General features: G+C 35.5%; 5 protein-coding genes across 5 annotated transcripts; 2 read left to right on the top strand and 3 right to left on the bottom strand.

Moving 5' to 3' along the window:
- Nucleotides 1-4781: 4781 nt before the first annotated feature.
- LOC126760788 (homeobox protein unc-4) lies at nucleotides 4782-26968 on the bottom strand. The gene is made up of 4 exons (XM_050476689.1): nucleotides 25779-26968; nucleotides 7252-7430; nucleotides 6650-6789; nucleotides 4782-6563 (listed from the first exon to the last, which is right to left on the bottom strand). The coding sequence occupies exons 1-4, from the start codon at nucleotides 26359-26361 to the stop codon at nucleotides 5987-5989; spliced, it is 1479 nt and encodes a 492-aa protein (XP_050332646.1). The 5' UTR covers nucleotides 26362-26968; the 3' UTR covers nucleotides 4782-5986.
- Nucleotides 26969-75370: 48402 nt separating this feature from the next.
- On the bottom strand, nucleotides 75371-77106 carry LOC126760787 (26S proteasome non-ATPase regulatory subunit 5). The gene is made up of 3 exons (XM_050476688.1): nucleotides 76063-77106; nucleotides 75820-76003; nucleotides 75371-75763 (listed from the first exon to the last, which is right to left on the bottom strand). The coding sequence occupies exons 1-3, from the start codon at nucleotides 77015-77017 to the stop codon at nucleotides 75403-75405; spliced, it is 1500 nt and encodes a 499-aa protein (XP_050332645.1). The 5' UTR covers nucleotides 77018-77106; the 3' UTR covers nucleotides 75371-75402.
- A 472-nt stretch (nucleotides 77107-77578) lies between these two features.
- On the top strand, nucleotides 77579-79397 carry LOC126758748 (brahma-associated protein of 60 kDa). The gene is made up of 3 exons (XM_050473124.1): nucleotides 77579-77780; nucleotides 77849-79075; nucleotides 79133-79397. Exons 1-3 carry the CDS (start codon nucleotides 77658-77660, stop codon nucleotides 79286-79288), a joined length of 1506 nt encoding a protein of 501 aa, XP_050329081.1. The 5' UTR covers nucleotides 77579-77657; the 3' UTR covers nucleotides 79289-79397.
- A 436-nt stretch (nucleotides 79398-79833) lies between these two features.
- On the top strand, nucleotides 79834-81962 carry LOC126758769 (lipid scramblase CLPTM1L). Its single transcript, XM_050473149.1, has 4 exons — nucleotides 79834-80294; nucleotides 80357-80491; nucleotides 80568-81035; nucleotides 81090-81962. Exons 1-4 carry the CDS (start codon nucleotides 79986-79988, stop codon nucleotides 81846-81848), a joined length of 1671 nt encoding a protein of 556 aa, XP_050329106.1. The 5' UTR covers nucleotides 79834-79985; the 3' UTR covers nucleotides 81849-81962.
- Nucleotides 81963-86841: 4879 nt separating this feature from the next.
- On the bottom strand, nucleotides 86842-119302 carry LOC126758708 (nose resistant to fluoxetine protein 6). The gene is made up of 7 exons (XM_050473069.1): nucleotides 117915-119302; nucleotides 92836-93095; nucleotides 91711-91889; nucleotides 89148-89867; nucleotides 88923-89088; nucleotides 88219-88842; nucleotides 86842-88147 (listed from the first exon to the last, which is right to left on the bottom strand). The coding sequence occupies exons 1-7, from the start codon at nucleotides 118315-118317 to the stop codon at nucleotides 88019-88021; spliced, it is 2481 nt and encodes an 826-aa protein (XP_050329026.1). The 5' UTR covers nucleotides 118318-119302; the 3' UTR covers nucleotides 86842-88018.
- Between the last annotated feature and the right edge of the window lie 3767 nt (nucleotides 119303-123069).

Here is a 123069-nt window from a genome sequence, read left to right on the forward strand (position 1 = left end):
GTGTTTCAGTTAGTTGGCTTTTTCTCGCCTTAGCTCAGCTCTTTGTTATTATGGACTTTTCTGGCCAATTACTCTCCTATGCAAATGAAATTCACGCTATTATTTATGCTTCACACGTTTTCCTTTTCTTATTCTTTTATCGCACACATATACACACACATACAAATGCGTAGTGTTTCTTTTTCCGATTTTCGTCAGCGCTGCTTTTCATTTGTGGCTGTGTTTGGGCAAATGTGAGGCAGTTAAGTGAGTACCACGCGCTCTGTTCAATTCCCAAATTCAATAAAGACATCAACTTGGCCAATTGTGGAGCTGATGCCGTTTACGTCGGACTTGTCGGTTAGTAATGATGGCTTTGACGTGTATGATGATGATGTTGTTGTTGTTGCTGCAGCTACGATTTGAGGGGTTAATCAAAGTGTTTATCGTGATATTTAATTTATTCACACTCTTTTGTCGTTATTGTTGTTTTCATTGTTTAGCTGTTGTTGCGCATAAATTGGTGGTGTTGTCGATATTTTCTTAACAATATTGTTAATTTATTGTATTGTCTAATGATTAGTAATATTTTCCCACCAAAATTTGAAAAGTCTGCTATGGAAAGTGGCTTTTCTTCCGATAAAAGCAACAATAAGAACGAATTTCGTTACGGTTGTTTTCTGTTTTCTTTGCTGGCAATGCATTTATTAAGTGGATAATCCTCTTTTAGTGCACCTATAAGACTATACAATATAGTCTAATACGAAATTCTTCGATTATAATTCATTGAAAGGAATGTCACTTGAATATGGTAAGAATTTCCGTATTACAACTTAAATTATGCTGAAACTGTTTAACAGTAGTTCCAGTTCTTCAGTATAGAAATTTGATTGTTAAGATAATTGTCGAACCAATTTCTCTCTATTCATAATCTATAAGGTCGTATCTTTTAAGGAATAATTTATGAATACGTTAGCAATCTAAAATTACCACGCAATACGAGTTATATAGACACCTGTAGTCAAGGGCGGATACACAATACTTTCCGAGCTGGAGTGTTTTCGTCTATTCGGACAACATGACCTAGCCAGCGTAGCCGCTGTCTTCTAATTCGCTGAACTATGACAATGTCGTCGTATATCTCATACAGCTCATCATTCCATCGAGTACGATATTCGCCGTGGCTAATTAAAAAAGGACCATAAATCTTCGGCAGAACCGTTTTCTCGAATACTGGTATCGCCGACTAATCGGATGTTGTTATCGTCCATGCCTCTGCACCATATAGCAGGACGGGAATAATGAGTGCCTTATAAAGTTTGGTTTTTGTTCGTCGAGAGGGAACTTGACTTCTCAATTGACTACTTAGTCCGAAGTAGCACCTGTTGGAAAGAGATATTCTGCATTGGATTTCGAGGCTGACGTTGTTATTGGTGGTGATGCTGGTTCTAAGATAGACCAAATTATCTAAAACTTCAAAGTTATGAATGTCAACAGTGACGTGGGTGCCTAATCGCGAGAGCGACAACTGTTCGTTTAATGACAGGATATTCTTCGTCTTGACATCGCGGCATAAAGGCAACTCCTTTTCGTGCTGTCAAAAGCAGCTTTGAAAAGACCCGTAAAAAGACCCTTGAAAGGAGAATCGACACGCACCACCTCGATTCTCTTTCCACTGGTCTTTTCCAAGATTTGGCGCATGGTGAATATCTGGTCAGTTGCTGATGTGCCAGGTCTAAAACCACACTGATAAGGTCCAATCACTTTGTTGATGGTGGAATTTAATATTTAACACAATACGCTCGATAGAACCTTATACGCGATATTTAGGAGACTTATCCCACGAAAGTTGGATTATGCGGTCTCCCTTTTTGTGGATTGGGCAGCGCACATACATATTTAACTACTTATTGATTTGTCGCACTTTTAGTAATTTTTAACAAAACCGTTATATTGGGAGTGGGCGGGGTTATCGCCCGATTTCACCTTTTTTCATAGCATCGAAAGAAGAGTTAAAGAGTTTGCCTGTATAAATTTGGGTAATATAGCTTTATTGGTTTGGAAGATACATATATCGATTTAATTTATTGGATCCGGATTTACGTCCACTTTTTGAAGATTTGCAAACCACATACATATGTCCATCCTAAATATGATTCGTTATGTCGTATTTAAGTTCTGTATCTTAATTTCCGCCGTTCTACAAACTCGTTCTTTCTGTGTTTTTCAAGAACACGTGTGTAAAGCTTCATTAAGAAATCTCAATTTTAATCAAGTTACAGCTTGCACCGACGGATTAACGGAGAGACAGACAGTTATTCGGAATTCAATTCGTCTCATTATCCTGATCATTTATGTATATATATGTACATAAACCTATATCTAACCCGATTAGTTTTAGTTGCTTTAAATAACCGTTAGCTGAAGAAAAATATAAAATTTTGTTGCAAAAGTATAAAAATAAACGAGAAAAATTGGAAGTATAGTACAACTGTAACCTAAAGCGATCTCATCTCAATTTTGCATTTCTAAAAAAATTTCGTGTGCGGAATCCTTGCGAATGTTGGAAAAGGCGTACGGTGATTCATTTGTATCAAATACACAAGCCTACGAGTTTTACAAAGCCTTCAAAGACGGTCGAGAGGTCGTTGAAAATATGCCTCGTTCTGATCGACCCTACAACTGATGAAAATATTAAAAAAGGGAAGAGATGGTTCTTGAAAATCGTCAGGCAAGTGTTAGAGCAGAGGATCTCTACCGAGTCCATTCGAATGATTTTGATGAATCGCATTCTTGCTCGACTCCTCCCGTTAAAGCTGATTTTTTTCTCAAAAAGAGCATGATTGTGACAGAAACGCAATGAATACCATCGATCTACCACCGTATTCACCAGATTTGGCTGCGTGTGATTTTTTCTTGTTTCCTAAACTGAAATCCGTCGAGCCCGTTTTCAGTCAATCGACTGGACTGGACTGGAGATATCGTTGATATAAGTGGATTACGTCTGGTGGGAATCACTTTGAAGTCGACAAAATAAATATTGATGAACAATTAGGTAACTATTTTGCATTTTTTGTATAATTTCTTTTTTGTCACAATGTATATAATATGTAGAACTACATATCCATCTCTATTAACCTTAAGTGTTAAAAAAACAGTTGGGTGAGTGTTTTTATACCCTGAACAGGGTATATTAAGTTTGTCATGATGTTTGTAACAACCAGAAAGAAGCGTCGGAGACCCTATAAAGTATATATATAAATGATCAGTATGTTGAGCTGAGTCGATTTAACCTATGCCCGTCTGTCTGTCTGTCCGTCCGTCCGTCCGTCCGTCTGTATATATATGAACTAGTCCCTCAGTTTTTAAGATATCCTTTTGAAATTTTGCAAACGTCATTTTCTCTTCAACAAGCTGCTCAGAAATTTTGTCGGAACGGAACCGATATCGGACCACTATAACATATAGCTGCAATATAAACTGAGCGATGGGAATCAAGTTCTTGTATGGAAAACTTTCACATTTGACAATGCATCTTCACCAAATTTGGTATAGATTATTTTCTAAGGCAACAATGTAATCTCCGAAGAAATTGTTCAGATCGGTTAACTATAGCATATAGCTTCCATACAAACTGAAAACACATTTGACAAATTACTAAATTTAAATGCACCTGTAATCTGAAAAGATCGGTATATTAGCTTCGGTAGCTGAACACATAATTATTAAAAGAAATGCACCTGTGATTAAGGCAACAATGTAATTCTGCCGCCGAAAAAGTTTTTTCTTTTTTTTTTACATTTGGTGCATTATATTGGGAGAGCATCAAAACCGGACAACGAGTCCACTCTTTAGACATCAAACAACTTACCTGCAGTTTAGTCGAATATTTAAACAATTTCATTTTACTTGTAAATAGTTACTTGATATTTTTTCATTTAATGGGACATATTATTTATTTATATTTTCATTAAATTAAATTTAAATTATTTTACAATAATAATCTTAGCCAGTATATACAACTGATTCAGTTTCAAGGAGAACACAAAAGCGAAATAAAATGAAACGAAATATTAAAATGCTAAAGAGGTATTAAAGCGTCAGACATTAACTCAAACATACATAAATATGTACATAAACATAAAAATATGCCTTTATATACTACACTAAAATACATATGTACGTTTACGCATATTTGTATTGCACCTAAAACTAGATTTCTATAATATTCAAAGCCCTGTTCACGCATACAACTGCATACTAGTACTCGTAAAATACACATATACATATAACTATTTAACTAAACAATTTTAAACAAATAATATATAAGTGTAGGCAACTTAAAGTAGCGAAGTAATTAGCTAATGAGATGAAATTGTGCGTAAATCGCCCATTGCTTTGTTGCGATTTTGCCACTTCGGTTCGAAACTCAAATAGGAGCATGATACACTGGACAAAGTAGGACACATTAATATATTCCGCACATTTTTATGAGAAAAAAAAATAAACTTGTGAAACAGCTTTTAAGGGGATATTCTCATGTAATCACTTCGAAAAATCGATTTTTTTTTATATTTTGACAGTAAAACCTATTGAAAACATGCTGTGAAAAATTCAGACCGAAATTCATAGTATTTGATAAGTTACAGCTCATAGTCGCCGACGTGTCGTAAGCGACTGTCTACCAGGCGCCATGACAAGTCTGCATTTTTCTCGAATCATCATTTTCTGAAACTGTCATGGTCCTAAAAAAAGTATTCAACCGATTGCTTTAAAATTTACTTCTAACATTTAATTCTACGCATTTATAGTTATCGTCCCTACCAGAATTGTTTATTTTCGAAAATATTTTCATTTTTTTTAAACGATTTTTAACGAAAAAAAAACAAGATTTTCGTGACTTTTTTTTTTGAAGTTCGACATTTTTTTTTTAATGAAATTGATTATATTTGGTAGGGACGATAGCCGCAGAACTACTGAATAATAATCCATTCGATTTATTTATTTCAGACAACATGAACAGCCGCTATCACCATGACCAGTGAACTACTTTTTTTTGTTGGGGACTACTTTGATTTAAAAAAAAAAAATATTAAAAATGTAAAAAACAAAAAAAAAAGATTTTTTTTGTACATTTCAAAATACGAATAAAAATATATTAAAAAATAAAAATGATTGAATTTTGTTGTCGCATAAAAAAAATTTTCCTAAAAAGTGGTAAAATGTATGCGTTCACATGAGAGTACCCTCTTAAATTTACGCTTAAATTAGGCGCTTTCGGCACAACTTTTTCAGAGCCAGTTCCACAACGCCACTGTTTTTTTTAGAAGTTATTGTCACGAAATGGCCAAGTCCAACATTAAGAGGACATGCACTGGTCGATTGAAAGGCGGCAACTAGTGGGCGAGTGCGAGACGAATTAGCCACAGTTCGAGCCATAGAAAGGAAATGCGTGTATGTATGTATGTGAGACGTGAAATAAATATGCTTCGACACAAATTATGTACAGTTGGGAACGTTACATACGCAAAAGTTAACTGCCACAAATCAAAGAATGCCCCACATAATTTTCATGAAAAATATGTAAATTACTGCTCATAATGGTACATCAATTATACTAATATTGCGCAATTGGTTCTGGATGCATTATCATTATTTACTGTGAGCAATTCTAAATATATGTAGGTAAATACTAGTCGCACATTTGGTGCATATGTACGTGCTCGCTTAGCTGCCAAACAATTCCGTTTATTAGTTGAGTTCATTCATGGTACATTCTTTAACTATTCACTAATGCTATACATACATACTTAATATTTAGTCATTTATTTATATGGTACATACATACACTATACAGTGGCTTGGCTGATGCGCACCCTGTATGTGTCTGTGTGTGTGTTAACGCGTATCTGCTGTGGATGGGTAAAGTGGGCACAAGCACTGGCTTGCGAGAAAGCGTACAACCTGTTAGCTTTTGCATTCAACCATTTAACCATCTCAATAAATCTCACGTGTTGTTGAACAGAAGTGACTCTATGCTAAATGGATTGTTCCGCCGGATGCTAATCGGCGATGTTTGATGTTGATTGCTGTTGTGATTTTGATGGATTTGATTATGTTGATTTTGCTGGTGTTGTTGCTGATATTCATGGGCGGGTGTATTGGAATTTGTCAGATTTAATCGCAAATTCGATATGCCGGTACTTGCTGTAGGAAAAATGAAGGATGTCTTTCCACAGCTATCTGTGGCATTGCTGTCATCCTCGTTGTTGCGCTCCCCATTGGATACTGGACTCTCTATGCCATTTTGACTACTGTTTGGTGAGAAGCTACCTGGCATTAAGCTATTTGCTCTAGGACTTCGAAATGAGCAGTCGTCTCCATCGTCGTCACTGTCCGTGCCGCCCACTACGTCTATTTGTATGCCATCGTCTTCCAGATCTGAGTCGGAGAATGTGCCGTTGGCTTTATGTTGTGATATGTATTCGGCCTTGAGAGCTTCGAGGTCGACCGTGATGCCTTTGGCCTGCAGCTTTCTCGCTTGACGATCAATCGCTTTCGCTAATTTTTTTCTTCGCCGAGCCCTAAAAATTTAGAGACATGTGTTGTTGTAGTTGTTGGTATTTAATAAGTTTGCAATGTCGCTAAGTAGTAAAGTCTTTTGATTTACCTTTCTTTGGCTTTCAATTCACTTGGCGGAATTGGTTCTCCGGAGCAGGTTTGAGGTTGAGCGTTATGTGCAGGTCGTCCCGGTCCTTTTTTGGTGTGTTCACGTTTCCGCACTTTTGCCCTTCGGTTCTGGAACCATACCTATCTGGAACAAAGTGTTTCATTTCAGAAATTTCAAATGCAATAATGATGGGCTTTTTATTTGGTATATAGAAAACATTGGTAAACAGTTCTGGAAACATTATGATGTGCCTGTTTTGTCTGTATATCTCTCTCACTTGCTTTTCCGAGAAAGCAATGGAATCACAAAAAATATTCGTTTACTTTTGGTCTCCCTTTAACCCTGATAAAATGTTGGTTGGGTTGTTATTCAATGGGTACTCGAATATCAAAATATCTCCATTCTTAATCAAGTATATATAATATGTATAATACTACACAGAAGACCTAATTTACCAGCAATTACCCTTATCAATATATTTTTCTATTTTATTATCATAAAATTTAAAGCAAATTGATTAAGCTTAAGTTAATTGATATCTTTATCGTAAGAGGTTTCTTCGCTTTTGAAATAATTTTGCTAGTATGTAAAACAGAACTCACCGCAACTCTGCTCTCCTTCAAGTCCAGTCTCATGGCCAGTGCTTCACGCATGAAAATATCGGGATAATGGCTCGCAGAGAACGCGCGCTCGAGCTCCTCCAGTTGCCACGAATTGAAGTTAGTTCGAGATCGTCTCCGTTTCGCAGCATTACTATCCTCATCACCATCACCAGGAAAGCCTAAAATTGTAGCAAGGTTATAAATTAGTTTTTGTTTTGTGGAAACTTAAGGTATCTTCTCAGTGTGAAATTTTCGAAAAATTGATTTTTTCTGTTGCATTATCGGATAGTATGCATTTTAATAAACATTCTCTTCCATTTTGAAATCGAAATTCAAATTAATACGGCTTCAGCGTTTCTTGTAGAAAGGCAATAGAGTTTTTCAAAACGGTTTCCGCTCTAAATGGAAGAGCTTTGAAGATATGTATCTAGTTCCAATTTGGAGAGAACATTTTTAAGGTCACTTTCTATCGCTCTATGGAAGCTTTTATTTTTTTTTTTTTGAAATCTTCTTACTTTTTTACGAAAAACTGTCGAAAAAAGGGCCAAAATCGATACTTTTTGTTCAAACCGCCGCCATTGTGTCGTGGACATCGGTCAGGACCTTTTTCTTTACTTCTCATTTCAACAATTCTTTAACTATTATACATAACTAATAAAAAAAACTAAATAAACATAAAAAAAAATAATTTTGTATTTGTCATGAATGTATTTATTTATAATTTTATTTACTAGACCGATTAGTTCATTTCAACACAAAAAAAAAAATCGCCAAAATCAGTGATTTTTCGGAGGGTCACACTGAGGCAATCAATTAAACTCAATTGAAGAGAGTTTGCATATATCTCATTTTCTACAATGTAACAATATACTCGTAATAGCGTGTTTTAACAAGTAAAATTATTAATTTTAATATCTTAAGACTTGATTTAAAATATATATTATTTTGTGGAAGCTGTAATGCTTTGAGGTTGGTTGTTATTTGGCGCAGAAAGAATAATTTCTTTGCTAAAAATTAAGTAACGCATATGAGTTTTTGCTATGGCGTTAGGTTCACACGTCAATATAGTTTGTTCAATTCGCTATTCTCGAATTCGACTCTTGACGAATCGGCGTTCATTTCTATCTGATCATGCCAGCCTGTTTGACTTACGTGCGTTCCAAAGTAAACAGGTAAAATTTTGAATCTAGCGCCCCCTGGTAGCGCCATCTACATATATGTCGACTGGTGCTGTCTTTATCGATTGTCCAGTGAGAATTTCATGAAGTTGAAGAATTGGAAGTGAAGTTATTGCGTTTTAAGTGCGAGTAAGTTTATGTTATCGGTACGAAAATCAGCTTCGAACAAAGAGCCAACATTAAATTTTGTTTCAAAATTGGTAAAACTTTTACCGAAACATTTCAATTGATGAAACAAGTTTATGGCGATGATTGCCTATCCCGTAGCAGAGTGCACGAGTGGTTTCAACGTTTTCAAAGTGGTCTTGTGCACATAAATGACGATCAACATGTGGGCCAATCAAAATCCGGAAATTCCATAGAAACTGTGCGTGAATTAATCAAAAATCAGCCGAAATCATCATTGAAATTCATGGAAATTGAATTGAACATCTCCAAAACATCGATTTATTGCATCTTGACCGAACATTTGGGCTTACGAAAGGTGTGTGCACGGTTTGTTCCGCACAAATTGACTGACGACCAAAAATTGCTCAGAATCCAATATTCGAAGGGCGATTATTTGACCAAAAATCACATTTTAACCATTAACCACTCACCGTATTCACCTGATATGGCACCGTGCGACTTTTTCCTTTTCGGAAAAATGCATTTGCCCATGAAAGGAAAGCGTTATGCAGACGTAGAGGCCATTCAAAAGGCTTACACCGGCATACTGGCGGCCATACCGGCCAACGAGCTAAAACACTCGTTGGACATGCTTTTGGACCGTGCAAAACGCTGTATTGAAGCAGAAGGAAACTATTTTGAATAAAATAAATTAATTTTGCAGAAGAAACCATTTGTTCTGTTTTTTTTTTTTTAAGCCTTGCTTACTTTGGAATTCCCCTTGTATATATTTTTTGTACGTTCGGCGCTTTCGACGGTGTGGCGAATAAAAGACTTTTACCATTAACAACAATTTTGAAAGCACTGTGAAAATCATTACATAGGAAACAAATAACGAAGTCTAAATTCGGCGAAATCCAAACATTTTATACTCTCGCTATTTTCAAAGGCTTTTATGAAAATATGTTGCGAAAGATTTCAATATTAATTATAAAAATATGAATGATTCGCAATCATTTTTAATTTATGCTATATGTCCCGTAAACGCTTAGTCCGAAACATTTATAATAAGGGGTTACATGGGTTAACGGGTATCAGAAAATCGATTTTTTTATTGTTTTTTAAATTTTACACAGAATATTGTCTTTGTCACTCAAATCTTATATAAATCTTGGTGAAGCATTTTTTCTTCGATTACAACTATTTGAAAAAAAATGTCGCCAAATTTTAATTTTTTTGTAAAAATGTCTGCCAAAAATCCAATTTTAAATTTTTTCCTTTGTCCAAGTTGTAAGTTAAGGTTTTAACTAAAGCACGTAATTTTCTTTTTTCTCTTTGCATGCTCTTGTAAGGAATTATCCAGCCAACGCGGGCGCATCTTTTTTCTAAGGGAACCCCGGAAATGGCAATGGCCGAGTTTAAAATATTTTTTTCCAAAAATTTCAGAATTTCTTTGCTAATAGTGTAAGTTTTTAACAATAAAAAATTCTAATGAAATATTTTTCTTTTTATATGAAAAAAAAAATTATTGAAAAAAGCCTGTTTTTACCCGAGGAAACCTTAAAATCAATCTAGCTATCATGAATATCTATAGTTATTATATTAGTGCTGAGACAAGGTGCATGCCGATATTTATAATTGTTACTAAGAACATAATGTTAAATACTAAATTTTTAATCACTTTAATTAAGTTATCTTCTAATAAGATATACATATGGGAAATAAACTCCACCTAGGGGACAAAACTTAAAATATTGGGTATATGAGAGAAAAGTAAATGAAAGCGCGAATGTATTTATATTAAGTGTTTGAATGTAGGCCAATTTCATTCATATACATACAAACAGTGGTTAATAAATAACTTAGTTTCATTAAAATATCGCAGATTATAAACATTGTGGGTACAACAACAGACAATTTTCGTTGAAAGATTCTCCCTGAATATGAAATATTGACCGATATTTTAGTTAGTTATATGGGGCTAGTGGAACCCGTAGTTAGCCTATATTTCATATTTTTGACACAAGTCCACATTGTTATTAGGAAAATATTCCCTCTGAAATTCATGAGTATACATATCACGAAGAATGAGTGATGGTTTTGTTATAATGTCTCACATAAGCACTGACGTCTACATATTCGGTATCTAGGCGCTCTGAATTGTGTCCATTTCAACCAATTTTAGTAGGAATGCCTTCGTTGGTTGCTATATTTTCAATTTTCACGTCGAAACATAAGAACCTCGGGATAATGTTACATGTATGTATATACAAAATTTTAATGATATTGGTTGAGTATTACTTAAGATATGAAATTTTAAGTAAAAGTGGGGGGTGCCACGCTCATTGTTCAGTTTAAATGTCACTATGTCACTCTTTCGTACTACCTTCAGTGTGGAAATTACTACTTGTGCGACATTTATTTACTGAATTATCGCACTTTTAGTAGTTTTCAACATGACCGTTATATGTGGTGGTGGGTGTGGTTACCATATGTTTTGACACATTTTCAGTTGCTCATTCAATTACGACGCTCTGTACATTGGATTAAAAATGAAAGATCAATTTTTAATCCCAACAAATTTTTTTATTTTTAATCTTAAATTTTATAATAACAATAACTCCCAGCCCTGATTTACATATATGTATAAGTCTACAAATACCTCGATAAGTTTAGTTAAGTGAAAAAACTTGTAGTCTCTTTCGCAACATGTTGTAAGGGTATATAGTAAAAATATTCAAAATTTATTTCAAAATCCGTTAAAGCACACAATACTCGTATTATATCAAAATTGTAAGGATTGTCCATAAATTAACAAATACTGCTTTTCATAAAATTGTATAGAACTTAAAAGTTCTACCAATACGAAGTAAATACTTGCATATTTAAAAAAAATATATAAAATCCAGTTTCTATGCAACTAACATTCCCACTTCGGTGAATTACTGAAGGATGGGTCAATATGGAGTTAAACACATATGAGTGCAGGTGGACATAAATTTTCATCCCAAATGATAATTACGCTCATATATTTCAATTACCAACCAGCCACAACAACTGCAAAACTAGTCTGAACAATTTATATCAATGGATATATACATATACATATATATTTACGCACATACAAGCATATATAACTGTGAATATTCCCAAATGAATGCCTATGAATGGGTCGAAGTCACATAATTTGCATATGCCTATTATTCCAGTGAGGGTGGGGGTCAAACAACGCATGTGTGTATGCTCATACATATATGAGTGCGTTTATACTTTCAGATTTATCTTCCAGCCCATAGCTGTAATGTGCAGGGAATTCAATTGAAATACGAAAAATATGAATTTCGCCGTAAGTTTGTCTATAACCGGCTTTATTTAATACCATTTGTATCCATGAATGCGTGTGTGTCTATCCAGACACACACTCTAATAGTATTCCTTTTTATGGAATTCATGGAGGCGAGTGAGATAAACACATTAAGGAAAGGACTTAGCAGTTAAAGGGCGTAAAGTGAATAGTATTAATTCCTCTCTGTGTATGTATTTCATTGCAGCGAAATGTGCATTCGGACCTTAATAATTCAAATTAAATGCTGGCACTGTCACCGCCCCTTCCGCCGCTCCGCGTCAGCATATCCTCAGCGGCAGTCGATGTTGGAGCACATTTGTTGTTGGCGTTAGTAGGCCAATTACAACTTAGGGCTATTTATGGTACGCCTCGTTGCAGTGGGGATTCGTGCTTGGCCCGTTGGATTGAAACGGTTTAATAACGCGCCGCACGCGAGCGCTCTGCAAGGTGCAAAGCATACGCTTACATGTACAAGTATACATAGGTATATGTTTTACTCTTATCGTAGGCAGTAGTATTTATATTAATAAAGGCTGTAATATATCATAATTGATTTTTAATAATACCAGCATGAATTTAAAATATTGTGTGGCATATTGAATAAGGCTCTTGTCCATTAATGCTGCTAAAAATAGCAATTTCGCCTTCAAAAGGCTATAAATGAATTCAAGAAATGTCCTCCTTTGGCGTGATATTTTACGTCTTTAACTCGTGATCGTTGGAAGGTATAAGTATTTTGAGTTACCCAGAAATGCATTCAGACAAAATCATTATGTTGATACGAATGGATCAGTATTTTAAAAACCTAAAGCCAAGCTAATCACGCACTTCAGTGAAATCTTGTAAAGGTTTATGACTATGACTATGTTTACCTGGATACACACCCAAATATATACATACATGCAGTTATTAAGCGATCATTTTCGGCAGGAACACAAGCAGAAAAGGGTAATTTTATTATTTTTCCATTTGTGACTCAATTGGCTTCTGTAATATTATTATAACACTTTGCTGGAAGTATCGAAGCATGAATATGTATACTTTATTATTAAATTATACACCCAACTCTTTTTTACACGGTTTCTTTTTACACGGATTTGAAGTTACACGGTTGAAAAATTTTTTTTTTTTTGTAAAAAATTTTAATCTAGTACGGTTTCAAAATCACTGTCTTGTAGTTATGTTTGTTTTTACCACACTTAGCACCTTTGCTGAAATTAATATACATAGTAGTAACTGGGAAATCCTTTTATTCGATAACTCTCACCTACACATTTTGTTCGCTTGATATTTACATTGCTGAAATGGATATCTCCAGCGATGATACCGACTTTAGTCCAGTTCGACGCTAACAATTGCGCTTGTTATCAAGTAGCGACGAATAATTATGTAACTATGTTAATATTTTTTCTTTATATTTATTGTAATTTTTCTGTTCTTAATTCTGGATTAACAGATTTTGCTCAGACGTGCTCAATTCTTAAATATATTTTTTCTAGAATACATATGTCTAAGAAGGAACAAAACGTTGTAAGGCAAGCAAGGATAAACAAGAGTTGGAGCATTACTCAAAGGCAAAAAACAAATCTATATATACGCTCTTATACAGATGTAAGTATATATCGTCACCTAACATGCAAAATGACCTAACAACATTTTCGGAAATTTACATGGGAAAGAATGAAACACGCAATAAAATGGAACATGAGTGAAACAAAATTTAAATATTGGTTAAAACTCGGATATAAGTGATAACCATAAAATGTTGGATATTTGTACTTATGTGTATGTAATTTGAAGTAGTGGATCGTAATCAATGAAACACTCAATTTCGAATTTTTTGATCATACGTTTTTTTGCATTTTCGGTGACGATATGCACATTACATTTGGTACTTTCTATTGTAGAGTATACAGAAGTTCTCTTAATCAAATTTTGTGTGTTTTTGTTTCCAAATTCTCAAATAAAATATTTCACGTTTTATTGTTTTACACTACTACATATTAAGTACTGTTCGCAACAACAATAAATTACGTGTATTATTTTTTTTTTGGCTGCTTAAAAAACTTTACCCATCATATTGCATTATATTAATTTTTGATTTTTCAACTTATCAGTCTAAATTAGTTGTTATTCGATTCCTTGAAAAAACGCCTGATACGTACAAGATCAAACAGGCACAAGTCCACAACTCAGGCAGAGAGGAAGATCACTTCAAACGAAGTTCACTCCAAGAAAAAAAATCTATATTTTATTGTTTGAAATTTTTTGTAATGAACATTGTTAAGGAGTCAGTAGGGTAATCTTTTTGCAAAAACCTTTTTTTTGTGCATTTTCTGTTTTCTTCTACCCTTAGAATTAATGTAGAAACCCAATTTACCATTGGAAGGTTTCGAAAAAGCCCGAAAAGTATTAATACCGCTCAACGTTCGGAGCGCTCGGCGTGCACACCTCAAACTTTAAACGTGTTTTTCTTAAAACACACTTTTTTAAACTGGAGACCGATTTACTTAATTTTTTTTTTAAATGTTCACAAAACGCCTGGCTATCGTCCCTATATTTTTTATAATTTATTGACAATGTGATGACAAAATTTATAAGGAACATGGTGAAAAACTAAAAAAAAAAACAAAAAACCTAATTACTTTTTTATTTATTAACATTTTTTCATGATTCTATTATAGCAGGGACCATAACCATTCACGTACTTTTAAGAATAAATTGGGTTTTTGTGTTTCAGATGATCCAAACATGAGAAATCGTGTCCGCCAGTGAAAAAACGCATCTCATTCACCCAGCCATTTCTCCGACAGATGTCATCAAAAAATTCCGAAAAAATTTGTTTATACACTCCACGATATACCTCATGATATGTGAAAAAAGTTCTATTGTAGAATAAAAATTTCTATGAAAAAAAAAATGTCAAAAAACAGGCCAGATTACCCTTAATACTTATTATTCTACTTTCAACATATTCTTTTGACCGGAAATTGATTATATAAACGTCTTTTGAGTCCGAATTCTAATTTTTATACTATCTCAATATATTGTATTTTAACGTGTAACATGTTATTAAAAAACCAAAAAAAAATTCAGACAATTTAATATTATGGCCAGATTTGTGCCTTCTTATGAATAATATTTAAAACACCAGTTAGTTTTGTAATGATCGTTTTTAACCCCTCAAACTAATCCAGATATTAAGTTTAAGCTACAAAACTGTCATTTGGTACAGGTAATCATAGTAGGAACGGACATTGGTGTGTGTTTTAAGAAGGAAGCGCGCCCTCTCCATACTAAGTTTAATATACATACATATTTCTTAAACGATTAAAGCTGTATCAACTAAAATTTTCCAGCACCTCTTCATACAGAGTGAAAATTGATGAAATTAAATGAAAACCATGCACACCTCCTATGAAATGGTTATTTTACAACAAAGATTTAGGGATCAGTGTAAAAATTGAATAATTCGGTTACCCCCAAACTTAACCTTCTTTAATTTTTAATGATTGCATGGAAAATTCTTACAGAATTGAATACAAAAAAATCTTCATTTTGCTTTGCTCACACGCATTCTTTGTAGTATTTCTTTGTCATCGAGAATTTATGCAATCCGTTAAGCAAATTCGTTTTCAAACCAAAATCTTAAGAATTTAAACTTTTATGCATTTTTTACGAATTTTTTCCGGACATTATTTATTTATTACACTTTCAGCTGTCCGAATTTTTCATTTTCCACCGATTGGCTCACAATACAATTTATTCTATTCTTAAAACTTGAAATAATGTTTCGTTTTAATTTTTCGAAAATTCTACGCTTTTGCTGTAAACAATATAATTTACTTATTTGGATTTTAACAATATTTAATTGTTTGACAAAGAATGCATCTAAATTTCGTTTGATTGTGTCGGAGTAACGAATGTGCGAATATACATACATACATAAAATGGACTCGCAACTTATCATAACGCATCGTTAAATGATAACATCATAAATTTGTACACTTGTTTAAAAAAATTGTTGTTGGACTGCATGCAAAAATGAGTTTACATAATTATAATTCTCTCAAATTTTTGCTTCATTATAACTTATAACTTCATGAGACTTTGTGAAATCCCTAACAGATTACGAAAAAATATAATAAAGTATCTCTGAAAATATTTATGAATCTAAGACTATAATTTTAAAAAGAAAATGATGAATGTAAACGATCAACTTATGACACATTTCATTTCCTGCAAGACTTTTCCCCTCCAAAGTACATCCGATGTCAGCAGACCAACAACGCGATGATGAATGGAACTTAAGAAAAGCTACACACACACTTACACATACATATACGGCAACGGCACTAATAAACTATATATACTTGTGCACACTTTAGGCTCCGCCCATCGGTCGAGTATGACGAAAGTGAATTAAATCGAAGGCAATGGATATGTTATTCAGAACACGAAATGGACAAGTCAAAACACAATGCAAACGTTTCAGCATTCGAACGACATTTTATTCGAAAGAAAAGTGACAACTGGTTTCTGCGCTGTGCTGTTTACGGCCCAAGAGCCAACTCTTATGTCACATTGACATGTGAATTGTTTGTGTGCTCGTAAGGTTGTGGCGTTGTTTGCCGGCAACACGCTCCAGTGCGTAGGCATGAATAAATGCAAGCGACGTTCGTTGAAAACGGGTAGCGGAGGAACGATGATGCACATTTTCTTCAGTTTTATTTCCCTTTTCGCGAAAATGATTAATGAGTTTATGCTGACTTGGTGTATTTTTGCGTATGACTCGTTCCAAAGAGGCCATGCAAAAAGCGAACTGAAGCCAAAAGCAAATAGTATAAATGGTTATAATAGACACCCTTGCGGAGCGGTTTGCGGCAGAACATTGTTAGTTTACAAATTATAAATTCATTATCTCTAGGCCTGATCAAATTAATATCCTCAATATGTTCGTTGGCAAAAGCCTACGCATAAAATATCGTAAATACATTTAGAAATTGACTTATGATTATATTTATTCGCACATAATTGCACACACATGTGAAAGTGCATAACAACATACATACATACTTACATATATAATGTTCATATGTGTTAGCAGGCATAAAACTTCATATTTCTGTATTTAATTATCGATAAAATTTGTACAGATAAGTACAGAAAAAAATTCATTTATTGTATATGATTGTACATATGTACTTTTTTGATTTGTACATACATACATATAATGCAGAGCTAGTGCCGTAATCAATATTTGAAGTGTGTAGCAGCTTTTAATTAAATTTTTACGATAAATTAAAAGGAAGTTTGTTAATCCATTTTGATAGCTACAGATAATAGCCAAGGATAATATATACTTCAGCCGATATTTTTGATATATAGTCATATAACTTTACTCATAGTAAACATAAGCTCTAATCTAACCTTAACTTTGATTACACCGTTGTTATAATACCATTCACAAACTAAACGGTGTTCCATACAAACACTTAATCTTGGCCGGTCAGCTTGTATGGCAGTTACATGATTTAGTGGTCCGATCTGAACAGTGGCGCAGCTACAACTTCGGGCGCCCGGGCCCAAGGATGTTCTGCCGCCCCCTTTATCTACCTACCTACAAGTTTCATGAGGTGGTTCGAACAAAAGTGAATTTTTACAAAATACCTTCGATATTAAGTATATAAAATTTAGGAACTAGAAGCCACGCAAATTCTGAAGTTCCAAAATTCTCACAATATGGTTTTTGAGGAAATTGATAGTAAATTTACAAGACATCTTATTAAAAGCCATAGAAAAAACCCATTTTCGCCCTATATCTTGTACACTTTTGACACAATTTGCAGGAATTTTTGCCCGAATTGGAGTTTTTAAATACCATTTTGCCGCCCCAAGAAGTTACGCCTGGGGCGACGGCCCCCTTCGCCCCATCCCCCCTAGCTACGCCACTGGATCTGAATATTGTATGTTAAATTTCGTGAAGATATATTGTCACATAAAACAGTTTTCCATACAAGAATTCATTTTGTATGATAACTTTATACCATAGTGGTTCGATATCGGCGATTCCGACAAATGAGCAGCTTCTTGCCTGTCATACGGACAGACAGACAGACGAACATGAAGAATAGTTAAAAACTTCGTGGCAAGCTTTAAGCCATAAGTATACCAAATATGTGGACCCCAGTTCCTACAGCGAACATTTTATTGAAAATATCAGTCAATCTGTGAGATATGTTATTGAAATTGAAAAATGGCTATTGAAATATATTAATAAAACAAATTAAGTACATAATATACCAATAGTTAATAATATACCAAAATATATTGTGATTTGTTCACGATTTCATCAAGTAATGAGTGTTGAATTATTTCGCAACATTATACAAGTATAACGTTTTGCCAACAGCTATTCTGCGGCTCTGAGCCTTGCAAGTTGCAAGAGTATATTCTGTTACACCCGAACTTAGCTCTTCCTTATTTGTTTAGGAGCATTTTGTTATCAACATATCTCAAATAACTCTACAAGCTTTAATCTGTATGAACTCTTTCTGATTTACCCATTTTATTTTTGATATCATTGCGAGTTCAAAAGGTTAACCAAAAGCACAGAAAACAATCCTTTCAATTCGTCGCCGAAAACAAAATAATAACTGCGTTATTTCAGATCTTTTTTTAATTTTAAACAGCTCTCTCGTTTTCTAAAATTAAATATTTGCCAAAGTGTCTCCGCGGGTTCTCTTGGGCAAATAAAACTAATCAATTAAACTTGGAATCTGTCATGAATCCAAATGAAAATTTAATTTTTTAAGTAAATGGAGTTATTAATATAAATCCTAATTATTTTCATTATAACTCAGTTTGTTGAGAAGAAAGAAATATGAAAATAGTTAATAAAGTAAGAAGATAGAAAAGCGAAAATAAAACAATAACACTTTATTTAATACAATTAATACCGGTCCGGTCAAATTAGACAGAAAATAAGAGGGAAGTTACATAAATTTACAATAAGCTACTAAATGCCCTCAAGGTTCCGATATGCCGAACTAAATACTCGATTTTCACAGGAACATTTTTTCGCGATTTTCACAGGAACTATAAGTTGTAAAAAAAATTACTTACGACGAAAAATTAAGATCATAAAATTATCTATAAAAAATTAATGAATTTCTAAAACTGATCATGTCTGAGATATAACGTGATATAAACGTTACAATGTGCACTAGGCTGATTCAAAACAAAATTTTTTTTTCGTTTGGTACTCGGAAAAATAGGTTCCTAGACACCTCTAAGAAAGCCTCTCCAAGCATGAGTTCTTAATTGTAACGGGAAGGTCCTCCTACATACAGTTTTCTATTTTTTCTTATTATCAGATAGAAAAATTTATATCTCGCTTCCAACTACTTGAAAAAATATCATTGTTTCTTAGATTTTGTAGGAAATTGAATGCTCTACAAAAAAGTTCTCACATGATTTTTTCGTAAACCCAGCCGTTTAAAAGATATTAACAGTTAAAGTTTGATTATTTTGAGGAAAATTTTTTATTTCTTATGAATTTTATAACTCAATGAAAAAAAATTATTATGAATGATGAAACTCATAGGTTTTTGGAGAGGCTTTCTTAGAGGTGTCTAGGATCAATGGTCGTTCCATCGGGTTATCAGCACATTATTGTTTCGATCAAATGTGTAGTCTAAGCAGCCGCGTTCTTTCTTCTTAGATGAAGAGACGTCAGTAAGTTTCGCTTTATTCGTGCGATTGTCACGAATAGTTCCGGTAGCATAATACCCCAAAGAGGTGAGGTGACTCGTCAATTTATGAGAAGTAAGGAAGTTGTGAAACGCAACACAATGTTCACGTGGATCGTCAAGTTGGTTCAATAACTTTAGTACGACCATTTCACCTTTTTGTATTTGGGTTCTCGAATCTCAATTGCACCGCTGTACGGAATGAACGAATACAAATAGCCATCAGACGAACATAAATCCCACTATTTGAAGCCAAATCGAATGGCTTTTCCTTTGATAAACATTTTGCAAGAATGACGGCCGTAGTAAGCAATCATCTGCTCATCGATAGACAGATTGTGTGAGAATATGCCAAACTGCACGAATTTCTTATTCAAACGCACTTTCATCGTTGAGTATTTGCTCCTCCTCATCGATATTTTCCGTGTCACTTACTGCAACTGTAGTTTCCGGAGGAAAGACCACTAAGTCGACCGCATCTGCATGGAGAATGCAATTTGCAATTTCATGATCTACGTGCCCCATAATCTCCTTAATCTCTCTTTTATTCCGGTATCTTTCGCGAAACATTTTCAAGAGAAAACTCAAACTTTCACTGTCAATACTTTACTCAAGAGCGGAATACCTCACTACCGCACAGCTGGGGGGTATACCTGCGAATCTCACTGGAAGACCTGCTTAGGCTCGTGGACAACAATCGACTAACTACCTGCCTGGAAGGGTTCCTTTGTATATTCGTAACCTAGGAAGCTTCTGGAAAATTCTATTCCAGAAATATCTGGAAAGAAAGCTCTTGAATGTTCTATGGAGTGGAATAAGTACTTAGTCGATTTTTTTCATTTTCTGATATGTAATTACGAAAAACTGTATGAACTGTAAGACGACGCTTTGTCCTGCATGTTTTTGCTTATGATACTTCCTGCGTCTACTTGTTTGTGAAAGAACTCAGTAATCAAGAATTTAACAAAGCAATTTTATGTTAAATTGAATGTATCATTTGGAACATTGTTCACAAGACACAAAAATTTCATTTGGAACATTTTGGACAAAAATTCACGGTTAAAGACCCAGAAATAGTGCAAGATGATTTTATATTTTTCTACAATTTCAATATAGATTATAACTAGAAAACTTTTTTTTTTTTTTAGATACAAGAATCGTTTTTATTCAAGATGTGTGATAAACAATAATATATGAATGTAAAATAACAAAAAATTACTGGCTAAAAGTGAATACATTCCTTATCATTCAAATATACTTATCGATAGATCACAAAGCAAACTTAAAGATCTAAAGATTAATATTCTGAAAAATACATTCTGCGGGAAACCTAAAAAAAATTTTTTTTATTGAAATTTATTAGTCGTTTTTCGGCTAGTTTTTTTAAAAAATTTTCTTTACTTTTTCTGAATTTTTTTAAAAAATTTGGAAAAATGGGTCTTCCGAAGTTTCGATGAAATTTAAAACAATAATTAATTAGTGAAAGAAAAATTTTCGGCGATTTTTCAAAGTTGCTGGTCGAAAAATTTACCATTAGCTGTAAATGAGTTAATTGTGTCAAAGTTGTAAGGGCATATTTATATACGTATATAGTATTTTAAGAAAACATGTTAATATTTTTAAAGAAAAATTTAAATATTTTTCCAGTTACAGTGGTCTCGGCCTTCTCCGTGGATAAAGCCTAGCAAAAAATACTCTTCCTTTCTACCTACTGTCAGAAAATAAATATTTTAATCAAAAATTTTACCGTTTTCGGCTTGCCAAAATACGATTTTTGATCAAATAAAAAAATATATTGGTCATTGTAGGGAGAACTACATGTATACAGATCACTAGGAGCAGATCACTTAAGCAAATTTGAAAAATATTGTTTCGAGAAATAGGCTTTAAAAGATAAACTGATGGAGCTGATTGAACTGAGCGATCACACTTGAAAGCTATAACTCAAAAACTGTTTGAGATATCGATTTACATGTAATGTAATGGAAATCGTTCGAGAGGGAAAAATAGCAACCGCGGTAATTAGCAAGATGCATTTCAATTAAAATGGCTAAAATTTCTTCGTTTAAATGTAAATCCTCGTAAATAAATAACTTAAACAATTTAAAACAACTCGTATATTTCAAAATTATTATTAGTTCTCGCGACATATTTAGTTGTTATTCTTTTCAATATTTGTATAAGAATTTTTTATTAAAGTTAGAACAATACCACTATTTGCATAATTTTTTTCTCTAAATGTGATTATAGTATGCTTTTGAACTGGGTAGTTGTTCAATGAAATAAAAGCAAATAGTAAATTAACCAGAATCTACGAGTATATCCCACTTCCTCGTGTAGTCAAAAGTACTAATTATTTGTTGTGAAGAGTGCATTTCTATTTATATAAAAGTTCTTTTTTTTGCTGAAACAATTGAATTAAAATAGGTAAATATTTTCAAAATGATTAGCATTAATAAAATTTCCTTATAAAATCGGTTATTATTGATTATGACACAATCAGTCAATTTGTATGTCTTAACATATATAAAAAATAATATTTTATATATATTATATTTGCAAAATATGTCAGTGCACAAGCAATTTAATTGTTGATTAAAACTATCAATATAATTGAACTGTCCTATTTGATCGCGGCGATAAGTCGGAGAATTTCAAAGAATGAGGTCATTTTGCAATTCGAAAACACAAATCAAATGATTCAATTAGCTTGTTTTATTAAATCCGAATGCAAATAATTTCAATCCAACAATGTATTGTATAATGTAATGTTGTTTTTATTTCATATCAATTTATTTAATATTCATTCTACTAATTGATTATTGTTTTATTAATGAGTCTAACTAAGAGTCATGTGTTTTGCGAAACGCCAATAAACGAGTGAACAATTCATTTCTTTATCACCCTACTAATACTGCTCATTTAAATATTGTGTTATTTACTGTATATATGTACTTGTATATACTGCTATTCACCTAATACAGTCTAATGAGAACTAGCCGACGATCTGCGTTGCAATTAATGCAATAAAAAAATCACTTCGGCTGCATCGAAGCTCTAATACCCTTTACTGGTTCAAGTTTTACTTACAAGGACTTGATTTTGTTCGACTTTGTTTGACGGCTATATAGTATAGTGGTCCGATCTAGACAATTTCTACGGAGATTGCAACGTTTTTTTAGATAGTAAATTGTGCCGAATTTTCGTGGAAATATCTCGTTAATTAATAATCCTTTTCATGCAAGAACTTTATTCCGATCGTTCAGTTTGTATGACAGCTATATGCTATAGTATTCCGATATTGGCGATTCCGATAAATGAGGAGCTTCTTGCTTAGAAAAGGACGTTTGAAAAATTTTAGATCAATATTTAAAAAAAATGAGAGAGTTGTTCGCATATACTTGTATGTATACAGACGGGCAGGCTAAATCGATTCAGCTTGTCACGCTGATCATTTACATACACATTTCATTGGGTCTTTGACGTTTGCTACTGGGGACTACAAACTTCGTGACAAACTTAATAAAACAACTGAATAAACATTTGACTCTCTGAAGTCTTTATTTTCTATTCCCAAAAGACTGAAATAAATACATATATATTTTTTTTTAATTTTTAATGCCAAATACTATTGAAAAAAAATTAATCCAGTTATTAAAACCAAAAAAAAAAAAGAGTTTTAGAATTTTTTCGTTTCTAAATTTTTCAACTTCAATACTCCAGTAAAACTTTCACATTCAAACGATTTATATTTTATGAATAAAAGTTTTAAATTTTAATAAAAATGTTTTTTAAAAATAGATTTTGTGGTTTAAAATTAGAAATATAATTTATAATCAAACAATTTTATTTGAAAATACATTACTGTCGAAGTGAGAATATCGATATTTGTAGATTATTCGAAAATTCAAACTAATCAGCAATCTGTGCCGAAAATCATTACTTATCAAGGAAAAAAGCATTTGAGCAGTTATTTAGAAAAACCAAGGGGGATGAAAAATCGCAAAGATTGCACGATGACACAAAATGCAGAAATCCTATACTGAAATATGCAGAGCCAAAAGAGCACCCATTGCAGAATCTAGTGATATATAAACGGCTGATTTATTGAGAATGACTATTGTGAATTATCGCAACTTCTGCATTCATTCTTAACAGAAAACTGTAACAAATCTTTATAATTTAAGTAGAAATTATAAAATCTATTTAAAACTTACCTTCCTCAAAATTTTAACGGCGAAATATGTCTTTATGTAATATGACAGCTAAAGCAGGTTTGCAATTATATTTTTACGTGTCATTGCACGAAAATAAACATGGATTTTGGTCTGACATATTTTACAGCCAATGTAACTAATTTTGTTGTTGTGCCATTTTACCAAGTGGAAAATTCTGCAATTCGTGCACCGTGCAAGGGTTTTGCAAGAGCAAGAGAAACCCTTCATGTCTATTGATTTCAATGAACAAAATTGACCAAAATTATATTATTATATTTTTTTTATATTTGTTTATATGTATATATTAAAATTTTGATATGCGTACCTATAATGGGGGCTAAAATATTAACTTTTTTATATAAAAACTCATTAAAACATATGAATAAGATTTGACTAGCTTTTGATAAAAAATAAATCAATTAAAACATACATATGTATATCTATAGAGATATTCCATAAGAAATAATTTCCAAAAAAATAACTTTTAAAGTAGTCTCGGCAAAAAGTATCAGTATTAGTATCTTGCTGTTATTGAAAATAGTTCACGAATTGTGAATATGCATATTTTGCACTCACGAAAAAGTAAGCAAATCAAATATAAAAGCTAGAACGAATGGAAAAGAACGAAAGGAGATAAATGAGACGGCCGGGTTTTCTAAACAGATTATTCGCCAATTTAAGGGAGCGAAAAGTTGTATGAATATCATTTCACTGATTGCCAGCGAAAAACCCAAAAATATTTCATCGGAATATATGTATATTTATAATTTTTTTTTCATTGAATCATAATTTAAAGGCCTTTTAGAAAGATAAAAATTTATTGACAATTTCAGCAACTTACTTCTGCTATTTCTCTTGAGTTTACTACAAATTAAAGCATAGATGTCCAATTATCACGACTTAGAGTCTAGCCTCTCAGCGATTTAAAGTTGTTCAGTCTTTACCCTCCAGAACACTTATCAGCTAACGCCTCTCCGAAATATTTCACCCACATTAAGTAAGTTCAGTTTTCAGTCATAGCCAAATGGCTTTTTAGATAATTTGTATTAGAAAAAGCTACCGTTATATTTTCTCATAACTTAAATAGTTAGTCAGTTTATGTTTTTTAAAAGAAGACATATTTTTTATTACAAAGAATTAATATAGTTAACATTCTAAAATGTTACAAATAACTTTGCCAAAAACTTAAACAGTTTTTGGAAAAAACTCAATTTTTCCAACCATTGATTTCATATGCTTTTAAATATCCATTGTATTGAACTTCGTTAAGTTAATAAACTTAAGAACCCCAATTTGCTATAGCTAAGACTGCTTTGAGACAATCATGTGCTCCTATTTATACATATGTACGTGTGTATACATATTTATGTATGTATTAAGATTATGAAACGACGTTAAGACGACATAACTCAAATTTAACGTATCGTATCTATTTGAGGTATAGAAAACACGAATGATTGAAACCAATTCATAACACTGACTAAATAAAATATTTTTTTAATTCGACCAGTTTAATGTTGAACGTTTCAAATATGAAAAATAAGTTCCACTTGGTATATGCAAATGAAGGCTTACCATTTTATGACTGGATCTTGTCAAACTAATTATATAATTATTTTGCAAATATTGAATGGAATTTTAAAATGCTACTAAAGAATAATTTCCTGATGTCAATATTTAACAAATAACATCCACTATTATTATAATAATAAAATTATGTTAATTCAATCTTCTACCTTCTAACTAGGTAGGTACCCTAAAAAGACTGGCTTCTAATTTAATGATATTAAAGCAAAATTTTTCTTTAAGAAAAAATATGATTTTTAATCATTATAGGTAAGTAACATTCTTCTTAATAGCATGCAAATTAGTACAGTCTGAACATTAATTTATTAGTAATAAGTGGAGAAACGGGCTTAGAACTCACCTCCATCTTCATTCGATCCCTCGCTAGGCGGACCTGCTGCCAAGTTTTGCCGATTTCCTATCATTAAACGATGCTGAATGGCTACCGTTGCCACAGCGGCAGCCGCAGTCGTTTGCACAGCCGACACATTTCGCATCGCCACACTTAATCCAGTTAAATTGGCGAACGCATTACTTGCATTGACCGCCATTTGTGAGGCCGCAGCAGCCGCAGCAGCATTCTGCGGATTAGTCTCAAAGCGTGGACGGCCCAAAAACGGGCCGCCGGCAAACACTCCCGGCACACCGAATTGAAGAAATGGTCCCCAAGGAGGAACCCGCACCCCACCGGGCGCTAGCTGGGCAGCAGCGGCGTACAACTGCAACGCAGCCGTTGGATGCAAGCCTTCCGGCGGCATGGTTGCCGAATTGACTGTTGAACGGACCACTGTTCCAGGACACGAAACTATACTACCACCGCCACTGACCGCTACACTATCGGGACCACTGGCAGTATCTGCCGTCGGGCTCAAACGTCCTTGCGCTGATATGCGTGTTAGTTGCAGGTTTTGTTGTTGCTGCTGCAGTTGTTGCTCTAAAACCATTCTGTACTAATGCTCTGCAGATGAGCGAATAAACATACAGCAACAACTCACAGTGACTATTGCATAAATGTGGAATGAATTCACTTTAAATTTGCACCAAATCACACAATCAATTTTATTCACGTCAGTCGAAAAGATTAATGCACAAAATCCACAAATATCGGAGTATTATGTATGTACGTGTATGTGTTGAAGTATTCACAATGGTTCACATTCGTATTGAACGTTGATGTTCCTTCGGCACGTAAGTATTTCGTACACATGTAAATATGTGCTTTATAATAAAAATTTAATATTGTTATTGTTGGCTTATTATACCAATCAATTAAGATTCAATTTTGTGGCAGCGTTAATAAAAATAATTGCAATCGCACACAACGTGCTCGACAGCACAGCCGATGAAGTGAATTCCGGTTTAGACCTCGGCCAGCTCAACTGCCACCGTTTGGCAATTGAACCCGAATCGCGGACATCCTACACCACTCTCGCGGCACAACCTAATCAAATCCCCAAGCAACTCTGCTCGAACTAGTGAACCACCGACGGTAGCACAAGCCGAAATGTACAACAAACAGAACGCAACGAACAACCAACGAGCGCTCACCATGAAAATTCAATTTGAACTGAGCACAGCGAGCAGACTGCGAGCTTAACAAACCAAAGCAAAGCAAACCCAGACAGATTAACGACGCGGCAGCTGCCGTAAGCGATGAACAGCAAGAAGTCAACGAATCAGTGAGCGAGTAGACGACGAGTCCAAGAGCACGAGATTGTTGCCATTATTGCGCCAAGGTATCACCACCACAACCACCACTATCAGCACCACACCTCACCAAACCGCAAACAGACGATTATCGACCGAACGTTTGCTAGCTGTTGCTCCGTGTATGCGAGAACGAAGCAGCATGCCGCTTCCAGCTTTTTCCCATTGGTGCAAGCGAGCAGGAAATTCATCAAAAAGCCACTTAATTCTATTCCTCCGGCATTGTTGCTGCATATGCCATCGCTAAAGTGACACCGCGACCTCCGCCGACAGTTCAACCAACTCCCATAATGCTCTCTGCCGCAGTCAGCTCGTGCACTGCACACCTTCCTTCAGTCCAAGCCGTCACAGCACCCCTCTGCAGATAATTAATACAAACACACAAGCGCACTGCACGCCGGACCAACAACCGAACGCATGTATCCGAAAGAGTAATTGTTTGCATGTTTATTTGTTCTTTGTCGTTTCCAATATGGACGACAATGGCTGTATTTCCGAGCACCAACACCACCAGTCAAATCTTTACAGAAACACCAACACAACGCGCCACAATTGCGAACGTTAGAGCGAGATGGTCAGATGAAGTGCTTGTAAATACTGGGAACTATTCCCATTATTATTAATATTCCTTTTTACATTTGAAGATTTTATCAATTTAACCCAACTATTCGTGAGAGGAGAGAAGGTGTTTGTATGCATGTGCTGGGTATGTGCACTGGGCTTGCGTGGGGCGGAGTTTTTCGGTATATTTCAATTTGCGCTCATAAAATTATTATTTGTGCATTTGTTGCTGTAAGTGCCTCTGTTGCTTTTGCCGGCATTGGTATAGAAGAACAACCAAAGTGGTTCGAAAGGAAAAGGAAGAGGGAATGATTGCTTGGTCGCTTATCGGCGCATTTTTCGACGACAGTTGTTGCTGTAGTTTATGGTAAGGTGTTTATATATGTATGTAAGTATATACATATGGATATGTACATACATACATGTTTACCAAATAAGCCCACACTAGTGTTTTCTACAGATTCTGATCGAAATTAAATAAAATATATAAGTATATGTATATGTATATAATATATTGTAGATATGTATATAAATATACAGTCATGGACAGATAAATAGCGCAATTTTAAAATAAATAATACGAATTCCAATTAATTTTATCAAATAAGTGCATCGCAAAAATTTACTACGTTAGTGTATGTCTTGACTTCCCTAACTTATAACGGTAAGGTGATGCCGTTATCATGATTACTTTTCTATGGTTTCTCCTTACAATCGCATTCTAACGAAATGTGATTGTACAAAGAAATAAGTTATTTGTACAAATATTCTCGTGGAAAAGTGAAATTGTTTTAACTGTAGCTGTAAAAAAAATTAAAATTAATAAAAAATGGGTAGAAATTTGGATTGCACTCTGGAAAAAGGAGAATGATTTTTATGTACACCAAAAGCCAAAAATCCAACTCAGATTGCCAAAGTTAAGAATTGTTCAGGGCAAATAGTATATAACGCCATTTATTTTGTTAAAAATGATTTTAATTTGCTGAAAAATAAAAAAAAACCGGAAAGCTCCTGCACGTAAAACAACGGAACATGCTGATAAAGCCAACACCAGAAAAGGCCAGGCTGATCATTTTAAACCTTCTCGAGAGATTATGGCTGAAAGAAATGAGGAATTTGGATTTAGCGCACCCCGTTGACTTTGACGAAAGCATCTAAATGATGCTTAATTATTTGGGCGAATGAGTCAAAAAACCCTTGCTATCCAAAAGAATCATAAGAGCACGGCCGAATTTTGCTAAAGAATATTCAGAAAAGGACGTAAAATTTTGAAAAAGTGTCTTTTAGAGCGATGAAAAAAAGTTGAATCGTATTGGATCCGATGGCAAACCATTTTTCTCACACCCCAGGTGTCAGGCATATAACTCCAGATACACCACAAAAACCCTTAAGTACCGCGGTGATAGCGTGATGGTCTGGTGAGCGTTTTTCTAGTACGCCGTTGAACCATTGGAGAGGGATTAGATAGTAGAATGGACCAATTTTCACACCTCAACATTCTCAAAAACACTATGGAACCATTTGCGTTTGAATCCGTGCCTGTGAATTGGATTTCTATGCATGGCACTCATCCGGCTACGCAACAAAAGATGTGAATTATTGGCTCTCTGCAGAAAGTATTGACGTTAGGTGGCCAGCGCAAAGTCCCGATGCAAACCCTTTGGAAATTTATGGTGTGATGTTAAGATGCACATTGCCCAGAGAAATTAAAAAAAAAATTGTAAGAACTTTAGGGTGGGAAGCTTGGTACGCAACTCCACAAAGTATGTATGTACATACATATGTGGGTGCCATAAGTTAGTGGAGAGTTTGCCACGACAATGCCAAGCAATTTTGAAAAATTGTGGACACATTACAAAGTATTAACATTTGGATGGTTAAAGGCAATAACTCCTAAAGCAGGTCAAATAAATTTTCAAAAATTCCGCAGAAACGGCATACTGCGCTCTTTCAGACCAAAATACGCAATTGGAAACTTAATATTAAAAAAAAAGAAGTATTGAAAAATTCAATTTCAATTTTTGTACATAACTTAGTTATTTCTAAATTTATGCTACTCTAATGACAAAGTTCAATATGTTTTCTTTTTAAATTCACAATAAACGTCTTTTTATCAAAAGCTGAAAGTGTGCTATTTCTCTGTCCATGACTGTATGTACTTATGTATAAGTATAGTACATTCCTTCCAGAATTCACAACCACTCTTGCATACTAGTATCGCTTTGTTGAATATTTGATTATATTCATAAATATTTTTTTAAATTTATTTCTCTGGGAAATGGTGAACTTTATGCGACATATTCATACCGTGGATACTTAGATATTACTTGTACTTTTCCGACAATACAACCTAGAGGATAGTAGAATGTAGATTTCTGTAGATTTCTCAGCAGTTTAATAGAAGTAGCAGAATAGTAATGAAGAAAGCTTATCAAAGCACACATACAGATAATATTCAAGGCATGTGCAGCTAAAAATGTTCTCATTAAAAGCATTCATATCTGATAATAATTTCGCATTATGATCTCGAAGCGCCTTTTAAGATTCTTAACGGCTTTCATTTTGTAAAAGAATAAATATTTGTTTTATTCAAGATTTGCGTTCATCTAATATCCGGATCCACAGCCGCGGATCCACGGAGAGTTCTACCCCCCTTATTTCCGTCATAACTGACACTCCGCGAATAAAAAGCCTTTGAGTTGAATTGTTATACAATCAAAGATGTTTCAAAGTATGAACACGAAATAAAATTATTATTATTACGAGTACAAAATATATTTCATTTTTTTGTGAGAGCTCGTGTAGGAATTCGAGATCTCATTATATTCTTATTTTAAACTCATTCTTTTATTTAAATGTTGTTGGTGTAAAGCTATATAGTGGTGGTGCAAAGTACTCGGTAGGAAATCACTTCTAATTATACATAAATAGATAATTTCTTGTGAATGTACAAATACAATGGCCGTTTTCTATAAATTCTAAATCATCAAATCAATCGAATCTGAGGAAGAACCTTTGATTAAAGAATATTTGACGTTCACTCTATTTCTTATATAATGTGATAAGAAACGTACTTAAAAAAACACAAACCGTCACTCCACTTATTGCAAACAAATTCCATTTACAAAGAAATTCAAAAAATAGTTAACATAGGCAACATCAGTTACAGTTCTGTTTATATAAATTCCTTATTGGAGATTTCCCTGTACATACGTGTTTCTTTTTCATATTAAAATCAACAAGAATCGCTAAACGATTTGAGCTACAAGTATATAAGGGGGTATTCTCATGTAATCACTTCGAAAAATCGATTTTTTTTATATTTTGACAGTAAAACCTATTGAAAACATGCTGTGAAAAATTCAGATCGAAATTCATAGTATTTGATAAGTTACAGCTCATAGTCGCCGACGTGTCGTAAGCGACTGTCTACCAGGCGCCATGTCTGCATTTTTCTCGAATCATCATTTTCTGAAACTGTCATGGTCCTAAAAAAAAAAAGTATTCAACCGATTGCTTTAAAATTTACATATGTTCTTCTACTCATTTATAGTTATCGTCCCTACCAGAATTTTTTATTTTCGAAAATATTTTCATATTTTTTTAAACGATTTTTAACGAAAAAAAAACAAGATTTTCGTGACCTTTTTTTGAAGTTCGACATTTTTTTTTAATGAAATTGATTATATTTGGTAGGGACGATAGCCGCAGAACTACTGAATAATAATCCATTCGATTTTTTTTTATTTCAGACAACATGAACAGCCGCAATCACCATGACCAGTTAACTACTTTTTTTATTTGGGGACTACTTTGATTTAAAAAAATATATATTAAAAATGTAAAAAACGAAAAAAAAAAATTTTTTGTACATTTCAAAATACAAATAAAAATATATTAAAAAATTAAAATGATTGAATTTTGTTGTCGCATAAAAAAAAATTTTCCTGAAAAGTGGTAAAATGTATGCGTTCACATGAGAGTACCCCCATAAAAGGAGTTTTTTAGATATGAGATTTTTAAGAAGAAATAAAATGCATATAATTTGGTATTATGGCCAAGAATTTAGCTTTATTATAAAGATAAGCCGAGAGGCTACCAAGATCGTAAAGGCCTAATCATGCCTCTATAGCGTTCCCCATTGACTGTTACTTTGTGGTCGGTCTAATTTTTGAAGAAATATGGGCCAATGATTCCCCCTGCTCGGCATACCAAACAGTAGGGGTATTCAGACCGAACTTGTTAATCTGGTAGATCGTTAGTTGATACCTCGTTAAAACACTTAACTGTGAACATACTTTTTGTTCTACTGAGGTGTGTGTAAATTTTATTCCAAACAGCGAATTACATTTTATTAAATACTTACTTTTCAAAAATTTGTCAAAAATTATTTTGTAGTGAACAGCAAATGTGTTTTTTTTTTTTTTGCAATGAATCAAGTTAACTTTTGAGGCAACAACGCAAGCCAAATAGCCAAGTGATGTTAATTTTACAAAAACAAAACGCACGTAAAAAAACTACCGAGTAACGACTAACGAATTAACAAGGCTGGTCGGAATAACCCTAGCGACTTTTTGAGGACGTAACGGCGTCTCAACAAAGGCTTGTAAATTATCAACACTTGAAGTTCTACAATTTTGTATATTAACGTAGCCATTCAACTAAAAGAGGGCTTCATCGCATAACCATTTTTTCTTGTGAAAATTAGGATCGATGGCCAACTCGTTTAGGGCACATTAACGGTCATTCGGCTTCAATTCTTGCTCAAGTTGGATTTTGTAAACCTGCATATATGGATTTTCCGCAAAATCTGTCACAAAGTGGCTGGGCACAGCCCCAATTGTTGCTCACAATGAAGGTCTCGTTTGGGTCTTCTGTGACACTCTCCTTCCCAGCAGCAACAGCGTCTTTGTCTCTAAGGATGCGCCTTATCCACTAATGGTTGTGCGAATCAGATCCATAGTTGCTCGAATTATCGCCTCTACTGGGCGATTATGTCGCTCGAATTGTATCATTATTTTGATAATAAATTTACACGATTTGCAAACGGTTTTCGGCAGTTTTACTTTTTTCGGTACTTTCCTTGTAACCCTTATTGGAATATTCTCAATGTGACAGGTTTGTTGATAGCGGCCCTAGACTCATGGCATATTCCACTTAACATACATATACATATATAATGTTTATAAGTATTATATCGAAATTTGTATTATTCTTTATCATTTTGATCATTTTGTAAAAAAATAGATTTATAGAAAGCAGTGTTAAATATATTCCACAAAGTCAAAAAGCTTAATTCGGATGGAATTACCATGATCCTACGGTAATTTTTACTGACACAAACTCATACGGAGTACTTCTACAACTATTTTCCAGTTGGGTAGGTGCAATAGAACGAGGACATATGTATGTATATATGTAGATATAAAGTATATTAGAATGTCTGCATGTATGGGTACGCAAGTGGGCCCGTTGGGAGACTTTGTGGCGACCAATTTGCTTTTAATTTGTTAACATAAACGCCTCGCTTAAAGAAAAGGCACATGAATCATTTTATGATTATTCCTTTCCTGCTCTACTTCACCACTCGTCAAGCTGCGAAGCGAATTCGTTATTCTTTTTGGTCGTATATACCCACACATACTTACTCACATACTGTGTATGTGCGCAAGCATCTGTGCAAAGTTGGCACTATATTGTATATATGGGATTCTTCATCGTTGGTGTGGCTTCGTCGCAAATGTCCTTCGCTGTGTGTTTTCAACTTATTTATTTATGCACTTGTATACCAACAAACTTGTATGCATATGTATGCATTGTTGTTTTGTTTGTGGCTTTTTGATTTTTTTATTTCTCGTCTATTTATCTTCATGAGCTTGCTATCTACTTGAACTTGTAAATTTGGAAATAATATACATACATATATACATAAGTGGGAGGGTACAGTGTAAATGAATTCAGACGTACAACTTTAACTGTATGTACATACATATGTATGTATACATGTATGTATGTATATATGTACATATATGTATATGAATGTACATATGTACCTCTGTACATTGGGTAAGTTGTTTTTTTTTTCTAAAATGGACCGAAATTTTTGTTACTTCCGAAACTATGGTTCTTACATACATATGTATGTAGTTGTATTCCAAATTTATTGCTGTAAACTCCGAAATGCCTGCACTTACATATACATATGTAACGCTATGTATACATAATGTTTATATAACTATTTACTTATGCATGTATGTATGTATGTACATATGTATGTATGTATGTGCACAAATTTCCAGTAAGTACGAGAGCAGTAAACACTTTATTACATATAGTTTCTACTTATGTACATACATACATATGTATACTAGACATTTAGATATATATAATATATGTACTTGTATATATGTATATACTTCTCGCATAGCCACTTCATCCATTTATTTATTTTGAAAATTTTACTTCATTTACACAAGAGAGCGAGCGGATAGCGACGAGCATGGTTTTTGGTGTTGTTTGGTTTGTAAGGGATTTGAGTGACGTTGGCAGAGGGTGTTAAATGTTGGATACGTTGGCAGGTTACTTAATTGGTGTGTGCCGTAGTGATAATTTTATTAATGACATGAAAGTTTTCCTGCCTCGCTGCTTGCCGCAACTGCTGCTTCAAGCTGATAGCTGCTGCTGATAGTGATGGTGATGGTTATTTTTGTAGTTAGTTAGCTGGTTTTTCATCACGTAACTTCGGTGTAGACGAATTTACTCAAGCTTTATTGAATAAAATTTAACAGATTTTTCTTGAAAAACGTTCAAAGCGTAGCGAAGTATGTATTTAAGTCATTTGGTAATGTTACGTACATACATACATATGTGTTATTATCTCTCAGTTAACGAATGACGTAATGCTAAACGAAATATTCTTGCTTAAGGGGGTATTCTTATCTAGGATTTTGAAAAAATCGATCTTTTTTGCATATCTTGAAAGTTTAGACTTTCAAAAATATGACCTTGGAAGGATTTTTCAAAATACGACTTATTTTCGGAGATACAGACGATTTTGTGGCGTGGCATCCGTGTTCTCTAGAATTGTCTCCTAAACTTTAATCGCGTTTTTCTCAAAACTGACTTTTTTGGAACGATACTCACGATTTCTCAGGTTCTACTGGACCGATTTACTTGAAATTTTATAGAGTCTTCTTTATAGGCTTGTCTATGATTGGAAATAGCCCCATCCCCAAATTTTTATTTTTATTATTTTTAAAAAATTCGAAATAGTCAGAAAAAGTGATCCAAAAAAACTTTTTTTTCAGGCAGTCGCCATTTTGTGAAAAAAAAAATGTTTCCCGCTTTTCCGTAGTTCCGGCCATTGTGACATTATTCTAGATTAATAATTTTTTTTTTTTTTGGTTTCAGATAACTAGGAGGGTTGAAATCATGGGTATGGTCACGTGGAAATTTTTAGAGACCCCCCACTTCGTCAGCTCACAATTTTTGATATATGTATGTATGTACATGTAGTATATCAAAAATTCACAATTTTTGAAATTTTTTAGTTTTTAATTTTTTTCTGTACTCTTCTAAAATTAACAAATAACTAAAAAAATGGATTGTAAAAATATTAATTGCCTTTTTTACGACACTTTAAAAATTACCTGAAATTCATGCTTCTAGAGTAGAATACCCCCTTAAATGCGTTGAGTTAAGCCACGTGTCAATCATTTTTTTATCTGACGACAACCTCGAAAAGGTTAAAGAAGCAGCGCTTCAATATCGTAAGAGGGGTAACAGAGAATCTCTTATGGATCGACTCAACACATTTTTTTATAAAGCGTGTCAATGCTACTACTTGGCTTTTTGAGGCGTCCTACGTAAATGCTCGGGCTTGTGGGGACGTAATTTAGGTTGTTAGCTTAGATTTGCTAGGCTGCTTCAACTGAATTATCGCTAATTTTAAAGGTCATTTCACACAGTTTCTGATCAAAAATTTATATAAAATAGCAGAGACTTTGTATATATGTAGTTTCTTTTAGTACGAACAGAAGCTGGGATAACGTTCCTTTCTTAGTATTGTAATATTATAACCCCTTTAAATAAAAGTAGAAGGAAGATTATAGAAATTGATATTTTTTAAAGTAACTTATTGCGGTTTTAAAATAACTGTATCATTCCTGTTTTGCAATTAAACAAAAACCTATTTCGAAAATCCAAACTCTACCGATTTTGTTATAAGTTTGTTATAAAGTCAACTATACGTAGAAGTTCGAAAATATATACACTAGGCGAAAAAAATGCACTACACTTTACAGAATGGTTTTATGTACATACATATGGGGTATTCCATACCAAATCGACCACTTTTGAACCCGACCCCTTTAGATTTTGCTGAAACTTATCCATCCTTTTCTACCCTTTGAAAAACATTTTTGAGAATTTTTTCAAAATTTTTTGTCCAACTTCAAAAAAGTTATGAATTTTTCAAAAAATGGCTTTTTAATTTCAAATAGCCATAACTTTTGTACAAATTAACTTTTGGGGACCTTTTTTTTAAATTTTTACTTTTGAATGAACTTTTCGAAAAAAAATGGCGAACTTACAAAAAAAAATGACAATTTTATTTAAAAAAAACGATTATTTTATATAATTGATCGTGTTAAATTTTTTTCGTGTATATTTTCGAAAAGTGCATTCAAAAGAAAAAAAAAGGTCCCCTAAATCTACGAAACTATTACTCGGATCAACTTGGAAATTTAGAACAATATTTCAGAAGTGTTGTAGACACATGAAGACAATAAAAATTCGATTTTTTGAAACCCGAAAACCTATGTAGCTCTTTAATTTCTTCATTTCATACAGTCTTAATAATTTTTTACATTTCTTTTAGTCTTTTAGCACGCTTTTTTCTTATTTTTTTGCCCATATAATGCCAGCAGTTCTCATTTGGATTGAGATCTGTACTGGTTCCTGGTCACGTGAGAGACTCAATTCCATAAAAATCTTTTTTGGTTTGTAACTTGGAATTGTTTGAATTATTGAAAAATATATTTCAAAATTTTTGTGCTTTGGTTACCGCTTTGGTTCTATGGCAAGGGGCTCAATCAACCTGAAAATAAACGTTTTTAATGGTTTCGAACAGCTGTTCAAGTTGGCATTGGCAAAACACCATCATTGAAAATTCCAATGCATTTTTCGGCATTCACAAATGTCAGATTAAGAATAATAAGCTGCCTAACACCAAACTTGGTTAAAACCCACCAAACCATTAAATAGGGTGAATGCTTTACGGTGCGTAAAATACAGTTTTCCAAAAAACCGTCGTCCGTCGGGTCCAAACAAATTAAATTTGAATTCGTCGGAAAAATAATATTTCCCAGTCTGATGCAATCCGAGTTTTATATGATTTTTCTCACTCTAGCCGCTGTTTGTGTTTTTTTTTTTTGGCTGGACGTCGCAAAGAACGTATAGTTATTTTTACCCCAGTAGTTTCGTAAAATATTAAATTGATTGTTCCAGCATTTAGAAAGCGATCAATAATGGTCTTCCGTTTAATTTGCCCTTCATGACGAGGTTTTACTTTTTTCGGACGCCTACTGCCCTTTTTCTGAATTAAAGAATTAAACTTTGTAAAATTTGACGTTTGAATAATTTATTTTCATATGAAGCTATGATTTCTACTTTCTTCTCTATTCGCAACACCATGTTCAACTATGCTTATTCTGACAACTGACTCAAAAAATAAATAATAAACATGTGCAGAGACTAACAGTATTTTTTTAGTGAATAGTGACAATTTAAAAATTGAATATTAGAGAATTATCGACTGCGTGCGATTTTTTTCTCTGAGTCTATTCGGTATAAGAGATCTAAAGAAATTACTATTAATCCGAATCAACTCAATTTTAGACTCAAGGGTATATTATTAACAATAACATTTTCCCTAAATTACAATTATACATATCGCACTTGTTACGTTAAAGTGTAACAACTCAAAATTTGAACATTTTCAGTAGAGACGAAAAACTGTTGAGTCGAAAGAAGTCATTCTGAAAACAAACAGAGAGTCATAACGGTTTTTTTAACGAAAGACTAGACAAATCACTGAACGATTTTTACAGTGGGTAGAGATGACCACTGCACATTATTTTCTTGCAAAAAACTAAAATTTGGAAATTTTGCGTTGTTATACTTTAACGTAACAAGTGCGATATGTCTCACAGATTGACTGATATTTTCGGCAAAAAGTCAGCCATACGCACTGGGGTCCTTTGGGGCACGCTCACTTCTTAAAAATTTTCAAACCAAATATGATTCTTGTTCCTGCAATCCCCTTTACGAATTTGCAATTTTATATGTTAATTTAGTGTTATAGTTATGGCATTTTATAGGTTTTCGATTAATGGCGTTTTGTGAGTATGGCAGTGGTCTGATTACGCCCATTTACAAACTCACTCTTATTTTTTGCCAAGAAACAGTTGTACAAAGTTTTATCAAGACATTTTAATTTTTTCCACGTTATCGCACGAACAGATGGACGAACAGTCACACTTACTTAAGGGGGTATGCTCATGTAATCACTTCGAAAAATCGATTTTTTTTATATTTTGACAGTAAAACCTATTGAAAACATGCTGTGAAAAATTCAGACCGAAATTCATAGTATTTGATAAGTTACAGCTGATAGTCGCCAACGCATTTTTCTCGAATCATCATTTTCTGAAACTGTCATGGTCCTAAAAAAAAAGTATTCAACCGATTGTTTTAAAATTTGCATATGTTCTTCTTCTCATTTATAGTAATCATCCATACCAGAATTGTTCATTTTCGTTTTAACGAAAAAAACAAGATTTTCGTGACTTTTTTTTTGAAATTCGACAGGTTTTTTTTAATGAAATTGATTATATATGGTAGTTGCTAGCCACAGAACTACTGAATAATAATCCATTCGATTTTTTTATTTCAGAAACATGAACATTTGACCAGTGAACTACTTTTTTTTTTTTTTTTTTTTTTTTTTAAACTTTGATTTAAAAAAATATATAAAAAATTTAAAAAACGAAAAAAAAATTTTTTTTGTACATTTCAAAACACAAATAAAAATATATTAAAAAATTAAAATGATTGAATTTTGTTGTCGAAAAAAAAATTGTAAAAGTGGTAAAATGTATGTTGCAAGAGAATAAAAACTCGTCTCATCATGTTTAGTATGATAGCAACAACCGTTAGGTGAACAAAACTATTGTACTTTGTAGCAACTTGTTGCAAGAGAATAAAAACATAATTTACATATGTAAGTATTCCTTAATACCTTAAGATAACAAATATGCCTCAATTTCCAATTCATCAATTTAGTATTTAGAACATATGTACATATACATATGTATATACCAAATGCATTTATATGATTCATACTGGTAATATTTTAAATGTTTCCAGAGGTCAAAGTCTTAACCAAAAACTCGAGATATTCTATCTCATATATGTATGTACTCACGTATGTCTCCATGTACCGCACCGATTTGTAAGCTGATAATTACTACATAGAGAACCATTTAGCTGATATAATTAGCCTATCTGTTCCAAATATATGTATGCATAATTTTCTTAATGGTGGCTCATATAATTGAATATATAAATTTCTAACTAAATACATATTTTCATATATTAAACATACCTTCATTATATGTTGCAACAGTTGCGCTTTCAATTAATTTACAACAAGCGTTTTAGTTACAATAATTATATGTCGTTACATAACAAATTACCGCTTCTTTGCCTAAAAATACTCACATATCAGTACAATAATATATGCATATAAATAAATTTATGGATAAATTTTAGCGCATTAATGTTCAATTCGCTGACGCCCCATTTATGAATTCCCATTCAATGCACCTTCCAAATAATTCATCATCATGAAGAAATAGATCACGCAGGGTTGTTCTGACTAATATCTCCGAATGCAAGTGTGCAAATGTGGTTTTTATTTTATATTTGTGCATCTGTATATAAATATGTGAACCATATGAAGCGTAACGACTGGCAATTATTTCATTTCGAGGTGTAATTGGCCATACGGGAACAGCTATCATTTCTTCGGTCACACCAATTAGGGGATTTACACTTCATCAAGTCAAAATCAAAATATGTGGCCAAACGCTCTTAATTTGTAACAGTTGTTGTTTGCAACTGGACACGCCCACTTGTGAGCGAGACTAGCGATAACTGTAATGTGTATGGGACGTGACAAATTAATGAGATTATTGGGCGCATTCTGGTCTACCAAAAATCAAAACATCTGGTTTGATTGGCAAAACAATTTCGAGCGCTTATGCAGTGCCCTGCTTTATGACGAATTATTAATATCAAATACATCTCTGTCTTTTGTGCGAAAAATTAACGGATTATTTATGAATACTCTACATATCTGATGAACGACAGATAAGGACTGGTGTACCACGGGGCAGTGTTTTAAGCCCAACTTTATACATCATATATACAGCAGATCTTCCAACAGCTAACAATGTATTAACTTCAACTTTTGTGGATGACACAGCTAGTATAGTGAGCCGTAACAATTGCCACATTTTAGCATCAAGAATATTAGCGGCGCATTTAAGTTCTGTCGAAGAATGCCTAGTGAACTACCAAAAATGCCAAAAAGTGCCCGGCAGTAAAAATAAACAATATTTTAGTGTCCCAAGCGCACGAAGTAACATATCTTGGTATTCACATAGATAGAAGGCTCACGAGGAGAAAACACATCTCTAGTAAAATAACTTGTATGAAGATTAGAGCTGCAAATTTAAATTGGCTTTTAAATAAAAACTCCAAACTTAGCATAGACAACTAAGCGATTTTATATAATGCGGTCATAAGGCCGATTTGGATCAACTGTGGGGTACGACCTGTGCAACTAATATTGATATAATACAAAGGTTCCCATCGAAAATTCTTAGAACAATTATGTGTTCACCGTGGTACCTGCGTAACGAAAATATCCATAAAGACCTATGGTAAAGAAAGAAGTAGAAGATAGCAGAATTAAATATATGTGACCTGGTCTACGAAAAGGGGGCTTAGGTGTCAAAAAAAAGGAGAACAATTAATGAGATAACGAGAAACTGACGATTATTTTTAACAGCTTTTCCCAGAAAACTAGTTACGTTAGCCCCCTTTTCGAAGACCAGGTCACATATATCTAAACTTCGAGATCACCTAAACCCTTTGGCTAATGCTTTGGTACATTCCTGCGGTCAAACACGCCTTAAAAGAAGAGATATGCCTGCGTACTAAAAGAGCAATGTATCACCAAAACAGCCTGTCTAGTTTTCAAATAGATTTAAGATTTTATAACTTATTGTTAGGCTTTAAAAAAAGCACATCCAATAAATAAAATTATATTGCAAAAAAATACTTTAGATATTGTTGGTTAGTTTAACCGTTACCGTGACTAGCTCTTGCACTTGAACAATCCTTATCGAATGTCTTAGGTGAAAAGAGAAGACTATATCGCGTTTTTCGGAGAAATTAGGTTTAGATTAAGACAGTTTCACCCTGCTCACAACCCATCCTTATACATTTGACTAGTATATTATGTTTGCCACATTTGTAACCCCCAAACGGACACGTCCGAGACCCTATAAAATATATTCTATATAAATGCTGACTCGATTTAGACATGTCCGTGTGTGTTGTATGGAAAACTTTTTGATTTGACAGAGTATGTTCTCGGAATTCGGCATGGCCAAAAATTGGCGTTTCGAAAAAAATTGTTCAGATCAGACCACAATATGTATAGGTTTTTTCTTCGCTGGGGTGGCCCAATAATTTTTTAACCTTACCGCCCTATGACGATATATTGCAAGAAAGTTTTACTAGGTTTCTTTTTTTCTTTTGACTGCATAAGAAAGCGGGATTTAGAATATGGGGAAAGGACCAAATCTGTCAGTGATTCCATTCTTGTTTTTTGGAATTTCTCTTGGCTAAGGTCATTGGCTGGAGTTTATGTGATAAAATGTTAGTGAAATGAGATGACTAGCACATATATGTATGCATAATAAATACACATCAATTCTTACATATGTAATATTTAAATAAAAGTTTATTGAATTTGAATTGAATGAAGTTCGAAAACGTATAAATAAACTACTTACATGTGAATAGTACTAGAAGTATTTGCACTCGAGTGTATGCACCTGAAGATAGAGCCACCCAGTAAACAAAAAAAAAAAAATATTGTATTCTTGAACATTCCTATACTTATAAGCTGTCAATAGTAGCATCCGACTACACTTTTTATCTTTCAGCCAAATACCAAAATACTTTATTAGTAGTGTGTATTTCAGTTTTGGTGAGAGATAATTATATTAGCTTATCTCTGCCAAATAATTCATTTCAAAATCGGGAGGTTTTCCAGAACAATGAAAAATAATATTTTGTGACTGTACGGCATTAGACGGAGTTACATAAATACGTTGGCAAGAAGCTGTAATGCATACATAAACTTATGCCTGGAGACTGAAATTCAGCCCTGTCCAATCGAAGGAAAGTGGTGATTCACATCCACAATCAGATGATCAGCACGGCACAATTCTTGGAAAAGCTCCGGTGTAACACCCATCACCAATTTGTCCACTTAAAAACCATCTAGTAGCTGGTTCCCTCCGTTTCCCTCAGGATAGCTGGAGCATTTAATTATTATATAAAATAATCTTATATGATAAAGCGAATGCTAAGAGGCCTTAGGGTCGAAACGACCTTAACCTATTCTCAAACTTTAAATAGGAAAGGGCCTCACCTTTCTTAATATGAAGGTTGAGCTTATGATTAATATAATGTGCCTAGTGAGCCACTTCTCGTAAGCAGAACTGGCGTTGTGGGATGAACCAAACGTAATGTTACGGTGCCTAAATTATTAAACTTATTATGACGGCGTGAAAGTAAGTTGTATTCTTCTTCTGCTACATTATAACCCTACAAAACTTGAATGACTTTGAAACTTTGTTGATTCTTGATATATTGAGATATTTTAAAATCACTGCGTCATTTTGGTGATGAAGTCGATGTCATATGACTATACAATCGTACTAAGGGAAGCAATGAAATTATAGATATCACCACAAACAAAATCTGCATTCACTCTATATAACTAATGCGACGCTGTCGTTGCTTAGAATATTTACTGTTAATTGGGTAAACTGCTGGCTCTCAGTGAACGGTATTTCTCTATGAGTGTTGCGCTCGCTTTATAGAAAATAATTTTGGCATTTATTGGGTTCATTGGATACTGAGTGGTTTTAGCGCGTCCACGGTATTGTTAAAGATATATGATCCTTGTAACGCTGTCGTCCTCCAATTCATTGTTGTTGTTTATGAATTTAGTCTCACTATCGTTCCCCCATACCAACAGAAATTAGCTATTTTGTTATATATGTATGTACATATATGCATGAATGTCTATATCTGTCCTGTTAGGAACACATCCACGTATTAAACGTTACATGCATAGGTATGCATATAACATACATACAAATGTTTGTATGTATGTATGTAAGAATGCATATATGCACATATAATGTTGTTGCTTTGTCTTTTTGATTGAGACTTGAACGGCTTTTCGGCTAAGGCAACACTATGACTTTACCGTTTATTGTACCAATGCGCAGAGGCCATGTGTTTACATATGGTACATGTATGTACATATGTATGTATGTGTGCTGTTGGCTCTGAGCCACGATGAAGATGGGTGGTTGCCTCACGGTTATCGCTGCTTAATGGGCGGTGGGAGATGTTTAGTGAGCGGTGCATGATTCCAACTTTATGGGCGTCGAAATGGGCCACAATGAGATTGAATTCATTGGGGGTTGTTTGAGCCCAAGTATTCTTGTTTATTTTCAAATGTTTCTAAATACACACGTACAAAAATGCATGAATACATATGTACATATATGTACATATATGTATATATAGTATGTACATATGTATATGTTTGCATCCTGCTACAAACTTTTGCACATGAATGTTTTTCATAGCTATTTTCGTTGTTGTTGTTGGCATCAGATTAAATTGCATAGTAATTTGTGTTGTTGAGGTTGCGGCTATGGCTGTGGCCGACGTCGAGGCCATGGTGGCAGTGATTGTGCGGTGAGGAGCGATCGGTGTGCTAAGGCGAAAACCGAAAGCTACAGTCAGAGTCAAAGTTGATGTGTGGCACATAGGCGAACATCGGTGAAATGAGCTGGCGCGTGTTGCTGTTGTTGTTGGTGTTGGTGGTTGTTTGGTTGCATGGTTTTACTACTTGTAACTGTAAGTCATTTGCTCATTTAGAGTTGATGGTGTGTAAAAAAATGTGAACAGATTGTTATGTAATTGAGTTTTAGCATCCGTTTTGCTTCGTGACCTTTCAAACTTATGCTGTTACCGTTTTCGACAATTGCATTAGTGTAGGTGTTGCCATTACAAGTGTTGTTTTGCTTCAGGAATATTGACATTGTGGATTTCTCCTTTAATAGAATGTAATTGTGGCTTGCGCAAAACGAAAACAAACAGTTGCACAGTTACAACAAATACAACTACTTGAATGTGACGATGTACAGTGAAACCCCTACTTGCGGATACCCAAATAGGGGACCCCTGTCTTAACCGGACAAAAATTCAGAAACCAACTTTTACGTTAGATTTTCAGAACAAATTCCGCTCTAAGAACCGGACACTATCATGATCGGACGGGGACACTTGTTTTACTACTTTTTAGTTTCGTTAACTTTCATAAGCGATACGGATTTCTAGATAGCGGTCAAGAAAATTAAATTATTGAAAGAAAATGTAAAGAAAACAACAAAAAATGCTCTAATAAGCGGAGGAGAAATTCTTATTTGGAGACAACAAAGATCAATAATTGAAGTAAAGGTAATATAACTAAACCGGGGTAGCATATATGTATGTATGTACATATGTATGTATATACATAATACGAATAATATGAGTACATACACACACCATATGTAAAAATGTGAGGACGAACATAAACATGTTAAGATGTAACGGGATTTTTTTTTTTATAGTAGGGGGAAGCATCGAAAGCCGAAGTGCGGAACTTTACTCCCAACTCAGGACTCTCCCACGGAACCACCGGCTAGGTATTACTTCGTGGGAGGCACAAGACATTTAAGTCTCCTCTATTGCGCGGACTGACGGACGCCTAGTCTGTTGAAAAGTTCTCAGTTTGGTCATTATGAACGCTGATGCTTCGCTGACAGCTTGCCATTTATCAGTCGACTGACACATGAGTGTCGTCAAGTTATCGACCGTAAAACTACCACCGAGTGTGGTTTTTAGCTGTTCCCTTGTATTCGAAAATGAATGTAACGGGATCCATATGTAACAATTTGTAGCTTTTAGCATGAAAAAATCAAAAATTACAAATGCAAAGAGGCAAAACGTTTACAATTTAAGTCACCCTCGTGATAATAAACTTGATAATATAAAGTCTGCTAATACAGCATCCGTTTGTCAGCGCTTTGATGAAGGCATTACACAGAATTTCATATGACACTACAGATTCAATATTATCAAACATATTTTGACAAGAGTAGAAGCCATTTCAATGAAACTGAGGTCCAACAAATTTTTAAAACTCAAGCATAAATAAATTTGTCCATATACATACATATGTATACAATATTTACACAAACGAATTTATTGTAAATATTTTTTAAAATATGTAAATTAATTTAAGAAGAAACGTGGGTATAGATTTTAGTAAAACGTTTATTCGTGGACCTCTATAAATGGATACCCCCATAAGAGGACAGAAATTGCGGAATGAATAGTGTCCGGTTATTAGAGGTTTCACTGTATATTTATCTGAAGTGAAATAATACACATTTATTATATGATACTGAAATCGATATATAAAACTAAGATTTATTTATAGTTTAGATAAATGTACATGAAATCAAATTAGTATATATACATAGATACATACAGTACAGCAATAGGATATTGCCGATTTCACACTAATGGGTCAAGCTTTAAATTATTACATTTAGAATTTTAAAATAAAACCGTATTTTTTAAATTTTATTTTCTTAATGCAAAAAAACAAAATTTTTTTTTAAATAAAACAAAAACCGTTTGGTATATCAATGAAATTCTTTATTCCTGTGAAATTCGATGTCAATATGTATGGAACTCGATTTTCTTTGCATGGCCAACACGGGCACGCTTGCAGAAGTCCAGACGCTGATCCCATTTTTCGACGGTTTTCAAGTATAAATCAGCTGATACTGCTGCAATTTCACGTTCAATATTCGTACGAAGATCAATCTTCGCTAGCTTGTAGGCATAGACCATAGACTTGACATATACCCACTGGAAATAGTCTAACGACGTCAAATAGCATGACCGAGGCGGCCAATTGACTGGGGCATTTCGTGAGATAACACGCACATCAAACTTGGTTTTCAAAAAATCGATTGTGACATTCGCTGTGTGGAACTCTATTGTCCAAGTCCATATCATCCAATTCAAGCCAAAAAAATATTCCATTAACATTGAGCAGTAGCGATTCCCATTTACAGAAACGTGCCGGTCTTGATCATCATGGAAGAAGTACTACCCCAATGACGCCGCCGGCCAATAAACCGCACCAAACCGTAATTTTTTCGAGATGCAACTGTGACTCATGGAGTACGTGAGGATTGCTGCCTGATCAATAACGCATATTTTGCTTATCGACGAAGCCATTCAGCCAGAAATGAGCAAAATTCGCCACAACGACGTCACAGAGATGCCCAACACTTCAGAACGACATATGAGAAACTAATTTGGATCTTTCTCAATTGATGCGCCAGCGGCAGCAATATTGTCGACTCCACGGGCACTTTTTTGTCTCAAGGGAACATTATGTACTGTGCCTGTGGATTCAAATTTTAGCACTAGACGCTCAATTGTTGATTTGACAGGACGATTATGACGACCATAGATTGGACGTAAGGCTCGTAAAGCTGAGACCACTGACTCCGTTTTTCGGTAGTAAATTTTAATAATTTCAACTCGTTGTTGGATCGTATATCTTTTCATGACGAAATGGCAAACTTTACTGAAGAGGAATGAGAAAAGAGCGGGAAAAATATGGGGTCGTTTGCTGTCCCTAGCCGTCTAATCCGCTAATAGACATAAACTAGTAATTAGAGAAGTATTTTATTGAATTGAAAATTTTAATATATGTATGATGATATCAAAAAGAATAGGATGGTCAAATAATCGAACTTTTTAAAAATGCAAATTTCTCACTCAGAGAACTATGCTATAAGCTTGAATATTCATGCTAATGTTATTGATTTCAGAATGAAAAATGCAGTATTTAAACTGCTAAGCCACAATTTACTAAAAGTGGAGTCCTAATACATACGAGCGCGTACAGCAATACTATCGTGTAAAACCAAAATTCTTGTAAGCGTGTACAAAGGAGACTTGGATCCAATTTTTATATAGTCGACAAGGACGTAACAAAACTGGACATTTTACTTCTATGCCGGTTTTTCCCCTGGAAGTTTTGAGATATGAGCCCAAATTTGTATTTATTTTCTATGCTTTTTATAAATTTTACTAGCTTTTTCAGCGACTTCGCTCGCATTGAACCCCTTGAATAAGATAATTAAATCAAATCAAATTGAAAGGTGAATTTTTAATTTATACTTCGTGTGTTTTTCGATTTTTTTTCTGTAGTGTGAAAGTACTGTTAGTGACATCTATGCTAAATTTCTCGTTAAAATATTCATTAGTATTTGAGATGCGAGTCGTTTTGTGAGGCTCTAAAAGTGAATTCTTCAATTTTAACTATTTCTGAATTTATTGAACAAAGAAGTGCGATGATGCATCATCTCATACATTTTCAACTAATATCGCGCCGCAACCACCGCATTCGCTTGATTTACCTTCGTGTAACTTCTGGCTATTCAGCAAATTCACATGACCACTCCGAGGACACCGTTTTGACTCAATTGAGGATATAATAGCGAAACGATTTCCAAATTTAGATATAATCATGAAATTTGGTAGGCGAATTTCTTGATGCAGGGATATATTTTAAGTAGGTGTGGACATTTTTTCTTTTTTATTCCTTTTTGGTTTGACGATCCTTAATTTCCCTAGTCTGCTTGATTTGAAAGTAAATGTTTCAGATATCTAGCAAAATAGTTTAAGGAAACTCAGTACTCATGTGATTTATCGAAGTTTTTTTCGAGTGTTTCTAAAGTTTTTGAACGCATTTGGTACCTACTTGGTTGTTTAATTTAGCTTTAATAGCTTAGATTTCGAGATTCTCTTTCAGGTTTTTGTCATATTGCTATTGCATTTTCGTCGATAAAGATTTGTCAAACTTTTCTACATTCTTCTGACTTGTTGTTGCTCAATCTTAAGGGAAATCATCGGTCATTCTCTTCTTCCACTGTCCTTATCCCTCTTGATTCGTAAATTGTTTATGTTTAACGAAGCAATGGGGAAAGCATTGAGTAGTAATTTTGAAGTCATAAAATCTGTTTCATTTTATCTCAACGCTTGCGTCTGCTTATTCTGTTCTAATCGTTAATTTAAAATCTTAATTAGATAGTAATATTGCTTTTTAGCAAATCTAATTCAAACATTTCACCGAAAACCAATAACTTTTACCGTGACCAAGAAAAGTACATTAGATATCTTATCGGACAAACATAAATATAATTTTCTATTACGATTTTTTAAATTAAGAATATGTTTCATGTCTAGGGTAGACGAAATTACTTGATTTTTATGTGGTTAGTCAGGGTTGCGAAGTCAATAGTCAAATTTTTAATTAAACATTCAAGTAATGCAAATTATTGTTCGCGAGACGAGTTGAAAACCGAGTGACTGTCCGTACACACGTCTGTCTATCTGTCCGAGCTGTAGCTTAAGTGAAAATTAAAGGGGTATTCTACTCCAGAATTTTGAAAAATTCGATTTTTTTTTCATATATTTGAAGAACATATCCTTCAAAGGATTTTTAAAAATTAAAATTATTTTAAGAGCTACAGTTACTTTAGTGACGCAGTACCTAGCCCGGTTCGGCAGTATCGAATTTTTTTTCTCGAAACTACTTTTTTCCACACGGTACCGGCATTATCTTAAGTTCTATTCAACCGATTTACTTGAAATTTTGTGTGAACCTTCTTTATATAATCCTTTATTGTTCCTACCAGCATCGTGTCAAAATTTTTGTTTTTAATATTTAAAAAAAATTCAGGAATTTAAAAAAAAACGCGTAAAAAATGATTTTTATTTTCAGGCAGTCGCCATTTTTCAAAAAAAAAATTTTTTCGTGTTTCCTGAGGTAGGGACTATAATAGCATCCTTACTGATTAAGAATTTCTTTTGATTTTTTTTTCAGACCACCAGGAGAGTCAGGATCAATGTCACCAGGATGCGCCATTTTTTTACACCTGTCTCTCCCCCCCTCTAATTATTTTAATTTTTAATATTTTTTGTAAAATTTTTTTTCTGTATTCTTAAGATATCAATAAAAACACCATAAAAAATGGACAATAAAAATATTAATGGCCTTTTTTTACGACACTTTAAAAATTACCTGAAATTCATGCTTCTAGAGTAGAATACCCCCTTAAGATATGATGAAACGGAGGACGAGTTGATAGATCGGCGTAATCGGACCACTGTCACCCCCACAAAACCTTATTAATCGAAATCCTATAAAATGTCATAACTAAGCGCTATATAAAACTGAAATTTGGTACAGGGGATGGCAAGACAAAATCGGATGATGGCAGACAAAATCGGATGATAACCACGCCCACTCGCATATAACGGTTTTATTAAAAACTACTAAATTCGCGATAAATGAATAACTGAAGGAGTCAGAGACTTATGGTTTTAAAGTAGCAGTTGTCAAAATTCCGCGATGGGCGTTACACCGCCCACATTTAGGTGGAAATCCATCCATCCTCTAGGCATTTAATGTTACGCCAAAAAATTGTTGAATTCAGACTCTAAACGCCTTGACCCAGACGCCAAATGAGTGGACCCTAGTGGTTATGGCTGAATTTTTGCCGAAAATATCGGTCAATCTGTGAAATATATTTACTATCGAAATTTGGGAAAAATGTTTTTTGATAACAATGAGTTGAATCAATTCTTCCATTAGCCCCCATATACTAAATATGAGCATGTTCGACACATATGTACATATAACGGTCAATGGCTCAAGGTTCTATATGAAGTTCTGCCAACACGAATGTTTATATATAAGTATTTCGCCGACTTAAATGCTTGCAAGAGTAATCGGTTACACCCGAGTTATAAGCTTGGGACCGTATTTGGGAATAGAAATTAATATAAAATTTTAAATGCGATTTTTTTCACTCCGTTGTTTGGGAGTTAAAAATTTACTTTTAATTAAGTTTTTCAACTCAAATGTTAATTCAATTATTTTTGAATGCATAATAGCACGTGTTGCTTGGGCCCTCGGTTTGTATTTATTTGTAATGAATACTTATTATGTTTTTACAAGTATTTAACCATTATTGATGTTGTTGAATCATATAATTACTTTAATTGCAAATTAATCTGAATCGGAGTGTGAATGGAAATTGTAGAAACGGTACACTTATACTTATGTTCATATTTCCGTTGGCGATTTTAGACGAGTATCAACAACGCAGAAAGAAAGTCCAAAAGTTGAACTTTTACTGGCACCTAATGCGCTTTGACTGCGCAATATGCCAATTAATATTTGAACAATGCGTTCCCGCGGCCACAATTAAGGCAACAACCATATCCAAAACGTTCGCATACTCACTCCTCAGCGGTGATGTAGCAACTTGTACCGGCTCACTGGTGGTTGGATGACTGTAAACTGGTAGGCAGACAGGGCAAGCGACCAGGCAGAGGTCGTGCGGCAGTTGCACATAAATGTGTGAAGTTATTGAGATCTCAAGATTTCAAATGATCCCTCGGCCGAAGCTATAGCGGCAGCACAGCAGGGCGCACAAGGTGTGAAAACCCTGCTGGGTTTTAATGTAGTTAATAAGAAGCACGCGGCATTTTCACTCCACCACTTGAGTAATCGGTATGATGTTGGCATGCAGGTTATCCGACGGTTTGGCTGTTCGCCTGGTCGCCTAGTTGGCTGGCTGGATCGTTGTGAGCCCATACAAAAATGCAGCGTAACCGATGATGTACGAGTGTAATTGTCTTGAGGGCACCACAAAATGAATTAAAATAAAAGAGATTCATTTATAGTTGGCTTCGTCATAACAGAAATTTGGTTTAACAACTAAAACACAATTGCCAGCGCTCATTGGCTTCGACTCTACAGAGTCGAGATCACTATGAGCCCCAACAAAGGAGTAACCAAAAACATCAACTCACAACAAAAACTCTGACAGCAATAATAATACTCGTAACACTTTCATTCTGCCGCCTGCGTGAAGATTTCATTTCGCAACTCACAATTCACACTCGCACTCACACGAACCTGATCGTTTTAATAGCCACATAGCTATGCGGCATTGAGGTTGGTTCCTTCCGTCGCTTCGTTCGGCCTTTGAATGTGTATGTACTGATGCATGCCCTATACGAGTATACCTACTCCAGCAGGTGAACCAGTTGTGGTTCCTAGAATCTTTTTGACGGCGCCTCCGCATCATCAATCCTGAATTCGGGAATGATTAATTAAGCTTAAACATCACCTACACACATTAGAACGCCTATATGTATGTACTATATGCAGTTATGTGGAAACAATTTAATTAATTGTAAATTTACTTATTTATATAGTTCACACATTGGTGGAAAAATTTAATTTGTAGGGTGTAAATTTTACCTATCACTCTCGCTTTGAGGAGAATTAATGAAGTAGTTCCTCAAATTCTGCAACATAAATTACATGTACTTAAATATAAGTACATGTGTATGTAAGATTCGTAATTGGCTAGAAGAAAATATTAGGTGCAAATATATGGTATATTAAAAACATCTGCCGCTTAAAATCTTCCAACATATGTATATATACGGTACATATGTATTTATGACGAAGTAATTTGTTAGAGGTCCTTACTTGACCGATTTCGCTTTAGTTTCGGATTGTGCTCAGCACTAGATACGTCAGGTTTTCGACCATTGATTTTCAAGTACAGACTATGGAATTGACGAAATCTTACAAGAGCCCAACAGAGCTTAATTTCATGACCACAATGGTCATTAGACAGGTTATTTAGGATTTAATCGTTGATAATTATCGCGAGGAATCATCAAAGAGTAAAATTTCTCTTATATTTCTGCTTGATTCACGGTATGATCTTTTTTTTGTAAAAATGAAATACTAATTTTGAATGGGAAAGTAAACAAAAATATTCAAAGTATTGGCAATTGCTTTTTACATATTTTGAGCACCTTTCTGGCAATTTATGGATACCACAAGTATCTAGTAATCGGAAGGGGCCAAGTCTGATTTTGCTTTGTGTGTGGGTACATTGTCATGTAACAAAATTACTTTGACACGTCTTCTGGCCCATTCGGGTCGTTTTTCTATCAATGCCTGGTTCAAGTTGATCATTTGTTGTGTTGTAGCCACTTGTTTAACAGCTTCACTAGGTTTTAGAATCGAACCGTTTTTGCAGTCGATGTTGATGTGTGTGGGTACATTGTCTGTAACAAAATTATTTTTGAACGTCTTTTGGCTCACTGGTCGTTTTTCTATCAATGTCTTTGGTTCAAGTTGATTTTTGCTTTTCCATTAGCCATTCTTTAAAATCAATTTTAGTTTTTTCGACGATGATGTTTTCCGGTCTGAAATATTTACTTTGCAACATTTAACATGGTTGCCATTTGCTTTTGACTCAAAGTATCATCTTCATCCAAAATTGTTTGCAGTTCGGTGTGTTAAAACGTTTTTAGTAGTCTTCCGTTCCTCATTTCTTACTTCAAAATCATTATCTCTGAACCGTTAAAACCCTCTTTATGCCTCGATAAGCATTCGATACGACTCTGCAGCACTTTTCTTCAAAATAAATGAAATAATTAATGCTTTCCGCGAGAAATTCGGTACAGAATTTGACATTTTTAAGGGGGTATTCTGGTTTCGAAACCCGAATTTGAGGTATTTTTTGACGCGATAAAAAAATCAAAAACTATTTTGACTATCCATTTTTTACATGCTTTTTATTGATATTCTAAGAATACAAAACATAAATAATATAAGAAAAAAAATTAAATTTAAATTTAAGACTGATGAAACAATGGCTTGTCCTGGTGTGCAGGATATAAATCCTTTCCGTGACCTAAAATGAAAATTTATGCGAAATCCGTGAAGAGTAAAAGTGTAGTTATCGCACCACGAAACGTTTTTGAAAAAATTTTTTTTTTACAAAATGGTGGAGGTTTGAAAAAAAAGTTTCGTATTTTCCCTGTTTTTTGTGGTTCGGAATTAAAAAAAAAAAAAAAAATCTTTCGAAAGCTCTTCGTAGTGCGATACTATAATGTATAAGAAAGCTCTGTGTAAAATTTCATGTGAATCGGTTGAGTAGAACTTGAGATATCATGCACACTGTTTCTAGAAAAGTAGTTATGAGAAAAACGAGTTTAAAGTTTGAGAACTAGTCGCGCAGTCGGAGTCGGAGTCAAAAAAAGAGCTGTAACTCGGAAAATAATTTGAATTTCGAAAAATCCTCTTAGGGACATTTTCTTGAAGGGTTATACTATAAAAATATGCAAAAAAAAAAATCGATTTTTTCGAATTTTTAAACCAGAATACCCACTTAATGCAATGAAAGAATGTTATGTTGTTTGTTCAATGGCTGTAAAGTTATTGGATATATGAATTTGACAGATGTCATGCCAACCAAACAGAAAAAAATGAAGGTTCGTTCACAACAAATGTCCCCTATCAATACATTTGTATGTATCATAACGCTCACTTCATACTACAATATACATACATGTATGTATATGTATAATATATGACGCTCTGAACTGTCTCAGGATTTCAAAGGCATGGAGGCAGTCAATACTTTAGCCTCAGCCTGCAAATGTACATGTGAAATCATATCCGTTCAGTCATTTAAAGATCAGTTATGATTTCTGATCTCACAAAGTCACGATATCTCATTTCCACTACTTAAACAAAAGTAGTAAGAGTCAAATATAACATTGGTCTTAATTATTATTCAACATTATGAGGTAAAAGATAAGTGTTCAAAATAAGTCTAACCAACTAATATAAAATATTATTACTTTTATTGTGTTTAGACTTATAGCGGGATTCTGTAACCAGTCTCTAGTCTCTATTTGTGGCATTTTGAGGTAAACTCTCAATTTGTGACTATTTACTATTCACTAAACAGTCTCTAGCGTTGGTCTCAGAATATTGGCTCAAATTTGAGACCTGATAGTTAGCAGGTCACAAAGCTAAAAAGAACTTTAATTATGTTTTTATACCCTGAACAGGGTATATTAAGTTTGTCACGATGTTTGTAACACCCAGAAAGAAGCGTCGGAGACCCTAAAAAGTATATATATAAATGATCAGTATGTTGAGCTGAGTCGATTTAACCATGTCCGTCTGTCTGTCTGTCCTGTATATATATACGCACTAGTCCCTCAGTTTTTAAGATATTTTGAAATTTTGCAAACGTCATTTTCTCTTCAAGAAGCTAATTTGTCGGCCGATATAATGAAATGTTCTTGTATGGAAAACTTTCGCATTTGACAAGATATATTCACGAAATTTGGTAAAGATTATTTTCTAAGGCAACAATGTCTCGAAAAAATTGTCTCAAAAATTATCTACAGCTTACAATCTCAAATTGAGAGACTTGAGCTAAATGCATATCTAACTTATCTCAAATTGAGAGACTTCTGCAGAATCGCACTGAACTATAACCAGTTTTTGCAATAACTAATAGATTTTTATGATTTTCTTAAGTGCGTCAGTTTGCGGGATCCAACCTTAAGACCACATCACGCATTTTTCTCTTACATCAACTGTTAAGCTTGTATGGATCCATACATACATACATATGGTACGAGGGCTGTTATATATATTCTGGCCTAAGGCAACACTAAGTGTTGCCAGGTGCAATCTGACATTTCCATTGGAAAGTTTGACATTTTTTAGCATAACATCACTCAGAACGTTTTGTCATTTAATCGTGAATTGTTTTATTTACAGGGAATTAAAAAATTCATCTCAAAAAATGGAATTAACTCAAACATTTTCGTGCGATCATTTTTCACAACTTTCGACGTGGATTATCACGACAAGTGCATCGATGAACTAAAATCTTTGTATGGCTATGAAGCACCATCCTATAGCACTGTGAAAAACTGGTACAACGAATTCAATCGTGGCCGACGCTCGCTCAAAGACGAATTCCGTGAAGGTCGTCCAAAAACAGCCGTTGTGCCAGAAAACATCGATGCAAGACCATCATGTAACATACCTTCAGATAGAGGCATGCCTATTTTCTCCCACCAGCATACATTCGATATTGCTTGAACACCTGGCCGTAAAAACGGTTTGTTCTCGTTGGATCCCGCACAATTTGACAATCGCTCAAAAAAAGGCTCGTGTGGATTGGTGTAAAGAAATGCTGAAAAAATACGATCGCGGTGCTTCAAAAGACGTTTATAAGATCGTCACAGGTGACGAATCATGGATCTATGCGTATCGAAACAAAACAGCAATCGACAAAAAAATAAAAATAAAAAAAAATAAAAAATAAAAAATAAAACATTTTAGTTGATAAATATGCCTATTTACATTATTAGGCCAGAAATATATATAGCAACCTACGTATATACTGATACCCACAAGTGTGCGTACGTAACTGTATCTTCATAGAGGTGTATTTAAAAGCTTCGTATAAAATGTTAATAATACCTCTTATTGTTTTAAACACAAATGAGACAAATGTTTTCTCACCGGCGCACGAAATTAATTTACCAGACGGCCTGGCGGAGGTATGTATGTGTACATGCATATATGTATATGGTACGTACATACATACATACAAATATGGAATGATTGCGCTTATTAAAAGTCTGGCATATTTATTAAGATTCCCATGTGTACATACATATTTACATGTAATGAAATAAAATAATTTTATTTAATGCGGTACACGAGGACTTAAATACAGATCGTTTTCGCTATCAACACCCGAGGCAAGAATACCAAGGCATTAAAGAGGAAACAACCAACTGTTGTTTTGCCTCTTTTTTAAACAATTTATTGTTTACCAATGTGTGTATGTGAGAGTATTCACTGTTCCAATGAGCTGAAGTTGCTGTTCAAAGGATACGCCGGATGATTAGCTGGAGCGGCGCGTCTAAATGTTTTATCGCGATACCAACAAATATTCACTTACACGCAGTGTCTGCCTACAAAATGAGGAGTGGAATGAATTGGCTGAAACGTGAGCCTACGAACGGGCGTATCTCTCTCGCAAGACAGCTTAGATATAGATATTATTGCATATATGTACATATATGCCCTGCAGGAAATGGCTTGAGATTGTTTTTTGAAAGTTTGTTCGTTTCCGATATAATCTATTCAGATAAAAAGAAAATTTAATATAAACTTAAACAAAGTGATTATGCTAGTCTAAGATTTCAAAAACAAAATATTGATTTTAGCTTAAAATACATTTAGCAGGAAGGTTTCCCGGACGTCCCGGTTGAATAATGTGAATCCGAAGATTGGCTCAGGAACCGCCATTTTGTATCAAAATATCAATATAACATTTTTTATAGACTCAAATACATACATGTTTAGCAAAAGGGTGGCAAAGAATAAATTTTCACAGTTAGCTATTTTTTGATGGCTCCTAACTGTCTAAACCCTTAAATACTTAAAAGAAAGGCAACTGTGAAATCTGAAGAATTTGATTTTTTTATAAATTGGGCGATAATAAATATAGATTTATTTGTTTTAGAAGGACGCTTTGGGTTATTGTCGAGTTTCCCATCCTTTTAATATTGGAAAATTAGTATTGAAGCGTTCTCCTCGCAGGGTGGCTACCTTAGAGATATGTACATTTTCACTTACCCATACTAGGGACAAATATCCAGCTGACACAAATATTCAAATACATATAGAAATCCCAATACTAGTTGTTAAGTCGTAATATGTACAGGCAACTGTGCGAGAAGTGGTGGTCGCACACGCGCGCAAACCATTTGCCCGATATTGGATGGTCAGCAATGAAGTTGTCTGCCGAAAACCACTGCAAATTGCTGGCCTTTTAGCACAACATCATGGCACACAACCAAAGAAACTTGTTAACTCGAACCAGTAAACATGCAAACAGACACATTCCTGACTGCAAGAGCGCAATTGTAAAAGAAAAAGATGGACACAACTCCACCATTAGTTTCAACTGTTTCTGGGTTTGTCTTAACTGGTTTTCAATGGCTTGGCGTGCGACGTGGAGCGGTGGAGTGAATTGTTAGCCGAAGCACTGGCTCATCGCCTTGATTCAACCGTTTGCTGCTCCAGCCGACGTTGGCCAGTGGTTAGCTCCTGCCCTCCGTGCTCAGTAGAGTTGGTCGCTATAGGATCAGATAACTCAATTATCTGCGGCGTAAACAAATGCAGTACACTCCGAATGGGTTATTATCCCAGCATAAATGGATTGTAAACGTGATTTTTATAGTCATTTAGCATAATAATGCGTTTTATGGATAGGTTGAGACGATTGGATGGGTTGAAATTGGATAGGCTGACCAAGCGCTGGCACTAAATGAAGCAATACTCACAACCAAGCAATGCTCGCAATTGTGGCATACAGACAATGTGTCGTGCGTCCGCGTACGGGCACATGCTCCACGAGCTCCTCAGTTTCCACCGGCAGAAGCCATCGTTCACCGACTTTTCATTTACACATTTACTCTTTGGTGTCTCGGACACTGAGCGAGGTGTCAGTATTCCGAAGTGCCGGCTTGTGGCACTGCCGTTTGCCTCACTATCACAAACGCACACACCCGGCGAGGCTTATTCATTGTGGAATTGCATGCCGCATTAGCGATCGCCTGCTAGCCTATCCGACTGACTGTTACTGCTGTTATTTACGCTTCTCACCTGTAACGCGTTCAACTCTAGAATACGAGCAGTGTTGGCAGCAAGTGGTTGTGGAGTGTTGTCAGTTGATCAGCAAGACGAAACGACCACAGCGACGGTGAAGACGACGGAAACGGCCACGACGACGCAAGGCAGTTTGCGGTTTAGTCAGTGGCTACTTGCATGGTGTTAACTTATTCCCTCGACTGACCTGGCACATCTTAATCTTCCGCCAAAGTTAAGGTGTTTTGTTGTTGTGCATGTTCGCATGTTCACTCTTCGTTATGCTCATATTAGCCATTTGGGCGTTTAGCCGACTACGACTATTCCGCTTATTTGACGTCGTTCGTTGCATGATGTCTTTGGTAATGGTTTTACGAGCCTGCTTTGAACTGGGTAACATGCATTCGTACAATTTGCACTCCGGTCCCTGTCTGGCCGAATACTTTGGCAGAGCCGCGCCTGCGGTATTGGCTGCTCGCGCAGCCCGAACGAGCATGAAGGTGTCATAAATACATTTGCACGGGCGTTAATGTTTGTATGTACGAGTATGTGATTGCATAAGCACGCCTTTACATTTATATGTATGTGGATGTGTGCATAGGTGCATTGGAGCCATCACATTCGCCGCACACACAAGGCAGTCATCAAATCACAGTGAGGGGCGCTTGAGCCTCGTTTTATTGTTTATATTTTTATTGCATGTTAAAGGTAATTGCTGCGCAACAACAATGGCAGCGGCGGGCGATAATTTCAGAGGTGCAAGAGTAATTTGTTACATTCGTATTAAAATCAATAATCTAATTGAAGACTATTCATGTCTACATACATACGTATTTACGTATGTATGTGTAGATCTGTGCTTGCAGGCGTGCGCTGAGAAATAAGGTTTACTTAAATATCATTTAGATTTGATTTCTTTGCGACCAAAAGCAAAGGGCAAAGCAGGCCGATTCAATTTCAAGGGATTTTGTTCGTGTACAGATACGTGAGGTTACATAGGGTATAACTCGCATTTTCATAAAAATAATAAATTTTTTTGGTATTCTTGACAATTTCCAGTCAAATTCTTAAAACGGAAGTTAGTTTGCTGGAGCAACATAATCCTTTTAAAGTACTTCAATGCGCCTATCAAGAAAGTTAACTTAAAAAAGGGCATTTCAGTCAGTTTGAGTTATTCTGTTGCGATCCCTTAGGTAAACTATAAGAATTACCTATACTAATATAATTACCGCATTTTAGTAAGCTATTTTATTATTCCCAATGGATATGGGTTTAATGAACGCCTAAAAGTCACAAATTCATTGGGTGGGGTTAGAGGTGAGCGTGGACCTACTTATGTATGTACATATGTATGTATATGAGCCAGAATCGAGTTACTCCATATTAATTATTTTAATGAGATATTTAATTTTTATCGAATGTTTTTGAAAATATATTTGACATATGGGCTTATTGACATACAATTACACCGACCTTGGCATGGATGTCGCCTTGCACTGAACTTCTTTGATTATTACTTGGTGAAATAAGTGTCGGGGTTTCTCAACCAAAGCTGTTTTCTTTTTTTCATTGAGAGAGTTTTTTACGTGGCGGATCCCAAACCCAACTCACAACCCTGGGGAGGGATGCTTCACCTTCTCACATTAGCTTGCATTCAAACGGATGTTTTTTGTCGGAAGTCGAGAGCTGCTTGAGTCTTATGTAAAAGAATCGTTTCTGGCCACTGCCAAGTGAGCGGCGCTCAGAGAACTTTCCTCACTTGCGCGAACTTCTACACATGGCTCCATCCTCCGACGACATTGACACAGTTCAGCGAAACAGCGGCTACGCTGGCTAGGTCAAGTCGTCCGAATGATTGAAAACACTCCAGCTCTGAGAGTATCCAACGGGGGAAGCCGATGAAGAGGAAGACCTCCACTCCGTTGGAAAGACCAGGTTGAGAAGGACTTCGCTACAATTGGAATTATCAATTGGCGCGAAGCAGCGAAAAGAAAGAACGACTGGCGCGCTGTATATAGGAACATCCATAAAATGTCGTATTCCGAATTTGGTTAAAATCAGTAGGGCGGATCTCGAGATATGGGATTCACCAAAAAGTGGACGATACCACGCCTATCTTCCAATTTACACACCGGCTCCGATAAAGGCAACTTATACTATCTCGAAGGTAAAATTTGCGTATTGATTTATCGTGCTTTAAGAAGTTTTTAACAGTACCGTTATACGGGGAGTGGGCGGAGTTATCATCCATTTTCACACTGTTCGTAACAGTTCTTATAAGAATTATCCTAAGGGAATTTGGGTTTTGTAGCTGTAGTGGTCTAGGAGATATGCACATTAAACATTTTAGCGGGCGGGGTCACGCCCACTTTTTCAAAATTTTCACACACACTACTGCAATCCTTTGTAGCAAATTACAGTTCTATATTGTAATTTATTATACTCTGTAGCAACATGTTGCAAGACTATAAAAAGTTTTCCATACCAGCACTTTCCTCCGATTGTTTAGTTTGAATGGCAGCTACATATGTGCTATAATCAGAGAACTATAATGGTCCGGTATCGGCTTTTTATTGAGAAAAGGACGAGTGCAAAATTTTAGATCGATTTCTAGAAAACTGAGGGACTAGTTCGTATATAGAGACAGACGGGCGGACAGATAGACATACCTAAATCGATTTAACTACTCACGATGATGATTTATAAATGCGAATACTTTATAAGATCACTGACGTTTCCTTCTGCGTTTTACAAAAATTTCTATGCTTTGCGAGTTCTAAACACTAAGTATAAAAAGTCTAATTAAGTTCTTTTGATTACCCATTCAATTACTGTTTTTATACCCTGAACAGGGTATATTAAGTTTGTCACGAAGTTTGTAACACCCAGAAGTTATATAAATGATCAGTACATATGTTGAGCTGAGTCGATTTAGCCATGTCCGTCCGTCTGTCTGTATATATACGAACTAGTCCCTCAGTTTTTAAGATATCCTTTTGAAATTTTGCAAACGTCATTTTCTCTTCAAGAAGCTGCTCATTTGTCGGAACGGCCCATATCGGACCACTATAACATATAGCTGCCATATAAACTGAACGATCGGAATCAAGTTCTTGTATGGAAAACTTTCACATTTGACAAGATATATTTACGAAATTTGGTATAAATTATTTTCTAAGGCACCAATGTAATCTGTGAAGGGTATATTAGCTTCGGTGCAGCCGAAGTTAACGTTTTTTCTTGTTTAATAATAAGAAAATACTATTAAATTGAACGTATACATTGGAGTACTACTCCACATTTTCACCGCTCTTTATATTATCGTTATTGTAGCTTGTAGCACCCACTACGAAGATTCGAGCTTTAATGAGGAGTATCCTGTTCTGCCTCACAAGATTATGCAGATTACCAAAATGAACCCGCAATTTAAGCCGTGATTTGGTGTTCCGTGTTTGGACTTGCTTGCAAATGTGATATCAAATCGCTAACTTACTAAATGTTTTGCTGTATCATTAACACGAGCCCCTACTTGGCCGCTAGTTAAAGGGGAGTTTGGACAAGCTTTATTCAATATATCCAAGTAACTTCTTGAGTTAATCTAGCCCTTTATTTGTGTGATTTAGCAAACGTTCACCGTTGCAATTCATTTATTGATTTTCCTAGAATTACTTTGGGGTTTTATTTTGGCGCTTACAGGAAGTTGGACTATCGACGGGTTTGTATTTTCGCTGAGTTTTTATAAGTTTGCAATATTATCGTTAAATATAAATGCACTTTAGATAGATGCAATGTTTTGGTAAAACATTAAAACATTTTTAACAATTGACTCGATGATAATTAGTGTGGCCATTAAACAATATTATTATCCACAATCTTTCAATTTAGGATATCTCAAGCCATAAAAACAATCTAGAATATTAGCCGAGAACCGCAACATACATACTTATGTACGTATGTGAAAGCTGTCAAGTATCGAATCCTCGAATTACCAAATAGGACTAAAAATTTGGACATGAGAAATAAATAAAAAACAATAATTATTACCCATCAATATTACTTTCACATCAATATTGTATTAAGCAATAAATTACAAACAAAAAACTGTTGTTGCTCTCCACTATTTACTTATTCTACTTTGTCTAATTTGTTTGTTCTAATATATTTACTTCAGTATATGAACCTTATACTCATTTATTATCTGCAAATTATACACAACAAATATATTTATAATACTACTAAGCTTTGTGAAATGAAGCACGGAAAATCACGACTAATTGCAAACCCTTAAATGTAATTATATTTCAAGATAGTCTCACTCGGTTGGAAGAACCTAGTCACGGGTTGCAACCGGTTGTCTATTTTAAGAAGTGAAGTGTCTTTCAGATGTTTTTTGGTTTTCCAGATATATCTAATTTTTATTTTATGTTTCTTATTTCATGGTGGGATAAATATTGAGCGCCGTGAATTGCCGGCGGGTGAAAGCTCAATGTGGAAAATTGGGCAATCCGCTGACACTGGCCGAGCGGGTGTCAAATCTCACTGATAAGTCTCGGCACAGCGCTTATTTAAATAAAAATACCTTAGTTACATAAATTTTACACGCTGTCAGGATTTAAAGATGGGTGTGGTGTGATATTGGTGCAATGCTGGGTTCAAGATTTTCATCTGACTCACTGAGCGCGTGAACAGCAGTTGGCGTCATATGCACAGTGTGTTAATGTTGTTGGATTCTTTTCTGAACAAAAATGATTTAATACCTCTCCGAAAGTTACAAAATTCATGGCAAACTTAATATACCCTATTAAGGTTATAATATTATCATGCAACTGAAGAGACAAACCAATCAGTTGACAAAGTTCTAATCGTCCACATCGAAAACTTTAACAAGCTAGCTTTAGACGTTTAATTTTAAGGGATTACATGAGTTTCCTCGGGTAAAAACCATTTTTTTTTATTTTTTTGTCATAAAATAAAAATTAAATATTTTATTAGCATCTTTTATTGTTACAAACATACTCAATTAACCTTAACTTAGAACTTGGACGTAGGAAAAAACTGAAAATTGGATTTTTGGCAGACATTTTTACAAAAAAAATGAAAATTTCGCGGCATTTTTTTTAAATAGTTGTAATCGAAAAAATCCTGCGTCCAAGTCTTTAAGAATTGTAACTTTTATGAAGATCGGTTGAGTAGACTTCAAAAACACTCCAACGAACAAGTTCTCAAGGCTGTATCACCGAAACTATTACTCGGATCAACTTGATAATTTGGGACAATATTCTGGAGATGTAAAATTTAATAAAACAGTAAAAACTATTCGAGTTTTCTAAATCTCTATGGCTTTTGTGTTACTTTATAAATCAAAGGGGGTTGAAAAATTCTTACGAGCTTCTCATATCGAAGTATTTGATCTCGAATTTCCTTTGTTTTTTATAAATATGGCCGGTTCAGGAGTATAAACAACCTTCCTGCCGACTTGTCTTAATTTAAATATTTTCCAAATGTCTAATTTTATCACAAAACCCAACGAGGTAATAAACTTTTAAAACACCACAAGTAGAAGACAAAGTTTGGCTGCGAATATATCACATTTGGAATCACCCATTATATTTATTATTGTTTGTTTGAAACTCCTTCAAATTTCTGCCATTATTTAAAAAAGATGCCTCGGCGAATAATGTCGACAGCTGATTGATTTCGATTGTTAACGAGGACACGTCTGGCCCAAGTTTTTAAGTCATTCTCACTGTCTCCATGTTCTACAACAAGCGAATTCGGGCTATAAAAATAAATTTACACTATTTGTTATCTAAAAAGGTATTAATGTCGAAAACTGAGAGAATGCTTCAATTGAAAGCTTAGAATAGAAATAATCAAAACATTGCACTTGGACGATATAGTCTTTTATTGAGCTTTGTTTATATTTTATGCGTTGATTCATGTCTCCAAAAGTTTAAACTATAGTTATATATATTTATAACATTACTTAAATTTAATATGTTATTGTTCATGAGAAGACCACTGTACAAGAGAATATATTCTATATATAATGTAAAAGTGTTTTGTTTGCCTCAAAAGTCTCTCTGGCCTGTAGAAATCAAAGCCAACTGCGGATAAACGGAATTAGATGCGCCTTTAATCAATCGAAACCGATTTGTCGGCTTAACATGTTTTACTCAACTATTTTCAGCATTATGATCCTCATTTATCAAAGCGGCGCGTGCAACGCGATTTTGAGAGTCTTTACACTTATGCATGAGAATGTATCTGTCACCCCAACGCAACCCTTGATCTCTGATAAAGACCGTAAGGACAACAAACACAACAATTTAAGCCTTGTGGAAAAGAGCAATTCATGCAACCGCCAGCGAGGTGTTTGGCTTGTCCACCCCACAGAAACAAATTGACTTGAGTGTCGATTCTCTTTCAAAGGAATTATCTTTGACATAAGCGGCAAATTTCAATCTCAGCAACAATGAGGACTCTGAAAAAGTGGTTGCAACATTTTCAAACTCCTTCATACAACTTCATATGAGCTTTGCACCCCTCAAATATACATACATATGTATGTACATAGTTACAACTAACCTCAAAGGGTGTACGGCGACGTCGTTGCAGACGATTTTTTGTGGTCCTAATCCCGTTGAGTTACAAATGCTTTTGCGCCCTCAACAACAACAATCTTTGCATATGAGATTTTCTCTCATTGATAACACTTAGCTCCTTAACCATTTATATTTTTATTGATGTAAGCATGTTAATACTTATTTATATCTATATATACATTATGTATACCAGTATCACATAGCTACAATTCTACTTATAGTATAAATTATCTGAGTGTTCAGGAATAAGTGGCTGCGAATGAGGTCCACATTGCCTCGTCGCTTTTGAATGAGTAGCACAATAAACTTTTACGTCTGTAAATAAAAACACACAAACATATGTATGTGTGTATGCACGTGTATATAAGCTGGTGGAAATAATTTGAAAATTGGTATCGTATTTTATGAAGGTCGTGTGCGACTTGATTTTTGATAAAAAGGAAAATAAGGAAATTTTGTCAAAACAATATTGGTGCATTGGCTTAAATACGAGCTACGCACATACATATGTACATACATATGTACATACATATATACATGCTTATGGTTCATTGTCCAGTGAAATGACTTATTCCTTTGTTTTTAGAATTATTCTTAGACATTAATTAAAAATGTAATTACTTAATCAGGTACATGGAATATGATGGAAGTAATCATCTTATACATGTGTGTATATTTATATTTTTTATTAATGTCAAATCCATATGTGCTTACAGGTGAGCACAAAAAAAAAAATTAATATATAAAATTATATTTTGAAACATCACTTAAAGTCAATAAATGCATTGGAGAGGAAGCTAAAAGTCAGTACGAGTTTAATGGCAATGTGGTTTCTCTTCCGGGCAAGCAGTTATCCTTACAAGTTCACGAATGACGGAGTCAGTGTGATACCATGGAAAGAAAGAAAGCTTCAGTGAAACCATTTTTCCATAGTCAATTTAAGGATCCTTGCTAGTTCCCAAAAATGACGCAAATAGAATTTTTAATGTGATGTGAATGAACAATTCGCCAAAATTTGTGATGGAAGCATCTCCTAAATTTTCACTAATTGTCCATGAGCTTTGATTAGTTTAAGGAAATTATTGAAGTACAAGGTGTGTTCCAAAGTAAACAGGAATCTAGCGCCCCCTGGTGGCGCCATCTATATGTCGACTGGTGTGTTAAAATCTGCTATCTTTATCGATTGTTCAGTGAGAATTTCATGACCTCTTCTATATATATGTAAGTATCGTTTTTTATGTACTTACATACATATTCAATTTTGATTAGCTAGAGTGATTTTTAGATATACATATGTATTGTATATGGAAAAATTTACTTCGAACGCTTGTTCCCAAAAGTTTTTTTATAGTTCTACTGAGAGCCCGGAGCCGGCGTCTCGGGTTTTAGCTCTCAGAAGCGACAAGTTTTGTCAGAGATCAAATATATGTACCGATACCTGTCTCTTGTTTTCTTTTCCTCAAGTCTCAGTTCATCTTTTATCGTGTGAGGGCCTTTTTCTGCTTGGAAATACTGAAAATCCCTCTACCTTCCAATAACGTCGTTTTAAATATTTTTACATCTTGAATGCCTGCCAATTCGATATGTTTATATCTTTTTCTTCATAATACAGTTATTTCCGATTCGTTGATCTGAATGTTGTCGTAGTCTATAAAAAATATTGTCTCTAAAACTCTGTTTCACAGTTCTTTCCGGCCAAAGTAGAGCTGAAAAAGTCGTTGAGAACTAAAAGTTGTTTCAGAAAGGGTGATTTCTTTAATTAAACGTTTTAAAATCGTTTTTTTGTGTCCCATGACGTTATTACAGTTAATAATCTGCATGCCCATCTTAAGAAGCCTCTAGTCAACAAGCACAATGCACTCCACTCGGGTATAAATGTTTTATTCTAACAGATACGATTGATCTGAAAAGTAAAAAAGTATTGGATCATTTGTATGTATGCAAATATTTACATAAATACTATTAAGTGTGGAAGATTTGCAAACAGTAGCCACCATCTTTCAGAGATTTCCGGCCTTAATTAACTCATTCGATTTGTACTTCTTGCATTCAAGCTACCGTGTACGAGTATTTCAATAGTTGGGTAATTAACACTTTTTCGTTATTCTCCGATAGCCTGTAGCAATCCAATCTTAATGCGTTCATCCTCGGTGCCATGCAAATGGCATGCCATAAGAAGTGCTGGCCAGCGTTCGTGGCGTGTTTCCACCCGACTGCATATTGATGACGAGGGGACTTTCCGAGAGCAGTAGGCGTGAAAGCCAGCGGCTTTTTAAATTTAATGTAAAGCAGAATGCATAGTCAATAATGAAGAACGGGGGAAAATATGACAAATGATTTCAAAACTATTTGCTGTGCAAGTTTTAAAGCGGAAAGCAAAAACTGTAGCACAAGAAGCTTGCAAAAAAAAAGCAAAACTTGCATAAAAAGGTCTGTTTTGCTTGATTAATTTACAGGTCTGTTTGTTGACCATTCGCTGCAGTTGCCAGTTGTGACCGCTTACGGTTTACAGTTTAATTTGCATGCATCTGCTTAATGATGGGAAAATCGCTCTAAATACTGATTCGATCTTCAATCGTTCTCTGCTCTGCTCGACTGCAGTTATAATTAACGACGAAATTTCTTCGTACGCATAATTGCTTACGTAATTAGGGGAAATGGGAGGCATCTTAAAAAACAAAATACAAGTTATATCGTAAGGAATACAACAACTTTAAAGTAAATGCTACTAAGAGCAAAAAATAGTAAGACTTTGTTCATAATTTTAAAACCATTAATTTATTCTTCAAAATCTATGTCGTCCCCCTCAAAGTAGTCCCCTTTGGTCCCAAAAGTCCGAGGGCCATATCTGGGCTGTAAGGCGGCTGCGGAAGCGTTGGGATGCCGGCCTTGGTGAGGTACATAGCTGTTCACAAGAAAAGCGGTGTGAGCCGAGGCGTTGTCGTGGTGCAACTTCCAATCGACTGCGATGTCTTGTCGGACCCGATTGATCCTTCGTTTGAGTCTCTTGAGGACTTCCACGTAAAACTTGGCGTTAACCGTTTGTCCAGAAGGAACAAATTCATGGTGGACGATGCCTTTGATGTCAAAAAAGACAATGAGCATCGTTTTCACTTTGGATTTGCTCATTCATCACCCACCGACCTCTTCCCGGCCCTCCAAAAAAGCCTGGCGCCACCGAAACACACCACTTCTTGCTAAAGCAACATCTGGGTGAGCCTGCTTGATCATATCAAACGTCTCTGTCGAAGATTTACCGAGTTTCACACAGACTTTAATCGCGTAACTCTGCTCTAACGGATGCTGCATTTTCGGCTTGCACCACTCACAGAAATACGTCGCGCCAAAATGTTTGTACTGACTTTCCAAGTGCCCGGAGACAACTGACCACCCTCTCTAGCTAAATCACTCCTATCACTCCTATTACTTTCCGGACAAACCCTCTATTGCCCGATATATATGGTGCAAAGTCACCCGGAATTCCGATTATCTTTATATTAGGTATATGGGGGCTAAGGGAGGTACTGGTCCGATTCAACCTATTTTTGACATACAGACACACCATCGTCAGAGAAGTGCTATCCCCGGGTTTAAATTATATATCTCAGATATTGACCGATATTTTCGAACAAAAATCCACTATAGGTACTGGGGTCCAAATATTCGGTAGGAGCTTGACGTCAAAAAACAACAACTGATGAGTCGGCGTTGCAAGTTTTCGAGAGAAAGGTTCTGCGAAAGATTTATGGTCCTCTGTGCATTGGCCACGGCGAATTTCATATTCGATGGAACGATGAGTTGTACGAGATATACGACGTCATTGACATAGTTCAGGGAATTAAAAGACAGCGGGTGCGCTGGCTAGGTCATGTTGTCCGAATGGACGAAAACACTCCAACTCTGAAAGTATTCGACGCAGTACCCGGATGTGTATACTGGAAAATAAAAGAATCAAATGAAATTTAATATTGTGTTATATAGAAAGTATGTATGTACATATGTCTGATTTCGTCTATTTTTGCACTGTGAAATAAGAATGTTAGAAGAAGGTTATGTATCGAATTTATTTGAAATCGGTCGCCAAGAAACATGTGTGACGAACGGATGGACAGACAGACAGTCACCCGGATTTCAATTTTTCTCGTATCGCAATCATTTATATATATAACCCTATATCTATCTCGCTTGTTTTAGATGATACATAAAACCGTTAGTTGAACAAAACTATTATACTCTGTAGCAACACATCGCAAGAGTATAATTAACTTAAAACCTGACTTGTCCAATAGCAAATGTCAGGCAATCGCCCATAAATTCGATTTCGGTATACTGTTCTTTAGGGCTGAAGTTAATTATTAAATATTTATACCGCTTCAGTTGGTCTAAATTGTACCATTCTTTTCGAAATTGTATCTTGGTAAATTTGGAATACTCGAAGAACTTGCATTCTTTCAGCGAACGTCTTCTTATGTATTTTTGAAACCAGTCTTCTACTAGAACTTTAGTTGACCATTTTACTTGAAAATTTCTTTATACTAATCTTTCTTATTTCTTTTTCCAGCCTACCAAAGACACTGGGAGAAAACTATGTCCCCTCACAGAGAAAAATATTATTATGTCTTTAAAGTGTGGTGTGGAGTCGGTTGAAAGGTATAATAGCAGCATGTGAATGATGTGGCTATTCTGTTTATTCTGCCCACGCACCTCAGAATATTCTCAGATGGTGAATTTCCTCATCTAGAGTCAATTTTTTTAAGCAGTTGTAAACTGCTGGTTCTGCTTCAGTGGAACCTCTTGCTGATGGTGATTCCCAAGTGTAGAAGGCTGAATTTCTAGAAATATCCCGTTTTGAAACGAACGTAAGTACGTTTAAAACTTTGTTACTTGGAAACTATCTCGATTAGATCATAATTCAAATGTAAATATCCTCTTTTGAAAATGCACTCCTCAATTGCTGTTTACTTCAAAATAAATACTGATTTTTTCCTTCATCATATTTTTACAATAAATTTATGGGAAAACTTCATTCAAAGGTGAAAACTCTTCATATTTTAATGAACACTTCACCCAAATAATATCGCAATTTACGCTGATTTATGATGTTTGAATACCCGAGTAATCTCGTGAAAATATTACACAAAATACTCGACACTTTATTAGGGGGAGTACGGTGAAGATGTACTAGTATATGCTATTAAATAATAGGTACAAAGGCAGGGAAAAACGTTAACTTCAGTTGCACCGCAGCGATAACACCCTTCACAGGAGGATTTCTTAGAGCAACTATGCATATGTAATTATAATAAAATGTGAAAACGTAACCGGCGCACAGTTTGCATCCAACGGCGAACGTTTTATCAAATAAAGCAGTTTTCCATATAAGAACTTAATATTGATAGGCCAATTTGTATTAGAACTATAAGCTAAAGTCATCTGATATTAGCGGTTCCGGCAAATGAGCAGCTTGTTGAGAAGAAAAATACGATATTGCAAAAACTGAGGTACTAGTTTGCGTATATACAGGCGGACAGACAGACAGATGGACAGACAGAGAGGCAGACGGGCGCGGCTAAATCGACTCAGTTGGTCACGCTGATCATTTATATATGAAATTATATACTTTACATTTTACGGGGTCACCGACGTTTCCTTTTGGGTGTTACAAACTTCGTTACAAACATAATCTACCCTGTTCAGGGTATAAATATTTATGCGTACATACACTAATGGTACTTGCTTTTTAAGTGTCGTTTTACGTTTCTGCTTAATAGCCTCTATTACCGAAAACTACGTGCTGGATTTTTGTTGATTGCTCGATAGGTACACAAATATTTGTATGTTTATAATAGCATCGGAATGTTCAGATGTACATATGTATATACCAACATATACATACAAGAAATGCAGGTGTCTATCGCATAGAGGACCTAATTTGATGAAATGTTAGATTGACTTTTAATGGGAGCAGCATTTTTAAGGACTCATATTTAATCATAAAAAACCAAGTACACTGCGATTCTCGCCGTCTTACAAAATGTTTGCGGGTATGTACATATATAATATACAAACATATGTATATACAAATAATTTTATCAATAAACAAATCTTTTTAATGTTTCTCTATTCGTGTGATAGATACATACATACATAATGGTAACTCCTTTATACTTTCACAATGGGTAAGAAAGAAGTTATTAAGATAGCAGTTGCAGTACGGATAACAGAGAGCATAGTATATGGTAATATTAAACATACATATAGTGAAAATTGGAATATGAGTCGGCCTTGAAGCACGAAATAAAAATATATAGTATTTTTATTTATTATTAATAAACTTAGTTATATATTTTTTCAGTTGACAAGGAAATTCTGTTGAATATATAAACTCTCGAAATATTAAAGTGTTTTTGTTTAACCCATTTAGACCTGACACAATTTTTTTTTAATTGAAGTGTTTTTTGTCTATTTTTATTAGTCCTAGGGTATCACAGAACATAAAAAAAATGTTTAAAAAAATTACATTTCCACAGGTTAGGTAGAAAAGGCCGTATCGTATGTGATACAGTAGGCTCATATATATGTATATAGTATATGCAATAATACAACAAAAAACAATTTCTTATCAAGGGTACTTCAAAATAATTTATTACTTCTGGTGTATCGTATATGAGACGGTAGGTCTAAATGGGTTAATATCCACAATATATTTTACACTATGATTAATATTTCTATATTTATTTAAACTGCTAACTTAGCCTTACAATAAATAATAAATCTTAAATTTATATAAAACTAACCAAACTCGAATGTTTTTAATCTCTTCTTTTTAAGCGGATTGGATGACCCCGACGTTAAAGTTTATATTTATTTCTGTTATCCTCTACTTCCTCCTTAAATCTAGGAATAAAAATAAGTCGGTTTTAATTGGCTGCTCTAATTTTCATGCTATTATTTTGCTTGATATGTGGTCTCTCCATGCGAGCATTTTATCTAAGTTTAATCGACTGACACATTTTTGGCCTTAGCCAAAATCTGACGTGCTTGCTCTTTCGCCCATTTACATTTATTCGCTGGCTAGCCATTCTTCGACAAAAGATAATTTTTTTACTAATTTTTAATTTTAATTTGGACGCTTCCATATAGCGTTTATAACGCCATAATAGGGCTGTGTCATTCACAAAAAGGGAAGGAATATTTACTGTATATAGGACATATGTATGTATAGAGTTGGGCCTAGCACACTGCCCTGAGTTACACCAGCTTTTATTGGTCCTTCATCACATATGAAATTGTTTTTACCTGCTCTGCAGTGCCATGTGTTTGTACAAAAGCCGAATAATTATATTATTAATTTCATGGAATAAAGCAGACACTTGTTGGCAATACTTTTAAAATATTGTGGAAAACAGAGAGGATGTTTATTGTGCTGTAGAAAAACGGCTGTCTTAAAACTTTCCGCATTTATTTACCTTAGTGATTAACTGTTTCCATAAATGTGGACAAAAACTAGCATTAAAATGCAAGAAGAGCACTACTACGCATTATTTGGTAGTCCATTCCTACCTTTGGAGTACTATTATAGTGTCCTAACGACTTTTTTGAATAACTTAAAGTCAGTCAGTTAGGCTTAAATACCTTTTCTATGTGGTTTGCAAAGCAAATTGCCTTCTCCTCTCCACTTCGAGCTCAATTACCACTCACTTTTATAGTTAGTTAACTTTATTATGGTGGCTTAATGTGATTTTGGGCTTTCAAGGAGAGTTTTGCTTTTTTTTTTGAATTTGTACACAGTTTCCTTATATAATTTTCAAATTATATTCCTTTCACACTGAAATTACAGCAGGACAGGGTATATTAAGTTTGTTTTGACGTTTGCAGCATCCGGAAGAAAATACATCCGGTGACCTTATACGTGTATACGTATATGTATGTACAAAGCGTGGCGAACCGATCCGATTTAGCCAAGTCCATCTAAATATACGCGAACTAGTCCTGCAGACAAAGTGTTGCCTTTTACCAAATTGCAAAACTTTAGCTGTCCTACAACTTGGATGAACAATGTCCGTCTATTTTTGTATATAAGAAACCTCAGTTTGCGAGATAACGTTCTACGTCCTTTTATCACCAATTGAATGGCCGATATCTGACCACTATAGCATATAGCTGTCATACAAACTGAACGAACGGAATAATGTACTTGTGCGCATAACTTTTTCATTTGACGCGATAACAGGGCAACTGTGCAACCTCCGAAGAAATTGTTCAGATCGAGTTATTAAAGCATTTAGCTGTCCTACAACGATCAAAGTTTTTGTAAGAAACCTCTTGTATTTAAAATTTTTCCTCTTTAGCCTAAGTTTGAGAACAATAAATGCATCGATAGTTTAAGTGGCAAGTAAAAACTCTGAGAAAATTCAAAGATTTCCAGTTCTACTCGATATCAAGAGGGGCGATTCACATCGATGGGGGATACTGATAAGTGGTGCAGAGTTAATATTGTATTTACTTCTGTAATCTTTACGAGTCCTGGCTTCGATGCTGGAGTTTCATAGATTTAAGTCTCCTGGGTATATTCCTTAGGGCATTGTCTAACTTTTGAGAACATTTGGTTGTCCATACTGATGCTTGAGATTCCTTTGTACTGATATTTTCCTTTTAGTTCGAATAGGCGTTGTCGGCTTAATTATTTTTTCCCATTGATCCAATTTCGGATAGATGAAAGTGGTTCATCACAACAACAAAAAGCCGAAAAGATCACCCGTTTTTTTATTTTTGAACTTCATTACTCTTTCGGGGATTGCTATCTTGATGTGATCAGGCGGCTCAGTGCATATTATGATTCAAACAGCGAGGTTGACATTTGGGTGCTAGCGTCCGTTACTAAATGTATATACAGAGTTTCTCCGGAAAGTAATAGGACTGATTTTCATCCGCCGGCACTGTACTTCGGAACGTGCTAGCATCGACTGGATTTGGTAGCGGCAATTCATTAGCTAACGAACGAGCACCTGGAGAGTTAGGACAAAGATTTTCGCGCGACGTGTTTCGGTGGTGCAAGCCGAAAGTGCAGTTCGATGCAATGAACAATGGTCTTTTTTGACATCGAAGACATCGTTCACCATGAATTTGTTCCTCCTAGACAAACCGTCAACGCCAAGTTTTACGTGGAAGTCCTCAAGAGACTCAAAGTCTGTCGGGTCCGACATGACATCGGGTCTATGAGAATGCCCCGGCTCAAACCGCCTTTCTTGTGAACAGCGACCTCAACGAGGTAGGCATCCCAACGCTTCCGCAGCGTCCCTACAGCCCAGATGTGAAATTTCCCCGAAGAATGCGACTTAGAGAATCACGTGTCAATTTAAAAGTTCGATTTATGGAAGAAAATTTGTATGAAATTTTACTACTAAAAGTTATTGTCAATTCAAGATTTCGAATTACGGAAGTTCAACTGTTCCTCCGTGCGTCCAGCCGTCTGTGCAAAAATCGAAATATAATATCGTAATGAAACTTGATGCACAGGTTTCTTGGCAAAAAAGTGAGGACGAGTTCGCAGATGGACGTGAACGCACCACTACCACTTCACTAATCGAAAACGTATAAAATGCCGTAACTAAGCATCTTATTGATACACAAACCTTTAAGTTGGTACAGGGGATTGTAGCAATGGGCACCTGTGGACTAAAAATTTAAAAAAATTGGGCGTGGCTCCGCTAAAGTTGCTAAAGTATAAAATGTTCAGTTACACTCGAACTTAGCCCTTCTTTACTTTTACCTTTGCTGCCGCTTGCACAGGGGCGGAAATAACTTAATGGCTTCGAAAAGTTCGACAATGGACGTGAATACACAACTGCAGAGACTTCACAAATGGAATTATGGAAGCATATGGAGATTTGCGATTCACGGCATTTTGTGAGCGTAGCAGTGGTCCACTTACATCCATTTATAATACCGAACTTCTTTTAGTTTCAAGGAACACGTATACCAAGGTTGATATGGACGAACGGACGGACATTTTTCCGGATTTCAACTCTTCTCCTCATCCTAATTTCAACATTAAAATGATCACGAAAATCAGTGATTTTTCGGAAGGTCTCACTGAGACGATCCCTTAAGTGATACTAAATATGAAATACCCGTAAGCTCACTTTCAAGGGTAATTTTATATCTCAATAACTACTGAATAAATCTTGATTCCGATATGTATGTACTTATGTTGCGATTTGAGGGGTCTCCTTTAATCCAAATCCAAATATTATATAGTATCTCAGAAATATTTTCAAAGCAAAGTATTCAAAACTTGCCCCTCTGAAAGAAGTTGCCACCACGTTGACAACATACATAACTTCTTACACGATTATCCGGAGTAAAAAGATATATGTACATATGTATGTATGTATATGTCTTATAATTAAGATAACAAACTAGCTACTTAACAAAGGCAAAAACAGTGAACAATTTATTTTTTGCAGACGTTTTTACATAAATAAAACGGTTCCGGAATTGACTCGGATTTTATCCGGCCAAGAGCTATTATTTTGAGGTTCTAACTCTGTTCGGATCGGTAAGTAATATTGTCATCACTTTTAAAGCAACACCTAACAGTACGGTTGCTCCGTATCCTCCTGAACTGAGCTGGCATTGAATTGGATTATATCGGGTCAATACTTCCCTTATCCTCCATATAATTAATATAAAAATTTTCAAACTTCCGAGTGACTTTACAAAATATCAAAATCGATTTTTTCAACCCTCAGCGTTGCGCTGCGTTTATTTATGACTGTCAATTTTCTGCATTAACGAAAAATTCAATAGCTCAATTTCAAAATAATATTCTATACATCTTCACGACTTTTCTAGTAAAAATTTGACCGACAGCAGCTTTAGCACACTTTCAAACATTTCAATAAAAATGTGAGATATTACTAAGTAGTCAAAAAAAAAAAAATAATTATTACAAAATGAGCTCACGTTAGAATGACAAACAACAAATATTTCTCAATTATATTTTTATTACGCATCCATCAATTGCCTTCCGTAGCTATGTCTAATATACTTTGCACGAAGTATGGACCTTCATTAACATAAGTGCGTAATTGTAAATTAATTTGCATATCAAAAACATCGGTATCTGCTAAAAGACTGATTAACTCGAATTTTTTATATTTCGCGTCTTTGTCAAACTCAATTTTTCGATCAAGTAAAAATTCCACAAAACCAGCTGTGTTTTTTAATGCTAGTAATCCCCATTTATGAAGGCAAAGGGATTTAATGAAGCTTAGACATGCTACTTTGATATCAGGAAACGGATTTCGACAATAGTCCATCAGAAATTGCATACTTTCTTCTCCAGCTAAATACTTGAACCATTTGTGGAGCAATCCCCTGAAAAATAGGTAAAAATCATTGAAATGTTCAATAACAAGTGGTTCTAGATTTACTCTATATCAGTTTGATTAGAACTTTCGGTCGAAAAAACCATTTCCAATGTGTTAAATGCTCGGTTTTTCAAATCTATGGAGAGGTTTCTCAAATACGAACCCATAGCTTCAAACGTTTCTTTAATCAACGCTGGATAATTTTGATCTAATAGTTGTTTTCCTTTCGTAGTTTGATTGAGATTCGCTAAAATTTTAACAAAACATAGATTTTTTCACATTTTATTTATTTTTAAGATTACTTACCAAATGTATCAAATGCCGCTGGCAGTATTGACATATTTCCAGAAAGAATGCTTTCGAATAGACAATGTATCATATGAGGATAATCAACAATTACTTTCTGAGGTTGCACTGAAGCGGTTTTGCCGAAAAATTTCATAATTCCTGGAATGAGTAATTGATCGATTGGGTTTTGGTCAACATTTTCCACACGCCTGCTTATTATTTCGAAAACTTGTCTATTTTCTAAATATAGTAACCCATGATTTTGTTCTGCAAGTGCAACTAGTATTTCAAGAATATTTACTTGAAATAGCACATCATCATTATCAAGCTCTGACAAAGCTCGATCCAGCAGAAATTCAACTTGATGAAGCATAGTTGGCGATTGCTTGGCAAGATTTACAGCAAGTTCATAAACACGACACTTAACAATTTCATTAGATGTCAACATATCCAATAATTTGCTTTTAATGCCTTCATCATTTATATGTTGCTCAAGAACTATAGTTAATATTCCAATCGCTGGAACTCCGACTTTGCTGTCATCTTCCTTTAATCCATTTAATATATGAATGAGAAGTTCAGAAGATATTTGAACATTTTTATTGCTGTTTCGCTGTCTTTCTAATTGTTTTAAAATTGTGTTGAAAACAACAGATTTTATACTAGATCGTGGATGTGTCAGGGTCAGCTCCAAAATCGTCGGTAGGGTACTTTGTCCAAGGCTCATGTGTGACATGCATATTGCTAATATATCAGCAGCCAGTTCACATTGTTCTTTGGCCTCAGTTTTACAATTTAAACATTCAATAAATTCTGGAGCGTTGAGTAAACGGTCTGTAATTTGTGTTTCCAATTGAACGTCTGAAGTTTCATTAATTTCGTACAAACGCATTCGAATTTCAGATAATGCGGTCAGGCGATTCTCCTGGATATTTAAATTGCTGATTTGTTCACAAAACCAATTTTCGTTCATTGTGGCGAGATTTTGCAGAATTACTAATATTTAATTAATTCTGTGAAGGAATTTCTTTCATTCTGTTTTTTGTTATTGTATTGAATAAATGACAATTCACTTCTTTTGACAATTGTACTTGGTGTTGCCACAGTGACAGCTTACCCAGCGCTTTAATATTAGGCTGTGTGCAAAAGCAAAATTCTTCACTGTGTGGGATTGTATATATATTATTAAAAGCATTTCGAAATTAAAAACAATTTGCGTGACAGTTCTCGGATTATGTCCATTTAATATCCAGCTCGAGTAACATATGTGCCGTTTGTGTTTTTAAGATTTACCCGTGTAGAATATAATCGATTGGAAAAGAAGGCCAACAACAAGTTATGCTCAGTTTTCCGAAAATTTAAAATGAATTTCCGAAATATGTCACAACCATTGAAAATTTACGCACGAGAACGTATTCTAGAGAGCAACCAGCCGTTATGAGAAAATTATGCGGTGTAAATAACTCCTTAGCATGCGAAAAATACAGAGTTGGCAGCACTTAAATGGTGAGTTACTTTTGACAGTTGTGTCATATTCTACGCCATTTTTATTGGAAAATTTTTAGTGACGCTTTTGAAGTGTAGGTTTTTCTTGTGTCCTAAATATATTTAAAATGTCTCAAAGGTTTGCTCCTGGGCAGCCAGGACCAGCTCCGGTTCCCGGACAACCTCGATACCAGGCACCACCTCCACAAACATCAGGCATGCGGCCATACTCTGCCGGTGGAAGTTTTCCTGTGAGTATTAAGTATTGATTAATGTATCGATGCACCTTAATTGTTCAGTTTTATACACATTTTAATAGCAACGTGGATTTCCATTGCATCAAAATCCAGCTCAACCGGGGCAAAATAATGCAAATTCACCCGGTGGGCCACCATTACATCCCAGAGCCGCACAACCTGGTTTTCAAAGTGGTCTTAGGGGAAGTGGCTCCGGTGGAGGAAACAAAAGATCAGCTGAAGCTCGTAATATTAATAGTAATCAAAGTAAAGGAGATTTTGTAGCTGCAAAGAAAAAGAAAAAACTCGCAGATAAGATTTTACCTCAAAAGGTGAGGGATTTAGTACCGGAATCGCAAGCATATATGGACTTACTCACTTTCGAGAGAAAACTTGATGCCACTATTATGAGAAAGCGTCTGGATATTCAAGAAGCATTGAAAAGACCCATGAAACAAAAGCGAAAACTTCGCATATTTATATCTAACACATTTTATCCATGTAAGGAACCAAGCAATGAAGGTGATGAAGGTTCTGTAGCTTCATGGGAGTTGCGTGTGGAAGGTCGTTTATTAGAAGATGGAAAAGGAGATCCCACTACAAAAATAAAACGGAAGTTTTCATCTTTTTTTAAGTCTTTGGTGATTGAATTGGATAAGGAATTGTATGGTCCTGATAACCATTTAGTGGAGTGGCATCGCACTCATACTACTCAAGAAACTGACGGGTTTCAGGTCAAACGACCAGGTGACAGAAACGTACGCTGTACGATTTTATTATTACTGGATTACCAGCCATTGCAATTTAAATTGGATCCAAGACTAGCACGTTTACTCGGAGTGCACACACAAACACGTCCAGTAATAATTTCAGCGCTTTGGCAATACATAAAAACTCATAAATTACAAGATGCTCATGAGCGTGAGTACATAAATTGTGACAAATATTTGGAACAGATATTTGGATGCCAACGTATGAAATTTGCGGAGATACCGCAACGTCTTAATCCCTTGCTTCATCCGCCAGATCCAATTGTAATTAACCACTTTATTGAGAGCGGTGCAGAAAACAAGCAAACTGCATGTTATGATATAGACGTTGAAGTTGATGATACACTTAAAAATCAGATGAATAACTTTTTAATGAGCACAGCTAGTCAACAAGAGATACAAGGTTTGGATACCAAAATTCACGAGACTGTGGACACCATCAACCAGATGAAAACTAATCGGGAGTTCTTTTTGAGCTTTGCGAAAGATCCCCAAAAGTTCATACATCGTTGGATTGTTAGCCAAACTAGGGATTTGAAAGTAAGCGATATATATTTGATACCAATAAAAAACGAATCTTAATTGTATTATTTATAGGCAATGACGGATGTTGTTGGTAATCCAGAAGAAGAACGCCGTGCTGAGTTTTACTATCAACCGTGGACTCATGAGGCTGTATCTCGATATTTCTTTACGAAAGTGAATCAAAAACGTGCGGAATTAGAACAAGCTTTAGGAATACGTAATGCCTAACTTCTCCACTTGCTTATTAATTATTTATGTATTAATTTTCTAATATTGCTATAATAAATTTTAAACACATTTGTGTTACGTAATTATTGCTTGAGGCCACGGTTTCAAATGCTATTTTTTTTTAATCAATTGTGAAAGCTATTTTAAAAACGTATGGAAATTGTTTTTTTGCTAATACATACCTATGAAAGCACCATATAAAAGTTGGAAACTTATATTTTACACTTTATTTATTAATTTCGTAAAGATATATCGTCAAATGAGAAAGATTTACATACGATTGCTTGTTTCCGATTATTCGGTTTCGACAAATGAGCAACTTCTTTGGGAGGAAAGAAAGTGTGATTAATTTCATAACGATATCTCAGAAACTAAAAGATGTTCTCAACGTCCGGTTAGCAGTCATCTATCAGTTAAGTTCTGGTTACCACCTTTAGTTATTGCCTCAGTTTAAATATTTGCGCCTCAGCAATAATTAAAATATAATGTGGCAGCGTAGTTTCGTGCTGTGAATGTCTTAACTAAGAAGAAGCAGTCGTTGTGAATGGGGAATATGTTGCTACTATCTTTCACCGGCCCAGTTGGCTGGTTGAGTTTTAATAACAAAAAATAGGAAAAGTTTAGCTAATGTTGTTTTATTTCAATTTGATTCCCATTTTTTACCGGTTCATGTAAAGAATGCAATAAAACCACCGTAATGTATTTCCCATCAATTACAACGATATTGGGCGTTGCCTTTATGGCTTACGTAGCTCACTCTATTTGGTTGATGGCGCAGCTTTTTACTACGTTACATTGCTCAGATCGTCCTTGCTATACCTCATTTCTTAGTGATAACCCACGTATGCAATTAGCACTATTTACATCCATCACCCCAAATCCAATTACAAGCGAAGTGTCTAAAATTTTTAATACTAAGAACTTCGACTATAGGAATTCGTATTTAGATGATTTTCAAATTGATGTTCCATTAAAAACTCGCCGAAATGGAAGCCTTTATTTACAGGTACAATTATTTGATTTGTAAATATTTCATACTTTTCATATACGATTATAATTCGGCTTAAGGTTGTGTTGGCTTTGGAAGGTGAACCACTCGAATGGAGAACATTAAGAAGAGATGGTCCCACAGTAATCCACGTAACCAGATTGACAGAATTTATTCCTCCACGAATAGAAGCATTTAATTTACTCGGTGAAAGCGTAAGTTACAACAATGACAACATAAAGAAGCCATTTAGAGTTTATAATTAAAGACGAATTTTTGTAATATTTGTAGAAGAATTCGAATGTAAATCAATCCGAGAAAAAAGAAAAACCGAAATCTAGAAAAGTCAAAGATAATGTTGTGGAAAATAAACCGGTTACACATATAATGTCTCATGTTTACATCAATTTACTCACGGATGCTATATCATTATCAAACACGGATGTTCCACCTGAGATGGCGAAATTAATACAAATCAATCGCAACCGTCAAATAATGCCAATCCTTAAGACTGATTTCTTTAATACTCGTTTAAAAAATTTGGTACAAGTAACTAAAAATACCACCGAGTTCAATGTAACATTTTATTATAAGCCAATTGGCATTGGAAAACTACGTTTAATGCTTATGATTGAAAACTCAATGCAAATGATGCAAACTATAGGATTTTCGAGGAAGGATATTGATGATGTAAAAGGAATGTTCTCTGATACCAACGTATATTTACTCTGCGGCACCATATTTGTTGCCAGTGTACATGTAAGTATAGTAATTGTGAAAACTACAACATATTAATATTGGTATTGCTTTTAGATCCTCTTTGATTTCCTTTCGTTCAAAAACGATGTAATATTCTGGCGCAGAAAAAAGACCTACGAAGGACTTTCAACTCGTACAACACTCTGGCGAGCATTCTCACAAATTGTGATTTTTATGTATTTACTGGACGAAAACACATCCATGCTGGTTCTAGTTCCGGCTGGCCTTGGAGTGCTAATAGAATTATGGAAGTGTAAGAAGATATTAAAATTAGAAGTAGGAATTCGTGGCATTCGAAGGAGACAGATAAAAGAAAAACAGTCATGCCAAAGTGAGGAAAAGAAAACGGAAGAATTCGACAAGCAAGGAATGAAATATTTGAGTTATTTATTATATCCCTTATGCCTGGCTGGAGCTGTTTATTCACTCCTATATCAACCACATAAAAGTTGGTACTCGTGGACTCTGAACTCGCTCGTTAATGGAGTTTATGCCTTTGGTTTTCTATTTATGTTGCCACAGTTGTTTGTAAATTATAAGTTAAAGTCCGTTGCTGCATTACCCTGGAGAGCTTTTATGTATAAGGCGTTCAATACTTTCATAGACGATTTCTTTGCTTTCATCATCACCATGCCTACCGCGCATAGAGTAGCATGTTTACGAGATGATGTTGTGTTCCTTATATACTTATATCAGCGTTGGCTCTATCCCGTGGACAAGAATAGGCTGGACACAGGGCATGTAATTGAAGAAAATGCTGAGACTGAGGAAATTACGACTTCTTCGCGTAATTGCAATAAAAAGAACAACTAATATAGAAGTTGTCATGCACAAAGGATTCAATATAAATTTTAACATTCCTTTATTCTGAATTAAAAGCGAAAGATGTAGCACCGAAATAAATGCACTAAATGTTTTGTAATTTAATTTGCTGTTCGTTTTTTATGTCCATATTTCTGAATTCGTGATCGTGGAGATAGTAAAATTTGAATGTTGGTGTATAACGAATGACGTAATGATACGAGTACATGTGTGTATTGTATTTACAATTTACTACTTCGATGAGATACCTACGTCAAATTAAATTAATTGGTAAAGAGCAGCGTTACGGTTTTATAATTCAAAAATTTGTATATTTCCAATTTTTAATACCAATTTGCAGATTATAAATTTGATTATAATTATTTATTCAGATTTTTAGAAATTTTTAATAGAATGCTAATTTTGGCAGTAATTGAACATTTTATATTTATGAGAGTAATTGGTTATAGTTTTCCATATGTGAGAAAAACATTAATGAGGATGAAAATCACTATATTAGGGATATCAGGTTAATAACAAGGACTAACCAATTTCATTAATACCCACCGCTAAACTGTGACGTTTGCCATCAAAAGAGGGGGAAGAGCACGGGAAATTGTGTAGTTTGCGACAAATTTAATACAATAGTTAAGAAAGGCTAAGTTCGGGTTCAACCGAATATTTTATACTCGTGCAACTTGATTGATTGAAGATGAGGAATGCACCGCGACCTTTGGTCTATTGTGCCCTCTCCTAACTCACATAGACTCACCTAGCCTCAGCGCATTGATGAAGTTCAATAGACTTCCGGGCGCTAATGAGGCTATGCGATCCCAATCCGGAGACATTGATCCAAGGGCCTTAGTCCTGCGTCTACAGACTGCTGTGCAGTCGATCAGCAGGTGTTCCGGGGTTTCAGGCTCCAAGTCGCAGAACCGGCAGTTAGCGCAAGAGGATAGGCCCATTTTGTACAGATGCCTATTCAACTTGCAGTGGCCGGTATACCATGCGACCAGTAGCCTGAGTTTGTTCCTGGGGAGGTTTATTACAACCTTGAACCTACTCAAGTTGTATCCTCCAATTACCACGTGTTTGCTGCCAATGCTCTTCCCTGCCCACTCCTTCCTTGCGGAGTAGCTCCTTTATGGTATGGGGACCTACCCCAATAAAGGGTTCGGGTCCCACCATCCTGGTGGAGGCTGCGGAGCGGGCTAGCTCGTCCGCCAGTTCATTACCGGCTATACCTCTGTGACCAGGCACCCAAATTAGGTGTACCTGGTTACGTTCTGCAAGACTGTTCAGCCTTTCCCTACACTCCTGCACTAATAGCGATTTGATTTCGTAAGAGGAGATCGCTTTTAGCGCCGCTTGACTATCGCTGAGAATGGCTATTCGCTCATTGCGATAGTTGCGATGGAGGTTTATTTCTATACACCGACTTATGGCAAAAACTTCTGCCTGGAAAATGCTTGGGAACTCTCCCATGGGTATGGAGAGCTTAGTGCGTGGGCCCGCAATCCCTGCTCCGATTCCCTCCGACATTTTCGAGCCATCGGTGTACCACCTCAGTGTGCTATTCCTCAACATCAGCTCGAGATTGGAGTCATTCCACTCGTCTTTGCTGCCGAGGGTGACCTTAAACTTTTTCTTGAAGTTAACTGTTTTGGTAGTGCTGTCCCTCGGGAGGAGGGCTGATGGTATATCGCCACTTATCTTTTCCATCCTCTGGGACGAGATTACCCTGCCTTTGCCCCACCCCTCTGTCGTTATTTGCAGAATTGTATGCTTGGCTACCTGACCAATAACCAAATGAGGCGGAGTAAGTTCCAGCAGAACCTCCAGTGCTGCCGTTGGACAAGTGCTAGCCGCTGCAGCTGCGATAGTTTGGCCTTTACCAAAGTCTGCGACTCTATTGAGGCTCAGGCCACCGCCCCGTATGTGATTATTGGTCGCACTATCATGGTGTACAACCACCTAACTGGCTTACAGCCCCAGGACTTTCCTGCCAGCCGATTGCACACCATTAAAGCTTTTGTTGCTTTGACCAAGGTCAGGTTTACATGCTGCTTCCACCGCAGAGTAGAATCTAGCATCAAACCTAGGTATTTGACACTGCTGGTCATCCCTATCTCTCTGCCCCCAAGTGTGAGATTCCTGAGACCGGGTAGGGACCTGCGTCTCGTAAACGGGACTACGGTCGTCTTGGAGGGACTGATATTCAATTTAACCTCCATACACCACCTCTTCGCCAGGTTTAGACCTCTTTGTATTAGGTCACAGAGAGTGTTTTCGTATTTACCTTTTGCTATAATTATTACAATGTCGTCCGCATACCCTTGGCAGCGGATCGCATTGTTCGTTAGCAGTACTAACAGGTCGTCTACGACCAGACTCCATAGCAGGGGTGATAACACACCTCCCTGTGGGCAGCCTCTTGTTGTGCCGAGACGAATCCTCTTATCACCTACTGTGGTCTCAGCAACTCTGGTGCGCAGTACGGCTTCAATCCATCTACGCACTGGTGCTGCCACATTCCTTTTCTCCAGTGCCTCGGCTAACCTCTTATGAGATGTGTTATCAAAGGCACTTTCGATGTCCAAGAACGCACAAAGCATCACCTCTCCATGCTCCAGTGAACTCTCTATCTCAGAGGTTATCTGGTACAGAGCAGTACTGGTAGATCTGTCCGTTCTGTAGGCATGCTGAGCCGCATGCAGGGGTGCTCTCTTCAGCGCTGTCGTCCTTATTTCATGGTCCACGATCTTCTCCATGGTTTTTAGTAGGAAAGACGTTAGCCTGATTGGCCTGAAGGATTTCGCCAATGAGTAGTCTTTCCTACCTACCTTGGGTATGAAGATCACCTTCGATGTCCTCCATACTTCGGGGATGTGCGTCATTGCGAGGCTTTCCCTCAGCAGCCGAACCTGGTGAGGCAATAAATACTGCTCCCCTGTTGTAACAGCGCTGGAAAGATGCCATCCACTCCCGGAGACTTGAATCTCTCAAACGAGGCCATTGCCCATCGGATCGAGTACGCCGTAAATAGCTGTATGGCGATATTCCAATCCTCGCGGGATGGCCTGTGTTCGATCACGGGTAGACATTGGTCTTCCCGAACCGTCTCCGGGAAGTGCGCCCGCAGAAGCTCCGCCGCTCTATCCTCTGCGCTGGTCGTAAATGTCCCATCTCCTCTTTTGATTGCTACTACTACGTCATTTGTGCCTCTGGATATCTCCCCTGGGAAGTAGGCTGAAGCCAGGACGAAGTCCTTGCCTTCGAAGTCCCTGGCTTGCACCGCCACCAGATCCTGCGTCAGGAGCTCTGAAATGCAGAAGAATTCAATGTTATTCCTGACAACTGTGCAAGTTCTCGGTCTCTCGCTAGAGAGATCCCAGATTACCTTATCTGACTCCGTTTTGAGGCCTTTAACCTCTCCTCTATGTACCCAAGGCTCTTGGATCAGCAGTATGCCCAGTTTCTCCGCTGTGAACCTGTTCGCTATGACAGCCGAAGCTGCCGCCGCGTGATGCAGGTTCACCTGGACAATTTCCGTATAGACGGCCATTATAATAATGGTTCGTAGATCCTCTTCCCCGCCGTTAATCACGCTGCTGTCCAGTGGGTCTCCTAGCCCCTCGAGGAGTTCCTGTGTGGAGGGTAGCTCTGCTCCCTGACCACAGGAACTAACATCCGGGACGTCGATGGTCGCCGCTGGCATTGCCTGTGCAGTCCTGCTTTCGCTGGGCTGATTCGTCACCTCGTCCACCTGCATTGCATATTGTCAAATATACACGGTATAAGGCCAACCGGAAGTTCGAAAATCTTTTAATAGGTGTATGGGAGATATGTGTACTATTGACTCGATTTTATCTATTTTCGGAATAGGCACAGAGATGATTCGTTAGGAGAAAAATAGGACTACTAAATTTTAATTTAGATAATTAACATATTGAGCGATATATGGGCTAAGAGTCAGCCGGAAGTTCGAAAATTCTTAAATTCTTCTAATATGTATATGGGGGCTAAGGGAAATATTGAACCGATTTAAGCCAATTTTGCCATAAAGACATATATAGTATATTATATCAATTATATATCTCACTCTTTGACCGATATTTTTGGCTCTAGGGTCTACCTTTTCGGTATCCGGGCGCTTGAATAGTTATACTTTTAGTCATAACGTGGCACACCTCAAAGCCAATAGCCGTACAAAGTTTTATCCGGATATATTGATTGGTTCTTGATTTGTTCTTAATTTGTATACTAGAAAGTAAAGGAAAGAAAGCTAAAGAGAGGATCCGTAGGGTGGTTTTATACCACCAACTACACCATAGTTTTGATCAGTTTATATGCTGATGATTGCGAATTGGTATTGATGGCATGTGCTCGAAATGAAGCAACTATATCTCAGAAATTTTTCGCTTATTTACTGCAAAAAGCTAAACGCTCTCCCCTACAAACCCAAGGAAACGATTTATAAATCGGATCGTAAAATTACAGCCTATGCTTCAACAGAGAAATAGTGGAATAAGTATATTGAAATGAGCCACCAAAACACCAGACAGACAGTAATCGGACTTCTTCAGGAAAATGCTACATTGTCGTCTCTGATTGAATCAAAACACACTTCCAGCGACATCAAGCGAAAATTCTTAAATTGCAAGAACGATATATCCGTACTCCTCCTTATACATAATATAACGGCAAAATGTGCTGCTGACAAGCACTTCACGTCATCCATATAGGAGGCAATGCCTCTCTTCTAGTAAACGGCCTTGAGGCAGACACATCATCCAGACTTAAGTCTGTCATTGTGGGCTGGCCGTATCAATATAACTCGTTCTCTGGAGCTTCCGTTAGATGGCATTGATGACCACAACTAATATCTTCCCAATACGTAAGTAATCTTTGAGCAGCCGCAAATAAAAGCAACGATTGAGCATATATTATTTTCGGTACATGGGTCTCAGATCAGTTTAGTGTAGTTAAGAATAAAACACATATGTATGTATGTATGTACTCTCTTTGTGACTTATAATTATATATTTTAGTTTTGTGCATTTGACTTATAAATCATGATATTTATTTATTTCATCGAAAATGTTTATATAAAAAATATTTAGTATATATACATACTATTTGTTTTTAAGTATGTTTATATGTATGCACATGTACCCATTTATATTAGATGTACATATACACAATCACTATATAACTTTTATGCAACTAATCTAAATGAGAATGAGCGGATGTTTAAAGGGTTTTATATCGAGTCGATTAATCGCTTACTCATTGCAATTTCGGCGATTCACAGCATGAGTGCGTTCGTTAGCTTTGGAATAAATATGTATGTATGTATGTACATAGTATGTTCGTTAATGACATTGCAAATAAAAAGTTAATGCTTGAAAGTTTAGACTGAATCCAAAATCAATGTTTTCATCGCTTGCACCTCAAAGCGCGATCCGATGTCATATATGATGATGGAAAATGTTTCATGATATACACAAATATATGTATGTAAATACTTATGTATGTGGATAAATAGTTAAAATTGATTTTGCACCTTTTATACATAGATATGTACATCTAGGTATGAAGTATATACTCCAGGGAAGTGCGAACCCGCAGATATGTCACTAGTTCAGGCACTGGAGCAATTTCGCCAAACTCGTACTGGTCTCTTGTAGTGTTCTGAAAATGTCATGGCTTTCTTGTATGCAGGCGCGAACTATTTGCAAAAGATTGTACCGAGTGCGCCTTCAAGAAGAGATCTAAAATGCGTGGGCCATAAATACAAAACTTCTAAAGTCTACTTCGTTTCTGGTAAACTGTAACGGTAACGAAATCCGCCAGCTGACGTACTTTTGAGCATTTCATAATCGTTCGGTGCCATAGATTGGCTATGGTATTAGCGCTGTTGTCAGTTGCTCTTACAGCAAAGCATAATCGTGCTGGATGGAACAGAACTGAACTAGTTTCGAACTAGTGAAATTCCTTGCAGTATGTCAGTGTACATATGTATGTGGTATATATCAGTAAATGTTTTAAATGAAGTTGTGCATGTTGATTGATTACAAACTTAAGGAACAAGATTAAAATGTAAATGAAAAAGTAATTAAATACATACATATGTACATGTATATGTTAACATATACAAATATTATATTAAATTACTTAAACTAAGCGATACGCTTTTTTCGACTAGGAGACAGGATTTTCAACATGGTGACGACGGGCGCTTCGAATGACATCGACACTACAAACGATAAGAGATACGAGGCCACCACGAGTCCGAAGAACAATATCACCTAAGAGCAAAAATTATAATTTTAATTATTAAATATTTACAGATATTTCCAAAAATATACTGCCAACATACCATTGTGTCACCGCCCAGATGAAGGGGCGCATCGGTGTTCAAAGCCATGGAACGTATGACAATCGGATGCACGAGATATGCGCAATAAGTGACCCGCGAGAAGGGATACAGGCAAGGAGCTGAAAGCAATGTATTTATGTATCCACCATAACCTGTGGAACAAGCAATCGTGATCCATGCCAGTGATAAAGCCCAAGCTGAGTGACTGAGTGAGCTATACGCGGCTGCCATAAACTGTGATAATTCGGCACGATACAAGCCAAACACGAGAACAAACAAGTTGAGCATGGCCAATACCCAGAGAGTGACTACTGTTAGACGTGGTAAACGGATTTTACAGTTGGTGCGGAATAATATCCAGCCAACAGCCATACCAATAAGGTAGGGACCAAGACGTGTCCAGGGTTTGTCGTAAATTTTATCGAAGAGCGCTAGCGGATCATCAGTATCTGGACGATGGTTGTTTGTAAATGCTATGACTGCTGTGGTAATCCATGACGATACTAAGAAAAATAGTGTGGTGAATGCCGATAACTTAAAATGTCGCACGCCAATAATCAGTATGATAGCACCGATTATATAAAACTGTGTGTCATTCGCCAGATACCAACTCCATAGCATACACTGCGAAGGAAGACATTTCAAATAATTTAGATAATTTCTTTTTCAGCTTAATTATCGTTTATTGAAGTTATTTTGTTTACCATTTGATCTACTGGAAAGAATGTGTTGATGTACAGCAAGTTACGCCACCAATATTGCGGACAGGTTTCGTGATCCATAGTCGGAGGGTCGAATATTGAGTAGGCTGCCAAATATTTCATGGATACTTGCACCACGCCGAGCACAAACATGTACGGAGCTGTTAACCTACCAAATGTAAATGTATTAATCTTCGCTTACCAGCCCAATAATTTCAATGTACAAACCTCATGAAACGATATGCGACCAATCCAAAAAAGTGTGCAGTACCAGCTGCCAGCTCACTCGTTCCTTTCGTGAGTTTATTTAGTTTTCCTTTGGCGTTCGTGCGGAAGTACAAATATGAAACCAAGAAACCACTGATAAAGAAGAATGTATCCACGCTGAATGGTCCGTTGGTGATGGCTTGAAAGAAGAAATTTTTCTCCACTTCCTTGCGCAACTCCATATTGTCGGAGTATTTGAAGACCACTATGCAAGTGTGACCTAGTATCACCCATGCCATTGAAAATGCACGTAATCCATGTATAGACGGAATGGTGTCTGCACCGACGTTTCGATCACAGATCGCATTGAAATTCGTAATCGCTGAGAATGATAATAATAATTCGGAGTAAACACCTAGTTTTTCCGGTTCGTGCAGATGACCTTCCAGATGTTCATCTGAAGTGCTGTTGCTACTCGCAGGACCGCCACTTATCTCATGTGGCATGTTCAGTACTATATTCAGTTCGTTAAGGGATTCCTTGATGGACTCTTTTTTAAGCGATTCATGTGCCAAGGAATCACTGTAATCAGAAGAAGGACAGCCAATGCCAGACGAGGTTTCACTGTTATTCATCATTTCTTTATCCTGACGACGAAGTGCTGCTTTCAAGCGACGGGTCAAGTATATTTCGTATAATGTGCCGGCAGTTATAAGTGTGAAAACGAAAGATGTGACAATTCTAAAAAAAGATAATATTTTATCACTCATCTATAAATATATTCATGTTTGTATATTTGTATGTACTTGTGCAGGATATGAGTTTAAGGGGAGAATTTTATTTTTCGAATGATTTTGTCTTAAATGAAACCATAATATCTCGAAATGTTGTGTGTAAATTTCGAGACGGTTGGAGCACAATGTCCTATGAATCTTTTATATCACATTTCAAAATTTTAATGCGCTTTCCTCTCAACTTTTATCTTTAAAGTCATTAAGCCCGGATCGTTTTGTAATTTTGAACACTACAGAGCACACGTGAAAATTAGAACTAATGAAGACCATACTTCTTCGAATGTTTTGTATGTTAATTTATTTATTCGTTTTGTCAGTTTTTGTATTAGAAAGTTCTGATCATCTTCTAATATCTTTGACATTCTTTGCCATTATTTTCGAGACTTTGAAGTTGCGTCATATCATAATTATTGGCCAATCTACTGCAAGAGTATTCAGGGCTTGGATTTTTTCGGTTCTAATATTTGTTTGGTTAAAAGCACACTTAAAATTATTCAATATAACATCATTTGGATTGTTAAGCTTAACATCAAAACCATTCAATGTTTTCACAGAAGTTAGAATAGCTTTTTATTGATAATATCGACACTCGTCTGAATTTTATGGGCGGTTCTTCTCGCTTTAATAGTAATTTATTAACGTAATCCCAGTACGGTTTTCATCATCGACCTCTTCCTGGTCTCTGGTACCACCGAAACACACCACTTCTTGCTAAAGCAATATCTGGGTAAGCCTGCTTGATCATATCAAACATCTCTGTCGTAAAATTTACCAAGTTTCGCACAAAATTTAATCGCGTACCTCTGCTCTAACGAACGCTGCATTTTCGGCTTGCACCACTCACCGAAACACGTCTCACAAAAATCTTTGTCCTGACTCTCCTGGTACTCGGAGACAACTGACCAACCTCTTGTTCGTTAGCTAGGAACGCCCACTACCGAATCCAGTCGGTGCGCGCACGCTCCGAAGTTCAGTCGCAGCGGAAGTAAATCAGTCCTATTACTTTCCGGACAAACCCCGTAGGCACTAAATTATGATATATATGTATGTAGTTGTAATTTGGTACAGGGGATCAGTGGGCGTACCACCGCCCAATTTTGGTGAAATCCCATATCTCATCTCTAGTGTGTGTCACCTTATGATCAAAAATTGTTTAAATCCGATGGAAAACTTCGGTCGATGTGCGATATATATAACTGAAATTAAGGAATAATCCTTCTCTTATATACTTAATATAAAGATTTTCGAAATTGCGGGTGACTTTGTACCGCATATAGCGGCCAATATGTGAGTTATCCCAATGAAAACAAGGGAGCCTGTTTTATTCATAATAGTGTATCTTTGTGCCCAAAATAGATAAATTTGAGCGAAAACTTGGCCTAGTCCCTATATATAGCTAATATCAGGATTTTTGAACATCCGGCTGACATTATTCTATATGATTGCTTATACAAATTATAATATTTCTCTGGCTTTGATTCTTGCAAGTTGCAAGAGTATAAAATGTTCGGTTCAACCCGAACTTAGCCCTTCCTTACTTGTTATCAGTTACATGCGTTATTTAACTAAGTTTAACTATTTATTTCTCACTGCCTTCAGAGCTTTTATTTTATTAAAAAAACTAGACCCAAGCCTCCGATCACGTATATTTTGGGACTGGCATTATGTAAGAGAGGCATCTGTGTATTAATCACACGTTTTCGTAGCAGAGGAAGACAAAAAAGGATGTTTGCATATCGTGTTTGGTGAATATATATATAATTATAGTACTTTCGTTTATTAAAACTCACATTAGAATCCAAAATGTTCGATCGTCGTACAAGTTGAACTTCCCGTTGGTGGGCATGCGCACATCCAAAATGTTAACCGTCCGTGTTGCCGAGGGTGTTTGTGTAGATTCTGCTAAAACATTAACTTCTTTGGTTGAACAGCTAGAAGGTAAACAAACGCCAACGTAGATGGTTCGAGTCTAAAATCCAAACGAAACAATTCACACTTGAAAATTCAAAAATATCTATTTACTATATTATTTGGATCTTACTGTAGAGGCACCTTTACCTGTGTTTACTTAGCAAAGGAGAATATCTTTTGCAAATAAATTAACTGAGATTAGCACCTCCGCGCAAGCGCAACCACTCAGAAGAATAAATGTTTGATTTTAAAACAAGTTTAAATAATTGCCTTTCATGTCCCTAGGCTACAGTTGGGTTACTGTTCACACCGTTTGTTGCGAGTAGGTAACTCTTACTACTTCCGTGAGAAAAATATACTTATCAACTGTTCTTTTAAAACACTATTAACGACTAAATTAAGTGGTATACGAGCCGGTCCAGTCACGTGGCTACCAAGATTGTGCGATATCACACCGTTAGACTTTTTCCTAAAGTATTTTGGGGACAATCCCTCTTCGATTCACGCCTTGAAGCAAAACATCACGCGTGTCTTTTGCCAGTTACCAGTCGAAATGCTCGAACGAGTCATCGAAAATTGGACTCAACGGATGGACAGTCTGAGACGTAGCTACGGCCAACATTTGATAGAGATAATCTTCCAAAAATAAATGCTAAAGAATGCTTTTTTCGAATGATAATAAACATTCTCCATTAAATTTGAAGTTTCTACGTTTTTTCTTGAAAACAGTAGTGAACCTCGAAATAGATTACCCTTCATTACTTATTCACATTCACATATTTATATATATGTATATATGTATGCAAGATAGGCTAATTGAGGAAATATCTCTCAAATTTAGTTTTCCACAAAAGTGATTCACTCAGAAAAAGTGTTTTGTCAAATTCAGCTTAAATTATTTTTGTTGTATTTTTGGCGCCATTCCTGTCAATCTTCACACGCATGATTGTTCTTTCTAATCTAGCCTAATTCTAATAAGAATTTATAAGTATGTGTGTACTTACCATAAGCGCTGGAAACGTATCGTTCAAGAAAAGCTTTATAACAAAGAACCCGGGCATAAAGGGTGGATTTTCATTGTAGACCGTTGTGTAGAGCTGCGTATGTGCTTTGGCGAACGGAAGGCCAGAGTTTTTCGCAGATCTTGCATTTGAGCTGTCACTATCATCTTCGTGGTAAATAGATTCACATAACGATAGAGATCCCAGCCAATAGTTGTTTCCATAGAAAAAGCCAGATGTATAATGACCGGAAGCATCATCCACTAGAAATAGAAACCTTATGTTAATTTGATAAACGCTGACCAACACTGAATTCACATCATGATAAACAATTTATGTAAATTTGAAACAAACAATTTGGTTAAAAATTAAAAGAAGCGTAATGAAGCTCAACTTTATATCTTTATCTCATATGTACAATATGTCATCTAATGCAGCAACATTACGAATGACAATCCTCATTGATGTGGAATGTCGGATTTAAAATTTTATATATATTCATGGTTGCGTGCCTCTTGGATGATTCATTGTTTTTCGAGTAATATAAACATTTCGCCTGCTACCTTCCTCGTTTTTTATACCCTGAACAGGGTATATTAAGTTTGTTACGATGTTTGTAACACCCAGAAAGAAGCGTCGGAGACCCTATAAAGTATATCTATAAATGATCAGTATGTTGAGTTGAGTCGATTTAGCCATGTCCGTCTGTCTGTCCGTCCGTCTGTCGGTCTCAATTTTTAAGATATCGTTTTGAAATTTTGCAAACGTCATTTTCTCTTCAAAAAGCTGCTCATTTGTCGGAACGGCCAATATCGGACCACTATAACATATAGCTGCCATTTAAACTGAACGATCGGAATCTTTCTCTTCACATTTGACAATGTATCTTGCAAATTTCATTTGTTTCTAAAGCAACAATGTAATCTCGAAGAAACCACTATAACATATAGCTGCCATACAAACTGAACGATCGGAATCGAATTCTTGTATGGAAAACTTTCACATTTGACAATGTATCTTCACAAAAGTTGGTATAGATTATTTTCTAAGGCAACAATGTAATCTCCGAAGAAATTGGACAGATCGGTTAAGTATAGCATATAGCTACCATACAAACTGAATGATCGGAATCAAGTTCTTGTATGGAAAACTTTCACATTTGACAATGTATCTTCACCAAATTTGGTATAGATTATTTTCTAAGGCAATAATGTAATCTCCGAAAAATTTTGTTAGGATCGGATTACTATAGCATATAGCTTCCATACAAACTGAACACATAATTATTAAAAGAAATGCACCTGTGAAGGGTATATTAGCTTCGGTGCCGCCGATGTTAACGTTTTTTCTTGTTTTTTAATACCTTTGTGCTATAGCTTGCATCAAAGTCAGTTAGGTTTGCAGCCAAAATAAATTTTTTTATTCGAAATATCTTTACAAAGTTTTTCCGAACAAATTTGTGCTCTTAACTAAGCATAAAATTCTTTAAAAAAATAATTTTTCTATAGAACTGTACGTACTTATGTATTTAGAAACTGTTACTTCTTTTATTCTTTATTTTTAAAGTTTAAGTTAGGGTTTTACATGACTCAGCCAACCAAAGCGCAATGCCCAAATATTTTCCTAATCCCAAACTTCCCAGTTTTATCTTTCAAATAATGTAGATGTACTATAAGTGTTTGCTGATGGTATTGACAAAATAGTATTCTCATACTGAAATCTAGATGACCTGAAAGTTCCCCACTTTTTAAAGACATATGTTGGGCATATAAATTAGTGTTCTCTTCATTTCAATTACATATCTCAAATCCTCTTTTAAAGGAATGGCTATGCCTTACTGAGCAGGGAACACATAACGGAAATTGCACTTAATATTTTTAAAACTGGCTCAACAAATATTTTTGCAAGTGGAATTTAAGAATTCTTAAAAAATAGCTAATCGTGTGCCGAAATGCCACATTCCACGCTATTTTATTTCTCTTTCTTGTCCACAAATGCCTATTATTTTCAAGATGTGCCATTTCTTTATTCCTCAATTTCTACACCATCGTTTTTTTTCACAGCCTCTTTTATACGGCTTGAACGCCTATTGCTCGAGGCTCAGGAAACAATATTGCATATTTTGTTACAAATCAACAAATTATTTTAAGAAAAATAAAATTTAATGAAAACATGTTTTTAACACAAAATTTGAAAAATGTAGACAACATTAATGTCGTCAAAGGCTGTTCAATACGAGTATTTTGGACTCCATCATTTCAAAGAACTTCATATAATATTCTCCACATTTTTAGAAGCTTCAAGAGTTTGAAGAGTTCAATTTTGAACCTGGGTGTCTCCATATCAATAATTAAAATTTTCTACTTGAACTGTTATTGTTTAAGTACTTCCCAACATTAAATGATGTAACAGTAAACAGACAGATTTGTTTGCAACTACTCAATAGTGTCTTGTTGTGTCTAGACGTTGGAGCTACATGTGAGCTGCAGATTTACTTTGAAGTTACTTAGTATGTAAATATGTATTTGTGCACGTTGCAAGATTGCATAACATAAACCAGATTTTATTTGCAACTTATTTTCAATTTCTTTTTGTATTCTGCTTCCAAAGTGGGTTTATATATTTCTCTCTTTCACTTTCGTTTCTCATTCGCTTCAGCTTTTTGAGGTCAGCTTCGCGCAAATACTGGTCCGAATGTTTACTGTTGCAACTTTTTGCTATGCTGTTACATGAAGCGCGTTCCAAGTGACCAGTTTAAAAAGTTTTATACTTCGTTCGTATGTAAGTATGTATGCATGAGGTTGCAAGCAGCTTTCCGTTTTTGTTTTGCCGCAAATTGGCTTCCAGTTGCTGTCCGACGTCATGGTTTGCAAGGCTTCCGGGCCGGATCACGATAATTCATTGGCAATCTTTTTATTTCGGTAGTGGTTAAGCAACGGTTTTCGTTGGCTTCCTAGCAAAGACCTTGGCCAAGAAATTGAGCCAGAGACCGTCGGAAAATTTGAAGCAAATTCGTTGAATCTTACGTATGTATGTATATGCTTATAGATGTATACTTTATTAATTACTTTTACGTACTAACATATGCATGGTTATGTTTGTATAACAGTTCGGATTTCGCAACGGCAGACCACAGTTTTCCTCTCAGTGTTACATGCAACTTCCAATTTTTCATAGCCGATCAAATACCATGACCATGAACTGACAAACGGTGTGGCGACTGTGGCTTATGTAAGTCTATTAACTTGAACAGCATTCAATCGCATGCAAATATTATTTAGATATGTTACTCGACCGGAACATGTTGGAGCTAACGGTTTCTCTCAAAATCACCAGAATGAACAACATGTCAACAACTTGTTGGTTTTTACAACGGATATCTTGTGTAAATATTGTAAAAGATAACCTGAGTTATTCGATTAATAGAGAGACATCATTCCCCCCATTTGATATTTTCGAGTTAATAACACAGTTTCAGTTTAAGAGTCTCGGTGGAGTCAGTCCCTTACACAACAATCAGGCAAACGTCACATGAATGGAACAGGAGCCGCATATGCCGACCATTAAAATTCGATAGGATGGAGTCGTGTGTAGAAGTTCGCGCAAGAAGAAGGCGGAAACATCCACTGAGGAGTGGGTCCTTGTGCATTTACTACGGTCGGAAATTCGTGGTAGATTGGTACTGTCATTCACCCCAGTGGTGCCGCTGCCCAACATTTAATGGTTCTTCAATATATTGATGTCCTGACCGCCTTCTATATCTTTGGCACAAGAGTCGGTAAACTCAGCCTCCACAAGGAAATATCCCCAAAAGGGCTGATCGAATTCGTCGGGACCCGAATTATGGTTATATGTAGTACTAGATTCCAGCATAGAAAAATTCATAAAGCTACCTGGCTGTCTCCGGATCGAAAAGCCACCAATCAGATCGATCATGTTGTGATAGACGGAAGACACCATTCCAGTGTTTTATCCGGCCAAGGACTGTGCGCTCCGAGGTACAACAACTTACAAATCGACGGAAGACGTCATCTTTTGCAGCAAAGATACGCATACTCTATCTTGTTGCAGCAAAAACGCACGCCAACAAGCACAAGGAAGGTTCGACGTCGAAAAGCTGCAATCACAACAGACAGCCGAACGATTTTCTACTCGGTCTGCACTCCTGCTCTCAGAGAGCACTCATCAGCAATTCGGTATAAGGAAACCGTGGGACGGCGTTTCAAGACCCTTACGGAAACAGACTTTTCGGAAAATGCAAAAGATATCGAGAGTGGAAGAGGGAAGCGAGACGCATTTGCAGACAGAAAAAGAGAGAGGCCGAAAGACGTGAGTATGAAGAGCTTGACACGCTGGCCGACAGGGATAATGCTGAAAAATTTTAGGAAAAAATGTGGCGACTAACAGAAGGTTTCAAGACCGGAGCATACTCCTGTAGAAATCCCAGAGGTGATCTAGTAACCGATGCTCAGAGCATACTAAAATTATGGAGGAAACACTACTCCAGCCTGCTGAATAGCAGTGAGAATGGAGAAGGCGAACTCGATTCCACAGTCTATAACGATGGAGCAGACGTTTCATTTCATGGCATGTTTTGGAGATAACTTAATTAGAGTGGCAAAAGTGCTTCGAAATTGGTTCAAAACCATGCAAAAGAGTAAATATGTACATTAATGGTGAATATTTTGAAAAGCAATAAAGCGATTTTTCATGAGTAATATTTGCTTTTTCTCTAATCCTGGAATATAAAATGCGAATTGAGAAGACCAATTTCAGCCGCTTGTAAATAAAGTAGTTTACTATAAAAGTTATTGCATATGAATTCAAATTATTGGTTGTGATATATCCATATTTGATAACTCTTAATGCCTAGTCAGAACTCATTCGTATGCGATTTATGAGTTGGAAACGTCAATGTTAACGGCGTAATGATGAAATTAATTTTCAAAAGCGGCTTCTAAGTGTTAATGATTTTCGGAATGCTTGGCACACAGTGATATTTATGATTTCTTACACATACATGTACAAAAATGTATAAATAGCCGGCAATAAATCGCGGTAGATAATTTTGTTAAAATCATAGATAAGCTTACACCGCAAATGATGATCAACAAGCAGAGCAGAGAGAGTAAACCGAGCTTCGGCAGTTAAAAGAGAAGAACAGTCTGAAGAAGCAATTTTATGTCTCTGAAATCGTTATTCTAATAACACCTAAGTCCATACAGATATTGGTACATACATACATGTACACAATTAATTGAAGCCATTTTCGATTGCTGGTAATATATTATAGTTTTATATTCAGCTTTGGACAAAAATGGAGCGAGTTGATTTCCTGCATTCATACAAACACACACACACATACACTCATGCAGAAACGTGTGGCAGCGGATGCGCTTAAATAGTGACTTATATGCGCATGAGCAAACACATTAACACGAGTTTCATGCGTCAACCCGCCTTTTTCGATAGCTGGGTTCATTACTAATAGGTCTACAATGAGCATTAGTTATATATTATGAGTTCTGAGATGTATTTAATTGTCTGAAACATAACCGTGAACTGAGTAAAAGCACTGATGCTTTGTTGTAGAAGCGAACCTGCTTTGACCCTGTATAATACGTCGAAAAATATTTATTTGCACATTAACATTTGCGACTTATTATGCACTTGTAAACAGTCGACCATTGTACGAATAAATATGTGTATAAATATGTATACATGCATATATGGACAAATAGTTCATTAATAGGTAATAGGTAAGTGTTGCGTAATGGGAAAGTTAGTCTTATTACAAGAAAAGTACAAAATAAAAACTTTTGAGCACAGTAGGCATCATTTCTTTCGAATTTTATATATTTTTTTTATTTATAACGACTTGCTAAATTATGTACAGACCATACTATATGCACAGAAGACGGTGAACGGAGTAGACAGCCGAAATAACAGCTTCGGCAAAAACATCAAAAACTTCGAAAAATATGTTGGGTTAGTGACGATGAAGATGTAATGCTGTACAAAAAAATGGAAAAGTCGGTGTATAGTGCTCAATAGCAACTATGTTAAATACTAAAACCGACTTTTGTTAAACATATATTTCTGTTTAAAATGCTAAGATTTTTTCAGCCTATATCTTAAATATATTTTAGACATAAAGGATTCTCCGATACATTTTTTTACGCTTGCGGTTCTGTGAATTTTACTTTTTCTTGAAATTTGATACAAAGGCAAACGTGTGTCAAATCAGTTTTCGCTATTTCAAAAGAATGATCTAATAGATATGTGGGTTTACGTACTTTTACAAGGTGCTTTTCAAAGTAAACAGCACTTTTTGAATCTAGCGCCCATCTATATGTCGACTGGTGGGTTAGAATCTACTATCTTTATCGATTGTCCAGTGAGAATTTCATGACATTTCATGGATTGGAAGTGACGTTATTGCGTTTTAAGTGTCAGTATGTTTGTGTTATCGGTGCGAAAATGAGCTTCGAACAAAGAGCCAACATTAAATTTGGTTTTAAAATTGGTAAAACTATCCCGTAGCAGAGTGCACGAGTGGTTTCAACGTTTTCAAAGTGGTCGTGAGGACATAAATGACGATCAACATGTGGGCCAATCAAAATCCGTGATCACCAGAAATTCCACCGAAACTGTGCGTGAATTCATCATTGAAATCATTGAAATTCATGGAAGTGTAATAGAACATCTCCAAAACATCGACTTATCGCATTTTGACCGAACATTTGGGCTTAGGAAAGGTGTGTGCACGGTTTGTTCGGCACAAATTGACTGACGACCAAAAATTGCTCAGAATCCAACATTCGAAGGGCGATTATTTGACATGTTTTTGGAAATTTCTAAAATTTCTAAATTCTGTTAGTCTATTAGAGAGTAATGTATCGTATTACCAAGCGGGTACAACTAGTTATAAGTTTGGTAGGATGATAGGGTTGAATTAAATGAATCCAATAAATTACAGAGTAATAAATAAAATTCTAGTAACTATAACTGATTTACTGGATCTTAATTTTATACGATTTTATCGAAAAATTCAATAAACGTCAGAATCTCATTTTCGAAATAAACGATTTTCCATGTGAACAGAGTTTTAATTGTACACACCTTTTCAGCTTCGATTTTATCGATTTTAACTACATATGTATATGTTGCCGACTCCTGTTGGATACGTTTATATTCGTACATAATGCAATCTCAGATTCCTTTATATTTTCAAACGCTGCATCAAGCCCGAATTAATAATTGCCTTAAAAGTCAAAGTGTTATCATAAATATGTCTCTTAGACAGCGGATGATTGAAAATAATACGATTTCACTTCCAAATTTACTTAAAAAACTAATATATTTATGTAAATTTATATATGTACGTACATACTTATGTGTAAGGTAAAGAATAAACGATGGTTTCTTCTCAAATCTCGCCATTCTTGGACACGCACATTTGAGTAATGGTACTCGAATACTAGAGGAGGGGAAGGAGTGGTTTTAAGAGCATACTTTAATTGCAATGTCTGACTTTGTTTTTGAAAATCAATCATTTTAGCCCCGTGTATGCTCTGAGCTATCTCAAACCTAATATTATATAAAAATACAGTTAGGTGTGTCGTGTACTCGAAACCTCGCCCTGTAAATTTCAAAATCGTCTATTAACACTCGAAAGCCAATGTCGATACTCTAAGCATTTAACATACATATGTACATATTTCCTTTCGAATTCTTTCGTGGAGTTAAAGAAAATTATTACATAATTTCTGTTGAACTAAATTTTGTTACTGTTGTTGTAAGCTATGATATTAATTACCAAGTTTTTTAAATAAACCTTTCGTCATTGATGCATACATATGTATATATGTATATATTTGCATTCATATATAAATATGTTGACTTGTGTATACATACATACATATATATTTATATATTGAATAAGCTTTTAAGCATATAATAAACATATGCATGTGTGTAAATGTCGGTATGTATAAAATATATTTATGGAGTAGTAATGGAGGTCGAATGGTGTAAAAATACGATAATTACCAGAAATGGTAAAAAACAAATCTTTACGGTAAATGTGATGAAATTTCGCCTTGATTCAATTATTAGTAGCATTGTTGCTTTTATTGTTGTTGCAGCTGATAGTTCGTTATGGAAGCAGCAGCAGTACGAAATTCGACAACAACAAACGTCACTCTGGCGACACGTACAAATATGATGCGCCAAATGACAACAACAGCAACAAATTAGCACAGCTCTTGAAGATGCCGAATCAAATTTACATACATATTTATGTTTGTATGTATGCATTCACCTATGATACATACATATGTATGTATGTTCATATATTTATACATACATACATACATATGTAAGTACATATAATCTGTAAGTGCAAAATATGGATGATCGAATGCATTTGGCTTACAATCTATTTGTACAAAAATGTTGTTTTTGCAATGTTGCAGAGTGCGTGACTACTATTCGGTGGGTTTTGTGTTCGAATGCCGGTAAAGGCCAAACCAATAAAAGAAACTAGAAACAAATAAAAAACATTATATATATTCCATCATCTTCGTCATAATATTGCATGCAAATATTAATAAAATAAATTGCAAAAAACTTTAAAATTAAATTTAACGGGTTATTAGAAGTTTCAGTTTTTTCACTTTAAACATCAAAATTACAAAATAAGTTGCTGTATGTATGTTTTTTTGTTTTGCTGTATTATGTATGAATACTATTTGAACATACATAATGTAATGTTGTTGACATTTGTTCACATAACGAGGACATTTGTTCACAGCAATAAAAACTTATCTGAATTTTGACTGGATGTTTCCATTTTTATATTTATATCCTGAACACGTTTTATTAAGTTTGCTACAATTAATCAGTTGATTTAGCCATGTCTGTCTTGTGTATGACTGAACTAGTCCCGGAGTTTTTTAAATATCGTTCTGAAATTTTGCACACGACCTATTTTCCTAAAGAAGCTGCTCATTAGTTGGAACCAATGATATCGGACTAATATAGGATATACATACATATGTAGCTACCATACAAACTCGCCGAACCAAATCAAGTTTTTGTATTTTAAACTGAAACATTTGTTTTCCTGATAAAGACTGTGGGCAAAAAAAGTAAGACTTCTTAATTTAAATTACGCGCGAAATCCCATTCGTCGAAATATTTTCATTCGGCAGAAATTGCCGAAAAAACTTGTCAAAGCAGGTCAGAAATCAAGTTTATGTTGACAATTTTCTTCGGTTAACGAGGAGTAGTGCACTTCGAATTCCTTCCGACCGGCCAAACTGTCAACAAGGAATACTATATGAGTGCTATGCGTCATTTGCGCGAAGCTATTCGTAAAATGAGGCCGGAATTATGAGCCGAAAACTTTTAGTTTTCACAGCACGATAATGGTCGCATACTGCATGAGAATTTTTGAACGATTTCTAGCTATGAAGACATTAAACGTGAATCGCTATGCGCATTGAAAAATTATACCGGAAATTGAAAAAACTTTCTAATTGGGGCCAATGGGGGGGGGACAACATAGATTATGAAGAATATTTTTTATTCTTAATATTTTTTGCTAGTAGTATTAGAACTGACTGCTCAAAATCAAGATGTAGCTCTTCATAAACGTTTTTTTCCTTATTAAGTTATTCTTAACTCCACTTGAAGGTTGATTATGTGCATGCAAATGTGTATTTTTAAGTGGAATGCATTTTGCATTGTAATATATTTTAAGGTTATATTCATATATAGTTACCCACTTTGCCAAAGCAAAAATTTATCGAGAGATTTGTTTTAATTTGTAAATGCAATTAATTAAGGTTGTTGCTTTTACAAAAATATTTTATTTAAGTAAATATGCCAACGCATTGTAACCATCAAACCACTTACGCAACAAAAAATTCATCTTGACTTCTAATGCGATTCAGTGCCGCAGGTCATGTTTACCTGAACTTGGCCTCCAACATGACCACATACATTTTTTCATGTTGTCAAAGCATCTGCCCACTCATTGTTCATCGCAATGACAGTTCAAGAGAAATTCCACATTGTTATAAAAATTAAGTAAAATAAATGAAAACAAAGAGTAAGACCAAAGGCAAATAATTATCGCCTCGAAATCCAAACTTAATTGGGGGCTTTCAGCGGCAATCATCGAAAGTTGGCGCAATGACTGCTAAATGGTTTTGTTTCTGACATAGCTACAAGCAACACACATACTTAGATAAGGCCATATGTATACACATGTAAGCGTAATGTGTGTGCATGCTGCTGCCTCTGAGCAAGATTCGGCACAAGGCCGACTGGACAAAACCAATTTGAAATGGTATTAGTCGTGCGTTCATTACACGAGTACAAACACTCTCTGAGTTGTTATTGTCACAATGTTGTTTACAATAGACGAGGCAGAGTTTCAATGTCCACACACTTGCATGCGCTTAGGCAGCCGCGCCGCCGTAGACGACTATGTAAATTCCACTTCTTTTTGCTGCATTTGAGGTTATCACTGATGCGCACCGTTTAACGTACGCAGGTAATAGACAACAGAGCTTACATGTTTCTAATCACAGTTAACATTTTATCAAAGATAAAAATCAGACACAACGCATTTCGTGAGTAATCGGTTCACCATAACTGGAAAACATTGAAGGCTTTTGAGCTATAGAGGCAACGGTATTTGTAGATACATCATATCAAGCAAACATAAACGAATATGCCAATATGCAGATGCCTCACACTCGTGCAAGCATACAAAGTGGGTGTTAAACACATATCGCACACTAACCACAAAAGAGTCACAACTCGAAAAATGGCAATTAACACAAAACGATGATTTTCTAGTTAAGTAAGATAGTGGTGAAAATGAAGTTTCTTAGCTAGGTAGAGCAATTGATATATTGAAAAAATTGATTTTGAATATTTTTGAGTTGTGACTCTTTTGTGGTTAGTGTGCGATATATGTATGTACCTACGTAAGCAAATACAACATCCTGAAATCTATGGTGTGGTTGACGTAATTCTCTCACTTAGGGATAAATATGTTTAATCAACGTGTTAATGAAAGTTTCGCTTAGACTGTCTAGTACTCGTTTTAGTGTGAATTCAAGCGAAAAGAAAAAATAACAAAAAACGAAATAAAAATTCGAGCGAAAGTATGCCCAAATTTATTTGTATCTAAATAGGTAGTAGTTCCTCTCCAATTTTAACCAAAGTTTGTTATAGGAAGCCGATTGGTGTAAATGTTACATAATTTGTTAGCTGGTTTTATTGCACTTAGATTTTTTTGATTACGTCAAGAGCGGTTGAGGAAAAAGCTACTTTTTCTTCTTTCGTGTTTTTAGCGTGTTTTCATCATTTCTAATTAGTTATAATTATATTTTTGATGTAAGGGTATATTGAGCTATTAAGCTGACTGTTTGGGCAGAGAGGAGGTTAAATGAGTTTTAAAGTAATTAGAATATCTAAGATTTGTTTGCTCTCTTCTATTGACTAAAATTGATCACTTCTGTATTCTTAAATTTCTACTTTTTCTTCTTTCGAGGCTTTATCTTATTTAATCGTATTTAAAATGGTCCAAGTCAAGTATACTTATGCATAAGTTTCAAGTATACTTATGTAAAGGGTGGGCCATCTAACGTTTTAAATTGGAATTATCTATATTTCGACATTGGAAACGTCAAATACCATTCGGAAAGTGACAGATATTCAGTAAAAAGTCTAAAGTTTACGAAATGGGTCGCTATTCACTAGAAGAAAACTGGGAAATATTGAAAATTTGAAAGTTTGACCGAGGATGGTCAATTTGACCGAAAAATCATCTTTTCGGACGAGGCTCATTTCCACCTCGATGGTTACGTTAACAAGCAGAATTGTCACATTAGGGGCGCTACGTGCCATACAGCAAACGCTACACTCATTCTTTTACGCCCTATCTTCGAAAATTGCATAATCAGCAAAAGAGGTGATGTGAATTGGCCTCCCAGAAGCTGCGAGTTAACTCCGTTGGACTATTTTCTGTGAGGAGCTGTTAAAGATAAATGTTACGCCAACCATCCAGAAACAATTCAAGATCTAAAGTACGAGATTCAAGCTGCTGTAGCTGCTATAAGGCTTGAAACCATAGAGAAAGTAATCCAAAATTGGGTGGATCGGATAAGCTACTGTAAACTCAGCCGTGGTGGTCATTTGTCCAAAATTGTTTTCACAAATAAATTTCATAAAACAACCTAGAATAATGCCATATTTATCACTACTTTTTTGGTAGTTCCTTATTTTGTGCTATTCTCAATACGTCAAATCCAACAGCAAGCAGACCTCTGTCATTTCAAAGCCAACGCCACTCATCGGGTATGTATATTTTTCCTCGATATCGACGTAAAAGTCTTAACTCTTTCTTATATTTTATTTTGTGCTAAGAGTAATCAAAATCTTCTAATTATGAATAACAAATATTTGTAGGTACCAAATTTCGAAGAAAGCAAAGGTACCTGCCTAGAAATGTATGTATATTATGGTTTATTTACTTGAGTTATTAGCAATGTTAGGTGAATTACATAATTTCGCACTGCTTTTACCAGAAATGAAATGAAGTAGTTTGTGCACTTATCCGTGCATAATTACGTGTGTATTGTACATACTATAATTTATATGTACATATGTATATGTTTATATACGTAGAAGCAAGTAAGCAAGTAGTAAAAGCAGCGAAACGGTGGCTTAGTTTTCATTGCGGAACATTTCCACATAAGAAAATCGCCATAGTATATAGAGGGAAACATTTCATATCATATACATATGTATATACGAAAAGGAAAAATAAAATAAAAAATAAAAGGAAGAATAAAAACTGAATAACATCGAATTTATAATTTGGACTACACTCGCCATAGATTGCTTCTTCTACGGAATTAAGCAACACGAAGTTTGTAACACCCAGAATGAAGCGTCGGAGACCCTATAAAGTATATATGTATATAAATGGTCAGTATATTGAGCTGAGTCGATTTAGCCATGTCCGTCTGTCTGTCTGGCTGTCTGTATGAACAAGTCCCTCACTATTTAATGTATCGTTTTGAAATTTTGCAAACGTCATTTTCTCTTCAAGAAGCCGATCATTTGTCGGAACTGCCGATATCGGACCACTATAACATATAGCTGCCATACAAATCGAACGATCGGAATCAAGTTCATGTATGGAAAACTTTAAAATTTGACAATATATCTTTACGAAATTTGGCATGAATTATTGTTTAAGAAATAATATAATACCGAAGAAATTGTTCAGATCGGATCACTATAGCATATAGCTGCCATACAAACCGAATGATCGGAAGCAAGGGCTTGTATGGAAAACTTTCGCATTTGACGTGGTATCTTCACGAAATTTGGCAAGGATTACCGCTTAAGGTAACAATATAATCACCGATTTTAATAGTTCAGATCGGATTACTATAGCACATAGCTTCCATACAAACTGAACGCATAGTTACTAACAGAAATGCACCTGTGAAGGGTATATTAGCTTCGGTGCAGCCGAAGTTAACGTTTTTTCTTGTTTATAGTATAACATATGAAAGCTAATTTTTCTAAGATATTTGAGATTTGAGTTTGAAATTCTTATACTAGGTAAAGGCTAAAGGAGGCATTGATCCACTTTGAGCCATTTTTCAAACGCGCATGCTGTTGTCAATAAAACATTATCTGCGAATTTCAATACTAGATATTGACCGATATTTCCGATAAATATGCCATATACCCTGAGGTCCACACTTTCGCACATCACATGAACTATTTGTGTAAAGTTGTATTTGAATTAAGATCAGATTGAATATAAAATTGTTATATGTAAATCGCAGGTAGGCACGGCTGTATTTTAATATCGCCCATTTTCACAATGTAAGATCAGAATGTCTGAATAATGTCTCCTTTCCAAACAAGGAATTCGTGTAGTAAGTTTCATCAAAATATCTTAATTTTTACTCAAATTATCGCACGGATTTCAACCCATCCCGCCATCCTGATCATTAAATATATGCTTACATACATACAGACATACATATGTATATAAAAAAAACTATAATACTCTGTAGCAATTTATGTCTGCTTATTTATTTTAGGACTTAAAGCTTATGTTTAGATAATTTGGCAATGTCTGTAGCGAAAATATATTTGGGTTAAGGTTAATTGACATATTGCAATATTTCTACGAACACGCTCGCCGTTATTTTTATTTATCTTGCAATTTAATGCGTCATGACTGGAATTATACAATAAAAGAGTGGCCAATTGCACAATCAAGATAATTATGTGAATTGAAAACGCAGTAAAGTTGGTATGAACCATTTACAACAATAGTGTGAGCCACCAACAATGCAAACCATTTAACGAAATGCAGCATATACATATGTATATACAGATGTATATCTATAAGCGTATTAAATGTATATATATGTATGTACATAAGTGTATTTTATAGCCTGATATAGATGTTGCATGAAAGAAATTACTCGCATGTCTTAAATCGCAATTCCGTTGTTTATAGCACATTTCGCTACTTTTGTTAAGTTTTCGTTTGCAATTTTCGTGCTTATATGTACATACATATGTATTTGGCTTAAGCTACAGAAGTGGATTGTATCAACAATGTATAAATATGTACATAATACTTACATATGTATGTATATCTTCTAGCGATTTCGTCTTCGTGAAATTAAAAAAAAAGTTATTGCTCAGTTCTCAGAGTCTGCGACAATTTATTGATTCTGCTTTTCGCGTATAAAAATATTTATGCAAAATTTTATGAAATTCTCCTAGTTTGTGCATTAATAATTGATTTTGTTCATATTTCCCCATTTAATATTTTTTTTCTTGTTTGCATTTTTAGTTTACTTATTACATATTTATTTTCGGTTTATCGAATTAGCTTTATTGAAAAATTTCTTAGTATAAAACATTTGTTATACAATGTGCTTGGACTAAAACAACAACTCCATTAACTAAACTTGCTACTTTCATAGGCAAAGCAAACCTTTGTTAAATTAGCTTTGCGTAACGTTCGCCCTTGTGATTGCTTGTTGATTGTCAACTCAGAATTGGCCTTGATAGCGAATTGCAATCTTTTAAATGCCAATGTAAAATTTGACGGTGTTATAGGAATAGTACAGTCATTTAGTATTTTTACTTGGAAAGTTTTCTGGGAGTTTTGAAATTTGGCAATTTTAAATCCGTGAAAACAAAAAAAAAAAAAAAAAAAAATAAAAAAAATAAAATAAAAGTTAAAAAAAAATTGAACGTTAAAAAATATAAAGAAAGTGTCGTGTCTGTGACTCCCTATTACATCAACTATTTATGCTAGGACAAAGTCAAAAATCGATCTAGACATTTCACAGATTACCCGAGGCAAACAAACATACAAAAACAAAAAGAAAACACTATTATGGTTTACATATGTATGTATAGGTATATACATACATATATCGGTAAGCATTGAGTAAAATACTATTTCAATAGTACAAACAGACACTCGAATGATGGTACGGAAATAATAAAATATTGGCAAAGGATTTATATCAGCGGAAGTATTACTGGAAATTGCCGAAAATTGTTTATGTTGCAAGATATTCCCATCAATACATAGTATAAAAAAAGTCGAGGAATATTTTTTGGGAATATTTTGATTAAGGCAATATTTTTAACAGTCAATATGTAATCATTATCCTCCCACATTTTCTGCATTAATCTTACAAATCTTCTCAATGAAACAATGACCCAGGATATGCACGATGGAATGACAGGAAAAACAAGAAAAAACGTTAACTTCGGCTGCACCAAAGCTAATATACCCTTCACAGGTGCATTTCTTTTAGTAACTATGTTTGTGTTCAGTTTATATGGAAGCTATGTATGTATATGCTATAGTAATCCGATCTGAACAATTTTTTCGGAGATCTTAAAAATATTTTTAACGTATATGTATATACAGACGGACAGACAGACGGACATGGCTAAATCGACTCAGCTCAACATACTGATAATTTATATATATACTTTATAGGGTCTCCGACGCTTTCTTCTGGGTGTTACAAACTTCGTGACAAACTTAATATACCCTGTTCAGGGTATAATAAACTTGATTTCAGTGGCATACACTTTTCGACGCCAGGTTTTTGGCTTTCCAATTAAGTATCAAGTTTAATAAACTACAACCGTGTCATCACCGTGCTAATTAAACTTGGCTGCCTTTCTTTTTGCGTGACCTGGTTGAAACTTTTGGCTCAGTGACCAATTAGACCTGCACACATATGTACATATAAATATAGTTGGTTTGAATTCAGTAGCAAAAAGTGTAAAGCTCCCTCATTAAGTTCCATTTGCTCAATCATCTGCTTAATGCTTTAAACATGTTAGCAACTTTTTTGTACTTATATAATTTGAATAGCTTAATGTGAAAAGTGATATTAAAATTGACGGGATAACATGCGGGCACCCTGATACCTTGTCTATTATACACACCTGCATATGCATTAGTTTTTTAAGGTGATCGCATGAATGGCAGCGATTATAAAGACTGTCGCTTCGGCAAATGATCTCAGCTAATCACTATTTTAGCTAATTAAGTTAAATCTGTGAGTTTCGTACCTGCGTTAATGTCGGAGGAGTTCATCGAAAAGTCTCGGCAAGTAATCTCTTAATGACGCTGAATGGAGTTTGAACGCACCATCATGTTTATAAGGCGTTTTTGCCTAACTAATTACATAACATTTGCATGAAGTGATTACTGAGTAGACATTTCATCATGTTTGCCCTCAGAATTCCTTAAAATTAGAATAATAATGATTTACTTTTATTTAATTGCACTTATTTATGTTTTTTACAATAAATTAAGCGTAATTTATTGCGCACTAGAATCATTCCTGCCACATCAATATTTAATATCTGGCATTCCAAAAGCAACGCGTTATATTTATTTATATGCGAATATTACACACATATGTAAGTGTGTATGTGCTGAATTTTAATTAAAGTCAAGCATACCAAAATATCGCTTACAATTTTGCCAGTATATGCTTCAAAAGCAAATAGATTCTAAAAACAATTATTCGTATTCAATTATTTTTATACCCTTGCAACATGTTGCTACGAGTATAGTAGTTTTGTTCATCTAACGGTTGCACGTAATTTTGGAGCAGTAGTGGAGGGCAGCTGTGGTCTAAAAATCTTGAAAAAGTGAGTGTGGCCCTGCCTTCTGTTTGGTATAATGTACATATCTCCTAAACCACCAACCCTACATTAACGACATTCGCTCACGACAAACAACTTTAGAACACCTATCGACACTGTAACAGCCATACCTACTTCCCACATAACACAATTTTAAATTCCATTTTATTCTTTCACTTTCCAGTACACAAATCAAGAAGCAATTAATGCAACGGAATAAATATTTGCTCGAATAATGCCTTTAAAGTATTCTAACTTTTGACAAAAAATTGTGCAAATTCAAACAAAACTTTTCACGCTCCAAAGTACCGAATATGTGGACCTCAGTACCTAATGTTGATTTTTTACCGAAAATATCGGTCAACGTATGGTATGTACAATTGAAATTCAGAGAGAGTCATCTCCGGACAATACGAGTAGTAAGACTTTTTACCAAAAATGGTTTAAATCGGGTCAGTACTTTCCTGAGCGCCTATATACCTAATATAAAGATTTTCGAATTTCCGGGTGACTTTATAATGCATATATTCGCCAATATTTAACTTATCTTAATGGAAATTACAGAGGGCGTTTAAATCTTAACAGCGTATCTTTGTGCTTTAAATATACGTAGAAACAATTTTCCAAAAACTTCACCTAGCACTACTATAACTAATATCAGGATGTTCGAACATCCGCCTGACTTTACTCTTTATGATTGCTGTTTGGTGTATGTGAGGTACCTTAATGAAACCCAGATAACATTTTTTTAGTATGTGGCATGTTAATAGTATGTGTTACTGGCAAAAACACATAAAATCGGGTCAATACTACCCTCAACTCCAACATTTTCCTGACAGAAGTCCCGGAGCTTTGAGTACAAAATGTTGCAAGAGTATAAAATGTTTGGTTGCACCCGAACTTAGCTCTTTCTTACTTGTTATTATTCGTTTTCTATTTTATTTGCCAAATGTTGTTTATGTTTTCAAAATATTTAATGAATATTCATGACTGAACGTTTGTAAAGATGTAAGCAATATATGTATGTATGTACATATATTCTTAAATTGTGATGAATTTAGCTTCGATATCCTCTGAGAATCGCAAAAAACATTTATTGTTTATGTTAATCATATTAATTTTAATAAAGAATTTCATTTAAAAATAGCATGTGACAAAATATTTGATGAGTTTCTTTAGTTACATACGAATTGTACGTGAAGAGTTAAATTTATTGCTATTTCATCGTGGAAAATGACATATCTCTTGACACCCGCATAAGTGCCAGCTGCTAATAACACTTGTCATAAATCAATTTTTGAAACTCATCCCCTTGAATGCCGATTATTACTTAACATTTTCATTAACGGTATGAATAGACGGAGGTTTGCGTACATATTCAGCGCGCAATAGCGTGTTTTCATCATTTCTAATTAGTTATATTTATATTTTTGATGTAAGGGTATATTGAGCTATTAAACTGACTATTTGGTCAGAGAGGAGGTTAAATGATTTTTAAAGTAATTAGGTTCATATCGTATAAGTACACTAATTGGTATTTAGGTTAAGCTGCTTCACTTATTCCATAATTAGTAATCAAATGATATATACGAAAATCAAATTATACTCCTTAAGGATAAAAATGTAATCAAAAATACTTTTAAAGGAGCGTGTACAGGGTTTGTCCGGCAAGTAATAGGACTGATTTTTTTCTGCCGCGATTGTACTTCGGTAGAGAGCGAGCACCTGGAGAGTTAGGACAAAATTTTCGCGCGAGGCCGAAAACGCAGCATTCGTTAGAGCAGAGGTACGCGATTAAATTCTGTGTGAAACTCGGTAAATCTGCGACAAAACCGTTTGATATGATCAAGCAGGCTTACCTATGTAGATGTTGCATTAGCAAGAAGTTGTGTGTTTCGGTGGCACTAGGCCTTTTTGGAGGCCCGGGAAGAGGTCGCTGATGAAGACTGTGCTGAGTGACTTCGAAAAACACTGACGCGCAAAGTTTGAACTCAGACCGTCGACTAAGTATTCGTTTAATTGCCCAGATGTTAAATTTATCAAAATATGTAGTCTACGACATTGTGACGAACACTTGAACATGCTCAAGATGTGCGCGAAGATGGTCCCAAAAGTGCTCACTGACGACCAGAAATTGCGGCGAGTGGAAGTGTGCCAAGAAAATTTGAACATGTCTGAAAGTGACCACCAATTTTTGGATAACTCACAGGTGACGAGTCATGGATCTTTGAGTATGATCCCGAGACAAAGGCAGGCATTTTGAGACGACAGAGGGGATCCAAGCAGCATGCACCTCGGAACTCAGGCTATTCCGGAGAATAGCTTCCGTGACGCCTTCAATGCTTTGGAGCCTATTTTGAAAGTTTTTAAATAATTATGAGGTTTGGTTCGACTCAGTTCTATTACTTTCCAGACAAACCCTGTATAAATTTAAAAGCTGTCGCATCATTAGTTTGCGAATTATTTCATTTTGAGTGAAGCAACTTTTGTTATTGTGAAAATAAAGATAAAAAGGAATTTTGCATGTTGATAAAATAATGCATTTTGAAGGGAAAAATACAGCAAAAACTTGGCTTGGTGGCAAGTTTCCGGTCACTTCCCCAGGATAATCAATTATCAAGAATTGATATGCTAAGTTTAGAGGTGATGAAATGAGCACAGAAGACGGTGGACGCAGTGAACTGTTGTTACCGACGAAATTTTGGAGGACCGTAAAGTGAATATCAAAGCGTGGACAAAGCCAACAGCCGGCTGGCAAGGTTATGGCGTCTGTATTTTGGGATGCGCAGGAATAATTTTTATTGACTACCTTGAGAAAGGAAGGACCATCAACCGCGAAATCGCCGAGAAACGGCCGCATTTAAAGGAAAAGAAAGTGTTGTTTCACCGGGACAATGCATTATGTCACATGTCAGTGAAAACGATCCACCGTATTCTCCAGTTCTAGCAACTATTTCCTGTTCTCAGACCTCAAACGAACGCTTGCTGGGAAAAAATGTTCGTCCAATAGAGAGGTGATCGCAGAAACTAAGGCCTATTTTGCAGCAAAAGACAAAACGTACGAAAAGTTGGAGGGTCGCTATAATCGTGATACACCTTGAAAGAAACTATGTTGAATAAAAAAACCCGAATTTTGCTTGTTTTACTGAGGTAGGCTGTGGACTTTTCAATTGACGTGTTAATATCAACGGAAGGATAAACATTACTCTTGCAATTGTATAGAAATGCTGTTCGATTCAAATCAACACTTCTAGCATTGTGCCGGTGCGTTGAAGTTGTCGCGTCGCTTATCTGTGTGATAAGCCAAAGGACTTCACATTTCTAACCGAACAATTTGAACAGCCATTCTTTGTCATCGTGTTTGATAAGTCTGACTCCGATCGAGTCATAACAGCATGGCGCCCTTTTGTGGATTGTGTTCAAAGATCTCCCATACATTCTGTAGTGAAGCTTGTAGTACGAAATGCTTATAACCTGAATTATCTGAATTGAAAGAGACCAATCGATTTGATGATTGTTATATAATTTCCTACTATCTCTTTGCTCATATCTATTCGAGTATTTCCGATCTGTTTGTATACATATTTTTTGAGTAAGTCTTTCCGGCATTTTAATAGTTATTTTAATATAGCTACTCGATGTGGAGACAAATTTAACAAATCGGAGATCATCGGCCCTGTCGTTCTTGAGTTATAAATAGTGTAATAAGCCGACCTAGAGTTTTTTATGTAGATATCTATGTTAAATGAAAGAAAATTTTATATACATAAGTAAGAATATACTTTATCGCTGTCATATTTGCGTTTATCTTGCAAAAAAACGAGCTAAAATTGTTAGTAATAGAAAAACACGAAGTAATTATTTGCAATTTATTTCGTAAGCTTTCCGCCAATATAACCTTGGGCCTAAATTTTATTCAAAATTACAATTAATATCTATTATATACTATATATGAGCTTTATTATTTTGCTCATAAAATCGGCCTTCTTTAATGCATAAACGAACTCTTGATCAACCAGATAGTCACACCTGAGAGCCGCAAATGCCGACAATTCAATGGCTGCATTTAACCTTTTTATCTAGCGTTACCTTCAAAACTGATACGCTTTGAGCATGTAGTATGCACACACACATACTTAGGTGTGTGTATGCACGCATTTGCACTTGATATGTGCATGAACTTAAATGTCTGGCAGTATGTGTGCAGTAAGCCACTTGTAACTTTTCGGCATTTACGAGTATTAAGTAGCCATATGTTTTAATTTTTCAATCAGAAGCTTAGCAATATGCCTGATGCATGAAATAATTCACCGACCTTCAAAAAGCGAACATATAACACAGTTTCATTAAACCTGATAATCAGTTCATGAAACGGAATACAAGTAGTTCCCTAGCATGCAGCAATTTGGGCATGTATTCGGTGCACACACACACCTAAATGTGTGTGGTATGTTGTTGTATTCTTTTGTAAGCTTGCAGTCGCTAGTCTCGAGCCTATCGCTAGAGCAGCTCGTGAGTTAACATTTAAAACTTGATATTGCACCAATTTTGTTTTCCATAAGATACTTTTCATTCTTCTTCTTCCGATTGTTTACTTTGTGCACGATTCGTGTTTGTGTTTACACTGGTTGCTTGATTGGTTTAGTGTGTAACTGTAGTTAAAAACTGATCTTGTCATTGGCGTCGAACACCGCCTTGGATGGTCGGAAATTAAGCATTTGCAGTCAGAATGCTGCTGGAAGCATGAAGCTCCATTTATAATTGGCACCTTAATCGGCCAAGTGCCGAGCGTAGCTCATTGATAGTCATATACAAATACGATACATACATACATACAATAAAGAAAAGAGTGAAGGAAAGAAAACAATTCAAAACTTGTATATTTTGACACACTTTGCGGCGACCAACAATTAAGAGTGCAACAAACCAAATACCCAAACTGGAAACTTGCTTTCGATTTGCGCTGAGTGGACGAGCCGGCGCGCGGACGGGGCCAGCGGCGCGGTCAGCAAAAAATGGCAAAATGCAAAAGCAAAGCTTGAAAACTGTGCTATGGTGCAAAAGTCTCTAATCTGTGTACATATACCAGCGTATATGTTACATACATACATATGTACATGTGTATGTTCGCAGCTATGCAGACCACATTAGCAGCAAGAGTATATAATTAAAGACATGCAGATATTTGGCCATTGCGTCAAATGGACGGACGAGCCCTAATTGATTGCATAATCAAACAAAGTTTACTACTTTTAGGTAATCTGTAGTGTTAAATAAATCTGTTATGTATTTATGTATGCGTGTAAAAAGCTATGTTATTCAACTTTGGTGTGGAAACTAAATCACTTATGCAATGTTCATGAAGAAAGTAGTGATGCTGTAACACTGCGCTTCCTACTGACGAAGTAGATATGTTTTAAAAGTGAACTTCCAAACGACCTTGAGTTTATTTTGGTTAACAAAAATAGAACTCAAAATTTGTCAAATATGAATTTAATTTTAAATTTTCAAAGGATATATAAATTTGGCAGGACTGTGCTTAAGTACTATGCGAAATATGAGCTGTCAACCATTTGTTTACAGCAGCTGCTTAAGTTGGTACACCTCTGTAGTGCGTTGAAATTTTTAGAATGGATAAACATATCGAACCAAGAATTTGTCTCAAATTTTGTATTGTTAAACAAATTTCGTGTGTAGAATCGCTTCGAATGTTAGAAAAGGTTTACGGTGATTAAGTTATATCAAAAATACAAGTCTATGAGCGTTACAAAGTCTACAAAAACGGTCGAAAGATCGTTGAAGGCTTGCCTCATTCTGGACGACCTCTTCAACTGATGAAAATATTAAGAAAGTGAAGGATATGGTGTTTAAAAGTCGTCAGGCAAGTGTTAGAGAGATGACAAGTCAGCGATAAAGCTGAATTAAAAAAAAAAAAAAAAAAAAAAAAACAAGTAAGGAAGGGCTAAGTTCGGGTGTCACCGAATATTTTATACTCTCGCATGATAAAGTGATAATCGAGATTTCATTATACGTCATTTACATATTTTTCAAATACCGTATTTGTGTAAAGTTTTATTCCGCTATCATCATTGGTTCCTAATGTATATGTATGTATATTATACAGAGAAGGCATCAGATGGAATTCAAAATAGCTTTATATTGGAAGAAGGCGTGGTTGTGAACCGATTTCACCCATATTTCGTACATGTCATCAAGGTGTTAAGAAAATATTATATACCGAATTTCATTGAAATCGGTCTAGTAGTTCCTGAGATATGGTTTTTGGTCCATAAGTGGGCGACGCCACACTCATTTTCAATTTAAAAAAAAATCTAGGTGCAGCTTCCTTCTGCCATTTCTTCCGTAAAATTTAGTGTTTCTGACGTTTTTTGTTAGTCGGTTAACGCACTTTTAGTGATTTTCAACATAACCTTTGTATGGGAGGTGGGCATGGTTATTATCCGATTTCTTCCATTTTTGAACTGTATATGGAAATGCCTGAAGAAAACGACTCTATAGAATTTGGTTGACATAGCTATAGTAGTTTCCGAGATATGTGCAAAAAACTTAGTAGGGGGCGGGGCCACGCCCGCTTTTCCAAAAAAATTACGTCCAAATATGCCCCTCTCTAATGCGATCCTTTGTGCCAAATTTTACTTTAATATCTTTATTTATGGCTTAGTTATGACACTTTATAGGTCTTCGGTTTTCGCCATTTTGTGGGCGTGGCGGTCTGCCGATTTTGCCCATCTTCGAACTTAACCATCTTATGGAGCCAAGAAATACGTGTAGCAAGTTTCATCATGATATCTCAATTTTGACTCAAGTTACAGCTTGCATGGACGGACGGACAGATAGACATCCTGATCACTTTGGTATATATAACCCTACTCTCTTTTAGTTTTAGGACTTCGTTATGTGAACAAAACTATAATACCTTCTTAGCAACTTTGTTGTCACTTAAAAAACCGCTTATATAATTAATACAATCGATCAACCATCGTATATAAGTATTAAAATTAATTTTAAATCTTCAAAATATATAATTTTCAAAATATCGAATCTGGTACAAAATTTAAAATGGTCAAACCAATTTTTTAAATAATATAATATTACTAAATTATCAAATATTCAATTATTTTGTATAACAAATCTTAATAGGAGTTGCTGTTGTTTTATACCACCCAAATAATATTAACGAAATATTTTTACTAACTTCCATTTTATTTCTTTGACAATTTGTGTCAAATATTTCATATTTTGGTCGGAGAACGTAAACCAAAATCTACAAGAAAAAGTAAAAAAAAAAATTTCTCGATATCTTTCAGAATGACCACTCATTTCGCCTTGCTAATTCGTTTTATAAATATACTAATGTCTGCTTTAGTAAATAATTTGGATAATTTTTTGTGAAATTGAAAATTCCGACAAAATTTTCAGCTCTTTATTTTGATTTGTATTTCGACGTTATTTTTGTTGGTACTACAAAAAGAAAATGGCAAAATGCCAAGCGTGTCTTGCTGTTGGCTGAAGCAGTTTTTTAATGGGGCAAACCGAAGATTGCGTATTCTCTGTGTTTTCCTTGTATTAGCACACACGGCTGATTGGCTTTCAGTATGACACATCCTAAAGTAACAGTGCAACTATACACATATGTACATACGCATCAATATATGCATGTAAGTATACTGTTGTGTAACTGTTTTTCGTAAATTTCTCGAAATAACAGATGCACCTTACAGACCCACACACAAATACACTGCCTGAGGTAAGTTGGTATACACTGGTGGGGCCCCTTGTTGAAATAACCGCAACTCATATATTTTACTTACTTTTCACCGCCCAGATATCGGCTGCATTCAATCCGCGCATGTAAAGTTCCAAGTCCTGGGAGCAATTGTTACCAATGGCCTTCTGGATATTGCTCCAATGCTCCGCCACGCTGGATATATCGAAAATGCTCAGCACATCTCTTAGTCGCACCGAGTTTCGCGGGCTCCACTGTGATGCCGTCACCTTGTTCATCACCATTTCACCAGCTTGCGACTCGGTTAGCTGGAGATTGATGGTACTATGGCTGGACATCATTGCGGGCAACGATGTGTTAGCGGTTTTGGGCAGGTCGCCATTACTGATCGCGGCGCCATATTCCGCTACATTCAAGAAAGTCACTAAAATGGCGAGATAAAAGCCAATTTTTGGCTTCACCGTTATATGTACCAGAGGGGGGTACATTGTGGACAAAATGTTAAATAATTATTTAAAAATAAATCGGTTTTTGATACACACTTCGTTTGGATTTTATTTTTTATTGATTCGTAGTTTGGTTGTACTTATTCGTGACTCGTTGTTATTATTGACTTAGTGCACTTTCAAAAAATATGGGGCAAATTCCTATTAGCACCCACTGGCTTGTTGACATTTTATTAACGCTTTTCACTTAAACGCACAACTTTATTTGTTTTTTCTTTTAATATAACCAAATGTTAACTACATCATCCAAAATGAAATAAATTTATTGAAGGAAACTGCAATGCGTGAATTAACCGTTACTAAAGATTTCGAAAAACTGTTCAATTTAGCGATACATCCACTCTACTGTTATCTGTTTTTTCAGTATTCTCTTTTGCTTTCCAATTTCGGCGGTTATACTTGCGCTATGAGTATTTCTACAAGTGTTTCGTAACTTCAGGCCTCCATAAATGAACAAAACACCAGAGGAGGAACACTTTTACTTTCCTTATTTACGGGCACCGTGCACTATTGTGGTATTTCGGTGTGTTATTCAACGATCAGCGCGTTGAAATTCGTTTTTGGTATGCCGCGACTTGTTTTCTTACCCAGTGAGCGGGCGAGTGTGTAACGTACGCAAGCGGTGTCGACCGATTTGTGCGATAGCACAAATTCGAATTGCGGCTGCGCGGCGCGGCTTGTTGTAAAAATACATTAACAGCGTTGGACGAAGGTGGCCGAAATGAAGGTTCGTTTAAGTTTCTATTGGCATAGTGAGCTTACGCGGCGCTCTCGCGTTACTTTTTGGTAACGAACTACCGATTTTCGTGAGCGAATATTATTTGTTTTGAGAACCTTCTTCAAATCGTGCTCTCTCTCTGCAAGATCACATAGGCTTGTTATTAATACAAATTACTTTTAGCAAGGACGTTACGAGCTAAACGCGTCTTGACTGATTGGCTAACGAAAGTGAACTGAAAATTGCTTTTCTTCTTTTGAGACAGGCAGACAAGCTTAAAACTCCAGACAATAGTTCGCGGCAAGCGTTGGCCTCAATCTTGTCGCTTCACAACTACTTGGCTACTTGTCCACTCGATCTGCTCTGCCCAACAATGCTTCTGCTCGTAACGCTCGTCGCTGCCGAAATCACTTCCCGACTTTAGTTACGCGCCGCAATGCAATCAATGAAGATGATGATACAAAATGCATACACGGCTTTTCTTTTGTTGTTGCGCCTTGCTGCTGTCAACACACACACTTTTTTACATACATATGTATGCATGTATGTATGTATGTATATTTATTAGTGGCTAACTGCTGTTGTGTTTCACGTAGCTGGCGTTTCAATGCGGGAAATAAAAAGTTTATGTTGGTCAAAAACACGTAATTCGCTTTTATTTGCTTATTTTGTAACCGTGGGCATCGGTGCAGCGCTGGGCTGATGCTGAGCGTAAGCCAGCGTCTTTTCTTGTTAACAGCTGTCGCTGAGCATGTGAATGCGGCCACTTACACTTGTATACATTCTCGTGGCTGCGTGTGTATTTAGTAAAGGCTTAGTCTATATATTTAAGTAAACGCAGCACACAATTATCTAGGGCCTAAATTATTGCAGTATTCACTTCTTTTTTAATTTTGCTTTTTTGGGTTTATTATTGCTCATTGCTGCAATTTTCCTCCTCATACATCATACAAAACGCATATTTACTTAAGATATGTTGGTAAAACTTTATGTAATCATGAGCTTTGTAATTGCTGTAATGACTTACTTAGCATGTTTTGTACTGAATTGTGCTTCCGGATGGAACTCTGCAGGATATGAACACTCTGCGCATTCTGTTAATTGGTATAAATTATTGGGATGAACAGGTATTTGTATAGGTATGCGTGCAGGTATGTATGAATTACTTGTTCGCTGGGTGATTGGCAAGGATGCCGTTTGAGTTATTGTACCTTGGCCAAGTTCAACGCCATCCATCCGGAAACAAAGTGAAAAAAATCACAGATTCTGATTAAAATTGAAAACAATATATGCATAGAGTTGCCAACTATTTGTTAAAAAACAGTAATGTGTGCGTTTTTAAGAAATGAATATATACAAACGAATCATACAGTAGAGGCCCGCTAATCCGGATCAATTAAAACCGTCCCCTATCCGGAATATAAGGAAATCCGGATTACCAAAGACATATCACAACTATGTATTATGAAAAAATATTTATAAATTTCTGTTTGTTTATTATAACAAATAATACACATGTTCCAAAAAAACAAAAAAAAATAAACCAATAAAGCATAAAAGCGAATGTAGTGAATAATAAACATGTGATCCGGATTAGAGAATACGGATAGAGAATGTCGGTCCGGATTACAAGGGACATAATAGAAATTTTGAGTTTTTTAACCCTGTCCGGATTACAGTGGAATCCGGATTAGGCCATGTCCGGATTAGCGGGCCTCTACTGTAATTGTAAATTATGATTATGGCTGCACCCATCCATCTAAGTATGCATTTTTACGGGGAACAATTTTTAAAATATTATATGTTGTGAAAATAATATTTCTGAATACTAACAAAAACGTTACTGCCGGCAGAAGATGCGAAATGATTGAACTTGAAGACTTAATTTGAAAAAATTTGTTACAAATCTTTGCCAATGGGGAAATTATGATATTTTGAGGCTTATTTATAGACATGCCGAAAATTAATCCAAAGAGAAAATGTATCCTTCAGCAGATTGTGACATTGTCAATGATATAGCCTGCATAAGAAGCATTTCTCTATTCAACTTCCCAGACAAAATGTGTACTTCAAGAATATTTCCACCGACCGAACAAGATTTCCGATTGTTTCCGATGTTTTGGTCAAAGTCATGCGAGTTGTTCATCTACCTCTGTTTTTGAGATTAATATCGAAAAAGTTAAAGAGACAGCAGAGACCCTATGGATCGACTCAACACATTTTGGCTAATGTTTAAAGAATTTCGAGATCCGTATGTTAATAAAACACTTTTTATAACTTTGATGAGACATATAGTGGAATACCAGCTGTTGTATGGAATCCTAGTTACAAAATGCATTCTAAAAAGCTAGAGTCGGGACAAAAACAATTTTTACCTTTCGCCTTAGGGCATTTCGGATCGGAAATTAAGTCCACCTTACTACACTAGTCATTTAATACTTATAAGTCTACAAGCCGTAGAGAAGAGCTTGGCATTATACTTTTAGTAAAATTCCTGAATGCACAGTTAGCCGTTCTTTTCTCCTATCTGAAACTAAATTTCATAATGCGATTCGCTTTTCGAGGCGGTTTTTACTGTTAAGATATTGTCAAATTTTGAACCATTTCGTTCAATTTGTCATGATTTTAATTCTCATTCCTACACATTTGATTTATCTGACGAACTTTTCGAAATCAAAAAGGCTATACTGCTTTTTCTCAATAAATAAAATCGTAACAAATGGTTATACGAGTATCATATGTATTTTAAATCTTAGCTGTTGAAATTTTAGTTTCTGTATATTATTTCCCAGAGTCAAGAGCGTGCAGTACAAGACTACCATTCGGATAGTAAACTAAATTCTGTAAAGTCAGGATAAACGAGTAAGGAAGGGTTAAGTTCGGGTCTAACCAAACATTTTATACTCTGGATCAAAGTAAGGAAGATACCTACAGGTGCAAAGGTTTGTAAATTATATGTGTGGACTGACAATTTTTGAAGAGGTCGAAGGTCGTCCAGAACGAGGCATGTCTTCAACGATCTCTCGATCGTTTTTGAAGGCTTTGTATCTCTCGTAGGCATGTGTTTTTGATAAGCTGAATTGGTTAGAAATGCAAAAATTGAGACAAATTCTTTCTTCGTTATTTTGATCCATTGCAAAAATCGCACTACTGAGATGTACCGCCTGAGGTGTATCGTGAAATAAGGCGACTTCGAATCATACAATTTATTCAACACGCTGCACTCTCTTCCTCACTTACAGATCTTATGCTCAAAATTGAATGTATGTATGTTCGAACTCCGCACCCGAAAAGTGGATAAGTATGCAAAGTATGCCGAACTTATTAACGGTTTCAATCGCAAATTTTCACCTGCCTCAAATTAAACAAATATGTATGTATTTTTGCCATTCACACACACAAACCCATGCGTACATATCAGAGGCTGTGTTTCATGAGTCTTTCTTACTTTTCGCCATTTACTTTGCCATTCGCATCCGTGCCTTTCGAAGCTAGGGAATCGTCATTGGTGTCGCCAGTTTGATATTGAACGAACGAAAGTTATATACATACATACTTATTATATACTTGTAGTACATTGAAAATATCGCTACTCGGCATTGCAAAGGCCAGTAAAAGTCAAGAGTGGGAAAGGAAATAAGAAATGTCAAACCGAAGAGAGAAGGGAAGAATTCAGTCGCTTGCTCTGTTTGATTAGCTAAGCTCGCGCAGGCTAGGAAAGCGCAAGAGGATACCACGAAGAAGAGACGCATACATAAAGGTCACCAGCAGCTATTGCATAACCGTTATTTGTCGAATGGATTTCATTGTAAAATAAGCGGTGTCGACAACTTTTGCAGCTTTATGTGCCTCTGGCGCAAATAGGTTTAACTGCCTACATATGTATGTGTTTGTGTGTGGTTTGCAACGGCGTCTTTTGGCTTAAATGTGATGGCCGCTTTTGTTGATGCTGCCGTAATGCTGGCAATAGATCCGTAGTAGGTCTCCGTTGGCTGCGCTGCGGCGCTTTTGTTGAT

Source organism: Bactrocera neohumeralis, chromosome 5 (genome assembly GCF_024586455.1).
Source record: "Bactrocera neohumeralis isolate Rockhampton chromosome 5, APGP_CSIRO_Bneo_wtdbg2-racon-allhic-juicebox.fasta_v2, whole genome shotgun sequence".
Taxonomy (NCBI): domain Eukaryota; kingdom Metazoa; phylum Arthropoda; class Insecta; order Diptera; family Tephritidae; genus Bactrocera; species Bactrocera neohumeralis.

Bases quoted from the DNA above. Each gene is read 5' to 3' on its own strand.
- LOC126758769 (XM_050473149.1), top strand. From the start codon at position 79,986: ATGTATTTCCCATCAATTACAACGATATTGGGCGTTGCCTTTATGGCT. The intron at 80,295-80,356 runs GTACAATTATTT...ATTCGGCTTAAG, and splicing joins ATGGAAGCCTTTATTTACAG to GTTGTGTTGGCTTTGGAAGG. The intron at 80,492-80,567 runs GTAAGTTACAAC...TAATATTTGTAG, and splicing joins TTAATTTACTCGGTGAAAGC to AAGAATTCGAATGTAAATCA.
- LOC126758748 (XM_050473124.1), top strand. From the start codon at position 77,658: ATGTCTCAAAGGTTTGCTCCTGGGCAGCCAGGACCAGCTCCGGTTCCC. The intron at 77,781-77,848 runs GTGAGTATTAAG...ACATTTTAATAG, and splicing joins CTGCCGGTGGAAGTTTTCCT to CAACGTGGATTTCCATTGCA. The intron at 79,076-79,132 runs GTAAGCGATATA...TATTATTTATAG, and splicing joins GCCAAACTAGGGATTTGAAA to GCAATGACGGATGTTGTTGG.
- LOC126760788 (XM_050476689.1), bottom strand. From the start codon at position 26,361: ATGGTTTTAGAGCAACAACTGCAGCAGCAACAACAAAACCTGCAACTA. The intron at 7,431-25,778 runs GTGAGTTCTAAG...CTACAATTTTAG, and splicing joins GGGATCGAATGAAGATGGAG to GCTTTCCTGGTGATGGTGAT. The intron at 6,564-6,649 runs GTAAATCAAAAG...CTAAATTTTTAG, and splicing joins GAATTGAAAGCCAAAGAAAG to GGCTCGGCGAAGAAAAAAAT.
- LOC126758708 (XM_050473069.1), bottom strand. From the start codon at position 118,317: ATGTACCCCCCTCTGGTACATATAACGGTGAAGCCAAAAATTGGCTTT. The intron at 89,868-91,710 runs GTGAGTTTTAAT...ATCTTTTTTTAG, and splicing joins CGAACATTTTGGATTCTAAT to AATTGTCACATCTTTCGTTT. The intron at 88,148-88,218 runs GTATGTTGGCAG...TTTTGCTCTTAG, and splicing joins ATCTGGGCGGTGACACAATG to GTGATATTGTTCTTCGGACT.
- LOC126760787 (XM_050476688.1), bottom strand. From the start codon at position 77,017: ATGAACGAAAATTGGTTTTGTGAACAAATCAGCAATTTAAATATCCAG. The intron at 76,004-76,062 runs GTAAGTAATCTT...TTAAAATTTTAG, and splicing joins AGCGGCATTTGATACATTTG to CGAATCTCAATCAAACTACG. The intron at 75,764-75,819 runs GTAAATCTAGAA...CCTATTTTTCAG, and splicing joins TCTAATCAAACTGATATAGA to GGGATTGCTCCACAAATGGT.